Source organism: Dermochelys coriacea, chromosome 14 (genome assembly GCF_009764565.3).
Source record: "Dermochelys coriacea isolate rDerCor1 chromosome 14, rDerCor1.pri.v4, whole genome shotgun sequence".
NCBI lineage: Eukaryota > Metazoa > Chordata > Testudines > Dermochelyidae > Dermochelys > Dermochelys coriacea.
The window spans coordinates 32,773,753-32,916,045 of record NC_050081.1 but is presented as its reverse complement, the minus strand read 5'-3'; the positions used below and the strand labels follow the sequence as shown (position 1 = coordinate 32,916,045).

The 142,293-nt window shown below is 48.7% G+C and overlaps 3 protein-coding genes, 1 non-coding gene and 2 pseudogenes across 5 annotated transcripts; all 6 read left to right on the top strand.

The window, feature by feature from the left end:
- The first annotated feature begins 107 nt into the window (after window positions 1-107).
- LOC119842741 (zinc finger protein RFP-like) lies at window positions 108-10,066 on the top strand. Its single transcript, XM_038371221.2, has 7 exons — window positions 108-672; window positions 2,478-2,573; window positions 4,836-5,066; window positions 6,249-6,271; window positions 7,305-7,420; window positions 8,030-8,059; window positions 9,005-10,066. Exons 1-7 carry the CDS (start codon window positions 256-258, stop codon window positions 9,517-9,519), a joined length of 1,428 nt encoding a protein of 475 aa, XP_038227149.1. The 5' UTR covers window positions 108-255; the 3' UTR covers window positions 9,520-10,066.
- Window positions 10,067-17,113: 7,047 nt separating this feature from the next.
- On the top strand, window positions 17,114-20,711 carry LOC119842742 (annotated as a pseudogene).
- An 8,117-nt stretch (window positions 20,712-28,828) lies between these two features.
- On the top strand, window positions 28,829-46,413 carry LOC119842740 (annotated as a pseudogene).
- A 29,574-nt stretch (window positions 46,414-75,987) lies between these two features.
- LOC119842843 (zinc finger protein RFP-like) lies at window positions 75,988-91,358 on the top strand. 2 transcript variants are annotated; one of them, XM_038371530.2, is made up of 7 exons: window positions 75,988-76,459; window positions 79,638-79,733; window positions 80,586-80,816; window positions 82,030-82,052; window positions 86,084-86,211; window positions 87,758-87,790; window positions 89,685-91,358. In XM_038371530.2, the coding sequence occupies exons 1-7, from the start codon at window positions 76,043-76,045 to the stop codon at window positions 90,197-90,199; spliced, it is 1,443 nt and encodes a 480-aa protein (XP_038227458.1). In that variant the 5' UTR covers window positions 75,988-76,042; the 3' UTR covers window positions 90,200-91,358. The 2 variants fall into 2 exon arrangements, with proteins under 2 accessions (XP_038227458.1, XP_038227459.1); XM_038371531.2 differs by having other exon boundaries at window positions 75,990-76,459; window positions 86,096-86,211.
- A 15,838-nt stretch (window positions 91,359-107,196) lies between these two features.
- LOC119843174 (E3 ubiquitin-protein ligase TRIM39-like) lies at window positions 107,197-116,881 on the top strand. The gene is made up of 6 exons (XM_038372163.2): window positions 107,197-107,639; window positions 108,943-109,038; window positions 110,804-111,034; window positions 112,073-112,095; window positions 113,599-113,714; window positions 115,257-116,881. Exons 1-6 carry the CDS (start codon window positions 107,223-107,225, stop codon window positions 115,796-115,798), a joined length of 1,425 nt encoding a protein of 474 aa, XP_038228091.1. The 5' UTR covers window positions 107,197-107,222; the 3' UTR covers window positions 115,799-116,881.
- A 14,503-nt stretch (window positions 116,882-131,384) lies between these two features.
- TRNAE-CUC lies at window positions 131,385-131,456 on the top strand. The gene has a single exon. It is a non-coding gene; the product is annotated as a tRNA-Glu (tRNA).
- The last annotated feature ends 10,837 nt before the right edge of the window (window positions 131,457-142,293 follow it).

The window sequence follows — 142,293 nt, the reverse complement described above, 5'->3', positions numbered from 1 at the left end:
GCGAATACAGACTAACAGGGCTGCTGCTCTGAAACCTGATATTCTCCCTAACCTGACGCTGCTTTTCCCCCTGAGCACTCTTCCCAGCAAGGAGAGGGTCCTTTCCCAGCAGAGCCCCCAGGGGCGGGGAGAACTCACAGACCCAGCTGATTCTAGCTCCGCCAATGAGGCAGAGCCAGGAAGGGAAACACCCAATTCCTGTCCCAGAGGCTGGAAATTCAAACGAGCTTTTTGTTACCCTTCCCGCCAGGAGCCATGGCTGCAGAGAGCCCTGCAGAAAGTCTCCGGGATGAACTTTCTTGTCCCATCTGCCTGGAGTATTTCCAAGAGCCGGTGTCTATCCACTGTGGGCACAACTTCTGCAGGGCCTGCATCAGCCAGTGCTGGGGGGAGTCGGAGCCCGACTTCTCCTGCCCCCAGTGCAGAGAAACCGCCCAGCAGAGAAACTTCAGGCCCAGCAGGGAACTGGCGAGAGTTATCGAAATAGCCAGAGGGCTGAATTTCCAGGCAGCCAAAGGCTCAGCAGGGGAGCGAGCCTGCGAGAGGCACCAGGAGGCTCTGAAACTCTTCTGCGAGGAGGATCAAACCCCCATCTGCCTGGTGTGTGATAAATCCAAGGCTCACAGATCTCACACGGTGGTTCCCATAGAGGAGGCTGCCCAGGAGTACAAGGTAGGAAATCTCCGCCCGGCATCAGTGTTTGTACCTATGGGTTTCAGAGTAGCAGCCGTGTTAGTCTGCATTCGCAAAAAGAAAAGGAGGACTTGTGGCACCTTAGAGACTAACACATTTATTAGAGCATAAGCTTTCGTGAGCTACAGCTCACTTCATCGGATGCATTACCTATGTACCTATGGGGTTTTCAGATCTATTTCCAGGCCCAGAGTAGAGCTGCTCAGGCAGACATCATGTAGCCTGCGGCCATAACTGTGGGTTCCCAGGCTTTCCAATGTTTGGGTTTCCTTCTAGTGTCACCTGAACTCCTCATTTCCTGCTGTCATAAAGGATGTTTTTTTGCTAACTACAGTGTTGTGATAAAGATTTTGAACCTTACACATGGATCTCTGCTCTGACTTGAGGAACAATTTCCAGGGGTGGGTGAGGAAAAATATTCATTATCTTGTGATGCCCTTTTCCTCAGTGAATATTTCTGTTCCCACACACGTTCCTGCTGAGCGGGACACACCGGAACCAGCACTGCCAGCCCCCACCGTTCTAAAATCCTGAGATCTTTGAAAAGATTCAATCAGACTGCAGGAATTTATCCTCCCATTCTCTGCTTCATTCATTTCAAACCAGCAGAGAAATAACTTGATTCTTGGTCCCCAAAAGATGCTGAGGGATGCGAGGTGAGGCAGGGGTGCAGTCAGAGCTCCTGAGTGGTGGACAGATGAGGAATTTTTGGAGCAAACCTAACACCATCTGTTTTACTAGGATCAGCAATCTGAGAGCAGAGTTGTAGGGAAGAGATCTTCACTGAACACACTGAGAGGCCAGTGCTACAGGGGCGGGCAAACTTTTTGGCCTGAGGGCCACATCGGGTTTCCAAAATTGTATGGAGGCCTGGCCCCCGCCCCCTATCTGACCCTTCGCCCCCTGATGGATCCCCCGGACCCCTGCCCCATCCACCCCTCCCAGTCCCCTGACGGCCACTGGACTCCCCACCCCTGAGTGCCCCCCGCCGCCCCATCCAACCCTCCCTCTCCTTGCTGACTGCCCCCACCGGGACCCCTGCCCCCATTCAACCCCCCCATTCCCCGCCCTCTGACTGCCCTGACCCCTATCCACACCCCCATCCCCTGACCACCACCTTGAACTCCCCTGCTCTCTAGCCAACCCCCCCTTCCTCCTTACCACACTGCCTGGAGCGCCAAGACAGGCAGCTGCGCCGCCCGGCTGGAGCCAGCCATGCCACCGCACAGCACAGAGAACCGAGTCAAGTCGTGGCTCTGCAGCTGCGCTGCCTGGCAAGAGCTCGCAGCCCCACCACCTAGAGCCTTGTGCTGGCTGCGCAATGAGCTGAGGCTGCGTGGGAGGTGGGACAGCAGGAGAGGGGCCGAGGACGAGCCTCACGGGCCAGGAGCTCAAGGGCCGGGCAGGAGGGTCCTGCGGGCCAGATGTGGCCTGCAGGCTGTAGTTTGCCCACCTCTGCACTAGAGTTTGTGCACTGGCTGCCTGGACCCAGTTTGTGCTCCTAGGCCCCAGGTGTCAGAATGAACTAGTTAGTTCTCCTCTGCTGTCTGCTGCTTTCCCCCAGTTCCTGCAGTGTCCCTGGCCTGGCCTGTGAGTTGCCCTGTGGGTGCTCTCCTGGCCTGCTGCTGGGTTAAATAAGCTGGAAAGCTAAATCCATGCAGCAGCGTTATGGCCGGGGGTAGCAGGGTGGGGGGAAGTGAAATTTCAAAAGACAATTGCTCCTCAAGCTCCAAAAGAAAACAAATTACCCCCCCAACCTCCCCCCCGCATTTCTCTTTGCCCAGGAACAATTCCAGGCCCGACTGCAGGCTCTGAAGGAAGAGAGAGAAAAGCTCCTGGAATGGAAACTGACTGGACAGCAGAGAAGCTCAGAGTACCTGGTAGGTGCCCAGTGGTTTTATCCAGCAGGACCCTGGGGATGAAGGTCAGTGTGGGACATTTGTGCGTCTCTCTGGGTCCCTGTGCTGCTGGTTTGGGATTGTGCATGTCTGTCTCTGGGTATGTCTTCACTACCCCCTGGATTCGCTACTCCCTAATCTAGACGCGATAAATCGACTCCCGAGCGCTCTCCTGTACTCCAGCGCCAGGAGAGGCGCAGGCGGAGTCGGTGGGGGAGCGGCCGCAGACGACTTACCGCGGTGAAGTCGATCTAAGTACATCGACTTCAGCTACGTTATTCACGTAGCTGAAGTTCCGTAACTTAGATCGATTTCCCCCACCCCCCTCAGTGTAGAGCAGGGCTCTGTTCCCCTCTGTGGGCTAGGGTGGGACTGGGACTCCTTGCCTGGCTCTGGGGCAGATTCCCCAGGAGCTTCGGGCAGCTTTGGGGCAGGGCAGCTGCTGATCGAATCCAGCAGCAGGTGCAACCTGTGCTCCCCTCTGCCCAGGATGGACGGGATGTGGGGTCACGGCCATACCTCCTCCCTTCAGCTCTGGCAGTGCCAAGGCTTTGTTAATGATCCATCCCCAACTATCAGAGAGGCCTGCTAGGCTCAGCTTCAGGCTTGATCTTTGTCTGTGTCTGCACACACTGTCTGCTTCACTCTATGCAGTGCAGTTGTAGCTGTGTCACTCCCGGGATATTGGAGAGACAAGAGAGGGAGGTTAGATCTTTGCACCAACTTCTGTTGGTGAGAGAGACAAGCTTACACACTACACAAAGCTGTTCTTCAAGTCTGGGCTGGAGAGCTCTGGGTGGCTCGAAAGTGCTCTCTCTCTCTCTCTCTCACGGAAGTTGCTCCAATCAAAGAGATCACCTCAACCCCTTGTCTCTCTCTTTGTTATAGATGAGTACTAGAGAGTCAATAGCTGAGCAACAGCCAAGCTCTCATGCTAAGCGCTGATGGTTTCACAGTGCTCTAAAACCCACCTGCATCCTGATGTCTTGGAAAATCACTGTGCCCCATCCAGGCCTGAGACAGGGTTATTGGACCGAATCAGGAGTCATGTGGTCAAGGGGCTGCAGAGATGAAGGGCTCAGACGAAAAGAACCTGACATTCAATTTGTCTCCTTTTCTCATAACTTTTCTGTGCCCGCCTATGGCTCAGATCATAGCACCGATCAGCCCCAAACTGAGCTGGGTCTGATTGGATTTCACCTTGGCTAGCGACCGGCATCCAGGGCCACACAAGGGAAGCAGAACCTTAGAAGTTATAAGAGGGTCTTTCAGGCTCTGTAAATATGCATACATCTTGGATACGCACATGGGAAAGTGATGTGAGCACGTTCGAGGAGACAGGTGCACCTCAAGCTAGAGAGCGGACCGGTAGCAGGCAGCTGTGGAAATGGGACAGAGTTGGCAACCTTGGGCTTTGAGTTAAGGTTGGATGGCAGTGTGCGTGTGAGGCGTGACCTTAACTCTGCATTCCCTTGATTTCAGAGCTGTGTCTGTCTTTGCTTCATTCTAGATTTCATGGTATAAATTTATGGACTGGGGCTGCATTAGAGATCCTGATCTCTGCACTAACACAGTTAGTCTCTTCAGAGGTGTGGCTGAGCATCCCTCTGGGTAATGACAGGTTTCAGAGTAGCAGCCGTGTTAGTCTGTATTCGCAAAAAGAAAAGGAGTGCTTGTGGCACCTTAGAGACTAATAAATTTATTTGAGCATAAGCTTTCATGAGCTACAGCTCACTTCATTGGACGCATTTTTCCACCAAATACATCCGATGAAGTGAGCTGTAGCTCACGAAAGCTTATGCTCAAATAAATTTGTTAGTCTCTAAGGTGCCACAAGTACTCCTTTCCTCTGGGTAATGTGAATATCTGGAACTTCCTAAGTGAAACTTGGGAGTTTTGGTTTGTTTTCTTATTTTGTGTTTTCTTTACCCGTTCAGTCTCTCTCAGGAAGTCTTTGCTCATGTACCTCTGAATCCTGCTCTTTCTACGGCTGAATGGATTGAGATTGTTACAGGTCACTGATCACAAGAGAAACAAACCATGTGAGATGGAAAGGGAATTTAGGACGAGGTGGGACTTTCTAGGAAAATCTCTCTGGTCACATGGGGAAAGTTTCTGTCTGCTTTTGAGGTGCTGAATATTTAGAAATTCCCCCTCCTGCTGACACAGGGCTCGGTGAAATCTCCCCTGCCTCTTGGTGTGTCCTTGACGTGCCCTTTCCCTGTTTGTGCCTCCTCTTCACAGGGAAAGACAGACGCTGAGAGAGAGAAAATTGTGTCTCAATTTAAGCAGCTGCACCAGTTTCTGGAGGAAGAAGAGCGACTCTTGCTGGCCCGGCTGGGAGAGCTGGAGAAGGAGATTGTGAAGCTGCAGGATGAAAATATCGCCAAACTCTCCGCGGAGATTTCCCATCTCAGCGAGCTGATCAGCGAGATGGAGGGGAAGTACCAGCAGCCAGCAAGTGAATTCCTGCAGGTGAGACCTCAGAGCCTTGGAGATCTTTGGGAAACGGATGAACGGGGAGACCTATGTGGCTTGGAGTGCAGGATCCTAACACTACGGTGGAACTCACTATTTCTAGTTTTTACATAGGAATCCTCTCTCTTGCTCTCTTTAATGGTACCTCATTTTATTGTTAGGAACTACTGTTAAAATGTGAATTTGCTGGTTTACGATCACTTCCACTTGCTTCTGGTTTATTATTCTCTTTTGTATTATTAGTAATTTGATGAGGGGCATGGAGCAGCTTCCATCTGAGCAGAGGTTAAAAAGATTGGGACAGTTCGGCTTAGGAAAGAGGTGACTAAGAGGGGATATGGTGGAGCTCTATAAAGTCATTCTGGTGCGGAGCAAGCAAACAAGGGAATGTTTTTTTACCCCTTCCCATTACACAAGAACCAGGGGTCACCCAATGAAATTTAATAGGCAGCAGATTCAAAACAAACATAAGGAAGTGCTTCCTCATAGACCTCACAGTCAACCTGAGGAATTCCTTGTCCTGGGATGGTGTGAAGGCCAAAAGTATAAGTGGAGTAAAAAAAGAATGAGATCAGTTCATGGAGGACAGGTCCATCAATGGCTGTTAGCCAAGATGGTCAGGGACACAACCCCATGGTCTGGATGGCCCTAAAGCTCTAACTCGCAGAAGCTGGGACTGGGGATGGATCACTTGACTTTGCTCTGTTTTGTTCATTCCCTCTGAAGCATCTGTCAGAAAACAGGACACTGGGCAGATGGGCCATCAGTCTGACCCAGTACGGCCGTCTTGTGTTGTTAGGATTGAGGGATCCCGGGAGAGGGCCCCTTTGTAGGTTTTAGATTTTAATGTTCTTTTTTACAGTGTTCTTGGTCCACTTATGGCCCACATTACTGGGGGAGTGGAGCCCATTAATTACACACGTGACTTCATCCACCGCTCCCGAGGCAGGGAAATATTATTTAAATAATGTGATCCCTATTTCACGGAGAGAAAGGGGGATTTTGTTTTGGAAATCATCCGAGGACAGCTGCTGGTCTCCCCATGACACCACCAACACCCCTGAACCAGGATCACAGTGTGGCCTACCCCACCCTCTTTTCCACCAGCCAATGTCCTTCTCATGGTTATCACTCATAACTGAGCTCTTTGTTCTCTGTCTTTCCCCCCCCCCCCCACAGGACGTCAGAAGCACCTTGAGCAGGTACGTGCCTCCGTCTCACTCTCAGGGACACATCACTCTGTGGGGCAGGGGCTTGAGCGCCATGTGACGCCCTCATCTCCTTAGGGCACCATGGCCGACTGTGTGGGGCAGGGTCACCCCTCTGATCCAAATCTCCCCTCTGCTGATGTTACTCCTGGGATTGATGCTCTTTATTCGAGAGGCTGAGATGGTGATGAAGCATGAGGGCAGGTTAATAAAACCCGAATAGATTCATTAAATTTTTTGTGTCCCGGCGAACGGGAATATGGACCCTTCCAGAGCAGTGGTGTTCAAATATGTTCAGCTTATGTCCATTTGGCGCACAGCGAGAGGTGATTTGGGGTTAGTGATCTCCATCCATTTCTGACTGGGCAGGTGTGTACACCACCAAGCTTAGCGGAGTCAATGCAGCTTGTTGGCCCATCTCCCTGCTCCACTTCCATATGTTCAGCTTGTATCTGTTTGGTGCCCTGCATGAGGTGATCTGGGGTTAGTGCAGTAGTTCTCAAACTTTTCTACTGGTGACCCCTTTCACATGGCAAGCCTCTGAGTGCGACCCACCCTTATAAGTTAAAAACATTTAGCACCATTATAAATTCTGGATGCAAAGTGGGTTTTGGGGTGGAGTCTGAGAGCTCGCGACCCCCCATGTAATAACCTCGTGACCCCCTGAGGGGTCTCGACCCCCAGTTTGAGAACCCCTAGGTTAGTGGTCTCCATCCATTTCTGACTGTGCAGGTGACCACACCACAAAGCTTAGCGGAGTCAATGCAACTTGTTGGCCCATCTCCCTGCTCCACTTCCCCTCGATGTCGTCTCTCGTCAGGTCATGCTAGAAACAAAACTGGGCCTCTGTGGGTGAAGCTTGTGCTGCCATTGCCTGAGGGGTACCTGCTCTGAGGCTGGGATACATAGAACAGTCCAGCCTCCAGGCCCTGCAGTCCAGCAGCTTTCTCTGGCATGAAATTCGTCTGAGATGCGGATAAAATCGTGATTTACAATCAGTTAATTAGAGAATTCTTTTTCTCTCCAGGTGCGAGCAGGGGAAGTTCCAGCAGCCGGTGGAGATTTCTCCTGATCTGGCAAAGAAACTTGGTGATTTTGCCCAGGAAAACATTGTGCTAAAGGAGACTCTGAAGAAATTCCAAGGTAGTGAGCAGGGATTGAAAAAGGAAAATGGAGACTGGTCTCTGTGAATGTTGGAGGAAATGGGCTGTGTCCAATTAGCTGCGAATGTAAAATTCAATTTAAGAACATAGAAGAAATATAAACAAAGTTTTGAATTTATTAAGACTTTTTTTTCCAAGATATAAGATATTTATGAGGAAACAACAATAGTCCGAATGTGATTAATTGTTGCTTTCCTCACTCTAATTCTTGAGGACTGCAAAGTACTTGGTTGAGTGAAACTCTGTGCTAATACAAAGGGCTCCATCTTCCTGAGTCTTTCATTCCAGTCTGACCTGTCTATGAATTTTCTCTTGTAGAAAGGTGAGATGCACTAAGTGCCACATAAGCCGTGTTTATAACCATGTTATTAGTGCTGAAACGGGTCCATAAGCCTGATAGTGGCCCATCTCCATATGGGCGAATTTTACACTATGTCTCTCTCTTTATTTCTCTCTCTGGGTCTCCCTGCCTTTTCTCCTCTGTTCGTGGCCCAGAACTAAAGCACAGTTATTCTGATTAATTGTAGAAATCCTGCATGAAACATAATTTTGATACCATGAAATCTCTTTCTCTCCCTCTCCTCCCAAGATGCTCTGGTGTTTAAACTGCAGACAGCAAGTAAGTGGATCTCTGGCAAAAGGGGGTAGTGTTATGGGTAGGGTTTTAGATGGATTGAGAGAAAAGGACAGTTTGTGTTTGTGGCACTGGAGTCATTTGAGGAGCAAGCTTCTGAGATGGAACAAAACGGAGGTCCCCATCTACAGAGAGTGAGCATTACAGGGGAGGGGTTCTGGCCTTAAGCACTCCAATATATTATTAACCCCTTAATTGTTGTGAAGTGTACTGACTGAGTGAGGGCTCTGTCTCCTCTGTTATGCTGGGGGATGTGCCTGGTCTGACCCTCCCTCGGAGTGTCCATAGGACATCGCCCCCTTCTCGGTCTCACCCTGTGGGTCCCACCTCTCCCTTTCCCCGGGGCTCTTGGATTGCCAACTAGGCCCCTCCAACCTCTCTGTCTTTGGGAGGTCTTCCGTGGACACTGCCTCCTCCTCTCCCATTCCTCATGGGTTGGGGGCCGTGCCCTGGCATACCCACCAACTCCCTCTCGCCTCCTTCCACCCAGGTCTATTGCCTCCCCCCCATTGTCCCAGCTGCACTGGGGTTTGTGCTTCCCTCTCTGCTGGCTCCTTGATTCCCTCTGACTGGGGGTGTCTCCCCAAGAGGAGGCTGAGGCTGATGCCCCTTCAGTCCCACCCCAGGCTCTGCTTCCTGCCCCGCCCAGTCCCTGCGGCTGGGAGTGGGGAACCACAGCACGGGGAGCAGGGGAGGAGATGGAGATGCAGAGTCTGCAGCTATAACTGCACCTCTGGCCCTGGGAGGTGGGAGCCACGATGAATCCCTGCTCAGCCCCAGCACAGAGGCAGCTCCCTGAGACCCAGGACAGAGAGGCAGGAAATCAGGGAGGGTCCCAGCCAGGACGGGGCTGCTGGGGAGCGTGAGAAATGATCCCAGCTTCTCCCAGGGCTGAGCTCTGCCTCTAACGCTCCGATTCTCTCTCCCCAGTGACTCTGGATCCAGACACGGCTCATCCCCAACTCGTCCTGTCCGCAGATCGGAAAAGTGTGAGACTGGGAGCCACACGGCAGCAAGTGCCCAACAACCCTGAGAGATTTGACTGGAATCGCTGTGTGCTGGCCTGTGAGGGATTCACCTCGGGGAGACATTGCTGGGAGGTGGAGGTGGGGGATGGGCGATGCTGGGCTGTGGGGGTGGCCAGAGAGTCTGTGAGGAGGAAGGGGTGGTTAAGTTTTAACCCTGAGGTGGGGGTGTGGGCTGTGCAGTGGCTGCAGGGGGATCAATACAAGGCTTGCACCTCCCCTGAGACTACAGTGTCACTGGACCGGGTCCCCAGCAGGATCCGGGTTTGTCTGGACTGTGACGAGGGGCAGGTGGCATTTTTCAGTGCTGACAACCGGGTCCCGATCTTCACTTTCCCGCCAGCGTCTTTCAATGGGGAGAGAATCTGCCCTTGGTTCTGTTTCTGGGACAGTGGAACCCAGTTGAGACTCTGTTCCTGATACACAAGATTATCTATCCCCCTGCAGGCCATGAAATGGGCTTCTCTCGCCTCTGGCACCCTCATTTCTACGACTCTGGAATCTAAAGTGGGCTGGTGACCTGTTCTCCCCGCTCCAAAAAACCAACCAAACAAACAAAACCACCCAACCATCAGGGAAATTGTCCAGCCTGTTTGTCACTGTTCTCTATGATCGCAGAGGACTCTAGCAACCTGGTCAGAGAGCAAGAGGAGGAGTCCTGGGTGAGGGAGGACAGTACTGGTGGCAAATCTTTGGGGCAGGGGAGTGGCAAGAGAAAATGGTTAATCTTCACTTTTGATGAGTGTTTTCTAGAATTTAACAAAGTTATTTTTATATCAAGCCCATGGAGGTTGTGATTTATGGTTCCCATGATCATTGACTGCTGCAGCTTTTTTGTTTTATCACGGAGTGGATTCTGTATCTTCATAGCTGTAAAGATGTGAAATTTTTGTGTCTCACAATGATTTCTCTGTCTGCTGCTGGGTAAAATATAGAAATAAACCCAGGAGCCATCAGAACGACTTGATTCACCAGTGTTGGGTTTGTTTGCTTTTTACTGACATGCATGGTGGGGTCGAGGTGGTTTTACAGGCCATTAGAATTGTAACAAAAGCAACCCCTCTGGAATTGCAACAATAGTAATGATCATGTCTCTGCTAGGCCACATTCAGGTACTTTCATCCAGAGTCTGTTGGATCTGAATTTCCCAGCCCGGGTGCATCAAGCATTCAGACAGTACAGTGACATGTAGCTAGTTACTGGTCCAAACTTTTCATAGACCAGGGTCACATGCATATTTGTGCGGTACCTCTACTGGCCACGTTCAGAAACAAAAGAGCATCATCGTCTGTTCGATGAGACCTTGCACATATGGTGTGTGCTATATAAAATGGCATCCTGACACACACATGTCACAGTTACCAGGGGAAATCTAAATTTCAGCCCTGAAATCACAAGCCCCGACCCCTTGCCTTAAAGCAGTAACTCGTTTGAACTGCGAGCCATGAGCTGGTTGTTTGTCACTGGGGCTGGTCACTAGGGGGACAAGATCTCTTGCACTAAGCCAATGTATGAAATAACCACATAAAGCCAACCAGAGGGGGTGTGTCCTAGCACTGCCCTTGTTTCCTCCAGCTCTACTTTTCCGTGTTGGTGCCCTGAGGTTTCTCCTCTGCAATTCTTTCAATAGGATGCGCAGAGAGCCAGCTTGCTGCAGGTTTGTGAGCTAGTGGCCATGGGGCAAGCCCCTAGAATGAGCAGGCAGGAGATGGGGAAGGTGAGGCTGGACGAGAGAGAAGTCCTATCAGACTCCAGTCTCCTGCTGTTCAGATCAATCAGCAAATGACTATGAAAGCCTGTGGGATTTGGGCAAAGACAGCTGGTGGAATTAAAAAAACAACACACAAACTAGGAGCAAGGGATCATGTCTGAGACATTCTGAATGAAGTCAAGATATATGGGCCAGCCTTTCCCTGGGTAGCTGTAGCCATTTCTGTTTGAGGGCAATGGACCAAATTCATCCCTGCCAGTAAGTGGGTAGCCATCTCATTCAGTGAAGAGGGCCACATCTCCCTCTGGTGCACCTTGGTGTTGCTCCATTGGAGTGAATGGGCAAGAGCTCCAGGGGGAGTAAATCAGTGTAGCTTCATTGACTTAAATGGACCTCTGTCAGCGTATAGTGGTCACGAGTTAATTGCTTTCTTTCTTTCATGTAGATATTCTTAAATTAAAAGAAGAGAAAAGAAAGGCAGTGGCTCTCCCAGCAGGAGCACTCGTATTGATTGGATTGTCAGTGTGGGGCATTGTGGGATGGCTCCTGGGGGCCAGTAACAGTGGACGTAGGCAATGCAGTGTCTGCATGGACACTGCATCGACCTAACTACATTGCCTGTGCCACAACACCGCTCGAGAAGGTGGTGTTCTTACATCAGCATAGAGAGGCACTTATGTCGGCCAAAGCCGAATTTAAGTGAAGACACTTCCACAACCAGGTTGACGCAAGGCAGCTTATGTCGACCAAGCTGTGTAGTGTAGACCAGGCCCTGGAGAGGTAACCCTTAACTCCTGTTATCATGGGACAGGCAAAGCATGGAAGTGAGGAGGGGGTTGCTGTGGCATAGAGAGACTAATGAAAACTACAGTTGCGGTGCTGCTCCACCCACAATGCAGCCCCGCAGCCTTAACGTAGACCTACTTGCCAAAGCTTTACCAGTAACATTTGCCTTATTTTGGCACATCCTTGCCCGCCTCCATGCTCAATTTTGAAGCCTGTCAGTAAACCCCTGATGACGTTAAACCACTACCGCAAATGATATAAGCCCTCTACTGGCACTGTTCGTCCAGTATGATGCCTGGGGGGGGCGGGGGGGGAAGACCAGCAAAAACAGCCCTCCAGCAATGTCCCTGTCGCTGCCCAGCTGACTGCTCTGGTCACAATTTGGAACTCTCCTGCCAAAGGGTCACAGTGGCTGGAACCTCCCATTCCCCCACCTTTAGCCTGTGTGGTTTGGAAATTCCTATGTCCCTGCAGCCCACCTTGGTGAGCTCAGGTGTGGATCTACCTGCTGCTCCAGCTAAAGGTCCTGTTGCTATCTGGTCCAGGAAAGGACTCCTAGCCCAGTGGTTCTCAACCTTTTTGAGCTCAGGAGCCATTTGTCAATGTCTATGGCCTGTCGTGACCCAGTCAATAGCCTGGGGGTGGAGGCCCTGGGTTGGTTTCAGTTGGATCCTGCCCTCTGCGGGGGTTGGGTCCAACCAGGCACTCACCGCACAGTGGTGGCTTCTGCAGCTCCTGTGCTGTGGTGCTGGCTGGGCTTGTCTCTCTGTTCTGGGCGTTGCAACCTCTGGGGTTGCAGCGCTGCTCAGGTTTCTCCCCATCCCCCCTGACTGGAACAAATCTGTGTGAGTGGAGTTGTGCCCTGGCTCATGGGATTGCATGGCCACTCACTCAGGTTTGGCCTACTCGGACTCCCGTCGCCATGATGGCTGGGCCAAACTGAGTGGCGTGGGGACCCCAGAGTTTGTGGTACCTGGAGCAGGGAGGTGAGCCCAGCCAGCCCCATGGGACAGGAGCTGCCACACGACCCTTTGAAACATTCTGGTGACCCAATTTTGGGTCCCAGCCCAGGGGTTGAGTCGAGAAACCTTGGAGTAGATGTCTTCAGCCTGTGTTGGGGTGGGAGGGGGGAGCAGGGCAAGCCCTGCTGCAGAATCCTCACAGACATAAAGGTGTCTATTCCCATATTTCAAAGGTGAGCCAGATGTTTGGGTAGGACAGAGAAGAGCAGCAATGCCAGGCAAAGGGGAAGAAACTCCAGCAGTTGTACCGCCAGGTAAAGGAGGCCAACGGCCTTGCAGGGACTGACTCCCAGGCCCATCGTGCTTGGCACAGACCTCACCACCACAGTGTGGACATCTCCTGGGAACTGGAGGAAGGAAATCCGGCAGCACCCAGTGATGTTTAGCAAACAACCTGGAGTTCTTCAGTTCCAGCCAAGCACGGACAAAGAACCCACTGGATATGGGGAAGGGAGCTCAGGTGGGTACATTAATACACACTTCTTGTTTCTGTTTACGTGCTTCATGGGCTTCCAAATCTCCCCCTCCCTTTCCATCCCCTTCCTTTGCCCCCTTTTATATGGTGGCTGCATGCACATAGGGAGAGAGGGAATGAATTGCCGTTTGAAGTAGACTCCCTATTTTAAAAATGTGCCCTGGTAATAAAAATAAAGGATATGGTAAGCAACTTTTTAAGTTAACTTATTTTTGAGATGAGCACTATTCCCAGCAAGGAGAGGGTTGTTTCTCAGCAGAGCCCCCAGGGGCGGGGGAGAACTCACAGACCCAGCTGATTCTAGCTCTGCCAATGAGGCAGAGCCAGGAAGAGAAACACCGAATTCCTGTCCCAGACGCTGGAAATTCAAACAAGCTTTTTGTTACCCTTCCTGCCAGGAGCCATGGCTGCAGAGAGCCCTGCAGATGAACTTCCTTGTCCCATCTGCCTGGAGTATTTCCAAGAGCCGGTGTCTATCCACTGGTTTCAGAGTAGCAGCCGTGTTAGTCTGTATTCGCAAAAAGAAAAGGAGGACTTGTGGCACCTTAGAGACTAACACATTTATTAAAGCATAAGCTTTCGTGAGCTACAGCTCACTTCATCGGATGCATTTGGTGGAAAAAACAGAGGAGAGATTTATATACACACACAGAGAACATGAAACAATGGGCTTATCATACACACTGTAAGGAGAGTGATCACTTAAGATAAGCCATCACCAGCAGCAGGGGGGGGGGAAAGGAGGAAAACCTTTCATGGTGACAAGCAAGGTAGGCTAATTCCAGCAGTTAACAAGAATATCAGATTTCAGAGTAGCAGCCGTGTTAGTCTGTATTCGCAAAAAGAAAAGGAGTACTTGTGGCACCTTAGAGACTAACAAATTTGTTAGTCTCTAAGGTGCCACAAGTACTCCTTTTCTTTTTAAGAATATCAGAGGAACAGTGGGGGGTGGGGTGGGAGGGAGAAATACCATGGGGAAATAGTTTTACTTGTCTACAGCCAAGCGCTAAGATATAACCGCATTTGCTCCAACCCCTCAGACAGAGACAAACACCTACAAGATCTCTATCATGCATTCCTACAACTACAATACCCACCTGCTGAAGTGAAGAAACAGATTGACAGAGCAAGAAGAGTACCCAGAAGTCACCTACTACAGGACAGGCCCAACAAAAAAAACAACAGAACGCCACTAGCCATCACCTTCAGCCCCCAACTAAAACCTCTCCAACGCATCATCAAGGATCTACAACCTATCCTGAAGGACGACCCATCACTCTCACAGATCTTGGGAGACAGACCAGTCCTTGCTTACAGACAGCCCCCCAATCTGAAGCAAATACTCACCAGCAACCACACACCACACAACAGAACCACTAACCCAGGAACCTATCCTTGCAACAAAGCCCGTTGCCAACTCTGTCCACTCAGACTCAAGGAATATTTCCAACACACCTCTGACCAACATATTAACCCACAGAGACCTTCCTGCCAACACTACAAAAAGAAGGATTCTGGGTGGACTCCTCCTGAAGGTCGAAACAGCAGCCTGGATTTCTACATAGACTGCTTCCGCTGACGTGCACGAGCTGAAATTGTGGAAAAGCAGCATCGCTTACCCCATAACCTCAGCCATGCAGAACACAGTGCCATCCACAGCCTCAGAAACAACTCTGACATCATAATCAAAAAGGCTGACAAAGGAGGTGCTGTCGTCATCATGAATAGGTCGGAGTATGAACAAGAGGCTACTAGGCAGCTCTCCAACACCACTTTCTACAAGCCATTACCCTCTGATCCCACTGAGAGTTACCAAAAGAAATTACAGCATTTGCTCAAGAAACTCCCTGAAAAAGCACAAGAACAAACCCGCACAGACACACCCCTGTAGCCCCGACCTGGGGTATTCTATCTGCTACCCAAGATCCATAAACCTGGAAATCCTGGACGCCCCATCATCTCAGGCATTGGCACCCTGACAGCAGGATTGTCTGGCTATGTAGACTCCCTCCTCAGGCCCTTCGTTACCAGCACTCCCAGCTATCTTCGAGACACCACTGACTTCCTGAGGAAACTACAGTCCATTGGTGATCTTCCTAAAAACACCATCCTAGCCACTATGGATGTAGAAGCCTCTAAACCAACATTCCACACAAAGATGGACTACAAGCCGTCAGGAACAGTATCCCCGATACTGTCACGGCTAACCTGGTGGCTGAACTTTGTGACTTTGTCCTGACCCATAACTATTTCACATTTGGGGACAATGTATACCTTCAAATCAGCGGCACTGCGATGGGTACCCGCATGGCCCCACAGTATGCCAACATTTTTCTGGCTGACTTAGAACAACGCTTCCTCAGCTCTCGTCCCCTAATGCCCCTACTCTACTTGTGCTACATTGATGACATCTTCATCATCTGGACCCATGGAAAAGAAGCTCTTGAGGAATTCCACCATGATTTCAACAATTTCCATCCCACCATCAACCTCAGCCTGGACCAGTCCTCACAAGAGATCCACTTCCTGGACACTACGGTGCTAATACGCGATGGTCACATAAACACCACCCTATATCGGAAACCTACTGACCGCTATTCCTACCTACATGCCTCTAGCTTTCATCCAGATCATACCACTCGATCCATTGTCTACAGCCAAGCGCTACGATATAACCGCATTTGCTCCAACCCCTCAGACAGAGACAAACACCTACAAGATCTCTATCATGCATTCCTACAACTACAATACCCACCTGCTGAAGTGAAGAAACAGATTGACAGAGCCAGAAGAGTACCCAGAAGTCACCTACTACAGGACAGGCCCAACAAAGAAAACAACAGAACGCCACTAGCCATCACCTTCAGTCCCCAACTAAAACCTCTCCAACGCATCATCAAGGATCTACAACCTATCCTGAAGGACGACCCATCACTCTCACAGATCTTGGGAGACAGACCAGTCCTTGCTTACAGACAGCCCCCCAATCTGAAGCAAATACTCACCAGCAACCACACACCACACAACAGAACCACTAACCCAGGAACCTATCCTTGCAACAAAGCCCGTTGCCAACTCTCTCCACATATCTATTCAGGGGATACCATCATAGGGCCTAATCACATCAGCCACACTATCAGAGGCTCGTTCACCTGCGCATCTACCAATGTGATATATGCCATCATGTGCCAGCAATGCCCCTCTGCCATGTACATTGGCCAAACTGGACAGTCTCTACGTAAAAGAATGAATGGACACAAATCAGACGTCAAGAATTATAACATTCAAAAACCAGTTGGAGAACACTTCAATCTCTCTGGTCACTCGATCACAGACCTAAGAGTGGCTATACTTCAACAAAAAAGCTTCAAAAACAGACTCCAACGAGAGACTGCTGAATTGGAATTAATTTGCAAACTGGATACAATTAACTTAGGCTTGAATAGAGACTGGGAATGGATGAGTCATTACACAAAGTAAAACTATTTCCCCATGGTATTTCTCCCTCCCACCCCACCCCCCACTGTTCCTCTGATATTCTTGTTAACTGCTGGAATTAGCCTACCTTGGTTGTCACCATGAAAGGTTTTCCTCCTTTCCCCCCCCCCCCCCCCCCGCTGCTGGTGATGGCTTATCTTAAGTGATCACTCTCTTTACAGTGTGTATGATAAACCCATTGTTTCATGTTCTCTGTGTGTTTGTGTGTGTGTGTGTATATAAATCTCTCCTCTGCTTTTTCCACCAAATGCATCTGATGAAGTGAGCTGTAGCTCACGAAAGCTTATGCTCTAATAAATTTGTTAGTCTCTAAGGTGCCACGGGTACTCCTTTTCTTTCTGATATTCTTGTTAACTGCTGGAATTAGCCTACCTTGCTTGTCACCATGAAAGGTTTTCCTCCTTTCCCCCCCCTGCTGATGGTGATGGCTTATCTTAAGTGATCACTCTCCTTACAGTGTGTATGATAAACCCATTGTTTCATGTTCTCTGTGTGTGTATATAAATCTCTCCTCTGTTTTTTCCACCAAATGCATCCGCTCTAATAAATTTGTTAGTCTCTAAGGTGCCACAAGTACTCCTTTTCTTTTTGTCTATCCACTGTGGGCACAACTTCTGCAGGGCCTGCATCAGCCAGTGCTGGGGGGAGTCAGAGCCCGACTTCTCCTGCCCCCAGTGCAGAGAAACCACCCAGCAGAGAAACTTCAGGCCCAGCAGGGAACTGGGAGAGTTATGGAAATAGCCAGAGGGCTGAATTTCCAGGCAGCCAAAGGCTCAGCAGGGGAGCGAGCCTGCGAGAGGCACCAGGAGGCTCTGAAACTCTTCTGCGAGGAGGATCAAACCCCCATCTGCCTGGTGTGTGATAAATCCAAGGCTCACAGATCTCACTCGGTGGTTCCCATAGAGGAGGTTGCCCAGGAGTACAAGGTAGGAAATCTCCGCCCAGCATCAGTGTTGTACCTATGGGGTTTTCAGATCTATTTCCAGGCCCAGAGTAGAGCTGCTCATGCAGACATCATGTAGCCTGCGGCCATAACTGTGGGTTCTCAACCTTTCCAATGTTTGGGTTTCCTTCTAGTGTCACCTGAACTCCTCATTTCCTGCTGTCATAAAGGATGTTTTTTTGCTAACTACAGTGTTGTGATAAAGATTTTGAACCTTACACATGGATCTCTGCTCTGACTTGAGGAACAATTTCCAGGGGTGGGTGAGGAAAAATATTCATTATCTTGTGATGCCCTTTTCCTCAGTGAATATTTCTGTTCCCACACATGTTCCTGCTGAGCGGGACACACCGGAACCAGCACTGCCAGCCCCCACCGTTCTAAAATCCTGAGATCTTTGAAAAGATTCAATCAGACTGCAGGAATTTATCCTCCCATTCTCTGCTTCATTCATTTCAAACCAGCAGAGAAATAACTTGATTCTTGGTCCCCAAAAGATGCTGAGGGATGTGAGGTGAGGCAGGGGTGCAGTCAGAGCTCCTGAGTGGTGGACAGATGAGGAATTTTTGGAGCAAACCTAACACCATCTGTTTTACTAGGATCAGCAATCTGAGAGCAGAGTTGTACAAAAGAAATCTTGCTGAGGGGCCAGTGCTATATGCGGAGGCACTAGGGTTTGTGCATTGGCTGCGTGGACCCAGTTTGTGCTCCTAGTCCCCGGGTGTCAGAATGAGTTATTTCTCCTCTGCTACCTGCTGCTTTTCACCAGTTCCTGCAGTGTCCCTGGCCTGGCCTGTGAGTTGCCCTGTGGGTGCTCTCCTGGCCTGCTGCTGGGTTAAATAAGCTGGGAAGCTAAATCTGTGCAGCAGCGTTATTGCAGGGGAGGGTGGGAATCATTGCTCCTTAAGCTCCAAAAGAAAAAAAATTACTGCCCCACCCCCAATTGTCTTTGCCCAGGAACAATTCCAGACCTGATTGCAGGCTCTGAAGGAAGAGAGTGAAAAGCTCCTGGGATGGAAATTGACTGGAGAGAAGAGAAGCTCAGAGTATGTGGTAGGTGTCCAGTGCTGTTACCCAACAGGGCTGTGGGAATGAAGGTCAGTGAGGGAGGTTTCTGTGTCTCTCTGGGGCTATGTGCTGCTGGTTGGGGATTGTGTGTGTTTGGGCTGGAGTGGGACTCCTTGCCTGGCTCTGGGGTTAGGACAGATTCCCCAGAAGCAATGGCAGCCCTGGGGCAGGGCAGACACTGATCGAATCCAGCAGCAGGTGCAGCCTGTGCTCCCCTCTGCTCAGGATGGATGGGATGTGGGGTCATGGCCATATGTCCTCCCTTCAGCTCTGGCAGCGCCAAGGCTGTGTTAATGGTCCATCCCCAACTATCAGAGAGGCCTGCTGGGCTTGGCTTCAGGCTTGATCTTTGTCTGTGTCTGCACACACTGTTTCACTCTATGCAGTGCAGTTGTAGCCGTGTCGGTCCCGGGATATTGGAGAGACAAGGCGGGGAGGTGAGATCTTTGATTGCACCAATTTCTGTTGGTGAGAGGGACAAGCTTACATAATACTCAGAGCTCTTCTTCAAGTCTGGGCTGGAGAACTCTGGATGGCTCGAAAGCTTGTTTCTCTCTCTGACAGAAGTCACTCCAGTCAAAGAGATCACCTCAACCCCTTGTCTCTCTCTTTGTTATAGATGAGCACTAGCGAGTCAATAGCTTATCCACAGCCAAGATCTTATGCTAAGTGCTGATGGTTTCACGGTGCTCTAAAACCCACCTGCATCCTGACGTTGTCTTGGAAAATCACTGTGCCCCATCCAGGCCTGAGACAGGGTTATTGGACTGAATCAGGAGTCAAGTGGCCAATGGGCTACAGAGGTGAAGGGCTCAGACAAAAATAACCTGACATTCAATTTGTCTCCTATTCTCATAACTTTTCTGTGCCCGCCTATGGCTCAGATCGTAACACTGATCAGCCCCAAACTGAGCTGGGTCTGATTGGATTTCACCTTGGCTAGCATCCGGCATCCAGGGCCGCACCAAGGAAGCAGCACCTTAGAAGTTATAAGAGGGTCTTTCAGGCTCTGTAAATATGCATACATCTTGGATACGCACATGGGAAAGTGATGTGAGCACGTTCGAGGAGATAGGTGCGCTTCAAGCCAGAGTGCGGACCGGTAGCAGACAGCTATGGAAAGGGGGCAAAGTTAAGGTTGGGTGGCAGTGTGCGTGGGAGATGCAACCTTAACTCTACATTCCCTTGTCTTCAGAGCTGTGTTTGTCTTTGTTTCATTCTTGATTTCATGGTATAAGTTCATGGACTAAGCCTGCACTAGAGATCCTGATCTCTGTACTAACACATTTAGCTTTCAGGCACTGAATTCTCATGGCTCTCCAGAGGTGTGGCTGGGTGTCCTCCAGGGCATGTGAATATCTGGAGCTTCCTCAGTGAAACTTGGGAGTTTTGGTTTGTTTTCTTATTTTATGTTTTCTTTACCCCGATCAGTCTCTCTCAGGAAGTCTCTGCTCATGTACCTCTGAATCCTGCCCTTTCTACTGCTCGAAGGACTGCGATTGTCACAAGTCACTGATCACAAGAGAAACAAACCATGTGAGATGGGAAGGGAATTTAGGGCGAGGTGGGACTTTCTAGGAAAATCTCTCTGGTCTCATGGGGAAAGTTTCTGTCTGCTTTTGAGGTGCTGAATATTTAGAAATTCCCCCTCCTGCTGACACAGGGCTCTGTGAAATCTCCCCTGCCTCTTGGTGTGTCCTTGACGTGCCCTTTCCCTGTTTGTGCCTCTTCTTCACAGGGAAAGACAGACGCTGAGAGAGAGAAAATTGTGTCTCAATTTAAGCAGCTGCACCAGTTTCTGGAGGAAGAAGAGCGACTCTTGCTGGCCCGGCTGGGAGAGCTGGAGAAGGAGATTGTGAAGCTGCAGGATGAAAATATCACCAAACTCTCCGCGGAGATTTCCCATCTCAGCGAGCTGATCAGCGAGATGGAGGGGAAGTACCAGCAGCCAGCAAGTGAATTCCTGCAGGTGAGACCTCAGAGCCTTGGAGATCTTTGGGAAACGGATGAACGGGGAGACCCATGTGGCTTGGAGTGCAGGATCCTAACACTACGGTGGAACTCACTATTTCTAGTTTTTACATAGGAATCCTCTCTCTTGCTCTCTTTAATGGTACCTCATTTTATTGTTAGGAACTACTGTTAAAATGTGAATTTGCTGATTTACGATCACTTCCACTTGCTTCTGGTTTATTATTCTCTTTTGTATTATTAGTAATTTGATGAGGGGCATGGAGCAGCTTCCATCTGAGCAGAGGTTAAAAAGATTGGGACAGTTCGGCTTAGGAAAGAGGTGACTAAGAGGGGATATGGTGGAGGTCTATAAAGTCATTCTGGTGCGGAGCAAGCAAACAAGGGAATGTTTTTTTACCCCTTCCCATTACACAAGAACCAGGGGTCACCCAATGAAATTTAATAGGCAGCAGGTTCAAAACAAACATAAGGAAGTGCTTCCTCATAGACCTCACAGTCAACCTGAGGAATTCCTTGTCCTGGGATGGTGTGAAGGCCAAAAGTATAAGTGGAGTAAAAAAAGAATGAGATCAGTTCATGGAGGACAGGTCCATCAATGGCTGTTAGCCAAGATGGTCAGGGACACAACCCCATGGTCTGGATGGCCCTAAAGCTCTAACTCGCAGAAGCTGGGACTGGGGATGGATCACTTGACTTTGCTCTGTTTTGTTCATTCCCTCTGAAGCATCTGTCAGAAAACAGGACACTGGGCAGATGGGCCATCAGTCTGACCCAGTAAGACCGTTCTTGTGTTGTTAGGATTGAGGGATCCTGGGAGAGGGCCCCTTTGTAGGGTTTAGATTTTAATGGTCTTTTTTAAAGTGTTCTGGTTCCATTTATGGCCCATATCCCTGCCGGAGCAGAGCCCGTTAATAACACACATGAATTCATCCACAGCTCCTGAGGCAGGGAAATATTATTTAAATAATGTGATCTCCTGCCATGTGATGCCCTCATCTCTTCAGGGCACCATGGGCAACTGTGCAGGGCAGAGTCAACCCTCAGATCCAAATCTCCCCTCTGCTGACATTACTCCTGGGATTGATGCTCTCTATTCGAGACGCTGAGATGATGAAGCATGAGGGCAAGTAAATAGACCCAAATAGATTCATTAAATTTCTTGTGTCCTGGGGAACGGGAATATGGGCCCTTCCAGAGCAGCAGCATTCAAATATGTTCAGCTTGTATCTGTTTGGTGCCCTGCATGAGGTGATCTGGGGTTAGTGCAGTAGTTCTCAAACTTTTCTACTGGTGACCCCTTTCACATGGCAAGCTTCTGAGTGCAACCCACCCTTATAAATTAAAAACATTTAGCACCATTATAAATGCTGGATGCAAAGTGGGGTTTGGGGTGGAGTCTGACAGCTCGTGACCCCCCATGTAATAACCTCATGACCCCCTGAGGGGTCTCGACCCCCAGTTTGAGAACCCCTAGGTTAGTGGTCTCCATCCATTTCTGACTGGGCAGGTGACCACACCACAAAGCTTAGCGGAGTCAATGCAACTTGTTGGCCCATCTCCCTGCTCCACTTCCCCTCGATGTCGTCTCTCGCCAGGTCATGCTAGAAACAAAACTGGGCCTCTGTGGGTGCTGCCATTGCCTGAGGGGTACCTGCTCTGAGGCTGGGATACATAGAACAGTCCAGCCTCCAGGCCCTGCAGTCCAGCAGTTTTCCCTGGCATGAAATTCATCTGAGATGCGGATAAAATCGTGATTTACAATCAGTTAATTAGAGAATTCTTTTTCTCTCCAGGTGCGAGCAGGGGAAGTTCCAGCAGCTGATGGAGATGTCTCCTGATCTGGCAAAGAGACTTGGTCATTGTAACCAGGAAAACATTGTGCTAAAGAAGACTCTGAAGGAATTCCAAGGTAGTGAGCAGGAACTAAAAAAGGAAAATGGAGACTGGTCTCTGTGAATGTTGGAGGAAACGGGCTGTGTCCAATTAGCTGCGAATGTGAAATTCAATTTAAGAACATGGAAGAAATATAAACAAAGTTTTGAATTAGCTAAGAAATTTCCCCCCAAGATATCAGATATTTATGGAGGAACAACAGTAGTCTGAATGTGATTTGTTGTGACTTTGTTTGCCCTAATTCTTGAGGACTGCAAAGTACTTGGTTGAGTGAAACTCTGTGCTAATACAAAGGGCTCCATCTTCTCTTCCTGAGTCTGTTTCATTCCAGTCTGACCTGTCTAGGAATTTTCTCTTGTAGAAATGCCACTTAAGCCATGTTTATAACCATGTTATTAGTGCAGAAAGGGGTCCATAAGCCTGATAGTGGCCCATCTCCATATAGGAGAATTTTACACTATGTCTCTCTCTTTATTTCTCTCTCTGGGTCTCCCTGCCTTTTCTCCTCTGTTCGTGGCCCAGAACTAAAGCACAGTTATTCTGATTAATTGTAGAAATCCTGCATGAAACATAATTTTGATACCATGAAATCTTTTTCTCTCCCCCCCTCCCTAGATGCTCTGCTGTTTGAACTGCAGAACTGCCAAAGGGGGTAGTGTTATGGGTAGGGTTTTAGATGGATTGAGAGAAAAGGACAGTTTGTGTTTGTGGCACTGGATTCATTTGAGGAACAAGCTTCTGAGATCGAACAAAATGGAGGTCCCCATCTACAGAGAGTAAGCATTGCAGGGGAGGGGTTCTGGCCTTAACACTCCAATATATTATTAGCCCCTTAATTGTTGTGCAATGTACTGACTGAGGGAGGGCTCTGTCTCCTCTATTATGCTGGGGTTGGGGGGTGCCTTGTCTGACCCTCCCTCGGAGTGTCCATAGGACATCGCCCCCTTCTCGGTCTCACCCTGTGGGTTCCACCTCTCCCTCCCCCCGGGCTCTTGGGTTACCAACTAGACCCCTCCATTCTCTCTGTCTTTGGGAGGTCTTCTGTGGACACTGCCTCCTCCTCTCCCATTCCCCATGGGCTGGGGGCCCTGCCCTGGCATACCCACCAACTCCCTCCCGCCTCCTTCCACCCAGGGCTACTGCCTTCCCCCCTTGTCCCAGCTGCACTGGAGTTTGTGCTCCCCTCTCTGCTGGCTCCTTGATTCCCTCTGACTGGGGGTGTCTCCCCAAGAGGAGGCTGAGGCTGATGCTCCTTCAGTCCCACCCCAGGCCCTGCCCCCCCAGTCCCTGTGGCTGGGAGTGGGGAGCCACAGCATGGGGAGCAGGGAGATGCAGCAGGGGAAGAGATGGAGATGCAGAATCTGAAGCTATAACAGCCCCCCTAGACCCTGGGAGGTGGGAGCTGCGGTGAAATCCCTGCTTAGCCCCAGCACAGAGGCAGCTCCCTGAGACCCAGGACAGAGAGGCAGGAAATCAGGGAGGGTCCCAGCCAGGATGAGCCTGCTGGGAAGTGTGAGAAATGGTCCCAGCCTCCCCCAGGGCCGAGCTTTGCCCCTCACGCTCCGATTCTCTCTCCCCCCAGCGAATGTGACTCTGGATCCAGACACGGCTCACCCCAGACGCAACGGGCCTGCTGATTGGATACGTGTGAAACGGAGAAAGACACAGAAGCGAGTGCCCAACAACCCTGGAAGCGATTTCCCAACATTTCTGGGAGGTGGAGATGGGGGATGGGCGATGCTGGGCTGTGGGGGTGGCCAGAGAGTCTGTGAGGAGGAATGTGGGATTCAGTTTTAACCCTGTGGAGGGGTTCTGGGCTGTGCAGTGGCTGCAGGGGGATCAATATAAGGCTCACACCTCCTCTGAGACCACAGTGTCACTGGGCCAGATCCCCAGCAGGATCCGGGTTTGTCTGGACTATGACGAGGTGCAGGTGGCATTTTTCAGTTCGGACAACATGGTCCCGATCTTCACTTTCCCACCATCATCTTTCAATGGGGAGAGAGTCCACTCTTGGTTCTCTTTCTGGGACAGAGAAACCCAGTTTAGGCTCTGTCCCTGATCCACAGGGTAAAATATTCTACTGCAGGCTATGACATAGGCTTCTCTAGTCGCTGACATCCTCATTTCTACAACCCTGGAAGCTAAAGCGGGCTGGTGACCAGTGTTCCCTCTCATTTTTGACAGGCCGTGTGCGCAAAAAATTTCTTCTGTGCAAATTGTTGTGCTTCTGTGCAAATTTTTGTGTGCGCAGTGTTTTGCCATGTGCGCGGGGTTTAGGATCTGTGTGCACTCGCACACACGCACAGCTTAGAGGCATCACTGCTGGTGACCTGTTCTCCACCCAAAAACCTACTAACCAAACCCACCGAACGCTTGGGGACACTGACCAGCCTGTTTTTCACTGTTTTCTATGATCCCAGAGGACTCTAACAGTCTGCGTAGTCGGACTAAGAGGAAGGTCCCGAGTGAGGGAGGAGAGTTCACAGTTGGGGAACCTTTGAGACAAAGGGAGGGGCAGAAGACAATTAATAATCTTCACTTTTGATGAGTGTTGTCTAGAATTTAACAAAGGTATTTTTATATCAAGCCCATGGAGGTTTGTTTTATGGTTCCCACTATCATTGGCTGCTGCAGGGTTTTTGTTTTTTCACCAAGTGGATTCTGTGTCTTCACAGCTGTAAAGATGCTGAAATTTTTGTGTCTCACAATGATTTCTCTTGTCTCCTGCTGGGTAAAATATAGCAATAAACCCAAGAGCCATCAGAACTACTTGATTCACCAGTGTAGAGTTTGTTTGCATTTTACTGACATGCTCGGTGGGATCGAGTTGAGTTACAGGCCATTGGAATTGCAACAGTAGTAACGATCATGTCTCTGCTAGGCCACATTCAGGTGCTTTCACCCAGTGTTTGTTGGATCCAAATTTCCCAGCCTGGGCGCATCAAGCATTCAAACAGTGACATGTAGCTAGTTATTGGTCCAAACTTTTCATAGACCAGGGTTGTCGTGTAAAGCCTCCGCTCAATCCAGTAGAATGTGATTGTCAGATCTGTAACTTTTCAGTCATTGCTAGTATGATCATTGAGTTCTGTAACCTTTTGCAAAACTTTGTAACTTTTAGTCATTGTTAGCATAATGTTTTAAATTTTGTAACTTTTGCAAGCTTTGTAGTCTTTTCAGTTACCACTTGTATAATTTCCAAGCTTTGCAATATTCCATCACACCATCACGGAGAGTGTGAACAAGGGAGTGTATGTGGGACTGGGCGCAGAGGAACTGCAAGGAGGAAAGAGCCTGGAGACAAGTGTCTGATGTAATCTGCCCTGAGAAGTCAATCGTAGGGTGCTGTAAAGAAAAGAAGAACCTGGTATGTGTGAAAGGAACAAGGTCTGGGAATGTTTCTTGGTGACGGACACAGAAGGAAAACTCAGTGTATGTGACAGGAGCTGCCCAGTTCCAATAAAAGGAAGAAAGCATGCTCACAAGCCCTTCTTCTTCTTGACCTGCTCACTGGCCTGGATCCGTGACCACAGGCGGACACACCAGATCTACTATGCTTCGGCTTCTTGGCTTTCTATGTTGTCTCTGGTAACTCTCCCTCTGCATGAGTGTGTGGGTGCATGAAGGTATGAATGTGGGGAATGTGTGTGTGCATGAATAATTGCCATCCCTTTTCTGTTTGATCCAATAGCGGCATTTAATAAAACCAATATAAGTGTAGTCCTGGGTTAGTTTCTAGGGAAATTGAGGTAACATTCGTGGTGGAGAATTGAGGCAACTACCGATAGGGTACACTAGCGGAAAGGGGCGACAAGGAGTAGAAAGCATGTGTAGTGCCTGCTCCCCCTTCCATGTACACTAGAGGAAAGGGGTGACACGGAGTCGAGAGCACATACGGGTAGCCTAGGAACTGCAGTGCATCTGCTCCCCCTTCCTGATTTTGGGCACGATGCCACCGTTTAGAAAGGGAAAGAGCCCCCCTGAATTCACAATGGAAGGGAACGTGGGAAAATTTCCCCTCCTCCTCCTTTGGGCCCACTCCAAAGGTGTTGACCGCTGGGTCCCAGGGCAGTTTCATCAGGGGACTCCATGGTGGACATAGAAAATACATACCAGAAATATTGTGAGTTTTATCATCCAGGGGATATTCAGCTGGGGTTGAAGCTCCCAGAGCCGGGAGGCGATATTTGGGCCAAAAAAGCAACCTCAAATTAGGGGAGCCGCGACTCTCCGAGCTTCCAATAACTGGGAGAGGAAAGCACCCAGGGATGGACTTGGGTTGGACCTCTCCAGGTGGAGTCAGCAGGAAAATTGCAGGTGCACCTTTGGGTGGGGGTGCCATATGAGCGCCCTGAGACATCTGAACTAGATTTTCTGGCGCTGGTGGACACCGACATGGCTGTCTCACTGCTTCCCTGCCCTGTGCTGGGAGTGCCAATCCAGGGAACCATTGAGATCCAGGGATTTGATGGCACCTTGGCACAGGGACAAGTGTTGGGATGATTGGTCACCCAGGTGGGGAATCTTACCCGAAGATGGCCCTGGATTTATAGCCCCACAACTACAGAACCAGTTTTGGGCATAGATTGCTTGCGGGAGGGAGAAATAGTGGTTGATTGAGCTAACAAAGGTTTGTGGAGGACCCCAAAGAAAGACTGGACCCCTGAAGCAGGGAAGGGAGATACTGGATTGCTGACGGTAGTATGTTGGGAGTGGCGGCAGTGACCAGGGACAGCAAGGAGGAATGGAGGAAGCATTTTCCCCAGGCATGGGTGGCTCACAAGCTGGATGGCAGTAAATGGACAGGGGAACCAGTGAAAATAGAAGGACCAGTGGTCCCCCCACAGAAACAATATCCTATTCCCCACTGCAGCACACCGGGCTGTAGCAGAGGTAGTTAGAGAGCTGGAAGGGCAGGGAGTAGTGAAAAGAATGACTTCCCCCTTTAACTTCCCCCTATGGCCTGTGAGGAAAGCTGATGACTGACTGTTGACTATCGGAGAGTCAATGCGATGACCCCCCAGTGGGCACCAGTAGTCACAGACATGACCCAGGTGTTGCAAGACATACCAAAGAAAATAATACAGTGTTCCAAATTGACCAAAGCCCCCATGGAAAGTGGGTCCATCGGGGACAGCTCAAGCATGTAGGGGGAACCACCCTGACTCCATGTTCCTCTCTACTGTTTACAATTTTTAAGTCTTTTTCGCAGCTTCTGTTTTTCAGAGCACCAGAGAGAGCTGGTACCAGCTGAAGGACAATTGGAAATACCATGGAGCATTGTCATGACAAACTTCTACGTTGTCTTATGTTCTGTGTTTCGTGTTTCATGTTTCATGTCTCATGTTTGTCTTGTAGCGCTTGTCTCATTGCTAGCATTACAGTGTATGGTGTTTGGGGAAAGGGGGGATATTGCATTAGGCAGGGAACAGTAACAAACCATACTCACAACCCTTTGTTACTCTAACCGGACCCCTCCCTCTCCCTACCTCTCCGCCTCCTGCCAAATTGTCAGTCACGCACCTATCCCCCTGGTGGCCACCTCCGTCCAAAAGCCTGTGATACATCTGGATTATAACTGCCTTTACCAATTGTTTACTTCCCCACCGAATGCTCTGATTTTCATCTCAATGTAATACATGAGAATGGCTGTTTGACACTCCTTGCATCCTCCAGTCAATATTTTTGTTACTGTGGACATGCTACCTATAATGAAAATCTGGAATTGCTGGACATAGAAGGAAAAACTCAGTGTACATGAGAGGAGTCACCCAGTTCCAGCAAAAGGAAGGCATGACACAAGCACCCTGCTTCTTGACTTGCTCACTGGCCCGGATCCGTGACTGCAGGTGGACACACCAGATCTACTATGCTTCAATTTCTCGAGTTCCTCTGCCGTCTCCGATAACTCTCCACCTGTGGGGGTGCATGAGGGTATGAATGTGGGGAATGTGTGTGTGCATGAATAAGCTCCATCCCTTTTCTGTTTGTTCCAATGGCAGCATTTAATAAAACCAATACAAGTGTAACCCTGGATTGGTTTCTAGGGAAACTGAGGTAACAAGTCACTGTATGAAATTTTAGTTTGCACTGACTTTGCTAGTGCTTTTTATGTAGCCTGTTGTAAAACGAGGCAAATATCTAGAGGAGTTGGTATACCCCCTGGAAGACCTGAGTACCCCTAGGGGTACACATACCTCTGATTTGAGAACTCCTGGGCTAAATTATCAGAGAGATGTATTCTCTCTAGGACTCAACAGGGTTGTCCACCAGCACAATCACACAGCTCCCAGCACAGCCAGGGTCACCAGAGCTCAGCCAATGAGACGGATCCAGGAAATGAAAGCTGCAGCTGGGCTGTACCAGAGAAGTGAAACTAACTTGGTCCCCCACATCTGCAGTGCAGGCAGCAATGGCTGCTGTGCAAAAACTCCAGGATGAAGCCACTTGTTCCATCTGTCTGGAGTATTTCAAAGCCCCAGTGTCTATCCACTGTGGGCACAACTTCTGCTGGGCCTGCATCAGCCAGTGCTGGGGGGAGTCGGAGCCCAACTTTTCCTGCCCCCAGTGCAGAGTAACTGCCCAGCAGAGAAACTTCAGGCCCAATAGGGAGCTGGCGAACATGGTGGAGCTAGTGAAACAGCTGAAGTTAGAAGCGGGGAAAGATCCAGAGGGGGAGCGAGTGTGTGAGAAACACAGGGAGCCTCTGAAACTCTTCTGTTAGGAGGATCAAAGCCCCATCTGCGTGGTGTGTGACAGATCCAAGGCTCACAGAGACCACCCTGTGATTCCCATCGAGGAGGCTGCCCAGGAGTACAAGGTAGGAAAACACCATCAATGATTCGAAACCTAACTGGCAGGAATTGGATAAAGTCTGACCTTGGAATTACTAATCTGTGTTCTTTAAAGGATTTATTTTTAGTGTAGGGGGTCTGTTAGGGTGATCAGATGTCAAGTGTGAAAAATCAGGGTGGGGGGTAATAGAGTCCTATGTAAGACAAAGCCCCTAATATCAGGACAGTCCCTATAAAATGGGGACATCTGGTCACCCTAGGGTCTGTGAATTAGACCTAAGTCATGCTGCCTTTTGCCTGTTTAACAGCTCTCTTTGTAACCAGGTTCTGTAGGAGCAGGACAGATTAAAAAATGTATTAAAACTAATGTTAAAAAATTACATAGTACAGAGGTTAAGAAAAGAGTGTCTGTACATCTGGGTATGGTGCTTAGATTATCCACAAATACTGAGTTTGTTTTAAAAGTCATAAGATACATATAGCACATAATCAGCAATAACCCAAATTTAGGTGAATACATTTAGCAATACAGTTTAGATATTGGCATCCAAGTATTTGGGTACATCACTCATGAAAAGAGATACAGAGAGTGGGTTGTGGAAAGCAAATATATCAAAGAGTGAAGACTGTCCCTCAATAATTGAAAATTTGGGGTAGGTTGTCCATTAGAAAATACAACCATCAGGGTAGTATTTCAGTCACACCCAAGGAAATGAAGAATGAATCTCTCATCTGCTATAGCTGCTCAGCCGCTGGTAGCCTCTCACTGGAAAAAGAAAAACAGCCCAACCAGAGAGAAATTTATTCTGCCTCTGTCTGTGCCAGTCATTTCAGTCTCCTAAGAATAACAACTCAATTCTTCCTTCCAAAACATCCTGGCCAATCATAAACCAGCACAGTGGACTATTCAGAGCCTCTGGGTTACATGGATTATCCAGATCAGGGTTATAATATTGCTAACCAATAAAACAATCCAGTAAATTGTGAGATGCAAATGTGGTTACATTCAAAAGCTCTAGGAAGTGAGTTTTCCTACAAACAGCACCAGCAACTCCTGTAAAGTTGAATACATTGTGTACATTCTTTCTAAAGTCTGAATCGGATCCATAGGTTTTGTTTATTTAAATTGTTTTCTGTGAAGAAGACACCCAGGATGCCCCTCCCAGCAGAACAGATCACATACCATGTTTCTTTGCTCAGGAACAAATCTGGACACAACTGCAGACCCTGAAGGAAGAGAGAGAAAAACTCCTCAAATACAGACAGGCCAAGGAGGGGAAAAGCCAGGAATACCTGGTAGGTTCCTGTTATGAATCTGTAGGTTGGTGGTGGGGGGGAATAACACGACTATTGCTTACTGAGCAGGGGTGTCTCTGAAGGCTGACCCCTCCCTCCATTTTCCCCTCTCTTCAGGATCCTTTAAGAACTCACAGAGGCTTTCTCTGATAAACGGTACCCCTAGTTTCATACCAGAACCAGTTTACAACAAGCCAGAGTCCCAAACTAAAGTCCATTCCAACAACACAAAGAAAAAGTCAATACTTAGCTCTAGAGAGAGAGAGAAGGTGGGTGAGGTAATATCTTTTATTGGACCAACTTCTGTTGGTGCAACATACAAGCTTTTGAGACGCTAGTCCACTAAATGATGTCACCTCACCTACCGTGTCTGTCTAATATCCTGACCAGCTATGGAAGATATTTAGCTTGGGCACTTTCTCTCACCCCCCCCACCCCCCGGGCTCTTCTTCCATTCTTGTCTGATCGCCCAAACGTTCCCCCTCACTGGAGCTCTGACACCCTCTCCCAAACACAGTCAGGGTTTCCCAGCGCCCTGAGCCTTCTGCTCACTGGGCTTTACCCTCCTAGCTTCCTAGTGTCATGGTCCTCCCAGAGCCTTCCTCTGCAGCTATGTGTACACTGCCACCTAGGTCAGCAAAATTTCTGTCGCTCAGGGGGGTGAATATTCCACCCCCCTAAGCGACGTCAGTTACGCCGACATGCTCACAGCGCTTCTCCCACCGACGTAAGTTATGCTGCTCACAGGGGTGCTTTTTTTATGCCATCAGGAGAACATAGAGCACTGTACGTGTAGACATTGCCTTCCTCTTTGCACTAGCCATTCCCTGAGCACAACCACCTCTATCCACTCTTTGTCGGCAATTGCCTGATTCCCCTCAAGTGGGGCTTCTTCCAAAATCTGGATTGGTTTTGGCCAGTGGTCCCCAAACTTTTAAGGGTCGCACCCCCCCTTATCCCTGTCCAAGCCTGCTCCTGCTGAGAATGGGGCCATGGCTCCGGGTGTGGGGAGAGGAGGCTGACTGGGTAAGGGGGCAGAGGCTGGGGCCATAGCTGGGGCTGGAGCCGCAGCCAGGGCCTAGGGGCAGGGCTGGAAGCAGAGCTGCGCCGAGGGGCCAAGTGCGGGGCTGGGAGCTGAGGCTGTGGCTGCAGGGCTGTGGAGCAGAGCTGGGGGCGGGGAGGAGGGGCTGGGTGTGCTCCCTCCCTGCCCCCTGTGGGGGCTTGCCCGGGCCCTCGCTGCGCCCCCTGAAGGGTCCTCCGTGCCCCCCCAGGGCGGAGCGCCCCACAGTTTGGGGACCTCTGGCTTAGCCCCACTCTCTTCAGCTCCTGAGGCAAGTGGCCCTGTTCCAGAGTGTGTCTTGGGTTTGCACAGCTGCTCTGTTCCTCTTTCTCTTTGCATGCATGTTTGCAGCCGTGTGTGCATCATAGTTGCCCACTTTCATGCAGTAAATAAGCACCCTGACTTTCACAATAAGCCAAAAATCTAGCTAATCCCATTTCAAAAGAAGGTCAAAAGAAGCCAATCCCTAAGAACCCCAACACTCTGTGAGACTAGATCCCCCCCGGCGTGCAGTCTGGGACTGTGGTGGGCCCACTGTGCACCCCTGACTCTCTCCTCTTGCCCTGCTTGCTCCCCCTTACCCCTGCTTGCCAGGAGCCAATCAAAAAAAAGAAGCAACAAGCCAAACAAGCTACAAGCCAAAAACTAGCCAACAAGCAACTCGCAAGCCAATTAAGCCACAACCAAGTCCAATGTCTGCATATTTTTCCTCAGGTTTGGCATGTCTGGTGTGTGTCTCTCTTTTGTCTCTGCATGAGCATCGTGATTCTCCTAAATTGTTTGTTTTGATCTATACTGATTTTCACCCCTTCCTTCAGCTTCTGTCCCAATAAACCGCTGCCCTTGTAGCTCTGAAAACTGCTCTTGGAAGAATCTGGATTGTTGGAGCCCATTGATCAGATGATAAATGAAGAGGCAGCAGAAAGACAAATTAGGGCCAACACAACATTAAGAGACATTATGATCAAAGTGGGACACTTTAGGGGAAAACACTGATCTAGTGGCGTGGGGGGAGTTTCTATCAAAAGGCCCTGTTGACATTTCACAAGTGGCAATGAAATTCTCTTGAATGTGCACACCTGGCCATGGGGGTCAATGAAAATATGTTAATTTTAGGGCTGTCAATTAATTGCACTTAATTCAAGTGATAAATTTGTTTTTAGTTACCTCAATTAAAAAAAAATTAATCACAATTAATTTGCAGTTTTAATCACACTGTTAAACAATTATAGCAATAATACCAATTTAAATGTATTATAAATATTTTTGGATGTTTCCTACATTTTCAAATAAATTGATTTCAATTACAACGCAGAAAACAAAGTGTACAGTGCTCACTTTATATTATAATTTTTGATTACAAATATTTGCACTGTAAAAAGGATAAAGAAATTGTATTTCAATTTACTTTATACAAGTACTGTAGTGCAATCTCTTTAACATGAAAGTGCAACTTACAAATGTAGAATTGTTTTTTACATATCTGCACTCAAATATAAAATAATGTAAAACTTTAGAGCCTACAAGTCCACTCAGTCCTACTTCTTGTTTAGCCAATCGCTGAACAAATTTGTTTATTTTTACGGGAGATAATGCTGCTTTCTTCTTATTTTGTTGCCAGCATTGCAAGATGCATGTCAGATATGCTAAACATTTGTATGCCCCTTCATGCTTTGACTTCTAGATTGCATCTTTTGTTTATTTTTTTTTTACAGTGCAAATATTTGTAATAAAAAATAACAATATAAAGTGAGCCCTGTACACTTTGTATTCTGTGTTGTAATTGAAATCAACATCCAAAAATATTTAAAATAAATTTAAATTGGTATTCTATTATTATTTAACAGTATGATTTAAACTGATTATTTTTTTAATCTTGCAATTGATTTTTTGAATCGTTTGACAGACCTAGTTAATTTACATCTGGTGCAAGGTATTTCATGACATGTCCCCTGCCCTACCTTTTCCTTTCCCTGAGGTAAGTGGGAAAGCGGGATACCGGGAGGAAGCACAGGCAGGAATGTCTGTGAGGGGAGGGCTCCTGCCTCATACTGGGAATGAGGGGCGATCAACAGGTTATCTCAAGTGCTTATATACAAATGCACAAAGCCTTGGAAACAAGCAGGGAGAACTGGAGGTCCTGGTGATGTCAAGGAATTATGACGTGATTGGAATAACAGAGACTTGGTGGGATAACTCACATGACTGGAGTACAGTCATGGATGGTTATAAACTGTTCAGGAAGGACAGGCAGGGCAGAAAAGGTGGGGGAGTAGCACTGTATGTAAGGGAGCAGTATGACTGCTCAGAGCTCCGGTACGAAACTGTGGAAAAACCTGAGTGTCTCTGGATTAAGTTTAGAAGTGTGTGCAACAAGAGTGATGTCATGGTGGGAGTCTGCTATAGACCACCGGACCAGGGGGATGAGGTGGATGAGGCTTTCTTCCGGCAACTCACGGAAGCTACTAGATCGCATGCCCTGATTCTCATGGGTGACTTTAATTTTCCTGATATCTGCTGGGAGAGCAATACAGCGGTGCATAGACAATCCAGGAAGTTTTTGGAAAGCGTAGGGGACAATTTCCTGGTGCAAGTGCTAGGGGAGCCAACTAGGGGGAGCGCTTTTCTTGACCTGCTGCTCACAAACCGGGTAGAATTAGTGGGGGAAGCAAAAGTGGATGGGAATCTGGGAGGCAGTGACCATGAGTTGGTTGAGTTCAGGATCCTGACGCAGGGAAGAAAGGTAAGCAGCAGGATACGGACCCTGGACTTCAGGAAAGCAGACTTTGACTCCCTCAGGGAACAGATGGCCAGGATCCCCTGGGGGACTAACATGAAAGGGAAGGGAGTCCAGGAGAGCTGGCTGTATTTCATAGAATCATAGAATCATAGAATATCAGGGTTGGAAGGGACCCCAGAAGGTCATCTAGTCCAACCCCCTGCTCAAAGCAGGACCAAGTCCCAGTTAAATCATCCCAGCCAGGGCTTTGTCAAGCCTGACCTTAAAAACCTCTAAGGAAGGAGATTCTACCACCTCCCTAGGTAACGCATTCCAGTGTTTCACCACCCTCTTAGTGTAAAAGTTTTTCCTAATATCCAATCTAAACCTCCCCCATTGCAACTTGAGACCATTACTCCTCGTTCTGTCATCTGCTACCATTGAGAACAGTCTAGAGCCATCCTCTTTGAAACCCCCTTTCAGGTAGTTGAAAGCAGCTATCAAATCCCCCCTCATTCTTCTCTTCTGCAGACTAAACAATCCCAGCTCCCTCAGCCTCTCCTCATAAGTCATGTGCTCTAGACCCCTAATCATTTTCGTTGCCCTTCATTGTACTCTTTCCAATTTATCCACATCCTTCCTGTAGTGTGGGGCCCAAAACTGGACACAGTACTCCAGATGAGGCCTCACCAGTGTCGAATAGAGGGGAACGATCACGTCCCTCGATCTGCTCGCTATGCCCCTACTTATACATCCCAAAATGCCATTGGCCTTCTTGGCAACAAGGGCACACTGCTGACTCATATCCAGCTTCTCGTCCACTGTCACCCCTAGGTCCTTTTCCGCAGAACTGCTGCCGAGCCATTCGGTCCCTAGTCTGTAGCGGTGCATTGGATTCTTCCATCCTAAGTGCAGGACCCTGCACTTATCCTTATTGAACCTCATTAGATTTCTTTTGGCCCAATCCTCCAATTTGTCTAGGTCCTTCTGTATCCTATCCCTCCCCTCCAGCGTATCTACCACTCCTCCCAGTTTAGTATCATCCGCAAATTTGCTGAGAGTGCAATCCACACCATCCTCCAGATCATTTATGAAGATATTGAACAAAACGGGCCCCAGGACCGACCCCTGGGGCACTCCACTTGACACCGGCTGCCAACTAGACATGGAGCCATTGATCACTACCCGTTGAGCCCGACAATCTAGCCAGCTTTCTACCCACCTTATAGTGCATTCATCCAGCCCATACTTCCTTAACTTGCTGACAAGAATGCTGTGGGAGACCGTGTCAAAAGCTTTGCTAAAGTCAAGAAACAATACATCCACTGCTTTCCCTTCATCCACAGAACCAGTAATCTCATCATAAAAGGCGATTAGATTAGTCAGGCATGACCTTCCCTTGGTGAATCCATGCTGACTGTTCCTGATCACTTTCCTCTCCTCTAAGTGCTTCAGGATTGATTCTTTGAGGACCTGCTCCATGATTTTTCCAGGGACTGAGGTGAGGCTGACCGGCCTGTAGTTCCCAGGATCCTCCTTCTTCCCTTTTTTAAAGATGGGCACTACATTAGCCTTTTTCCAGTCATCCGGGACTTCCCCCGTTCGCCACGAGTTTTCAAAGATAATGGCCAAGGGCTCTGCAATCACAGCCGCCAATTCCTTCAGCACTCTCGGATGCAATTCGTCCGGCCCCATGGACTTGTGCACGTCCAGCTTTTCTAAATAGTCCCTAACCACCTCTATCTCTACAGAGGGCTGGCCATCTCTTCCCCATTTTGTGTTGCCCAGCACAGCAGCTTTCTACCCAAGGAATCCCTGTTGAGGTTACAGGGACAAACCATCCCGATGAGTCGAAAGAATAGTAAATATGGCAGGCGACCAGCTTGGCTTAATGGTGAAATCCTAGCGGATCTTAAACATAAAAAAGAAGCTTACAAGAAGTGGAAGGTTGGACATATGACCAGGGAAGAGTATAAAAATATTGCCCGGGCATGTAGGAAAGATATCAGGAGGGCCAAATCGCACCTGGAGCTGCAGCTAGCAAGAGATGTCAAGAGTAACAAGAAGGGTTTCTTCAGGTATGTTGGCAACAAGAAGAAAGCCAAGGAAAGTGTGGGCCCCTTACTGAATGAGGGAGGCAAGCTAGTGACAGAGGATGTGGAAAAAGCTAATGTACTCAATGCTTTTTTTGCCTCTGTTTTCACTAACAAGGTCAGCTCCCAGACTGCTGTGCTGGGCAACACAAAATGGGGAAGAGATGGCCAGCCCTCTGTAGAGATAGAGGTGGTTAGGGACTATTTAGAAAAGCTGGACGTGCACAAGTCCATGGGGCCGGACGAATTGCATCCGAGAGTGCTGAAGGAATTGGCGGCTGTGATTGCAGAGCCCTTGGCCATTATCTTTGAAAACTCGTGGCGAACGGGGGAAGTCCCGGATGACTGGAAAAAGGCTAATGTAGTGCCCATCTTTAAAAAAGGGAAGAAGGAGGATCCTGGGAACTACAGGCCGGTCAGCCTCACCTCAGTCCCTGGAAAAATCATGGAGCAGGTCCTCAAAGAATCAATCCTGAAGCACTTAGAGGAGAGGAAAGTGATCAGGAACAGTCAGCATGGATTCACCAAGGGAAGGTCATGCCTGACTAATCTAATCGCCTTTTATGATGAGATTACTGGTTCTGTGGATGAAGGGAAAGCAGTGGATGTATTGTTTCTTGACTTTAGCAAAGCTTTTGACACGGTCTCCCACAGCATTCTTGTCAGCAAGTTAAGGAAGTATGGGCTGGATGAATGCACTATAAGGTGGGTAGAAAGCTGGCTAGATTGTCGGGCTCAACGGGTAGTGATCAATGGCTCCATGTCTAGTTGGCAGCCGGTGTCAAGTGGAGTGCCCCAGGGGTCGGTCCTGGGGCCCGTTTTGTTCAATATCTTCATAAATGATCTGGAGGATGGTGTGGATTGCACTCTCAGCAAATTTGCGGATGATACTAAACTGGGAGGAGTGGTAGATACGCTGGAGGGGAGGGATAGGATACAGAAGGACCTAGACAAATTGGAGGATTGGGCCAAAAGAAATCTAATGAGGTTCAATAAGGATAAGTGCAGGGTCCTGCACTTAGGATGGAAGAATCCAATGCACCGCTACAGACTAGGGACCGAATGGCTCGGCAGCAGTTCTGCGGAAAAGGACCTAGGGGTGACAGTGGACGAGAAGCTGGATATGAGTCAGCAGTGTGCCCTTGTTGCCAAGAAGGCCAATGGCATTTTGGGATGTATAAGTAGGGGCATAGCGAGCAGATCGAGGGACGTGATCGTTCCCCTCTATTCGACACTGGTGAGGCCTCATCTGGAGTACTGTGTCCAGTTTTGGGCCCCACACTACAGGAAGGATGTGGATAAATTGGAAAGAGTACAATGAAGGGCAACGAAAATGATTAGGGGTCTAGAGCACATGACTTATGAGGAGAGGCTGAGGGAGCTGGGATTGTTTAGTCTGCAGAAGAGAAGAATGAGGGGGGATTTGATAGCTGCTTTCAACTACCTGAAAGGGGGTTTCAAAGAGGATGGCTCTAGACTGTTCTCAATGGTAGCAGATGACAGAACGAGGAGTAATGGTCTCAAGTTGCAATGGGGGAGGTTTAGATTGGATATTAGGAAAAACTTTTACACTAAGAGGGTGGTGAAACACTGGAATGCGTTACCTAGGGAGGTGGTAGAATCTCCTTCCTTAGAGGTTTTTAAGGTCAGGCTTGACAAAGCCCTGGCTGGGATGATTTAACTGGGACTTGGTCCTGCTTTGAGCAGGGGGTTGGACTAGATGACCTTCTGGGGTCCCTTCCAACCCTGATATTCTATGATTCTATGATTCTATGATTCCTTATTTGTGTCTGTCCGTTACAGGAGAAGACAGATGTTGAGAGACGGAAAATCATGTCTGAAATTCTGCAATTGCGCCAGCTCCTGGAGGAACAAGAGCGACTCCTGCTGGCCCAATTGGGAGCCCTGGGCAAGGAGATTGTGAAGATGCAGAATGAAAATGTCACCAAACTCTCAGCGGAGATTTCCCGTCTCAGTGAGCTGATCAGTGAGATGGAGGGGAAGTGCCAGCAGCCCGCGAGTGAATTCCTGCAGGTGAGACCCCTGATTCTTGCAAGGCATTTGGGGAAGGGGGAGAGGATAAAACTCACGAGTAATGGAATGCAAAATTCAAACCTCAGTATAGAGCTCACAATGTGTATTTTTTAAACAAATTATGTTGCTATTAATGAATTGTCCTCCTCTTGTGAGTAGGGAACCAAGACCCAGAGAGATTAAGGGTATGTCTCCGCTGCAAGCAGGAGTGTAACTGCAGCTCATGTAGACATGCCTGAGTCAGCTTTGATCTAGCTAGCTCCAATAACAATTGCTGTGAAGCCAGGGCAGTGCAGGTGGCACCATGGACTCACTGCTCAAGTACATATCCAGAGTCCCATCTGGGGTGTATAATGCATGCTGCTGCAGCAGCTTCGCTGCTCTTTTGATTGGAGCTAGCTCACGTACATCTCCACATGCTGCAGTCACACCTCGGATTGCAGTGTAGCCGTCCCTTAAGTGAGTGCAACTGTGTCGGTGCCCAAGAGCTGAATGGAGTTTTCCTGCACCTCAATCAAGTGCTTTGCCACAAAGCCAAACGTCCTCTCCTACAGACATCATTGCCCTCTGCTGGCTGGGTAAAGAACCCAGGAGAAGGGCTTAGAAGGCAGATACGCTAACCACTACAACACCAACTCAGCAGCATTGGCATGGTGTGTAGCCAAATACCCAGTCCCATGTGGCTACTTCATTCAAACACAGATCTGGGCATGAGGATGATAATTATTAATTACTGTTACACTTATTTGTGTTCCAAAGTGATTGTGACAGGGAAGTACAGTTAACTAAGCAGTTAGGTACAGAGGATATCCCTGAGATTACACTGTTAAAGAGAATCATAGAAAGTAGGACTGGAGGGGACCTCGAGAGGTCATGTAGTCCTGTCCCCTGCATGGAGGCAGGGCCAAGTATTCTCTAGGCCATCCCTGATAGGTGTTTGTCTAAACTGTCCTTAAAAACCTCCAGTGACTGAGATTCCACAACCTTCCTACGTAATTTGTTCCAGAGCTTAACCACCCTGCCAGTTAGGAAGCTTTTCCTAATGTCCAACCTAAACCTCTCTTGCTGCAATGTAAGCCCATTGCTTCCTGTCCTGTCCTCGGTGGTTAAGAACAATTTATCACCCTTCTCTTCATAACAACCTTTTACATACTTGAAGACGGTTATCATGTCCCCCTTCAGTCCTCTCTTTTCCAGACTAAACAAACCCAATTTTTTTCAATCTTCCCTCATAGGTCATGTTTTCTAGACCTTTACTCATTTTTGTTGCTCTTCTCTGGACTTTCTCCAATTTGTCCACCTCTTTCCTGAAGTGTGGTGTCCAGAACTGGACACAATACTCTAGTTGGGGCCTAATCAGCACGGAGTAGAGTGGAAGAATTACTTCTCGTGTCTTGCTTACAACACTCCTGCTAATTCATCCCAGAATGATGTTTGGTTTTTTTTGCAACAGTGGTTACACTGTTGACTCATAATTAGCTTGTGGTCCACTATGACCCCCAGATCCCTTTCCGCAGTACTCCTTCCTAGGCAGTCATTTCCCATTTTGTATATGTGCAACAGATTGCTCCATTTAGGAAGGAACACTTTGCATTTGTCCTTATTGAATTTCATCCTGTTTAATTCAGACCATTTCTCCAGTTTGTCCAGATCATTTTGAATTCTAATCCTGTCCTCCAAAGTGCTTGCAACCCCTCCCAGCTTGGTATCGTCCACAAACTTTATAAGTGTACTCTTTCTGCCATTGTCCAAATAATTTATGAAGATATTGACTAGAACTGAATTCAGGAGAGATCCCTGTGGGTCCCCATTTGATATGCCCTTCCAGTTTGATTATGAACTATTGATAACGCCTCTCTGAGTATGGTTTTTCAAACCTTAGAGCAGGTTTGTCGAGGCTTCTATTGCTCTAGTTTACATGTGAGATAAATAAAAAAATTAATGGGCACCAAGATAATTTGTCAGCTCTGATTCATGTCCTTGTGACACGGAGCTCCTTTTCTCTCTCTCTCTCTCTCTCTCTCTCTCTCTTCCCCCTCTAGGATATCAGAAGCATCTTGAGCAGGTACGTGGCTCCTCATTCCCTCTGATCCCTCACGGTGCTGGGAAAGGGCTTGCACACGCATCTTCCCAGCCACTAATCTTTCCTGCTTAAAGACATGCTGGGTAGAGTTGATTGGGAGACAGGGGATGGGTCACTGGATGGTTCCCTGTTCTGTTCGTTTCCTCTGGGGCACCTGGCTTTGGCCACCGTCGGCAGACAGGACACTGGGCTAGATGGACCTTTGGTCTGACCCTGTCTGGCCGTTCTTATGGTTTTATGATTAACCAAAAAAAAAAAAAAACCCCAAAAAAACACGGGGAAAGAAATACAAACATGGCAAAGTCATTTTTGTTGCACAAGTTTCAAAAAGCAGCGTTTCCTTTTCCTTAATTTACCCATTTTCATTTTTTTACTTGGGTTTCAAGAAAGTATTTTGCTTTTTTTCCAATTAAAAAAAAAAAACCACTGACAACAAAAGATTGACGATACAGTTTTCAAAAGTGCCTGAGTGACTTAAGAGCCTGAACAGTACCAGAGTTAGACTCCTGGGGCCCGGAACCTTAAAGGTATTTAGGCCCCTCACTCCCATTGATTTCAGTGGAAGATAGGCACCTAAATATGTCTGGCAGTCTGGGCCTATCCCTTTCCCCCTCTCTGTTGGAGGGAATACTTGAACTGGGGGTTTCCAGTGTCCATGGTGACTACTGTAATCCCTGGGCTAGAAGTTCTGAAGGAGTCTCTTCTCCCCCCAGCCATTTTGTGTAAGTTCTCCAATAGGCATGGGTGGCGTGTATAAAAGGCCAGGGAAGGCTGAGCCTCTCGAAAAGGCCAGCCATGCGGGGGGGAAGGGGAGGAAATGCCATGGATACAGCATGGGTCACCTGTCTGGAGTCGTGCTGGCTAGCCACTGCCTTTGGAGTACCAGAAGCAAAGCTCCATAGAAGTGGGAGATTCCCCCACTGGCGCCTCGACCATGGCCTTGCCTGCCTCTTTCCGCCCCTGCTGTGTCTCTCTTCCCCCGAGGCCTCTCCCCGCCCACCGCTTGCTTCTCTCTGCCCCTTCCCGCCCCCCCCCCCCCCGGGTTGCTTGCATAAGACAGGAAAAATAGATGGGGCCAGGGCTGGGCCTCCGGGGGAAGAGGCCAAATAGGGGCTGGGTCTCAGGGGCATGGTCTCGAGGGTGGGGCCATGGTCCAGCCACCAGTGGCCCCCGCCTCACTTCTAGGGAGCTTCCGGCGGTCATGTGTGAATCTCCCCAAATGGAAGACTCACGTGCCACCTATGCCAATAGGGACCCAATCCAGCAAAGGTGATGTCTGAGCATGGTTACCAAGTCAGGCCGCACGGGAGGCTTAGGCAGAGGATTGCCTCTCTTCCCCCAGTTAGTGGATTGCTCTGGGGCTTGGACATCTGGACACCTGGTGAGAAGCAAGAAAGTAGGCACCTAGGGCACTTGCACTATGAAAATGTCAGTGCTGAGCAAATTTAGGTGCCTTTAGGGTTTGGCAGCAGCTGGGGCACATGGATTGTGGCACCTAAAATTGGGACATTGGCAACAAAATCTGAGGTTCTGTTGCCCAAGTAACTTTGTGGAGCTGGGCCTACCTGCCCTGAGTAGAGCAAGTTATCCAGCAGGCTGCTCAACTCCACAGCTTTCACTTCCAAGATGATCAGAACATAACGAATGCATAATTACACAGCAAACTGCGATTCCTTAGCAAAGCCTGTTTCTCTCTAGGTGTGAGAAAGGGAAGGCACAGGTAGTGGTGGAGAGTCCTTCCGAGCTGGAAAAGAGAATTGGTGATTTCTCCCAGAAAAGGATCATTCTGGAGAACTTTCTGAGGGAATTCAAAGGTATCAAGAAGTGCAAATCAAAATGTCACTGTGGGAAGACATGGTCTCTGGATAAACAGTGTTGATGTCAAGCCCAACTCAATAATAGTAAAAAGAAAAAAAAAATAGGTTATACATTCCTGGGAAGGGCCAAGGGAAGAGTAAATGTTATATAATAAAAATAAGACCAACAAGATCTTGTAAAGGGGATAAGGCAAAATGCCGCATTTATTGTAAATATAATACAAAGATAAAAACACACAATTCCATGTCACTACAATTCCTTACTTATACCTTATTTATACACATATCTATTCATACATTCCTTCACACAAGTTCTGCTTAGTTGTTATAGTTACCAGCCTAGAAGTTGCCCATGACAGAGTCCTGGTCAGGTAGCCTGTACACGAGAGTGGAGCTAAGTCCATGTCAGATGCACATCCGATGCTCCTGGAGGGTGGCAGCAGAACCAGACTCAAAGTTCTCAGTTTCTAGAGTGCATTTTTATAGGAATTTATTCCTATGCCAGTCTATGGGAATTGCTTCATCATGCTGTTGCTGAATTAATCAGCAGATGGCACATTCCTGACGGCTCCGTGCTGCCAGATGTTATCTTGTTCTTCAGTTCTCCCATCCTTGTTGGGTGGATTCCAGTCTGCCCTCCGGTGATCATCTGGTTGTCTCCACTCTGCGCATTCTTTGGCCCATCAATACTGAATTCCTAGGCTGGCACCTTCCGAACCATTCATTCATTACCATTTTTCATCTGAACTAATCATTCATTTACATACATTCTTTATCTTAATCACAGTTATTCTACTGTCTTTTTAACTTTCGGGGTGTTGCTAATTCATTTGAGACTCCTTGTCTTTTAATATGTAAAGTGAGATAAAACTACAGAGGGTGGGAGTCTCTGTGTCATTTCTAAGAACAGTTGTTGTCACAAAATGTCAATATCAATTACAAAGTATCACTTAGAGCAACTGAGTGGTTTACAAGCTTTACGCAGACACTGTCAGCAGCTTGCAAGTGAACAAGAAACCCGAAAGATCTTTTAATTGGTAGTGCCCTGTACTTTAAATTGTGGGGGACTAATCATGGAGAATCACAAATATAATTATGGGGAATCACAAAATATGCCTACAAAAATACAATAGGAGAATTAACAACAATAAGAGTGAATTTTATTATTCACGCTCTCTTTGTTTCTCTCTCTGGGTATCTGAGCTCCCTTCTCTTGTGTTTGTGTCATAGAAATAAAGCATGTCAGTTGTAGAAAACCTTATCATAAATATGAGCATATGAAAATGCATCTCTTCTCCCCCTGTCTTCTCTCTAGCCACGCTGGTATTTGAGCTGGAGGTGGAAGGGAGTCAATTTTTGGCAAAGGAGATGGAAAACGTAGGTGAAAAGGGTAAGTTTTCCCGGGGATATTGTAACAATGAGAAGAACTGAAGAGGAGATGGGTTTGCAGATCTGGATTCACTTGCAGAAGAAAAGTCTGGGATCAAACAGAGCCAGTTTCCCACCTCATGGCAGTTTCCCGCCTCCGGAGACTTGTAGGAAAAGGGCTGGGTGGAGAGGCCATTACTGCTTTAAGCATATGACTGAGAAGGGGTGATATACAGATGGGCTGGGAGTCAGTGGTGTGATGTCTCCGTACCCCAGTGTCTCCTTGGGACATGACTCCCATCATTCTCTCTCCTCCAATCCCATTGCTTTCTTGTCTTTTCCTCCTGGACTCCGATGCCATAGTCCCACACTTCCTGACCTTCCACGGGCTGGGTGCCCTTCCACAGGGTTCCCACTGTCTTCCTTCCCCATAGGCGGTGGGTCTCTCCTTCCACCCAGTGTCACTTCCATTTCCCCATGCTGTCCCCTCCTCTCCCCTTCCCTCTGGGCTAGCCAGAGTGTTTCCCCAGTTGACAGCTGAAAACGCTCCCTCTTTCACTCAACTTTGCCCCCACTCCTGTCCTAGCTGTGGGGGTACAGCAGCCCCGGTAGGAGCAGACACAGAGTCAGTTCTTACAGTGCCTCCTACTGCCTGGCAGAAGGGAGCTGCTGTGAAATGGCTGCTCAGCCCCCTGCAGGGGCAGTTCCCTGGGACCTGAGACAGGCAGGAAATCAGGGAGGGTCCCAGCCAGGACAGGGCTACTGGGGAGTGTGAGAAATGGTCCCAGCTTCCCCCGGGGCTGAGCTCTGCCCCTAACGCTCTGATTCTCTCTCTCTCCCCAGTGAATGTGACTCTGGATCCAGACACGGCTCATCCCAAACTCATCCTGTCTGAGGATCGGAAACATGTGAAATATAGAGACGCCTGGCAGGATCTGCCCCACAATCTCAAGAGATTTGATTCTTCTCTCTGCGTGCTGGGCTCTGAGGGATTCACCTCAGGGAGACATTACTGGGAGCTGGAGGTGGGCGAAGGGGGAGGCTGGGCCGTGGGGGTAGCCAGAGAGTCGGTGAAGAGGAAGGGACCAGTCAAATATAGCCCCGAGGGAGGGATCTGCTCTGTAGCTCTGCGCAGAGGTGAGTACTGGGCACTCACCTCGCCTGAAGAAATCCCCCTATCTCTGAGCTGGGTCCCCCAGAGGATCTGGGTTTCTCTGGACTATGAAGGGGGGCAGGTGGCATTTTTTGATGCTGATCGCAAGTCCCTCATCTTCTGCTACCTGAGGGCCTCTTTCAATGGGGAGAGAGTCCTCCCTTTCTTCTGGGTGGTGGGAAAGGTGTCCTGGCTCAGACTGGCTCCTTCAAAAATGAGGTTTCAAATCCACATCCCCAACAGTCATTTTCCCCAAAAAGGTCACCATCGTGTCTGCGTCGCACCCCCAGGGTTTCTCCAATATCCAGAAAGAATGAGTGGCACTGAATTAAACCTAGCCACTGCCTCAGCAGAGCGCCCAACCCCTGACTCGGGCAACTCTCAGCTCAGTACCTTCCAACAAGGGAAACTGAGGCCAAACACTTGTCACCCCCGGAGGCCGATCCACTGCTATCCAGCCCGTGCCTCCTACCCTGTAAAGGGAACAGAGCCCCATTCAGCCCAAGGAACCACCTCCCAGCCCACAAAAAGGAAAACTTATTTACTGTCTGACTTCCTGAAAAGTAAATAGTTTCCAGCTGCCCTGCTCCTCACTGCCCCTGTGCCCCCAGGTAACAATCTCGAGTCCCCGGCCACTCTGCTCCCCTTCCCCCTCTAGAAACTGTCTCCCAGTGAGAGAGTCCAGAATGAGCCACTTTCTCTCTCCCTGGAGAGAAGCTGGGAGCTGCGGAGGGATCTAGGCCCAAGTGGGCACTGGTGGCTGGGGATGGCCAGCCAGGGAGGAGCTGGAATTCTGTTCCTCACCTTCCAGCTAAAGAACTAGCCTCTCCCCTGCTGCCCTAGTCACTTTTTGGGTTACGGAGGTGGTCAATAGCACTGGGCAGGCTGGGAAGTTGCTTGACTAGAGGGGAGCAGAGAGGGCAGAGCCCCTTGGAGCAGGAGGCTTTGGAGTATCAGTAACTTTGTGAATGGGGCTGAGGTTTCTGTACTGTACTGATTAATCTGCTTATTTTAGGAGCAAGGAGCCAGGTTGCAGCTGTGCAATGGCTGCTTATTGTGATTATTGTGACATGCTGATTCCTGAGTCCGTCCTATTTTGTTGTGTCCGCCTGCTTTCTCTCCTCATCTACACGGACTGTGAACTCTTAAGGGCAGGGGATGTCTTGAAATACAGCACCATTGGCCCCAGAGCTCAGACGTGTGCTAACACAGTTCCAATACTACACAATAACAGCAATGAACGACTTGCCACTGGAAGCATTTCTCTTTCTTTACAGCACCGTTTTGTATTTTACAGGATTTCCTGCCCATTGGAAATTAAGATTCCCCAGCTGCAAAGAAGGTTTGGTGGACATTAGGCAGTGTTATTTGAGCAAATTCTCTCTCTTTTTTTTTTTTAAATGATTCACATAATCTGGGACCAAAGTGTTTTTAGAACAGGGTCTCTAGAGGATGCTAAAGGGTTCTCTTGTCTGGGCCGTGTGGCATTAAATACAGAAATAAACTCAGAAGTCATCAGAAAAAGAGTTGCTGCTTCTTTGTTTGCCCTTTCCCCCCCCCCATTGAAATGTTCTTTGCCCTCAAGATGGGTTACAGGGAATGGTAGCTGCAGCCAGATGAACAACGTCCCCCTTTGTCAGTTTAGAAATGGGGCAGATGTGGACAAACCCTCTTTAAATGGAAAATGAGGCAAACACTTGTATGTGATGGTCACCAGGCCCAAATGATAGAGCATGTCATATCTGAACGTCCCCTTCGTTCTTTTGCTGGGGACCTGAAGAACATTCATCAGCTCACTGCTGCAGCAATGTGCTGACTATTAAACTTAGATATACCTTTGTAGTTGTTGCTATCTACCCAAGCCATATGAAAGAAGTAGTAGTAGTTAAGGAAGTATCCTGCCCCGTTGCACTCTGTTTAGCCCGCTAGATCCAAATCTCAATCCCTCGATGGAGCATACATAGTCAAGGCTCCGTATACAGGCCTTGGGACAGACATCACAGTTATTAATAGGGATCCAAACTAGGACCTTCAGCCCGCAAATGACTTGCTCCTACCCTTGGGGATAAAGGAGTTAGGCCCAGATCCTCAAAGGTGCCTAACTCTCTTTGGTTTCAATGGGAGTTAGGTGCTTGAATACCTTGTGGACCTTACTCCTTTATGGGTATGTTTTTGTCTCCCTTACCCTAAATCTGAGCAGGTGGAGGGGAAAGGAAGATGTGTCGAGATTCTCCCATCAAATTGCATCAGGGATAGAGAGGAGAGGGGCTGGGGTCTCTCCCACAAGATTCCTTCATCCTCTACAGCTCTCCCATCTCCTCCACCGTGACCACAGGACTAGCTGGGAGCTTGCTGCAATCACTCAGGTTGTCTCAGAACTCCAGCTCCAGCATCCGCAAAAGTACTTAGGTGCCTAAATCACATATGAATTAGGCACCTAAATATCTTGGGCCCTGTAGTCGTTCTATAGACCTCAGCAGGTTGTGGCTCAGATCCCGAGACTGCCCAGGAGTGGGGAAGGTGACTGTCTTGAAGTGACAGGTTTCAGAGGAGCAGCCATGTTAGTCTGTATTCGCAAAAAGAAAAGGAGTACTTGTGGCACCTTAGAGACTAACAAATTTATTAGAGCATAAGCTTTCGTGAGCTACAGATCACTTCATCGGATGCATTTGGTGGAAAAAACAGAGGAGAGATTTATATACACACACACACACACACAGAGAACATGAAACAATGGGTTTATCATACACACTGATCACTTAAGATAAGCCATCACCAGCAGCGGGGGGGGAAAGGAGGAAAACCTTTCATGGTGACAACCAAGGTAGGCTAATTCCAGCAGTTAACAAGAATATCAGAGGAACAGTGGGGGGTGGGGTGGGAGGGAGAAATACCATGGGCAAATAGTTTTACTTTGTGTAATGACTCATCCATTCCCAGTCTCTATTCAAGCCTAAGTTAATTGTATCCAGTTAGCAAATTAATTCCAATTCAGCAGTCTCTCGCTGGAGTCTGTTTTTGAAGCTTTTTTGTTGAAGGATAGCCACTCTTAGGTCTGTGATCGAGTGACCAGAGAGATTGAAGTGTTCTCCAACTGGTTTTTGAATGTTATAATTCTTGACGTCTGATTTGTGTCCATTCATTCTTTTACGTAGAGACTGTCCAGTTTGGCCAATGTACATGGCAGAGCGGCATAGCTGGCACATGATGGCATATATCACATTGGTAGATGCGCAGGTGAAGGAGCCTCTGATAGTGTGGCTGATGTGATTAGGCCCTATGATGGTATCCCCTGAATAGATATGTGGAGAGAGTTGGCAACGGGCTTTGTTGCAAGGATAGGTTCCTGGGTTAGTGGTTCTGTTGTGTGGTGTGTGGTTGCTGGTGAGTATTTGCTTCAGATTGGGGGGCTGTCTGTAAGCAAGGACTGGTCTGTCTCCCAAGATATGTGAGAGTGATGGGTCGTCCTTCAGGATAGGTTGTAGATCCTTGATGATGTGTTGGAGAGGTTTTAGTTGGGGGCTGAAGGTGATGGCTAGTGGCGTTCTGTTGTTTTCTTTGTTGGGCCTGTCCTGTAGTAGGTGACTTCTGGGTACTCTTCTTGCTCTGTCAATCTGTTTCTTCACTTCAGCAGGTGGGTATTGTAGTTGTAGGAATGCATGATAGAGATCTTGTAGGTGTTTGCCTCTGTCTGAGGGGTTGGAGCAAATGCGGTTATATCGTAGCGCTTGGCTGTAGACAATGGATCGAGTGGACGATTGACGATGCCACAAGGGGCCGCAACAATGGTTCCCGTAACCCACCCAGCAATATTGTTAATCTATCCAACTATACTCTTAGCCCAGCAGAAGAATCTGTCCTATCTCGGGGCCTCTCCTTTTGCCCCTCCACCCCCACGAACATGATACAGTTCTGTGGTGACCTAGAATCCTATTTTTGACGTCTCAGACTCAAGGAATATTTCCAACACACCTCTGAACAACATATTAACCCACAGAGACCTTCCTGCCAACACTACAAAAAGAAGGATTCTGGGTGGACTCCTCCTGAAGGTCGAAACAACAGCCTGGATTTCTACATAGACTGCTTCCGCCGACGTGCACGAGCTGAAATTGTGGAAAAGCAGCATCGCTTACCCCATAACCTCATCCATGCAGAACACAGTGCCATCCACAGCCTCAGAAACAACTCTGACATCATAATCAAAAAGGCTGACAAAGGAGGTGCTGTCGTCATCATGAATAGGTCGGAGTATGAACAAGAGGCTACTAGGCAGCTCTCCAACACCACTTTCTACAAGCCATTACCCTCTGATCCCACTGAGAGTTACCAAAAGAAACTACAGCATTTGCTCAAGAAACTCCCTGAAAAAGCACAAGAACAAATCCGCACAGACACACCCCTGGAGCCCCGACCTGGGGTATTCTATCTGCTACCCAAGATCCATAAACCTGGAAATCCTGGACGCCCCATCATCTCAGGCATTGGCACCCTGACAGCAGGATTGTCTGGCTATGTAGACTCCCTCCTCAGGCCCTTCGTTACCAGCACTCCCAGCTATCTTCGAGACACCACTGACTTCCTGAGGAAACTACAGTCCATTGGTGATCTTCCTAAAAACACCATCCTAGCCACTATGGATGTAGAAGCCCTCTACACCAACATTCCACACAAAGATGGACTACAAGCCGTCAGGAACAGTATCCCCGATACTGTCACGGCTAACCTGGTGGCTGAACTTTGTGACTTTGTCCTGACCCATAACTATTTCACATTTGGGGACAATGTATACCTTCAAATCAGCAGCACTGCGATGGGTACCCGCATGGCCCCACAGTATGCCAACATTTTTATGGCTGACTTAGAACAACGCTTCCTCAGCTCTCGTCCCCTAATGCCCCTACTCTACTTGCGCTACATTGATGACATCTTCATCATCTGGACCCATGGAAAAGAAGCTCTTGAGGAATTCCACCATGATTTCAACAATTTCCATCCCACCATCAACCTCAGCCTGGACCAGTCCTCACAAGAGATCCACTTCCTGGACACTACGGTGCTAATACGCGATGGTCACATAAACACCACCCTATATCGGAAACCTACTGACCGCTATTCCTACCTACATGCCTCTAGCTTTCATCCAGATCATACCACTCGATCCATTGTCTACAGCCAAGCGCTACGATATAACCGCATTTGCTCCAACCCCTCAGACAGAGACAAACACCTACAAGATCTCTATCATGCATTCCTACAACTACAATACCCACCTGCTGAAGTGAAGAAACAGATTGACAGAGCCAGAAGAGTACCCAGAAGTCACCTACTACAGGACAGGCCTAACAAAGAAAACAACAGAACGCCACTAGCCATCACCTTCAGCCCCCAACTAAAACATCTCCAACGCATCATCAAGGATCTACAACCTATCTTGAAGGACGACCCATCACTCTCACAGATCTTGGGAGACAGGCCAGTCCTTGCTTACAGACAGCCCCCCAATCTGAAGCAAATACTCACCAGCAACCACACACCACACAACAGAACCACTAACCCAGGAACCTTTCCTTGCAACAAAGCCCGTTGCCAACTCTGTCCACATATCTATTCAGGGGATACCATCATAGGGCCTAATCACATCAGCCACACTATCAGAGGCTCGTTCACCTGCGCATCTACCAATGTGATATATGCCATCATGTGCCAGCTATGCCCCTCTGCCATGTACATTGGCCAAACTGGACAGTCTCTACGTAAAAGAATGAATGGACACAAATCAGACGTCAAGAATTATAACATTCAAAAACCAGTTGGAGAACACTTCAATCTCTCTGGTCACTCGATCACAGACCTAAGAGTGGCTATACTTCAACAAAAAAGCTTCAAAAACAGACTCCAAGGAGAGACTGCTGAATTGGAATTAATTTGCAAACTGGATACAATTAACTTAGGCTTGAATAGAGACTGGGAATGGATGAGTCATTACACAAAGTAAAACTATTTCCCCGTGGTATTTCTCCCTCCCACCCCACCCCCCATTGTTCCTCTGATATTCTTGTTAACTGCTGGAATTAGCCTACCTTGCTTGTCACCATGAAAGGTTTTCCTCCTTTCCCCCCCCTGCTGCTGGTGATGGCTTATCTTAAGTGATCACTCTCCTTACAGTGTGTATGATAAACCCATTGTTTCATGTTCTCTGTGTGTGTGTATATAAATCTCTCCTCTGTTTTTTCCACCAAATGCATCCGATGAAGTGATCTGTAGCTCACGAAAGCTTATGCTCTAATAAATTTGTTAGTCTCTAAGGTGCCACAAGTACTCCTTTTCTTTTTGTCTTGAAGTGAAAAATCTTATTTGAATGTCAGAGATTAGGAGAAAGAATTAGGAGATAGCTTATCGCAGTCTGATTTGCCTTCAGCAGATCTTGCTTCTGATGCTTTTTACTGTCAAGATACTTTGCTTTAACCACATTGATCCAAAGCGCTGGTTGAGCAGAGGTCCCACTTCCACAGTGGATTCCAAATTCCCTCATCAGTTGGGGAAGGGATATGCAGAGCCAAGGATATGCTCCAAACTCAAGGAGAAATAACAACAAATCATCAGGCCATTTCCCAGGTTGTATTTTCATCTACAAATTAACAGGATGTTGCCCGATTTTATGGGAGATTAATAGATAATATGGGTTATAGGCTCGCCAATTCATCTGATCAGAAGATAATAAGGTTCTTGGCCCAGAATCAGGCTACATAGAATTTGCAAGGACCCTCTATAATAAACCTATTGTAATAACAAAGAACATTCTTCTAATGTAACAAATGATCAAACTTGTAAGAAAAGATATGATATGGGCAAGCAATCAGAATAGCCCTATAGACCACAAGCCTGAACGGGATTAATTATATAACTCAGTAAAGCATTCCTGAATGGGAAATGTGCTAGAAATGAAGACACTTTGGTTTATTTATGAGGGAAATCTCCAAGATTTCCTAGGATTGGGTAGCAGTACCAGGAAATGCTGGTAAAGACTGACCATCCCAGAGTGGGATTTAGTCCCGTAGGGCCCAGATCCTCAAAGGTGCCTAAATCCCTTGATTTAGGCCTAAAGGGAATGCTTAGATCCTGTCTTTCCCATAAGCTGATTCCACCCCCACCAGCCAGGCCCATTCTATTCTATTTATTTAATTTGTCTTGAGTGAATTTCCTGGTAACGAAAGGATGTCAGACTCTGGGAACCACAATCCTTATTGGTCTATACCACAGACCCAACACAGGCAGCTCTATACACTCAGCACCTCCTTCAAACTGCGGGCTTTTTGTTGTAATGTAGACGTAACCTCAGAGTTTTAGAGCTAAATACAAGGTGGAACGGATAAGGAGTTAACACATGTTTCAAGAGACCGTTCAAGGTGAAGTGAGCAGTTAACCCCTCTCCAGCCCAGGACAGAAGAAGGTTAGTGGGTTACAGATTGGTGTAATAAGCCATAAATCCAGTGTTTTTTATTAAGCCCATCATTTCTGGTACTAGCAGAAGGCAGAGAGAACAGAAACCCAGAGATCCAAGGAGACATGACCTCAGTGACTCCTGCACAGAAAATCCAAGAGGAAACCAAATGCTCCATCTGCCTGGATTATATGAAAGAGCTGGTGAACACAGAGTGTGGCCACAACTTCTGCCGAGTCTACATCACTAACTACTGCAAGGCTGGGGGAAAGGGGGATTACGAACCAACTGCCAAGCTCGGATCCAGAAAAGGACTCTCCAGCCCAACTGGGAGATGGTGAATAGCACTGAAACCATCAAACTCCTGGAAAGGAAGGGACAGGAGAAGCTGTGCGTAAGACACCAGGAGAAACTCAACCTGTTCTGTGAAGAGGACGGGGAAGTCGTGTGTGTGGCGTGTTGGCAATTGGCAAAGCACAGATCCCACAAAGTGCTTTTCGCTGAGGAGGCTGCCCAGAAATACTAGGTACAGTAGGAAACACTCTGCATCCCAGCCAATTCAATCCTTCCCTTTTCAGACTAATATGTGCATGAACGGTGGGTATAATAGGCCAGGGGAGGCTAAGCCTCCCCTAACCCAGGCTGTGGCCCCACCCATGCTCTGCCCTTGCTCCCCCTCTCCCCCATAGCTGGCGGGGGCTCAGCACTGCTGCTTTCCCCGAGGCCCCACCCCTGTGCTGCTCCTTCCCCCTGAGCCCCTTCCCCCAAGGCCCTGCCCCTTCCCCCACCAAGTCCCTGCCTTGGAACCGCCTCTTCCTCCCAAGGCCCTGCCCCCACCCTGCCCCTTCCCCTGAGGTTCTGCCCTCACACTGCCCCTTCCCCCAAGCATCCACCCCCATGCCGCCCCTTCCCCCAAGGCCCTGCTGCTGCGCCACCTCTTCCCCCGAGTCTCTGCTTTGGTGCCACCCCTTCCTCCTAAGGCCCTTCCCCCACCCTGTCTCTTTCCCCCTCTGCTCTGTCCACATATCTATTCAGGGGACACCATCATAGGGCCTAATCACATCAGCCACACTATCAGAGGCTCCTTCACCTGAGCATCTACCAATGTGATATATGCCATCATGTGCCAGCAATGCCCTCTGCCATGTACATTGGCCAAACTGGACAGTCTCTACGTAAAAGAATGAATGGACACAAATCAGACGTCAAGAATTATAACATTTAAAAACCAGTCGGAGAACACTTCAATCTCTCCGGTCACTCGATTATAGACCTAAAAGTGGCAATTCTTCAACAAAAAAACTTCAAAAACAGACTCCAAGGAGAGACTGCTGAATTGGAATTAATTTGCAAATTGGATACAATTAACTTAGGCTTGAATAGAGACTGGGAGAGGATGGGTCATTACACAAAGTAAAACTATTTCCCCATGCTATTTTTCCCCCCACCCCATCCCCCACTGTTCCTCAGACGTTCTTGTTAACTGCTGGAAATGGCCCACCTTGATTATCAACACAAAAGGTTTTCCTCCTTCTCCCCACTCCTGCTGGTAATAGCTCATCTTAAGTGATCACTCTCCTTACATCATCCGATGAAGTGAGCTGTAGCTCACGAAAGCTTATGCTCTAATAAATTTGTTAGTCTCTAAGGTGCCACAAGTACTCCTTTTCTTTTTGCGAATACAGACTAACACGGCTGCTACTCTGAAACCTACACATTGCGTTGTTACCCACATTTCATTATTCACGTACAGAGCAGCCAAATGGTGCTGGTGTCTGACATGTAAATAGGTCCCTGCCCCCAAGGACTTGCAGTCTATAAAGATGGATGCAAACCAAAGAAGAGGTAGGAAGCCAGCTGGGAGTGGCAAGTCCCACCCACTCTCTCTGGAACATGCTCTGCCTGGATCCACACACACTGTGCATTAAAAAGACCAGAGTCATTTACTCTCCGTCCTAGCCGAGCGGAGCTCAGTGCAGGATCAGAGAGGGAGGGCAGAGGTGGCTGTATGACAACTGTCCACCTCCTTATGGTATCTGTTTTTCAGGGGGGCCGCCTGGACCCCCAGCCCCAGGAACTGCTCTAGCTCACAGTCTGCTGTCATGGCCTGCAAACAGCCAGAGTGCAGTGTGGTCCGGCCACCCCAACATGCCTCCAGTTGGCCCCTATGAAGGAGGCTGGGAAGAGGATGGCGAATGGTCATTCTGCTGGCCCCGTGTCGCCAGGGATTCCCTCTTATGCCAGGGGATTCCCTCATGGGCAGGTCCAACATGTTGCTACCTCTTTTATACCCACAGAGGCTGGGATCGAACCCAGAACTGGCCGCTTTTGTCAGTGTTACTCACTTCCATCCCAACAAGGGTAAACTCATTTCTGGGGATCAAACTATCCAGATCACTCAGATCCAGGGCACCACTGGGTGCAGGGCCCCTTGCTGCTGTGTATTGAGCATCCCGGAATGATTGCTGACAATATTTCTGCCTGGTGAGAGGAACTAGGGGAATCGCTGCAGAGAAATCTCCCACCCAGCACCTCCAGCCAGTGGGTTTTCAGACAACTGGCATCACTTCCTCCTGCCAATGGAGATGCTATAAAAAGAGTTTAATCGAACACTAGATTATCTCCGTGCCTCCTGGCCCCACCGTTCCAGTGCCCCTGCCCAGGTGGCAGGGTTCGGGTTCAGCCCCAGGTGGTAGGGCTCTGGCTTCATTTCTGTGATTTATTGCTTGTTGCTTGCATCCTGTCTGTGACTTTTAATAAAAATACCCTTGCCAAAATTGTAGCCTTACCCATAACTCTTCGTGAGTTTATAGATTCATAGATACTAAGGTCAAAAGGGACCATTCTGATCATCTAGTCCGACCTCCTGCACAGTGCAGGCCACAGAATCTCACCCACCCACTCCTACAAAAAACCTCACCTATGTCTGAGCTATTGAAGTCCTCAAATCATGGTTTAAAGACTTCAAGGAGCAGAGAAGCCTCCCTCAAGTCACCCATGCCCCATGCTACACAGGAAGGCGAAAAACCTCCGGGCCTTTCCAATCTGCCCTGGAGGAAAATTCCTTCCCGACCCCAAATATGGCGATCAGCTAAACCCTGAGCATATGGGCAAGATTCACCAGCCAGATACTACAGAAAATTCTTTCCTGGGTAACTCAGATCCCATCCATCTAATATCCTATCTCAGGGGATTAGTCCTATTTACCCTGAATAGGACAATTACTTACCAAATTACTTACCAATATCCCATTATCCCATCATACCATCTCCTCCATAAACTTATCGAGTAGAATCTTAAAACCAGATAGATCTTTTGCCCCCACTGCTTCCCTTGGAAGGCTATTCCAAAACTTCACTCCTCTGATGGTTAAAAACCTTCGTCTAATTTCAAGTCTAAACTTCCTGGTGGCCAGTTTATACCCATTTGTTCTTGTGTCCACATTGGTGCTGAGCTGAAATAATTCCTCTCCCTCTCCTGTATTTATCCCTCTGATATATTTATAGAGAGCAATCATATCTCCCCTCAACCTTCTTTTAGTTAGGCTAAACAAGCCAAGCTCCTTAAGTCTCCTTTCATAAGACAAGTTTTCCATTCCTCGGATCATCCTAGTAGCCCTTCTCTGTACCTGCTCCAGTTTGAATTCATCCTTTTTAAACATGGGAGACCAGAACTGCACACAGTATTTTAGGTGAGGTCTCACCAGTGCCTTGTATAATGGTACTAAAACCTCCTTATCCCTACTGGAAATGCCTCTCCTGATGCATCCCAAAACCGCATTAGCTTTTTTCACAGCCATATCGCATTGGCAGCTCATAGTCATCCTATGATCAACCAATACTCCAAGGTCCTTCTCCTCTTCCGTTACTTCTAATTGATGCGTCCCCAACATATAACTAAAATTCTTGTTATTAATCCCTAAATGCATAACCTTACACTTCTCACTATTAAATTTCATCCTATTACTATTACTCCAGTTTACAAGGTCATCCAGATCCTCCTGTATAATATCCCGATCCTTCTCTGAATTGGCAATACCTCCCAGCTTTGTATCATCTGCAAAATAAAAATACCCTTGCCAAAATTGTAGCTTACCCATAACTCTTCGTGAGTTCGTGCCCTCTCTGTCTCCCTGTGCACTTCATCTGTTTGTGGGCCAGGAACTGTTGTCAGAATAGCATGATTTTCAGTGCTGCATCCTGCTTCCTACTGCCCTTTCTGCTGTTAGCCCTGGATTGCCACAGGCCAGTGACAGATTATCCTAATCATGCCAGAGATCCCACATTATAAACAGAATGTCGGGCCTCCAAGGGAGCATTAGAAAAATCTGCTCTCTATCATCCACAGTGAATATTCCTTACTAAACATTTTACGGTTGCCCCTTCGGCCCAGGAGTTTAGCCAGAATGGGGGCCCTGCACGAGGAGAAATCAGTGATAACAGTCAGCTGTATTCTTTAGTGTAATCTTGTTTATTTGGGGGGGGGAGAGGAGGAGGAATGCATCAAGTCCTGTTTCCCTGAACACAGTAAAAACAAACAGCAGCAGGCAATTTTCTCACTTAGAAATCCCCTCGTCTTCCACTCCAGTGAGCTCTGTGCCTGAAAAACTGTCTCATCTTTCTCGCAGGTTCAGATACACGACGTCTGTTTGCTTCTAACATGCAAAAACTGAAAAACATGGGTGGCGGGTATCACAGACCAGAGAAGGCTGAGAACCCAGACCTGTGGCCCCCACCCACATTCCCTCTCTCCCCTGAAGCTGGCAGGGGCTCTGTTCCAGCTGGTGGTCAGGGGCTGGGTGGCTTGGGCTGGCCGGCAGCCCAGTGCTCAGGCCAGCCGGCATGGCTGGGGCGAGTGGCCAGGCTGGCGCGGCTGGGGCAGGCAGGCTGGAGCTCCTCTGGCCACGTGGCAGGGGGGGTGGGGAGCTGTGGTGCGTTCACCCTCCCTCCATGCTGAAAAATAAATATACTAGCCCCTGCTTTGTCAACCATGGAAGCCCCTCGGTCCACAGACAGCTCATATCTGCCAGGTGTTCTAGCACCCTGGGCAGTTCTTCCTTTTTCTTTTTTCCAGCTGCCTTTACGATTTAAGAGACTTAGGGCACGTTTTCATGTAAAACACTGCATTGGCGCAGCTACACTTCTATAGTGCATTAGTGAAGAGCTGTCCTGTTGACGTAGTTAATCCACCTCCCCGAGAGGCGGGAGAAGCTCTCCCACTGACAAAGCGCTGTCCACCCAGGGGGTTAAGTCGGTGTAAGGCTTTGTCTACACTAGCACTTTTGTTGGTAAAACTTTTGTTGGTCAGGGGTGTGAAAAAAATCACAAAAGTTTCACCGACAAAAGCGCCGGTGTGGACACTGCTACATTGGTGGGAGATGCCGTCCTCCCGACATAGCTACTGTCGCTCGTTAGGAGTGGTTTAATTACGCCAGTGGGAGAGCTCTCTCCCACCAGCATAGAGCGGCTATATTTTTCACACCCCTGAGCGACATAGTTATACCGACATAGGTCTGTAGTGTAGACCAGACCTTAAATTGTTCTTTCTTTTGAGCTTGGAGGAGGGTTCTTGGCCCAACCTTTGGCTTTAACAACGTCTGTAACTGTAAACATCTTTGTAACAACACTCATTGATGCTAGCCATTAGCACCATTCAGCGTAACATGAGACTCAGCTTTAGAAACTATGAGGAATTTTACCTCCTGCAGACAGGGGGGCTTTGCAAAATGTGCCCTGTCTCTCTCCATAGCCTTGACCAACTCCTGCCTTCTTCCTATTTTCTTGTTCTAGAAACAGATAGAAGCTGAGAGGCAGAAGGTTGTGTCTGAATCTGAGTGGCTGCACCAGTTTCTGGAGGAACAGGAGTGACTCTGTTTCATACTTACCTGGCGTTCCTGCATTTCTTGCCAAATTAAATGTATTTGTGCAATCACTTATCTTCCAAGGCTGGGGGATTCTGGGGAGGAAGTAAGGGATTTTCACTTCTTGGTTACTGGTCGTGTAGTGTCCAGGGGAAGAGAAGACTAGATGGCTTGAGGATTATTAGAAGCTAATAATTATTGAGAAGATCACAATCTAGTTCCTACAGGCAGCTACCCACAGCACGAGCAGCAATGGTAACATTAGAATACACTGTGACCATCAAGGCATGGAGGTCAAGAAGTGAATTACCCATTGGGACTGACTCCCTTCCTGTTCCTAGAGCTGTTCTATCCGGATATGTTTACATTACAATGTGAGCCCAGGATTAGTAGAACTCCAGTCAGCAGATCCTGGGTTTGTTAACCTAGGGCTTGAGCATCTACACTCCTTTGTAACTCCAGGTTAGGAATTGCTGAACCCTGGACTCAACCTAGGGCTCCAGCATCTACATTGCATTATGTGGGCCCAAGTCCAGCCACCCATCTCCCAGAGTTCCTAGCACCCCCGCAAATATTGCTGCACTAAGCCCTTTGTTCATGGTGCAGGGTGGGAAAATTTGACTGTCCACCAAACTTGATTGTCCAGAGGACAAAGAAAGTTGGCCTGTGGGATTGTGGGATACTTTTGGTGGACTCCCAGAAAATGAGCCCAGTGGGGCTGCGTAAAAAGGGCTTGGACCCTAGATCCCAGCTTGACTCAGGTTTGGACCATCCACCGCCGTGGTGTCCTGGGAGCCCTGGATTAACACAATTTATGTGTAGACTGAAGGGGTGGAGGGTTGGGTTCGCACCTGAGTTTGAACCCTGGCTTACATTGCAGTGTAGATATAGGTTTCAGAGTAGCAGCTGTGTTAGTCTGTATTCGCAAAAAAGAAAAGGAGGACTTGTGGCACCTTAGCAACTAACAAATTTATTTGAGCATAAGCTTTCGTGAGCTACAGCTCACTTCATCGGATACATTCGGTGGAAAATATATAGATATACAGTCTGTGTCAGGGTCTTGAAGGCAGCTCACACTGCCATTGCTTGATCCATACCTGCTCTCAGGCTGGGATACACAGAAGAATTTAATCTCCAAACCGATCAATCCAGCAATTTTCACTACCATGAAATTTACAGTAAAAGGTAATGATGATACAATATATGTTGGCCAGTTAGGAAAAGTCTGTTTATCTCTAGATGTGGACAAGGGACCTTCTGGCAGCCTATGGAGATTTCTCCTGAGCTGAGAATGAGGCTCTGTATTGGCTCTCGACAAAGCATTATTCTGAAGGAGATTCTGAGGAAGTTCGTAGGTACCAAGAAAGGACTGAGGATGGGAAATGGAGATGCATCTATGAGTGCGGGAGGTGACGGGCTCGTGAGAGTGTTCATTTGAAACCCCTGCATGAAACAAGGGAGATGGCCCAAGCTTTATGTGCACTAAGGCCTCTTTTCAACTCTATCCTTCCGGCACTGTGAAGGGGCCTTAAAGTGGGCAGTCACTGATATAAATACCCACCACTGGCACAAAGTTAAGGTTGCCTGGAGGTATCTTGTGCCCTTCCAGTCCTTGCTTACAGTCAGCCCCCCAACCTGAAGCAAATACTCACCAGCAACCACACACCATACAACAGAACCACTAACCCAGGAACCTATCCTTGCAACAAAGCCCATTGCCAACTCTGTCCACATATCTATTCAGGGGACACCATCATAGGGCCTAATCACATCAGCCACACTATCAGAGGCTCGTTCACCTGCGCATCTACCAATGTGTTATATGCCATCATGTACCAGCAATGCCCCTCTGCCATGTACATTGGCCAAACTGGACAGTCTCTACGTAAAAGAATGAATGGACACAAATCAGACGTCAAGAATTATAACATTCAAAAACCAGTTGGAGAACACTTCAATCTCTCTGGTCACTCGATCACAGACCTAAGAATGGCTATACTTCCACAAAAAAGCTTCAAAAACAGACTCCAAGGAGAGACTGCTGAATTGGAATTAATTTGCAAACTGGATACAATTAACTTAGGCTGAATAAAGACTAGAGTGGATTGATCATTACACAAAGTAAAACTATTTCCCCATGTTTATTCCCCCCAACACGGTTCCTCAGAGGTTCTTGTCAACTGCTGGAAATGGCCCACCTTGATTATCACTACAAAAGGTTCCCCGCTATCCCGCTCTCCTGCTGGTAATAGCTTACCTTACCTGATCACTCTTGTTACAGTGTGTATGGTAACACCCATTGTTTCATGTTCTCTGGGTATATAAATCTCCCCACTGTATTTTCCACTTAATGCATCCGATGGGGTGAGCTGTTGCTCACGAAAGCTTATGCTCAAATAAATTTGTTAGGCTCTAAGGTGCCACAAGTACTCCTTTTCTTCTTCCTGAACATGTTGTTACAGTGGGAATGCTTATAATGGTCATGCTCAGAAATGTCTGGGTTATGTAGCTGCTGGCAGGGCAGGGTGAGAGATCAGAGACGTGGCCTATGTCCCAAAACTTTGACTGGTTTATTCTTTGTGATTACAGGAACTTTAGGCAGGTGAGAGAAGACTGGTGTGTCTCTCTCTGCTTCTCCACCATCCCCTGCCACATACACCCCCCTTTCCCCACTGCCACCAGTTCCAGCTTACCCTCCTTTTCCCATACTCACTCTCTGCTGCTGTGTACACATATCACAGGCAGTAACTTACTAGAGGGCCCCACGTTTCCTTGGTTACATTGCCCAAGCTGCATAGAGAGGTGGGTCCCAGGCCCCCAGTGCCCCTTGCAATCTGGTCCCCCACTTCCCAACCGTGCCTCAGTCCCCTTGCAAGCCAGCTCCCTCCCCCCACATTTTGGCTAGCTCCCAAAGAGTGTGGCATGTACCTAAAGTGTAATTCCTAGTTTCCAGTAGCTTATGTTTCACAGATCTTTATAATGTGCATTTCAGAGCCCTTAGAAGAGCTGATATTAAACAGAAAGGGCTTCTCAACCTCAACTACTATCTCTGTGATTGAGTTCTGTTATAAGAGCCTTTTTACACCGCCATGGAAGTGTGAAGGAGCCATAGTGCAAAGGAGAGACAGGGCCATAGTCATGCAAAGTGTGCAGAGAATGTTCTGGATGCTTTGATCTAATGTTGGTTGTTGTGTTCAATGTGGGGATCAAACCTCTGCCCTTAAACCCTGTGACTCTGTGATTCAGATTAACAACATTTCAATCTTCCTAGAAACTTCTCGTCTCTCTCTTTCTTTCTCGAGGGTTCCCCCAGTTTGTGTTTCAGATTTATAGCACATTTATGTCACTCAATAGTAGCAATCTTGCGATGACCACTGCACCCTGAAATGTCAGCTCTTTATCCCTCTCTCTAGACACTGTCCCACATGAACTGGAGAAAGAATGGCGTACAGCTCTGGCAAAGGGTGTGAAAAAATGTATCAAAAAGGTGAGTTTGGGCAGGGATTTTGTCCTCAAAAACTGGAAAAAGTTGGGCTGTCAATGAACATGCACAAGAACCTTCTGCGAATAAAGAAAACAGAACATGTCAAACCCAAACATATGCTCAAGACGTGCATGAGAAATTAGGCTGCCTTCTGTCTGTAACACACACACACCCCCTGACTAATAGCTGGTCTACACTGGGAACTTAGCTGGGCATAACTTTAGCTACGTCGCTCAGGGAGGTGAAAATTCCACACCCCTGAGAGCTGAAGCTATATTCATCTAACCCCCGGTGTACTGTGTGAGAAATGGTCCCAGCCTCCCCCAGGGCTGAGCTCTGCCCCTAACACTCTGATTCTCAGTCCAATCAATGGTTTCAGAGTAGCAGCCGTGTTAGTCTGTATTCCCAAAAAGAAAAGGAGTACTTGTGGCACCTTAGAGACTAACAAATTTATTAGAGCATAAGCTTTCGTGAGCTACAGCTCACTTCATCGGATGCATTTGGTGGAAAAAACAGAGGAGAGATTTATATACACACACACAGAGAACATGAAACAATGGGTTTATCATACACACTGTAAGGAGAGTGATCACTTAAAATAAGCCATCACCAACAGCAGGGGGGGGAAGGAGGAAAACCTTTCATGGTGACAAGCAGGTAGGCTAATTCCAGCAGTTAACAAGAATATCAGAGGAACAGTGGGGGGTGGGGTGGGAGGGAGAAATACCATGGGGAAATAGTTTTACTTTGTGTAATGACTCATCCATTCCCAGTCTCTATTCAAGCCTAAGTTAATTGTATCCAGTTTGCAAATTAATTCCAATTCAGCAGTCTCTCGTTGGAGTCTGTTTTTGAAGCTTTTTTGTTGAAGTATAGCCACTCTTAGGTCTGTGATCGAGTGACCAGAGAGATTGAAGTGTTCTCCAACTGGTTTTTGAATGTTATAATTCTTGACGTCTGATTTGTGTCCATTCATTCTTTTACGTAGAGACTGTCCAGTTTGGCCAATGTACATGGCAGAGGGGCATTGCTGGCACATGATGGCATATATCACATTGGTAGATGCGCAGGTGAACGAGCCTCTGATAGTGTGGCTGATGTGATTAGGCCCTATGATGGTATCCCCTGAATAGATATGTGGACAGAGTTGGCAACGGGCTTTGTTGCAAGGATAGGTTCCTGGGTTAGTGGTTCTGTTGTGTGGTGTGTGGTTGCTGGTGAGTATTTGCTTCAGATTGGGGGGCTGTCTGTAAGCAAGGACTGGTCTGTCTCCCAAGATCTGAGAGAGCGATGGCTCGTCCTTCAGGATAGGTTGTAGATCCTTGATGATGCGTTGGAGGGGTTTTAGTTGGGGGCTGAAGGTGATGGCTAGTGGCGTTCTGTTGTTTTCTTTGTTGGGCCTGTCCTGTAGTAGGTGACTTCTAGCCACTATGGATGTAGAAGCCCTCTACACCAACATTCCACACAAAGATGGACTACAAGCCGTCAGGAACAGTATCCCCGATACTGTCACGGCTAACCTGGTGGCAGAACTTTGTGACTTTGTCCTGACCTATAACTATTTCACATTTGGTGACAATGTATACCTTCAAATCAGCGGCACTGCGATGGGTACCCGCATGGCCCCACAGTATGCCAACATTTTTATGGCTGACTTAGAACAACGCTTCCTCAGCTCTCGTTCCCTAATGCCCCTACTCTACTTGCGCTACATTGATGACATCTTCATCATCTGGACCCATGGAAAAGAAGCTCTTGAGGAATTCCACCATGATTTCAACAATTTCCATCCCACCATCAACCTCAGCCTGGACCAGTCCACACAAGAGATCCACTTCCTGGACACTACGGTGCTAATAAGCGATGGTCACATAAACACCACCCTATATCGGAAACCTACTGACCGCTATTCCTACCTACATGCCTCTAGCTTTCATCCAGATCATACCACTCGATCCATTGTCTACAGCCAAGCGCTACGATATAACCGCATTTGCTCCAACCCCTCAGACAGAGACAAACACCTACAAGATCTCTATCATGCATTCCTACAACTACAGTACCCACCTGCTGAAGTGAAGAAACAGATTGACAGAGCCAGAAGAGTACCCAGAAGTCACCTACTACAGGACAGGCCCAACAAAGAAAACAACAGAACGCCACTAGCCATCACCTTCAGCCCCCAACTAAAACCCCTCCAACGCATCATCAAGGATCTACAACCTATCCTGAAGGACGAGCCATCGCTCTCTCAGATCTTGGGAGACAGACCAGTCCTTGCTTACAGACAGCCCCCCAATCTGAAGCAAATACTCACCAGCAACCACACACCACACAACAGAACCACTAACCCAGGAACCTATCCTTGCAACAAAGCCCGTTGCCAACTCTGTCCACATATCTATTCAGGGGATACCATCATAGGGCCTAATCACATCAGCCACACTATCAGAGGCTCGTTCACCTGCGCATCTACCAATGTGATATATGCCATCATGTGCCAGCAATGCCCCTCTGCCATGTACATTGGCCAAACTGGACAGTCTCTACGTAAAAGAATGAATGGACACAAATCAGACGTCAAGAATTATAACATTCAAAAACCAGTTGGAGAACACTTCAATCTCTCTGGTCACTCGATCACAGACCTAAGAGTGGCTATACTTCAACAAAAAAGCTTCAAAAACAGACTCCAACGAGAGACTGCTGAATTGGAATTAATTTGCAAACTGGATACAATTAACTTAGGCTTGAATAGAGACTGGGAATGGATGAGTCATTACACAAAGTAAAACTATTTCCCCATGGTATTTCTCCCTCCCACCCCACCCCCCACTGTTCCTCTGATATTCTTGTTAACTGCTGGAATTAGCCTACCTGCTTGTCACCATGAAAGGTTTTCCTCCTTCCCCCCCCTGCTGTTGGTGATGGCTTATTTTAAGTGATCACTCTCCTTACAGTGTGTATGATAAACCCATTGTTTCATGTTCTCTGTGTGTGTGTATATAAATCTCTCCTCTGTTTTTTCCACCAAATGCATCCGATGAAGTGAGCTGTAGCTCACGAAAGCTTATGCTCTAATAAATTTGTTAGTCTCTAAGGTGCCACAAGTACTCCTTTTCTTTTTTAGTCCAATCAATGTGACTGTGACAGGATCCAGCCACGGCTCATCCCAACCACGGCTCATTCCCACCTCGTCCTGTCTAATAATCGGAAAACTGTGATGGGGAGACAAATGGCAGAGGCTGCCCAACCGTGCCCCTTTGATGAATGATGTACAGAATGTTACACGTTCATGTTTGTTTTATGCCAATGGATGCTGCATTGGTATGCTTCACACAATCACGGCCATTCCCAGTGATTCAGTTTTTCAGGCAAATGGATTATGGAAATCTTCCCTTTCTTCTGGGCCTGGGGTTTACAATCCCAGCTCAAAGAAAAGGAGTACTTGTGGCACCTTAGAGACTAACAAATTTATTAGAGCATAAGCTTTCGTGAGCTACAACTCACGAAAGCTTATGCTCTAATAAATTTGTTCGTCTCTAAGATGCCACAAGTACTCCTTTTCTTTTTGCGAATACAGACTAACACGGCTGCTACTCTGAATCCCAGCTCAGACTCTAACTCTGAGATGTAGTGTAAAATATCCCATTGAGGACCGTGAAATAGGCTTTTCTAGGTTCCGACTTCCTCTTCTTTATGATCCCAGAGGCTAATGCATACTTTTGATCTGCCAAAAGAACAGAGGGAAATAACTGATCTGGTGATACAAAGAGTTGATATTGACCAGCCTCTGTGTCAAAATACTTTACGGTCCTGGAAGAGTTGTAGCTGTTGGCAGCCAGTGAATAAGAGAAGGGAAGTGGGAAAGTGGAAAGAGATAGGAACTGGAGATGGAAGGACGAATAGCAATTACATTCATGTTTAAAGACTTGTACAGAATTTAACAGTGAGGGGCTCTTTGTTTGTTTGTTTGTTTTCAGCCAATGGATGCTGCTCTACTTTTATCATGCGCAAAATAATTGTATTAAAGTATTCTTAGAGTTCTAAATGTCTCTCTTATCTTGCTTAATACTCACAGATTACTTTTTTAATTAGGTTTCAGAGTAGCAGCCGTGTTAGTCTGTATTCGCAAAAAAAAAAGCAGTACTAGTGGCACCTTAGGGACTAACAAATTTATTAGAGCATAAGCTTTCGTGAGCTACAGCTCACTTCATCGGATGCATTTGGTGGAAAAAACAGAGGGGAGATTTATATACACACACAGAGAACATGAAACAATGGGTTTATCATACACACTGTAAGGAGAGTGATCACTTAAGATAAGCCATCACCAGCAGCAGTGGGGGGAAAGGAGGAAAATTGTAGCTCACGAAAGCTTATGCTCTAATAAATTTGTTAGTCTCTAAGGTGCCACAAGTATTCCTTTTCTTTTTGTGAATACAGACTAACACGGCTGCTACTCTGAAACTGTAAGGAGAGTGATCACTTAAGATAAGCCATCACCAACAGCAGGGGGGGAAAGGAGGAAAACCTTTCATGGTGACAAGCAAGGTAGGCTAATTCCAGCAGTTAACAAGAATATCAGAGGAACAGTGGGGGGTGGGGTGGGGGGGGAGAAATACCATGGGCAAATAGTTTTACTTTGTGTAATGACTCATCCATTCCCAGTCTCTATTCAAGCCTAAATTAATTGTATCCAGTTTGCAAATTAATTCCAATTCAGCAGTCTCTCCTTGGAGTCTGTTTTTGAAGCTTTTTTGTTGAAAGATAGCCACTCTTAGGTCTGTAATCGAGTGACCAGAGAGATTGAAAACCAGTCGGAGAACACTTCAATCTCTCTGGTCACTCGATTACAGACCTAAGAGTGGCTATCCTTCAACAAAAAAGCTTCAAAAACAGACTGCAACGAGAGACTGCTGAATTGGAATTAATTTGCAAACTGGATACAATTAACTTAGACTTGAATAGAGACTGGGAATGGATGAGTCATTACACAAAGTAAAACTATTTCCCCATGTTATTTCTCCGCCTCACCCCACCCCACCCCCCACTGTTCCTCAGATATTCTTGTTAACTGCTGGAAATAGCCTACCCTGCTTGTCACCATGAAAAGTTTTCCTCCTTTCCCCACCCCCCCCTGCTGCTGGTGATGGCTTATCTTAAGTGATCACTCTCCTTAAAGTGTGTATGATAAACCCATTGTTTCATGTTCTCTGTGTTTATATCAATCTCCCCTCTGCATTTTCCATCAAATGCATCCGATGAAGTGAGCTGTAGCTCACGAAAGCTTATGCTCTAATAAATTTGTTAGTCTCTAAGGTGCCACAAGTACTCCTTTTCTTTTTGCGAATACAGACTAACACGGCAGCTACTCTGAAACCACAATAATTTAGTTATATAATATACAGACATAGCGAGAGACCTTCTAAAACCGTTAAAATGCATGACTGGCACGCAAAACCTTAAATTAAAGTGAATAAATGAAGACTCGGCCCACCACTTCTGAAAGGTTGCCGACCCCTGCACTAGGGCAACTTAGGCAGACAGACATCCCTGTGGGCCTCCTCCTGCAACAACCCCCAAACAGGCGGGCATGGCTGGATCCTGGCCACAGCTGTGCCAGGCCCAGGGCAGCCACTGGTGGCTGGCAGAAGCCAGGAGCTGAGCGCCGTCCCTGGCAGCAAGGTGGGAGTCGGAGCTGGGGTCCCCCCCAGGCTGAGCTCCAAGGAGAAGTGCACTGGATCTCAGTGCTGGGAAGACAGTGGAGGAGTTGCTGTACCAGTGACTGATGCGCAAGGCAGGGGCAGAGCCAGGCGCTGCCAGGTCCTCACTCATTTTGCCGGTGGCTGCTCTGAACGGGGTTGCCAGTTCTCCAGGCTTTCCTGGGATTGTCCCTCTTTTGAGGGCACTGCCCTGAGCACTTCGTAAGGCTGCCCATTGTATGTTGCCAGCCGTCCAGTGTTATGGGTTCAGGTGCATCCTCGATACCCCGGGGTGGGGGTTGGGTTGTATCTCCGAGGCAGGAACCCCAATTCTGCACTGCTGTGTCTCTCCCACCTAAGCGTCAGTTGGCGCATGATCTGTCCCACATCTGGAGCAGGTCTGGGAGGGGTGTGATTGTGGGGACAGGCCCTCTGAGAGAGACAATTCCTGCCCTGCTCCCCTCTGGTATTGTGTAATGGGGAGGGGGAAGGAAGGAGTGCACTTAGGCACCTCCCATGGGTTAGGTGTCTAAATACCTTTGGGGCTCTGGGCCTTACTGCCCCTTGCCAGCACTCTCTAAAGCCCCAATCCTGCAGACGCTTGCTCACAGGGGTTTAACTTTACTCTTGTGAGTAAGTGAAGTCAATGGGGACATCTCATAACAGCAGAGATCAGAGGGTCACTGAAGAGGATGTTGCAGCTATTTAACCACACTGTGGCTTGATTGACTGTAACGTGAACTGGCTATTTCGTTCCCAAGTGGCTTCCCCCCTGCCCCTGCTGTTCCCTGGCAGCTGGACCAGCGTCACCTCACACACCCACATGAGGCACATCAAATTTCAAGACAATCTGAGGAAGCATGCAGATTTTATAGCACCCGTGCAAGGGCGGCAGGTAGGGGAGGACGGGGGAGGCTGTGACTCCCCAAACAGCCAGGCGTGACTCTTCTCACACTCCCGTCCACAGGCCCCCACTTCAGCTCTGCTGCTGGGCTCCAGGGGCTGGGGCCACACTGCCAGCATTCCCAGGGCTGGGGCGGGGGGCTGAGACAGCACCGCGCGCTCTCCCTCCCGGCGCTCTGGGGCTGGGGAGGCTATGGGTACTAGCCAGCATGGAGTGGGGGCCAGCGGCCATGGTGGGGGGGCTCTGGGTTCTGGAGGATGTGGAAGGGGCGGGGCTGGGGTCTAGCCTCCGCCAGCCAGTGGTTCACATTCTGCCCATGCATTCAGGGTACGTCAACACTGCAATTAGACACCTGCGGCTGGCCCATGCCGGCTGACTTCTGCTCCCAGAGCTTGGGCTAAGGGGATTTTTAACTGCAGTGTAGATTTCCGGGCTCAGGCTGGAGTCTGCAAAGGGAAAGTTCCCAGAGTTCAGGCTGCAGCCAGAGCCTTGAAATCTATACTGCAATTAAACAACCATTTTAAAAAGGCAAATATAGTGTCCATCTTTAAAAAAGGGAAGAAGGAGAATCTGGGGAACTACACACCGGTCAGCCTCACATCTGAGTCCCTTGAAAAATCATGGGGCAGATCCTCAAGGAATCCATTTTGAAGCACCTGGAGGAGAGAAAGGTGATCAGGAACAATCATCATGGATTCACCAAGGGCAAGTCATGCCTGACCAACCTGATTGCCTTCTATGACGAGATAACTGGCTCTGTGGATATGGGGAAAGAAGTGGACGTGATATATCTTCACTTTAGCAAAGCTTTTGATACAATCTCCCACAGTATTCTTGCCAGCAAGTTAAAAAAGTATGGATTGGATGAATGGACTATAAGGTGGATAGAAAGCTGGCTAGATAGTCGGGCTCAGTGGGTAGTGATCAACAGCACAATGTTGGTACGACAGCTGGTATCAAGCAGAGTGCCCCAGGGGTCAGTCCTGGGGCTGGATTTGTTCAACATCTTCATTAATTATCTGGATGATTGGATGGATTGCACCCTCAGCAAGTTTGTGGATGACACTAAGATTGAGAGAGAAGTACATATGCTGGAGGGTAGAGATAAGGGCCAGAGTGACCTAGAAAAATTGAAGGATTGGGCTAAAAGAAATCTGTAGAGGTTCTGCAAAGACAAGTGCAGAGTCCTGCACTTAGGACAGAAGAATCTCATGCGCTGCTACAGGCTGAGGACCAACTAGCTAAGTGGCAGTTCTGCAGAAAAGGACCTGGGGATTACAGTGGACAAGAAGCTGGATATGAGACAACAGTGTGCCCTTGTTGCCAAGAAGGCTAACAGCATATTGGGCTGCATTAGTTGGAGCATTGCCAGCAGATCGAGGGAAGTCATTATTCTGCTCTGTTCAACACTGGTGAGGCCACATCTGGAGTATTGCATTCAGTTTTGGGGAACCCACCACAGAAAGGATGTGGACAAATTGGAGAGAGTCCAGCAGAGGGCAACAAAAATGATTAGGGTGCCGGGGCACATGACTTATGAGGAGAAGCTGAGGGAACTGGGATTATTTAGTCTGGAGAAGAGAAGAGTGAGGGGGGATTTGATAGCAGCCTTCAGCTATCTGAAGGGGGGTCCCAAAGAGGATGGAGCTGTTCTCAGTGGTGGCAAATGACAGAACAAGGAGCAATGGTCTCAAGTTGCAGTGGGGGAAGTCTAAGTTGGATATTCGGAAAAACTATTTCACTAGGAGGGTGGTGAAGCACTGGAATGGGGTCCCTAAGGAGGTGGTGGAATCTCCATCTTTAGAGGTTTTTAAGGCCCGGCCTGACAAAGCTCTGACTGGGATGATTTAGTTGGGGTTGGTCCTGCTTTGAGCAGGGGGTTGGACTAGATGACCTCCTGAAGTCTCTTCCAACCCCAAACTTCTATGATTCTATGAACCCCTTAGCCCACTCCCCAGGAACCCAACTAAGCTGGCATGGGCCAGCCGGGTGTGTAATTGCAGGGTAGACATACCCTTAGGTGTCATCGTCTGAGAATTTCCTCACTAAAAAAAGAGAGAGAAGGTGAGACCAACTTCCCTAGGTGAAAGAGACAAGCTTTAGAGCTACACTGAACTCTTCTTCAGGGCTGGAAAAAGTACAGTAGAGCAGCAGTCTCAAACTGTGGGTTGGGATCCCAAAGTGGTGGGGCTTGGGCAGGCTCAGCCTTTGGTCCCCCCTTCTGGGGTCCTGTAGTAATTTGTGTTGTCAGAAGGGGGTCACAATGCAAGGAAGTTTGAGAACCCCTGCAGCAGAGTGTCTTAGCTAAATGCAAGGTAGAACAGATTATTTAGCATAAGTAAATAATCTAAATCTTTGGGGACAATGTATACCTTCAAATCAGCGGCACTGCGATGGGTACCCGCATGGCCCCACAGTATGCCAACATTTTTATGGCTGACTTAGAACAACGCTTCCTCAGCTCTTGTCCCCTAATGCCCCTACTCTACTTGCGCTACATTGATGACATCTTCATCATCTGGACCCATGGAAAAGAAGCTCTTGAGGAATTCCACCATGATTTCTACAATTTCCATCCCACCATCAACCTCAGCCTGGACCAGTCCACACAAGAGATCCACTTCCTGGACACTACGGTGCTAATAAGCGATGGTCACATAAACACCACCCTATATCGGAAGCCTACTGACCGCTATTCCTACCTACATGCCTCTAGCTTTCATCCAGATCATACCACTAGATCCATTGTCTACAGCCAAGCTCTACGATATAACCGCATTTGCTCCAACCCCTCAGACAGAGACAAACACCTACAAGATCTCTATCATGCATTCCTACAACTACAATACCCACCTGCTGAAGTGAAGAAACAGATTGACAGAGCCAGAAGAGTACCCAGAAGTCACCTACTACAGGACAGGCCCAACAAAGAAAATAACAGAACGCCACTAGCCATCACCTTCAGCCCCCAACTAAAACCTCTCCAACGCATCATCAAGGATCTACAACCTATCCTGAAGGACGACCCATCACTCTCACAGATCTTGGGAGACAGGCCAGTCCTTGCTTACAGACAGCCCCCCAATCTGAAGCAAATACTCACCAGCAACCACACACCACACAACAGAACCACTAACCCAGGAACCTATCCTTGCAATAAAGCCCATTGCCAACTCTGTCCACATATCTATTCAGGGGATACCATCATAGGGCCTAATCACATCAGCCACACTATCAGAGGCTCCTTCACCTGCGCATCTACCAATGTGATATATGCCATCATGTGCCAGCAATGCCCCTCTGCCATGTACATTGGCCAAACTGGACAGTCTCTACGTAAAAGAATGAATGGACACAAATCAGACGTCAAGAGTTATAACATTCAAAAACCAGTTGGAGAACACTTCAATCTCTCTGGTCACTCGATCACAGACCTAAGAGTGGCTATCCTTCAACAAAAAAGCTTCAAAAACAGACTCCAAGGAGAGATTGCTGAATTGGAATTAATTTGCAAACTGGATACAATTAACTTAGGCTTGAATAGAGACTGGGAATGGATGAGTCATTACAGAAAGTAAAACTATTTGCCCATGGTATTTCTCCCCCCCACCCCACCCCCCACTGTTCCTCTGATATTCTTGTTAACTGCTGGAATTAGCCTACCTTGCTTGTCACCATGAAAGGTTTTCCTCCTTCCCCCCCCCTGCTGCTGGTGATGGCTTATGTTAAGTGATCACTCTCCTTACAGTGTGTATGATAAACCCATTGTTTCATGTTCTCTGTGTGTGTATATAAATCTCTCCTCTGTTTTTTCCACCAAATGCATCTGATGAAGTGAGCTGTAGCTCACAAAAGCTTATGCTCTAATAAATTTGTTAGTCTCTAAGGTGCCACAAGTACTCCTTTTCTTTTTGCGAATACAGACTAACAGGGCTGCTACTCTGAAATTTAGCATAAGTAGTTAACACATATTGAAAGAGACCATTCAAGGCAAAGGGCTGGTTAACACCTCTGCAGTCATGAGACAAAAACAGAGGGGGCAGGTTAGTGGGTTACAGATTGTTGTAATAATCCATGAATCCAGTGTCTTCATTAAGGCCATGATTTTTATCATCTAGCCTGGAATCTAATTTTGCTAGATGTTAAAAATCACGGTCTTGATAAAAACACTGGATTCTTGGATTATTACAACACCCACTAACCTGCCCCCTCTCTTTTTGTCCCATGACTGCAGAGGTGTTAATGGGCCACTTTACCTTAAATGAAGAAAAAGAGGACTTGTGGCATCTTAGAGATTACCTTGAATGGTCTCTTACAATATGTGTTTATGCTAAATGAGCTGTTTCACCTTATATTTAGCTGGGACACTCTGAATATCTTACTTACTTTTCCCAGCCCTGAAGAAGAGCTCTGTGTATACCTGGAAAGCTTGTCTCTCACCCACAGAAGTTGGGCCAATAAAAAATATCACCTCCCTCATCTTGTCTCCCGCATATCCTGGGACCAACATGGCTACCACAACACTGCAAACACCTAATTAAAAAAAGAAAAGGAGTACTTGTGGCACCTTAGAGACTAACAAATTTATTAGAGCATAAGCTTTCGTGAGCTACAGCTCACTTCATCGGATGCATTTGATGGAAAATGCAGAGGGGAGATTGATATAAACACAGAGAACATGAAACAATGGGTTTATCATACACACTGTAAGGAGAGTGATCACTTAAGATAAGCCATCACCAGCAGCAGGGTGGGGGGAAAGGAGGAAAACTTTTCATGGTGACAAGCAGGGTAGGCTATTTCCAGCAGTTAACAAGAATATCTGAGGAACAGTGGGGGGTGGGGTGGGGTGAGGCGGAGAAATAACATGGGGAAATAGTTTTACTTTGTGTAATGACTCATCCATTCCCAGTCTCTATTCAAGTCTAAGTTAATTGTATCCAGTTTGCAAATTAATTCCAATTCAGCAGTCTCTCGTTGGAGTCTGTTTTTGAAGCTTTTTTGTTGAAGGATAGCCACTCTTGGGTCTGTAATCGAGTGACCAGAGAGATTGAAGTGTTCTCCAACTGGTTTTTGAATGTTATAATTCTTGACGTCTGATTTGTGTCCATTCATTCTTTTACGTAGAGACTGTCCAGTTTGGCCAATGTACATGGCAGAGGGGCATTGCTGGCACATGATGGCATATATCACATTGGTAGATGCGCAGGTGAAGGAGCCTCTGATAGTGTGGCTGATGTGATTAGGCCCTATGATGGTGTCCCCTGAATAGATATGTGGACAGAGTTGGCAATGGGCTTTGTTGCAAGGATAGGTTCCTGGGTTAGTGGTTCTGTTGTGTGGTCTGTGGTTGCTGGTGAGTATTTGCTTCAGACTGGGGGGCTGTCTGTAAGCAAGGACTGGCCTGTCTCCCAAGATCTGTGAGAGTGATGGGTCGTCCTTCAGGATAGGTTGTAGATCCTTGATGATGCGTTGGAGAGGTTTTAGTTGGGGGCTGAAGGTGATGGCTAGTGGCGTTCTGTTATTTTCTATGTTGGGCCTGTCCTGTAGTAGGTGACTTCTGGGTACTCTTTTGGCTCTGTCAATCTGTCAATTGCTCTGTCAAACTATTGTGGTGTGTCCAGTAAACAAGGTTTTCAAAGTGTTTAAGAAGCTTTTCATTTAAAATTAAAATAAAATGGTGATCTTATGCCGCCAGCCTGCTCAGCCCATTGCTGGCCTGGGGTTCTGTTCACTTAGGCTGGCAGTGGGCTGAACGGGACCTGCGGCCGGGACCCTGGCCGGCAAGCGGCTGGCAGCCAGAACCCCAGACCGGCAATGGGATGAGCGGGGCCGGTGGCTGGGACCCCAGACCAGCAGTGGGCTGAGTGGCTCAGCCCGCTGCCACTCAGCCCGCTGCCGGTTTGGGGTTCCGTCCGCCGGCTCCTGCCAGCCAGGATCCCGGCTGCCGGCCCCGCTCAGCCTGCTGCTGGTCTGGGGTCCCGACCTTGTCCACATAGAGTAGATACCTACCTTCTCCCTGGTTCTAGCGATTCTCTTTCTCTCTCTGCACTGAGATGAGGGTGGGAGTGCGCTGAGAACAGGGCTGGGGGTGAAGGAGCAGGCTGGGGGTTGGGGCAGGAGGTTTGGTTGTGGAGTGCTTACCTGGGCAGCTCCCATTTGGTGTGAGGGGTGCAGGTGGGAATGTGGGTGTGTGTGTGTGTGCAGGAGCTCCCGTTTGGTGCTCAGGGTGGGGGTGGAATGTGGGGGGTGCAAGAGTCAGGGCATGGAGTGTGGGGGGGCTGGGTATGTGAGGAGGGTGCAGAAGTCAGGACAGGGGGCTGGGGGTGTGGGCTGGGGTCGTGGGGGTGCTCCCAGTCCCCTGCCCTGAGTGGCTTACGGCAGGGGGCTGGAGGGGATATGCCGATTCCACTCTGCTTTTCCCTCTCCCTCTCCGTAGCAAGGGCCTATCGGCAGCAGGGAGAGAGAGAAGGAGGGGCAGGAACCCAGCACGCTGGGGGAAGAGGCAGGGGGAGGGGGAAGCTTGCCTGCCCTGCAAGGAGAGAGCGGGGGGCCGGGGGCGGAAAAGAGCAGGCCGAGCAGGATTTTTAATGGCATGCTGCTGTCTGCCGGGGTCCGCTAGGTGCCATAGGTGGCCAACCCCTGCCCTAGCGCCTGCATGGGGCTCAGCCCCAGCTTCAGCCGCACTTTGGATCAGAATGTTGGGAATCATTAGGAAAGGGTTAGATAAGAAAATATCATATCGCCGCTATATAAATCCATGGCACACCCACATCTTGAATTAGGGGGTTGGACTAGAGGTCCCTTCCAACCCTGATATTCTATGATATTGAGTGCAGATGTGGTCACCCCATCTCAAAAAAGTTATATTAGAATTGTAAAAGGTTCAGAAAAGGGCAACAAAAATTAGTAGGGGGGGAACAGCTGCCATATGAGGAGAAATTAATGAGACTGGGACTTTTCAGTGTGGAAAAGAGACAACTAAGGGGGGATATGACCGAGGTCTATAAAATCATGACTGTGCAGAGAAAGTAAATAAGGAAGTGTTATTTATTCCTTCTCATAACACAAGAACTAGGTTTCAGAGTAGCAGCTGTGTTAGTCTGCATTCGCAAAAAGAACTAGGGGTCATCAGATGAAATTAACAGGCAGCAGGTTTAAAACAAACAAAAGGAAGTATTTTTTCACACAACACACAGTCAACCTGTGGAACTCTTTGCCAGAGGATGTTGTGCAGGCCAAGACTATAATAGGGTTCACAAAAGAACGAGATAAGTTCAGGGAGGACAGGTCCATCAATGGCTATTAGCCAGGATGGGCAGGGATTGTGTCCATAGCCTCTGTTTGCCAGACGCTAGGAATGGGCGACAGGGGATGGATCACTTGACTATTGCCTGTTCTGTTCATTCCCTCTGGGACACCTGGCATTGGTCACTGTCGGAAGACAGGATACTGGGCTAGGTGGACCATTGGTGTGACTCAGTATTGATGTTCTTATTAAACTTCCCCTCTCTGCCCCCCTAAAACACCAGACAGAGATTGATTTGTTTCCCTGAGCACCACCGCTGGGGATTTTACGTGGCTCCCTGCCCACAGAGAGAGTCACATTTCTCCCCAGACTAGAGCCCTCCCTAGACTGAAACTGTCAGCCACAGCTCACAGGAACAGCAGCAAATCAGCCAGATCTAAGGGGAACGCCCCGTAGGCTGAGCAGAGGCCAAACACAGGGAAATGAAACTAACCCTGTCACACCGCCATGGCCGCAGACAGCCCTGTACTAAGTCTCCAGGATGAACTCTCTTGTTCCATCTGCCTGGAGTATTTCAAAGAGCCGGTGTCTATCCACTGTGGGCACAACTACTGCAGGGCCTGCATCAGCCAGTGCTGGGGGGAGACGGATACAAACTTCTCCTGCCCCCAGTGCAGAGAAACTGCCCAGCAGAAGCTTTTCAGGCCCAACAGGGAGCTGGGGAAAGTTGTAGAAATAGCCAGGCAGCTGAGTTTACAGGCCACAGTGACTGCCGGAGGGGAGCAAGGGTGTGAGATACACTGGGAGGCCCTGAAACTCTTCTGTGACACAGATCACCAACTAATCTGTGTGATCTGCAGAGAGTCGCAGGTTCACAGAGCTCACACGGTGTTCCCAGTAGAGGAGGCTGCCCAGGAGTACAAGGTAAGGCCTGGGTGTCTTGTGTTTCAGCGTAACAGCCGTGTTAGTCTGTATCCGCAAAAAGAAAAGGAGGACGTGTGGCACCTTAGAGACTAACACATTTATTTGAGCATAAGCTTTCGTGAGCTACAGCTCACTTCATCGGATGCATTCAGTGGAAAATACAGGGGGGAGATTTTATATACACAGAGAACATGAAACAGTGGGTGTTACCATACACGCTGTAACGAGAATGATCAGGAAAGGTGAGCTATTACCAGTTTTGTTTTGTTTTGATGATAGTTATTTTCTATATTTTGGCTGGCATAGTGCCCCAGTGAAAGTCCCCAGAGCAGGGGGCAGCCGGCCCGTGCCGGACGCTTGGAGTGAAGTGAAAAAAACAGTGGTATAGTGACTGAACCATGACAGCATCACTTTGGCTGAAGACAGGTTCTAGATAATGCATAGTCATGGATCCCGAGGACAGCTAGCAGAGTAGCATTGATGGCGTAGCAGTTAGCATGGCTGCTTTCCAAGCAGTCTGTCTGGATTCAGTGCCAAACAAGTACGGTGTTTTCCTCAGCTCTTCCCCCTGCTTTTACCACAGCAAAGCAGTGTTGCCAAGTAGAGAGAGGAGAGGTGCTCCCTTGCCATACCGAGGGTTTTGTGTGGAACAATGGATAGCGTGCTGGACTTCTAGGGAGCAGTGCCTGGCCTGCCCGCATGATGACAGTCATTCAAAGGTTGTGTGTTCAGATCCCACCAGAGTCACTTTAGCTGCTTTCCTGGCTACCATTGTGGCTTTTACACAATAGGTAGGTGCCTACCAAATTCACGGTCCATCTTGGTCAATTTCACAGTCATAGGATTTTAAAAATCGTAAATGTCATGATTTCAGCTATTTAAATCTGGAATTTCATGGTGTTGTAACTGTAGGGGTCCTGACCCAAAAAGGAGTTGGCCGTGGGGGTTGGAGTGCTGTTGTTGCTGGCGGTGGCACTGCCTTCAGAGCTGGGCAGCTGGAGAGTGCTAGCTGTGGGCCAGGAGCCCAGCTCTGAAAGCAGAGCCGCTGCCGGCAGCAGTGCAGAAGTATGGATGGCATGGTATGGTATTGCCACCCTTACTTCTGCACTGCTGCCTGCTGAGCTGGGCCCTCAGTCAGCAGCTGCTGCTCTCCGGCCGCCCAGCTCTGAACTCAGTGCAGAAGTAAGGGTGGCAATACTGCTACCCCCTTAAATAACCTTGCAACCCCCCTGCAACACCATTTTGGGTCAGGACCCCCAATTTGAGAAACGCTGGTGTCCCCCATGAAATCTATATAGTATAGGGCAAAAGCACACGAAAGACCAGATTTCACAGGGGAAGACCAGATTTCACAGTCCGTGACGCGTTTTAGTGGTCGTGAATTTGGTAGGGTCCTAGCAATAGTCAGCCACTTGAGTGCAGCCAAATGGAGCCAAGACAAGGGCCGAAAGGTGCACCTGGCTACCAGTAGGTACAAGCCTCTACTTGCATCTCCGCTGCGCAGGGAGATGTGTTTAACCCCCTAGAGAATTAAGGAAAAAATGGGAAGGAGAAAAAGAAATCAAAGCCTCTTCAAATGGCTGAGGCCAGGTACAAACAAGCCTTCTGCGGCTGCTCCTTTCTGGCCTATCTGGGTGCCCCCTTCTGGCCATACCAGGGTTGGGGCACTGCCACTGAGCAGTGGGGAGCTGGGGTCCAGCAATCCCTGGCCTCATATTGAAGAGACTAACTTAAAAGCTCTCCACTAACTTAGGTGTTGACTCTTTAGCCACCCCACCTTGTGCAGCAGCCCCAGTATTTAGCCTTCTTGTGTGGGTTCTCCTGCCGGGGAGAACGGGCCCTGCTGGGCTCCATTTGAGGAGGAAACCTGGGCCGGAAACAATTGTGGTCAGCTGGTCAAGCTCGTGCCCCAGCAGCTCAGGCCAGTGCTTCGACGAGTGGGGGAGGCAGCTGAGGAGGGTGGCAGGCCCGTGGCCTTGGGCCCCAGAGAGGGGAAGAGAGGAGGTGGCCAGACACTCGTCCTGGCAGCCTCGCCCTGCTCTCCTTCTCCTCTCAGATGGGCCCTCCTTCCCTCAGAGTGGCCATGCCCACCTCTGGCACCTGGATTCTCCCCCCATCTCGAGCAGGGAAGCCCCCTGTGCCAGGCGTTGCACGGCCCTTTCCCAATTTGCTGGAGGGCTCTGCCCTGGAGTGTAGGTCTTGGAGGAAAAGGCAAAGACTTGTCTCAAAGGCTGATTTTCCAGAGATGGCAGCCAGGGAGCTGCTCTGCTTTGACCTAGGCTCTGCTTTCACCCTCTCTATTGACAGTGAAGATGAAGATTAAACCACCTTTAGCCCTTCGGCTCCACATAAGGTTTCTGTTCACCCTGAGCTGGCTGTAAGACACCTGGGCTAGGATGTGGCTGGTGTAGCACCCAGTGAATGTCCCCACCAGAGACTGTCCCTGGAGTGGGTGGCAGCTGGTCTGTGCTGGACTTTGGAAGCCAGCCACCAGAGCCCCTCAGGGGGGATTTGCCCCTGACCTCAGGAGAGAAGTGAAAAAACCAGTAGTGTAGATAATTGAACCCTGCCAGTGCACTTTGGCTGCAATCTGGCTGAAAACAGGTTCTAGGTAATGCATAGTCATGGATCTTGACATCTCCCAGTAAGGCAGCATTGGTTGTGTAGTGGTTGGCATGGCTGCTTTCCAAGCCGTTCGTTTGGGTTCAATTCCCAGCCAGCTCAGTGTTTTCCTCACATCTTCACCTGCTTTTACCACAGCAATTTCAGTGTTGCAAAGTAGAGAGAAGAGATGAGGTGCTCAACCCATCCATGGTGCAATGGAAAGTGTTTCGGACTTCTAAGTAACAGCACCTAGTATGGTTTGGTTTGATAGTCATTTGAAGGTTGCAGGTTCAAATCCTCCCAGAGTCACTTTAGCTGGCTGCCATTCTGGCTTTTACAGAATAGGAAGCCGCTGGAATATGGCCAACTGGGGCCAAGAGAAGGACAGAAAGGTGCACCAGGCTACTTGGCCACTCTGAGGGGAGGAGGGTCCAGGCCAACCGGTGCCAGAGGGAGGCCCTCTCTTGTGTACAGGGCTCGGTAGGGAGGACAGACTCCCTGATTCCTGCTGAGGAAACTGTCCACAAACACACACAAAAAGTTAGTTCCAGCCATGCTATTTTTCTTTGCTCAGAAACAAATCCAGACCCGGCTGCAGACTCTGAAGGAAGAGAGAGAAAAGCTCCTGGAGTTGAAAGTGTCAGCAGAAAGGAGAAGCCGGGAGTATCTGGTACGTGTGTCCAGTGTTATCACTCAGCAGAGACATGGTATGGGAGTTTGTCTCCCTGGATGAGTGTGGGGATGGGTGTGTGTGTGTCTCTGACCACGTTTGGTGGGATCACGGGGAACCAATATTCCAGTCAGTTCCTGCCTGGGGATGGTCTCACGTGGCTTAAACTGACCTTTGCCCTCCCTGAATTCTGGGCCCTCCATGCAAGTTAGAGCAGCCTCGGGGTTGCACCCTCCCCAAGGGGCCCGAGTAGCAGAGACCAGCTGGGATGCAGTGGGCTTTTTCCACACTGCTGTTGTACCTCTTATTCCATAGGCTGGGAGCAGGACTATTGTAGAACATAAATGCCATTCTCCCCTGGTCAGGGCAACCCACAGCACTGGGTTATTCTCAGCGTAATTTAAAAAGGCCTGAGAATTGGGCTTCCCGTGTCTGTGCATGTTGCCCTTTGGGGATATCCCTGTCTCTCTATGGGCTGGATTGTGCCAGTGACTTCTACCCTTCAGTGTGGCTAGACCAGATCCCAAGGATCTCAGAACAGCCCTGAGGGAGCTCAGCAGCTGCTACAGCCATGATAGAGATGCAATTGCTACTTTGGCCAGTGCAGGCTGTGGGGCCATGGCCCTACCTCCTCCCTTCCCAGACATCAGAGAAAGTAGGACCAAGGTGGATGTTCTGGGCAAAATCTTCTCTCTGACAACTCGGAGAAAGTTCCTCTCTAAATGGCGAGTTCTGAAGTTTGGATCTGCATTGAAATTCGCCCCATTGCACATTCAGGGCCCATGGAAATATCCTCTGACCCTCTCCACATCCCTGACCTGCCTTTTCCCTCTTTCTGTCTGTTCATGGCAGGAGAAGACAGACGCCCAGAGGCAGAAGATCATGTCTGAATTTGAGCGGCTGCGCCAGTTTCTGGAGGAACAAGAGCGACTCCTGCTGGCCCGGCTGGCAGAGCTAGAGAAGGGGATGACAAAGATGAGGGATGAAAATGTCACCAAACTCTGTGAGAAGATTTCCCATCTCAGCAAGCTGATCCGTGAGATGGAGGGGAAGTGCCAGCAGCCAGCAAGTGAATTCCTGCAGGTGAGACCTTGGCTCCTGGCACAGAATTTGGGAAAGCAACATAGAAGTAAAAAGAAAAGGAGTACTTGTGGCACCTTAGAGACTAACAAATTGATTTGAGCATAAGCTTTCGTGAGCTACAGCTCACTTCATCGGATGCATTCGGTGGAAAATACAGTGGGGAGATTTATATACACACACAGAGAACATGAAACAATGGGTTTTATCATACACACTGTAAGGAGAGTGATCATTTAAGATGAGCCATCACCAGCAGGAGGGGGGGAAGGAGGAAAACCTTTCATGGTGACAAGCAAGGTGGGCCATTTCCAGCAGTTAACAAGACCTGCTGGTGATGGCTTATCTTAAGTGATCACTCTCCTTACAGTGTGTATGATAAACCCATTGTTTCCTGTTCTCTGTGTGTGTATATAAATCTCCCCACTGTATTTTCCACCGAATGCATCCAATGAAGTGAGCTGTAGCTCACGAAAGCTTATGCTCAAATCAATTTCTTAGTTGCTAAGGTTCCACAAGTACTCCTTTTCTTTTTGCGAATACAGACTAAGACGGTTGCTACTCTGAAACCTGTCAACATAGAAGTGAGACTTATGAGGTGGGGGGTCCAGGATTGAAACCTCCCCCTGTAACTGACTGTACATATTGCTTAAATGGAAATCTTCTTTATCACTTCCCTTTGGTCTTCATTTTATTGTTCTGAATTTTATGACTCATAGTTTGTCAGGGGACCGAGATCAGGAAAAAGGCGTTGCTTAGTTAATAGAGATTTTATTTATTTATGCACATGTATCTAGAAATGTTTATGGCCCACATCGCTGCGGAGTCTAAGCACCTCAGTAGTGAACAAATTTATACTCCGCTTGGCAGGCTGGGAAATATTATGTGAATCACACTATTGCATCCATTATAAAGCTGGAGGAACTGATGCACAGCCAGACGATTCACTAAGTCACTAAGGGTGTCCAGGGCAGTTCAAGGAACAGAGCCCAGATCTCCTGTGTCCAAGTTCAGCGCTTTAACCACAAGGCTGCTGGCTGGAACAGGAGCCCGGGCTCTGTCTTTGCAATGCGATGGTGCTAACTGTGACACTGCCGAACACACCTCTCTAGGAATAGGGTGTGTGCCCCCTTCACCCGTGGGACATAGAAACAGGTTCAATGATTATGCGTTATTTGTTATCACTGTGAGACTGAGCTTCCTTTCTTCTCTCTAGGATATCAGAAGCACCCTGAGCAGGTACGTGGCATCTTCTCAGTCCCCTCTCTCGCTTCACTGTGCTTGGGCCCATGTCCAATCCTCAAAGCATGCAGGGCAGGGTATTCAGGCATTTGCCCCCCTCTGGTGAAACAAAACTTGGGCTTGATTCTCTTTAATTATTAACCTGAATATAGGAACATGCTATAAATACTCCATGGCTCATCTGTGCCATGACAACTGGCACTGTCTACACCAGGGGTTAGGCCAGTAAAACTGTATTGCTCAGGGGTGTGGATTTTTCACACTCCTGAGTGACGGCGTTATACCAATGACAGGTTTCAGAGTAGCAGCCGTGTTAGTCTGTATTCGCAAAAAGAAAAGGAGTACTTGTGGCACCTTAGAGACTAACAAATTTATTAGAGCATAAGCTTTCGTGAGCTACAGCTCACTTCATCGGATGCATTTGGTGGAAAAAACAGAGGAGAGATTTATATACACACACACAGAGAACATGAAACAATGGGTTTATCATACACACTGTAAGGAGAGTGATCACTTAAGATAAGCCATCACCAGCAGCAGGGGGGGGGGAAAGGAGGAAAACCTTTCATGGTGACAAGCAAGGTAGGCTAATTCCAGCAGTTAACAAGAATATCAGATTTCAGAGTAGCAGCCATGTTAGTCTGTATTCGCAAAAAGAAAAGGAGTACTTGTGGCACCTTAGAGACTAACAAATTTATTAGAGCATAGCTTATGCTCTAATAAATTTGTTAGTCTCTAAGGTGCCACAAGTACTCCTTTTCTTTTTAAGAATATCAGAGGAACAGTGGGGGGTGGGGTGGGAGGGAGAAATACCATGGGGAAATAGTTTTACTTTGTATAATGACTCATCCATTCCCAGTCTCTATTCAAGCCTAAGTTAATTGTATCCAGTTTGCAAATTAATTCCAATTCAGCAGTCTCTCGTTGGAGTCTGTTTTTGAAGCTTTTTTGTTGAAGTATAGCCACTCTTAGGTCTGTGATCGAGTGACCAGAGAGATTGAAGTGTTCTCCAACTGGTTTTTGAATGTTATAATTCTTGACGTCTGATTTGTGTCCATTCATTCTTTTACGTAGAGACTGTCCAGTTTGGCCAATGTACATGGCAGAGGGGCATTGCTGGCACATGATGGCATATATCACATTGGTAGATGCGCAGGTGAAGGAGCCTCTGATAGTGTGGCTGATGTGATTAGGCCCTATGATGGTATCCCCTGAATAGATATGTGGAGAGAATTGGCAACGGGCTTTGTTGCAAGGATAGGTTCCTGGGTTAGTGGTTCTGTTGTGTGGTGTGTGGTTGCTGGTGAGTATTTGCTTCAGATTGGGGGGCTGTCTGTAAGCAAGGACTGGCCTGTCTCCCAAGATCTGTGAGAGTGATGGGTCGTCCTTCAGGATAGGTTGTAGATCCTTGATGATGCGTTGGAGAGGTTTTAGTTGGGGGCTGAAGGTGATGGCTAGTGGCGTTCTGTTGTTTTCTTTGTTGGGCCTGTCCTGTAGTAGGTGACTTCTGGGTACTCTTCTGGCTCTGTCAATCTGTTTCTTCACTTCAGCAGGTGGGTATTGTAGTTGTAGGAATGCATGATAGAGATCTTGTAGGTGTTTGTCTCTGTCTGAGGGGTTGGAGCAAATGCGGTTATATCGTAGCGCTTGGCTGTAGACAATGGATCGAGTGGTATGATCTGGATGAAAGCTAGAGGCATGTAGGTAGGAATAGCGGTCAGTAGGTTTCCGATATAGGGTGGTGTTTATGTGACCATCGCTTATTAGCACCGTAGTGTCCAGGAAGTGGATCTCTTGTGTGGACTGGTCCAGGCTGAGGTTGATGGTGGGATGGAAATTGTAGAAATCATGGTAGAATTCCTCAAGAGCTTCTTTTCCATGGGTCCAGATGATGAACATGTCATCAATGTAGCTCAAGTAGAGTAGGGGCATTAGGGGACGAGAGCTGAGGAAGCGTTGTTCTAAGTCAGCCATAAAAATGTTGGCATACTGTGGGGCCATGCGGGTACCCATCGCAGTGCCGCTGATTTGAAGGTAACCTTCAAAATCAAAAACGACCCATCACCCTCACAGATCTTGGGAGACAGACCAGTCCTTGCTTACAGACAGCCCCCCAATCTGAAGCAAATACTCACCAGCAACCACACACCACACAACAGAACCACTAACCCAGGAACCTATCCTTGCAACAAAGCCCGTTGCCAACTCTCTCCACATATCTATTCAGGGGATACCATCATAGGGCCTAATCACATCAGCCACACTATCAGAGGCTCCTTCACCTGCGCATCTACCAATGTGATATATGCCATCATGTGCCAGCAATGCCCCTCTGCCATGTACATTGGCCAAACTGGACAGTCTCTACGTAAAAGAATGAATGGACACAAATCAGACATCAAGAATTATAACATTCAAAAACCAGTTGGAGAACACTTCAATCTCTCTGGTCACTCGATCACAGACCTAAGAGTGGCTATACTTCAACAAAAAAGCTTCAAAAACAGACTCCAAGGAGAGACTGCTGAATTGGAATTAATTTGCAAACTGGGTACAATTAACTTAGGCTTGAATAGAGACTGGGAATGGATGAGTCCTTACACAAAGTAAAACTATTTCCTAAATTTGTTAGTCTCTAAGGTGCCACAAGTACTCCTTTTCTATTTCCCCATGGTATTTCTCCCTCCCACCCCACCCCCCCACTGTTCCTCTGATATTCTTGTTAACTGCTGGAATTAGCCTACCTTGCTTGTGGCACCTTAGAGACTAACAAATTTATTAGAGCATAAGCTTTCGTGAGCTACAGCTCACTTCATCGGATGCATCCGATGAAGTGAGCTGTAGCTCACGAAAGCTTATGCTCTAATAAATTTGTTAGTCTCTAAGGTGCCACAAGTACTCCTTTTCTTTTTGCGAATACAGACTAACATGGCTGCTACTCTGAAACCTACCTTGCTTGTCACCATGAAAGGTTTTCCTCCTTCCCCCCCCCCCTGCTGCTGGTGATGGCTTATCTTAAGTGATCACTCTCCTTACAGTGTGTATGATAAACCCATTGTTTCATGTTCTCTGTGTGTGTGTATATAAATCTCTCCTCTGTTTTTTCCACCAAATGCATCCGATGAAGTGAGCTGTAGCTCATGAAAGCTTATGCTCTAATAAATTTGTTAGTCTCTAAGGTGCCACAAGTACTCTTTTTCTTTTTGCGTTATACCAGTGTAAGTTTGTACTGTAGACCTGGATTTAATCCAAAGAGTGACAGAGCTGTAGTGATCCGCCAATTCAAAGTGTCTGTCAGGGTGGACCCAAAATGTATTTCAGGATTCTGGCCCTGTCAGATATCAAACAGCAAAGAGATGGAAAATTTTCCTGTGACTGCTTTATTTCCATCATTCAGCTTCCAAGCCCACAGGACTGAGCTATCTTGCAGGTAGCATTTCCAAGGTGCAATAGGGCCATTAACCAATCCTTTGTATTGTGATGTTTCTTGATGGCCCATCTGATTTTGACAGTCCTTCTGGGTGGGATGAGGGGACAATTCCCATGCCTGGGTTCCAAAATTCACAGCAAACATTCTCAAAGTTGTAGAGCAAAACCTACATATTTTTTATAGCATGGAATATCGACATTACAAGTGAGATTAGTGCATGCAGCAATTTACAAGCATTTCACAGAATCTCAATACTAAATACATTCTTATAAGACTAATAGCTATTCTGAGCAAAATTAACACACAAGTGAACTGGTCAGGTCTCAAGCTATGAGTTTTCCAGTTCTTAGCTAATGCCTGCAGCCTGGGCAACAGCTGGCATCTGGCCTGCCAGCGTCACAGGGGTCACTATAAAAGAGACTTGCTCTGCCATTGGTTGGGCTGGACCTGTTCTGAGGCTGGGTTACACAGAGAAATGTGCTCAATTTAACAGCTTTCACAGCCCATCTGCTTCCACTGACATGTGATTGATATTAAATGATGAATGCCAAAATAATGGAGAATAACAATGAAGTAATCAAATGATGAATCAGAACAGCCTGTCTCGTAGGTGTGAGAAGGGGCAATTCCAGCGGCCAGTGGAGATTTCTCCTGAGCTGGAGAGGAGACTCAGCGATTTCTCTCTGAAAATCCTTGTTCTAAAGGAGACGCTGAAGAAATTGAAAGGTACGACCAGGAGGGGATCTAGGAAGGGAAATAAAAAGTTGTCTCTAGAATTGTGGGATTTGCTGAGCGGTGACCAATCAACTGCTAATTTAAAAAAAACAGAAAAGAGATAGATCAATATTCTTGAATGAGGGTACTGGGCTGGCGAATTTTCTAGGGCAAATGAAATTCTGATTTCGAAACTACTATGATATGAATGTGAATCATTGTCACCTTAACTTGTTTGCCTGAATTATAGAGGAATGCAATCTCTCTGGAGGAAGCAAGCGTTACGGCCAAACAGAGTGCTCTGATCATATTTCTGCCTGGGCTGAATTTCAGTCTGGCCTCAGTAGAAATTCCCTGGCCATAAATAAAGTTCATGACTGATCAGAGAGGACAAAACAAGTCGGATGCATGAAGTCCTCCTTACACCATATTAAGTGGACTTAAGTCATGCATAGGTTGATCATTCTACATGGGGGAGGGGAGACATTTCACATTCACTCTTAAGCCTTGTCTACACTGCCACTTTACAGCGCTGCAACTTTCTTGCTCAGGGGTGTTAACCTCCCCCCACCCCCGAGCGCTGCAAGTTTCAGCGCTGTGAAGTGGCAGTGTCGACAGTGCACCAGCGCTGGGAGCTTCTCCCCTTGTGGAGGTGGTTTTATTACAGCGCTGGGAGAGCTGACTCCCAGCGCTGGCATGCCCTTAGGGCTTGTCTACACTTCCATTTTATAGCGCTCTAACTTGCTGGCTCAGGAGGGTGAAAAATCACCGCCCTGTGCGCAGCAAGTCTGGGCCGTGCTCCCAGCACTCAGTGCTAATCCCCTTGTGGAGGTGGATTGGCGGCATTGCGGTGGTGGAGGGGAGGGGGGGACCCTTCAGTGTTGAAGACCGGAGCGAGTGAAGGACCCGACGCCGAAGTGCTGCTAAAGACCCGGAGCACCGCCGGGTGAGTACCGGGGGTGGCGCCTTTTTTAATCTCCACTTCCCCCTGTTTTTTCCACCTGGCGACGCCACTGCCACAGGAACGCTCCCGTGGCAGCGCTTTGAAGTTTCCAGTGTAGCCATGCCCTTACTTTTTCTTTCTGTCTGGGTATCTCTGTCTCTTTCCTTCTGCGTTTGGCCCAGCCAGCAAGCACATGTATCCTGATTATTTGTAAAACTGTGCCTTCAGTACTAAAGCTGGTCAAAACATTTCATTCAAAAAAATTTTGGTAGAAATTCCCCCCCCTCCCAAAAAAACCACTTCCAAAACCACAAAGAAAACAAACAGAAACAAACCCGCCTGATTTTGTTTTTATATTTTTCCCCAAAAAATTCTCTAAATTTTGATTTTCCAGGTCGACATCCCCTGCCCCATTCTTTTTTGGCACCGAATACAAGTGGGGTATTTTTGTTTTGTTTTTTCACTTTTACATTTTTCTTTCTCTTTTGCCACCGTGTAATATTTAAACACTTCTTCTCGCTATGTCCCCAAATTCATCCCAGCTCTGGTTATGGACGGCAGAAATCCCGCCATAATGTGACAGCATGACATCTCATCTTTCTCCTCTCTCTCTAGACACCCTGCCCTCCGAACTGGAGAGAGATCGGGGTGAGTCTCTGGGAAAGGTGGGGCTGGGGAAGAAGGCTGCAAATGGGAAGAGATCATAACAGTTTGTGTTGGTGACCCTGGATTCACTTGCTGAAGAAGCTTCTGAGATCAAACAAAACCAAAGCTGCTATGACTAGAGAATGGGCATTCCAGAGTGGGGGACGGCTTTAAACACTTCAGCATATTAATCCCTTAACTGGTTGGACCAAGCCCCTTGCTGTCTCCGGTCATCCTCTTCGATCTCTCTCTCTTGCTGGGTTGTGGGGTCTCCCTTCACCCTGTCCTTGGGGACTCTCTCCTGGGTGCTCCATCTCGTCCACCCAGGTGGGGAGGAGACCCTCTCCCGCTGGTGCCTCCTTCTTTTCCTCCCCTTGTGGGCTGGAGGCCCTTTCTTGTCCTTGCCATCCATCCCCCATTCACCGGGGCAGGGGAGTGTCTCATCATCCCTCCTCCGCCTTCCACGTGCTGCTGACCCATCCCTTTGCCCCATGCCCAGTGTCAATCCCCAGCCCCTTCCTTCTGGAGTGGGGTTTGCACAATGTCCCTCCTGTGTAGGGTCCTACCAATTTCATGGCCTTGAAAAACGTGTCACAGACTGTGAAATCTGATCTCCCGTGTGAAATCTGGCTATGATGGGGGAGGGACAGGGCTGGGGGCGCCCCAGCCTTGGGCTCCCACTGTGGGCCAGGCTCCAGCTGCTAGTCCCAGTCCAGGCTGGGGAAGGACAGGACTTCCTCTTCTCCCGCAGGGGCTGCCCTGAGAGGTGGGTCAGACTCACCTCTGGGAACCTCCCCCAGGTGCAGGAAGCTCTGCAGATGCTGGCTGGGACAGCTCCTGATCCCCCCCCCCCCCATACCCTGCAACCCTCACTTCTGGGCTGCTGCTGGTGGCACTGGCTTTAGAGCCTGGTGCCCAGCCAGCAGCCGCTGCTCTCCGGCTGCCCAGCTCTGAAGGCAGCACCACCAACAGCAGCAAGGGTGGCAATCCCACAACCCCCCTACAATAGCCTTGTGAACCCCCCCAGGCCCTCCTTTTGGGTTGAGACTCCCACGGTTACAACACTGTCAAATTTCAGATGTAAACACCTGAAACCGTGAAAATCCCACGACTGTGACATTGACCAGAGTAGATCCCTACCAAATTTATGGTCCATTTATTTGCCATCTTCTGCTTCCTCTCTCCTGGATGGCAGGGCTGGGGAGGTGTCTCCCCAGCAGCCCTCCCTATAGGTGCCGACTCCGTGGGTGCTCGGGGGCTGGAGAACCCACAGGGAAAAAAATGGTGGGAGCTGAGAACCCACCGGCAGCCCCCCATCAGTTCCCCCTCTGCCCCCAGTGTTTGCTGTCTGCTGGCAGGCCCAACTCATCAGCACCTCCCCCATCCTCCCTGCAGCCTCCTGCCCACTGGGAGGGGGAGGAAGGGGGGCACACGTGATGGGGGGAGGGGGTGGAAAGAGGCGGGGTGGGGTGGAGTGGGGGTGGGGAGAGGAGGGATGGGGTGGGGCCTTGGAGGAAAGGGTGGAGTGGGGGTGGGACCTGGGGGCAGAGCACCCCCCCTGCACATTAGAAAGTTGGTGCCTGTGGCCTCCCTCCCCTGCTCTCTCCCTGCTGCCGGGAGTGGGGCAGCCCCAGCAGGGGGACCAGGGAGATGCAGCCGGGGAGGAGGCAGAATCTGCAGCCAAAAACGTCAGCTATAACAGCACCTCTAAGGCCTGGGAGGAAGCCATGGAGAAATCCCTGCTCAGCCCCAGCACAGAGGCAGCTCCCTGTGGGGGGCAAGGCAGGAAATCGGGGAGGGTCCCAGCCGGGTCGGGGCTGCTGGGGAGTGTGAGAAATGGTCCCAGCCTCCCCCAGGGCCGAGCTCTGCCCCTAACGCTCTGATTCTCTCTCCCCAGCGAGTGTGACTCTGGATCCAGACACAGCTCATCCCCAACTCGTCCTGTCTGAGGATCGGAAAGGCGTGAGGAGGGGACACAAGCAGCAACTTCTTCCCGACAATCCAGAGAGATTTGACGCTGAGCTCTGCGTGCTGGGCTGTGAGGGGTTCACCTTGGGGCAACATTACTGGGAGGTGGAGGTGGGGGATGGAGGAGGCTGGGCCGTGGGAGTAGCCAGAGAATCTGTGAGGAGAAAGGGAGAGTTTATCTTTCGACCTGAGAAGGGGATCTGGGCTGTGGGACAGTGGAAGGGTCGGTACTTGGTTATCACCTCTCCTGCGACCCCTCTGTCCCTGAGCTGGGTGCCCAGGAAGATCCGGGTCTCTCTGGACTGTACACAGGGGCAGGTGGCATTTTTTGACGCTGATAGTGAAGCCCCGATCTTCACTTTCCCACCGGCCTCATTCATGGGGGAGCGAGTCCACCCCTGGCTCTGGGTGGAGATGGGATGCCAGCTCAGGCTGTGCCCCTGAGACGTGGGGTGAAATTCACCGCTGCACCTTTCCTCCAGGCAGAGGCTCCCCCAGCACCTGGACTCCCCGTTTCTGGGATTCTGGCCAAGTGCAGGAAACCTCTGAACTGACACAACCTCAGGTTGCTGGATGTGATTAGGGCAGAGAGCCCAATCCCATTGCCTAGTCTGGACCTAGCCACTCTGATTCTGGAGCGCTCTGGCAGTCTGCAGATCCGATGGAGGGAGAGGGAGCCACAGGGTAGGGACAAAGGTGGGGACTGGAGAGCAGTTTTACTCCAGTGACTTCACTCCTGATTTACACCAGGAATGTAAGAGGGGAATTCCCCATCAGAGGGGAATCAGCCCCAGTGACTCCCAAGAGGTCACTCCTGATTCACACTGGAGTGAGTGAGGCCAGGAGGAAATCACCTCCAATTGGAGTGACTCCTGATTGACACTGGTATGCATGAGAGGGGAATCAGCCCCAATTATTCCAATGGGAGACATGGCTAGAAAGGGGTAAACATCCTGCAAAATAAATAATCCTCAAAAGACATGTAGGGAGATAATGTTTGTGTTTTTGTGTATTTACATATCTTTGAGTAGGTTCTACAATGTAATTAACAGTCCCTGTCTATGCTGTATTCTGATAATTCAGAGGTCAAAAGAAGAGCCTATTATTTAAATGAATTGTAAACATGGGATATCTCGGTATTCATCTCTCTTTGAAATGTACTTTGAATGGTGGAGGAACAAGCAAATGGCCTTATGTTAATTTGTATAGCTAAGTACTGGTGATGTACCTCCTTCAAAGTCACCTAATTACCTTTTGTTCCCTGAGTAACTCCAATTTGTCAAAATGTATGTTGTATAATGAATGAATGAAATGAAATTGTATAAAAGATCCTTGGATCCTGATTCTGTCATCTCAGATTTGCTTAAGCGTCATCAGGGGAAGTTTGAGTCGCAAGATTGAGGTCCCACTATGCTGGTACTCACTGAAGGTGATATTGGACATTGGACTATAATCTATGAAGTATTTCTGAAAGAACTCTTTGCAACCACAAAGCTCACCATCTCTGCTATGAATCTGCACCTTAATAAATTGAACTCATGTCTGTATGTATATTGATTTTTTAACCATACTCTCTGTCTTTTGTTTTTAAATAAATTTTAATTTAGTTAATAAGAATTGGCTGTAGTGTGTATTTGGGTAAGATCTGGAATATTTATTAGCCTGGGAGGTAATGTGTCCAATCTTTTGGGATTGGTAGAACCTTTTCTTTTATATGATGAAATAAGATTTACAGAAATTTTCAACATATTTTATGTGGGTACCTGGATAGAGGCCTGAGGCTGGATCACTTTAAGGGAACTGTGTTGTTTGGACTTCTGAGTAACCAGTGAGGTAATAAAGAAGCTGTTTTATGCTGGCGTGGTAAATCTAAGTATTGGAATATCCACCAGCTTTATGGCGATTGTCTGCCCCATTCTTTGCAGTTCACACTAATTGAGTGACCATAGCTGCCTGCACTAGGACCCCGGTCACAGTACTCCTGATTGACACTGGTGTGAATGAGAGAGGAATCAGCGCCAGTGACTCCAATGGGAGTGACTCCTGATTGACACTGGTGTGAGTGAGAGTGGAATCAGGCCATGTATCTTGTATCCCAGATAAGTTACTGGGCATCACTTCGTACACAGTCAATAAATAGATGCTAGCACCTGTGAGTTCAATGGCAGATGCACTCATTGTATGCCAGAGCTGCTCCTGGTCCAGCGTGTCTAGGCAAGGTTGACTACAGCTGTGGAGTGGGAGAGACTGGCCCAGGTTGTCTTGGCTGGGTTGGTGCGATCCAAGTCGAGGGCACTGAACAGGATTCCCCTTTCTGTGCCTGTGTGTTTCTGTGGTGCCGGCTGCCACTGTCCCAAACCCATATGGGCCGTAGCCGCGTTGAACCCTGCAGCAGCTGCCATGATGATCTTTATTCGGTCATGTCTGTGCAAGGGCTGAGGCTGGCTCCAGTTCTGCAGGGTGGCCTGACTCCAATGTGACCCCCACAGGGGTGCGCACTGTGAGGCATCTACAGTGAATAAAGGCATCCCAGCTCAGGGCAGGCTCCCCCAGTGAGCGGGCTTCCAATCAGGGGCACTGGAACAGGGGCGCCAGGGGCTATGGCCCCATCACTTTTAAAAGTGGAGGGGGTCTGTGGGGACTAGAACCACGAGGGCCGGAAGCTCCCTAGACGTGGGATGACCACCGGTGCCCGGACCGCCCCTCCCCTCGAGGCCCTGCCTGCTCTCTGCCCCTCTCCCTGTGGCCCCGCCCTCGGTCCTCCCCCATTCAGCCCCGAGTCCTCGCCCCACCTCTTCCCCCACGGCCCCGCCCTTGCTCCGCCTCTTCCTGCTCCAGTTCCCCCGAAGCCCCGCCCACCAGCCCACCCCTCACGCCTCTCCGCCCCCTCCCTCCATCACCCGGGGCTTGGGCTGGCCGGCCTTTCTGCACCTCTGCAATAGGGCTGTGTGCCTGACCCCATGAGCCCTGTGGAGAGAAACACCACAGAACGTACCGCCTGGGAAAGTCAGACTGACCGCTTCCCTCGTGGCCCCTGGTGACCTGTGTAAGCCCAGGAAGAGTTCCAGGAACTGGACTTCCCTGCCAGCTGTAGTGATGGACCTGCCTCTTGGCCTGCTCTTGGACGCCTGACCTTGGCTCTGACGCCTGGTCCCTGACTTTGGCTCTGACCCTTTGCTCTGCCTCTGGCTCTGACCTTTGGTGCTGTTCTTGGCCTCTGACCGCCACTGCTGTCACTGCTAGGCCTGACTGCCACTGCTCTGACCATTAGCCCCTGAGCACCCAAGCCCTGGTCATGAGACTAGCTCCTGCCTCTCAGAGAGGGGCCTAGCCTACAGCGACAGAAAACCCCCTTCCATCGCTGTAGGAATCATCTGCATGACAACACTACAGGGGCCCAGCTACGGCCCTGTAGCTGCGCCACTGTGGTACCAGCAGTGTAGACGTGGCCAGTCTCCTGGGGGATAGGCCACTAGCAGCTACAGCAGTAAAACCCAGAGCAACTCAGATTGTTTCTGGAGGTGGGGCACGGGGATGACACTGAGGTCCAGCAGCATTTAGCTGGGTCTGCAGCCTGCCCACAACTAAGCTCCACGCCAGAGAATGAGGCTGTACTTTTCTACCTTCTCCTGTTCTTCCCTGAGCGCCCCTCCCCTCCCCCTTCCTTTGTGGTCATTTGTCTTGCTTTGTGCGATGAGTGAGAGAAAAACGGATGAAGCAGTGGGGAAAGATGAGAGTTTCTTTAATTTTCCTCTTAGTTGGAAATGTCTGCTTGATGAACATTCCAGGCATGTGGGCCTTTGGTTTGCACAAGCAGAGGCCACATCCACACTACAAAATTAAGTCGATCTAATTCATGTTGGCATACAGCCCCCACAGCAATTACACTGCACTTTGCTCCTTGTGTCAGCATTGCACTTCCTCACTGGGAGCAGTTGTACCGAATGTACTGTCAGCATGGGGCATTGTGGGATGGCTACTGGAGGTCGGTAGCAGTTGACGGAAGCAATGCCGTGTCTACACTGACACTGCATTGACCTAACTACATCGGCCATGACTCTATGCTGCCCATGGAGGTGGAGTTATTAAGTCGCCATAGCTGGGCAGTTTCATCAGTGGGAGTGAAATTTTAGTGTAGATACTGTCATAGTTAGCCTTACATAAACTGCCTAACTCTGTAGTGGAGACCAGACGAGAGAGAGACAGAGAGCGCATACTGCCAGCGTCCAGGTACCATGCTGGAGGCTGAAAGCAAAGAAACAACCGTCTCCATTTGTTTCTGGTTCCTCCTGTGTTCAGAGAAAAAGGATTTCGTATGCCCCTTGTCAATAAACAAAAATACATCAGCGAAAATACCAGACTCCATTGTTAATGTCTACTCCCATCTGGAACCTCCCCAGGCCCTAAACTTCGACTGTGGCCGGTTACCAGCTGTGTCCACCCAGACCCACAGGGCCCCAATCTGACCCTGATCTGTTCACATATTGCAAACCTTCCCCACTCTGGCCTAGGGTTACCACCTTTGAAATGGAAAAAACCCAGCACCCGTCCCCACACAAGGCAAACCCATGGCAACCTCAACCCCTAACCACAACGAAACCTCGCTCCCCCCCTTCAATAGCCACTTATAGTATCTACAAAAAGAAAAGGAGTACTTGTGGCACCTTAGAGACTAACAAATTTATTTGAGCATAAACTTTCGTGAGCTACAGCTCACTTCATCGGATGCATTCAGTGGCAAATACAGTAGGGAGATTTATATACACACACAGAGAACATGAAACAATGGGTTTTATCATACACACTGTAAGGAGAGTGATCACTTAAGATGAGCTATTATCAGCAGGAGGGGGGAGGAAGAAAACTTTTTGTGGTGCTAATCAAGGTGGGCCAGCAATGCCCCTCTGCCATGTACATTGGTCAAATTGGATAGTCTCTACGTAAAAGAATAAATGGACACAAATCAAACATCAAGAATTATAACATTCACAAACCAGTCGGAGAACACTTCAATCTCTCTGGTCACTCGATTACAGACCTGAGAGTGGCTATTCTTCAACAAAAAAACTTCAAAAACAGACTCCAACAAGAGACTGCCGAATTGGAAATAATTTGCAAACTGGATACAATTAACTTAGGCTTGAATAGAGACTGGGAGTGGATGGGACATTACACAAAGTAAAATTATTTCCCCATGTTATCTCCCATCCCCCCAACCCCCCACTGTTCCTCAGACGTTCTTGTCAACTGCTGGAAATGGCCCACCTTGATTATCACCACAAAAGGTTTTCTTCCTCCCCCCCACTTCTTGCTGGTAATAGCTCATCTTAAGAGATCACGCTCCTTACAGTGTGTATGATAAAACCCATTGTTTCATGTTCTCTGTGTGTGTATATAAATCTCCCCACTGTATTTTCCACTGAATGCATCCGATGAAGTGAGCTGTAGCTCACGAAAACTTATGATCAAATCAATTTGTTAGTCTCTAAGGTGCCACAAGTACTCATTAGATAGCCAGTGTATTGTGAGAATAATGCAAAGCTTTAGACGCATGTAAAACAAACCCAGCAGATTAGATTACTTTTTCTGGCAACGGGCAAATGCATAAAAAAATGCCCAGGCCGGCATAGGCACAAGAACTAGAGATGCAGGGGGTGCTGTTACGTGGGGTTCGGCTGCTGGCCCCACATGTGGGGTTCCGGCTGCCGGCCCTGCACCCGGGCTCCGCTCCTGGTCCCGCAAACGGTGTCCTGGCCCCGCCCCCGAAGCTCCACTTCTGGCCCCCCACGTGGGGTCCTGGCTCCTGGCCCCACTCCTGGGGCTCTGCTGCCAACCCCACGCTCAGGGTCCCAGCCCTGCGCTCAGGGTCCCAGCTGCCGGTCTCAGCTCCCTTACCCCTGTCCGGGTGCCCCCCTCCTGAAGACAGGGCCTTGCTCTCGGCCCAAGTTCGGGGGCGGGGTGTGTGTGTGTGCAGACGCGGTAAGGGAGCTGGCTTTCAGCACCCCACTATTTTTTTTTTTAACCCTAGTGTGTTTTTATTAGAAAGCAGGACAGGTGGGGGGCAGGGTGCCTGTGGCAGTCACAGCTCGAGGGAGATGATGTCCGAGCAGTGGAGCATCGCCTCCCTGTGCATACCCAGCGGGGTCTGTAGGTCGGACACCTGGCAGTTCAAGATGTCGATGTCTGAGGTGCCGAAGAAGGCCGAGACATTGACTCTCCCTACTATTAAACATGTTCCAGCCCAACTGCAGGCCGGTCAAATACAGGCCAAGTGGTAACCCCATTCTGCCCCCGCCCCCGACAAAACACCAGATTTATTCTCTTCCTCCCACAGTGTCACCCCCAGGGGTTTAAGGCGATAAGGTTCTCTGCATAGAGAGGGTCACATGTCTCTCCACCGCCCTGGGGCTGGAACTGCTATTCAGGACTCATTACAGCCCAGCCAGCCAGCCCAGCCAACAATTCCCCCTGCTAGCTAGATTTGCTGCTTCCTGGAGAAGCCCTCAGCCATGGCCACTGTCGAGAATCTCCAAAGAGAGCTGACTTGTTCCATCTGTCTGGATTATTCCATATACTGCGGGGCACAATTTCTGCTGAGCCTGCATCAGCCAGTGTTGGGAGGGATCAGGTAGAAACTTCTCCTGCCCCCAGTGCAGAAAAACACCCCAGAGAAGAAACTTCAGGCACACCAGGGAGCTAGGGAATGTTGTCAAAATAGCCAAAGGGCTGAGTTTCCAGGCAGCCAGAAGCTCAGGAGGGGAGGGAGGATGTGAGCAACACCAGGAGGCCCTGAAACTCTTCTGTGAGAAGGATCAAACTCCCAACTGTCTGGTTTGCAGAGCATCCTGGGCTCGCAGAGCCCATGCGGTGGCTCCCATGGAGGAGGCTGCCCGGGGTTATAAGGTAAGAACTTAAGAACGGCCAGACTGGGTCAGACCTGGCAGTTCCATATCTTTACATTCCTCCAGCTCATCCCTCTTCCTTCAGAGCCTCCAAATGGGCCTGGATTTGGCCTGAGCAAAGAGAAAGTGATTTGGGGTGGGGGGGTTCAGTTGATGGGTGTGCAACATGCACACAAGTTTAGTTTGGAGATTTTTTCATGGGGCAGAGGAAGTTGGTCTCTTTCTCTTGTGAGTCCTGTGCATCAGGGATGACTCCTGCTCTCTGAAATACTAGAGAACGCAATAGTGATCAAACCTAAACTGGCAGTGGTACAAGTTCTGTAGCCGTAGATAAGGGTCTTACCTTTTCTGGGTACAGGAATGGGTGACAGGGGATGGATCACTTGATGATCACCTGTTCTGTTCATTCTCTCTGGGGCACCTGACATTGGCCAATGTTGGAAGACTGGGCTAGATGGTCTGACCCATGAAAAAATCTCCAAACTAAACTTGTGTGTATGTCACTCTGAAGGAAGAGAGGGATGAGCTGGAGGAATGTAAAGATATGGAAGAGGGTAGAAGAGAGGAATACCTGGTAGGTGCCCATTGTTGTGACCCAACAGGGACATGGGTGCTGGGGGCTCTCTCCCTGTGTGAGTGTCACCCTCAGACTGTCTGGGGATTGCGTGTGTGTCTCTGTGAGCACGTGTCACCTGTTGGGATTGTACATGTGGGCGTATGGCCCTCTGTAGGCTGTGCCTGCCCCTGCACTGGGGCTAGGTCCAATCTGTAGCAGCCATGGGCAGCCAGCTACAGCACCAAGGGGGGTGTGGTGAACTCCCCTCTGGGCAGTCCAGGGTGTAGGGCCTTTGTTTTGCCTCCCTTCCCATGGGGGGGGGGTGAGTATTAGTCTGGAGTAGTGATTCTCAACCTTTCCAGACTACCGTACCCTTTTCAGGAGTCTGATTTGTCTTGCCTACCCCCAAGTTTCACCTCCCTGAAAAACAACTAGCTTACAAAATCAGACATAAAAATACAAAAGTGTCACAGCATGCTCTTACTGGAAAATTGCTTCCTTTCTCATGTTTACTTATATAATTATAAAATAAATGGTGACCCCAGGTTAAGGAACACTGATGTAATATACAGAGCAGTATAAACAAGTCATTGTTGGCATGAACTTTTAGTTTGTATTGACTTTGCTGGTGCTTTTTATGTAGCCTGTTCATCAGCTATCAGGGTTGGAAAGGTCCTCAGGAGGTCATCTAGTCTAACCCCCTGTTTAAAGCAGGATCAATCCCCAATTTTTGCCCCAGATCCCTAAATGGCCTCTCAAGGATTGAACTCACAACCCTGGGTTTAGCAGGCCAACATGCAAACCACTGAGCTATCCCTCCTCCGCCCTATTACAAAACTAAGGCAAATATCTAGATGAGTTGACATACCCCCTGGAAGACCTTTGCACACCCCCAGGGGTATATGTACCCCTGATAGAAAACCGTTGGTCTAGAGTCATTGTTGTGTGTGTTGGCCAGTCCCAGGATAATAGCAGCCACTCAGCTGTACTACAGGCAACCTGGAGTTTGGAGAAGCTCATAGTCTTTTCTATGGGCTCTGAAACCTCCCTGCTTCCTCCGATTGTGCTGAAATCTGGTGTGTCTCATATAGGGTGGATTGATTCAAATCACCAAGTGGGAAACTTGGCTTTAAACCATCCCTTTGAATCAACTTTTCCTTTAGTACTTTATTTTTGGAAGAAAGAGGCATTCTCACTGGTTGAGATTACCACTAAAACATGTAGATTTACAACTCAATAGAGCCTTTGCACTAGATTTGGTACCTTTTTTTGCTACCTAAGAGGGTGCACTCTATGTACATTCATTTAGCAATTGCATAGCTAAATATTTTCAGCTTCTTATGAATTGTACATTTGTAGTGTGTTAGAAAATGGAGACTGATATATTGTTTATTTACTAACTAATTAACTTTTTGTTCACATGTTGTTTGTCAAGCTGCATTAGGAAGAAGAAAAGCAGTACTTGTGGCACCTTAGAGACTAACAAATTTATTAGAGCATAAGCTTTCGTGAGCTGTAGCAGCTCACGAAAGCTTATGCTCTAATAAATTTGTTAGTCTCTAAGGTGCCACAAGTACTGCTTTTCTTTTTGTGAATACAGACTAAGACGGCTGCTACTCTGAAACCTGCATTAGGAAGGTAACTGAAACTTAGTTAAACACACCAAACAATTTATTTCTATTAAAACAAAACAACCCTACATAAACTTCTCTTGTTGACACTCGTTTCACATTTACAACTAAATTACAATAAGTTTAGGCTTTAATATGTTTTGTATTAAATACAGATTTCTTTAAAAAATATTATACTTAAACTAACAAAATAAAAAAAATCCAGTTTAAATTAAAATCCATTTTTCCTCTTTATTAAAAAAAATAATTGATTTTTATCCATTCTGGTCTTATGGGGCTGCAGGACAGGGGCCGTAGTCCATATGTAAGGTTATTTCTGCTGGTTCCCCAGATACAGCACCCCTAACAAAACAGCATTGCTTAAGGTTGACAGATTCTACCAGGAAATTATTATTTTATTTTACAATCATCAGGCTGTGGCTTGGCAAACCTAATCTTCAAATGGGGGATACTGGAATTTAAGATTAAATTTATAATAAAATGTTGTGGCTTCTGTCCAAAGCTCGTGGCACACAGCAGAGGTTCCTTGCATCTCTCCACCCCCACCCTCCAGGGGCCACTCTCCTGTCCCCCTCTATTTCAGGGACTCCCTGCAACTCCCCCAATCTCCCCCATGCCAGCAGCTCTAGGTGTACCCCCATTCACCCTTCCCCCAATGTCAGGGTCCCCTAACGCCCCCCCCCCACCAGGAATTCTGGTTGCACCTCTCCCCACACACCAGGGTCCCCATTCTCTCCATCATGTACTCTTTCTTCTTTTGCCCCAAAGTACCTTTCTTCCCCTCCCCCTGCATGGGAAGGGAGGGAGAGAGACAACTGGTGCCTCTCTCCCTCACCTGGGAGGAGAAGCGTAGCCTTCTCTGCTTGCTTTAGCTTTGTTGACTGTAGGCGTTTCAGTCCCCTGGAAGGTGGTGTTTGCTGGTTGTAAACTTGCTTATCCACTTTGTGGTTGAGTTTGTTGCTCTCCCTGTAAGGATGTAAAGGAGGCCCTGGGCTCCGTGTTATGTTAACTGTGAAATGTCCTTCTAGGAAAAACCTCTCTCTAAAATCTGGTTTCAGAGTAGCAGCCGTGTTAGTCTGTATTCGCAAAAAGAAAAGGAGTACTCGTGGCACCTTAGAGACTAACAAATTTATTAGAGCATAAGCTTTCGTGAGCATACGATGAAGTGAGCTATAGCTCACGAAAGCTTATGCTCTAATAAATTTGTTAGTCTCTAAGGTGCCACAAGTACTCCTTTTCTTTTTTCTCTAAAATCTGAAACTCTAGGAACAATTTGGAAGCTAAACAAACAGGCCCAACACATCGTGGTTAGCAATTTAACAGGTTTAAATGGGAAGAAAGGAAAGAACCAGCAACTGCAAAATGAAAAATCATGTGAAATTAATTTTTTAATGACAACTTTCATCCACCCTGGCTTTTTGAACGGTCCTTTTGCCTGTTTTTGCTCCTCTTTGCTACAGGAACTGATCAAGGCCAAGAGACAGCTGAGTGTGGCTCTGTTTCAGCACCTGCACCACTTTCTTGAGGAACAAGAGCGACCCTTGCTGGCCAAGCCCGCGGAGCTGAAGGAGGAAATCGCCTAAAGAGACAGGAGGAAAATATCACCTCGCTCTGGGAGGAGATTTCCCATCCCAGTGAGTCGATCAGCGAGATGGAGGGGAAGTGCTGGCAGCTGGGGAGTTTGTTCCTGCAGGTGAGACCTCAGATCTTTGCAGGGAAATATAGAGAAGGGGTAGAAGGTTAGAGCCAGGAGCCACCCAGGACTGAAACTTCATAGATCTCACTATAGGTGGTTAAATATAAACTCTCCTTTGTTTTCCATGGCTTTATAGGGTCATTATTTTCGTTCATTTTCCAGCTGCGATTTGTCAGGGTGGCAAGGTCCTAGGAGAGGGGTATGATTATGGATATTTTAAATTCTTTGCTTTGAAGCCTTCCTCTCCCACTCTGTGTTGGACACAAAAAGAACTCGGGGCACGGGCGCCAACTCCATGGGTGCTCTGGGGATGGAGCACCCAGGGAAAAAAAAAGTGGGTGGTCAGCACCCACTGGAGAGCCCCCACAATTAGCGTGTCCCCCTCCTGCCCCCAGTGCCTCCTGCCCGCCACTGATTAGATGTACCAGTGATTAGATGTTCCACAGTGTGCAGAAGACACTGGGGGGGGGGGAGGGGGAGGAGCAGGAAAAGGCAGGTGCATTCAGGGAGAGGGGGCAGAACAGGGTGGGAAGAGGTGGGGTGGGAAGTGGCAGAGTGAGGGCGGGGCGCGTTTGGGGCAGGGGGCAGAACAGAATGGGAAGAGGAGGGGCGGGAAGAGGTGAGGCGGGACGGAGCCGTGGGTGAAGGGGTGGGGGTGGGGCCTGCAGCAGATTGGGGGTCAAGCATCCCTGGGGAAATGAGAAAGTCAGCGTCTGTAAGTCAGGGCATTGCTAGAAGGCAGATGTGCCAACCCTGACGCCACCGGCATACCTATGTTGGCATTGTAGTGCAGGCCAATTGCTCACCCTTTGTGTACGTGCACCGCTGCAAAACAGAGGTGGTGGTATTGTATTGCCACTGAGTTGTGCTTCAAAGGGACGAGCTGGCTGCAGCTCAGTGAACATCCCGGTGGTTGTGTGGTGCCGTGTGTAAATGGTCACCGTTTGTTCGCTTTTATCAGCTTGGGAATGAGCTTCCTTTTCTCTTCCTCCCTCTTAGGACACTGGAAGCGCCTTGAGCAGGCACGTGGCTCCTTCCGACTCTCCCCCCCGCCCCCCTCCCCCATGCTGGGAAGGGGCCTGGGCATCAGCCTTGGTGGCACAAAATTCTGCAGTTGGGGTCCTTTATCTAAGGCCCTGTGATCCATCTTCCTAAAGCGGTGGTCCCCAAACTTTTTCACTTGCGCCCCCCATATCTGGTCTGAGCTCTGCCTGGAGCTGGGGTGGGGGGGGTGATGGGGCAGGATGCGGGAGGGGGAGCTCCATTCCAGGGGTTGGGGATGACTGGGACAGGGAGGGGGAGCCATGCTCAGGGCAGGATGATGGAGCCTCCAGCTGTCTCTGTGTGCTCCTCCAGGCTTCAGCAGCAGCTGCTGGTCTTCCCACCCCCTGGTGGCAGAGGCCAGTTAGTAAGTGGACTTTTAGTGTCTCGGTGGCAGGGCCTGGGGGGCCCGGGCCGGAGCGGAACTGGGGGCAGAGCAGGGCTGGGTGGCTCTGTGCTTCCTGGGCTCATGGGCTCCCTGTTGGCCCATGCAGTGACCAGCCACTGGGTCAGTGATTGCCCACTTTAAGGCCCCTTCACGCAGCCAGAGGGGTGAAGTTGAAAAGAGGCCTTAGTGCACAAAAAGCTCGGCCCATCTGGGTTGTTTCATGCAGGGGTTTCACAGGAACACTCTCACCAGCCCGTCAGCTGTGCAGAAAGCACCAAGAAGCACCGAGGACCAGAGCGCAGACTGAAGCTCTACAGTGAGTCAGCAACAGTGCCCTGAGGAGAGGCAGGCTGGTGATAGGCTGCAGAGATGGGAAGGTCCCGTGAGAGGATGCCAGGCAAAGCCCCCCATATTTGCGCGGGCAACAGAAGAGGCAAACTGGCAGGCAGAGGCTCCGAGTGGCGGGAAGTGATTTTGGAACAAAGCAGCCGGTTCGGAGGCCAGCGAATCCAGCCCCAGTGGGGCGAAATGGCTACAACATGGTATTATCCAGCTGGCCGCGGCGGGTGGGGGGCGGTGCATGGATCCGTTGAAGGGCTGTAGCAATTTCCCCCCCAGTGGGCAGAGGGTGTGTGTGCGAAACGCATCCCCCAATAACACCCCACCCAGGGCCGCTCCTGGCTGGGGCAGTTCACGCAACAGCCTGGGCTCGGGGTGGGGACTCCCCACTCCAGCTGTAAAATCCACCCAGTGCCAGGAGCCAGCGGCAGGGCCTCGCCCATCTCCTAATGGGAGAGCAGCATCTCCCCGCCGCCCCTGAGCACCGTGACAGGGAGCTAAGCGACCCTGAAGCTGGTCAGGCAGGGAGGATGGGACCTTAGCCCTAGCAGTGCTCCCTTCCAGCACCAGCTCTCCCAACTCCCCAGGGATCCCACCCTGCTCCCAGGGGCAGCAATGGGCTATTGCCCCCCACCACCAGCCAGTGATTGCCCTGCCCATGGTCACAGCTCTGCTCGGCAGCAGTAGCAGAGAAGCCGTGTCCTGTCAGTTACCAGCTGTGCCTCCCCCAAAAAAGCTGGTCATGCAGGAGGGCAAATGCCGTGGGTGTGGCGCGGGCCACGTCCCTTCGGGGGTGCACCGGCCCTCTGCCTTTGGAGCACCGGAAATGAAGCTCCCTAGAAGTGTGTGTATGTGGGCGGCGTCAACGCCTGGCCTCTGCTCTGCCCCCGAGGTCCTGCCCTCGCTCCACCTCTTCCCCCAGGGCCTCCCCCGCCTGCCACTTGCTCCTTCAGAGGAGTGAATGGCGGGTGGGCGGGGCCTCGGGGGAGGAGGCGGAGAGGAGTGGCGGGTGGGTGGGGACTCGGGCCCTGCTGCCTCCCCACCCATCCCCCCCTGAGCCCCCACTGCCTCCCTGGGCTCTCCGTCCATCCCCCCATCGCCCCGGCCCCCGCTGCCTTCCCGGCTTCCTCCCCCTATCGCCCCTAGGCCTCACTGCCTCCTCAGCCCCATTGCCCCAAGCTCCCTTCCACAGCCTGGCACTCCAGGCCTGCCCTGCTCTGTGCCTCTTGACCACGGCCACCCTGGATGGTCGCCCCCCCCTGTAAGACTGACCCTGCAGGTTTCTCTTCTCAATTTTACATGTCTGGGGAGATGAACGTGGTTAACATACAGTTTGGGTTGTGACGGGTCCCCAGAATTCCACGCAGCTGTTGAAAACCGTTTTCCCACACTTTAGGAGAACGTTTTCCCACACTTTAGGAGAACGTCAGGGGATGGATCACTTGATGATCACCTGTTCTGTTCATTCCCTCTGGGGCAGCTGGCACTGGCCACTGTCGGAAGACAGGACACTGGATGGACCTTTGGTCTGACCCACTCTGGCCGCTCTTATGTTCTTATCCCGGCTCTGAATTAGCCTGGAAGCTCTTTAGGGCAGGGCTGTCTTAGATTTTTAAAGGTATTCAGGCCCCTAACTCCCATTGAAATCAATGGAAGAAAAGTCCCAAACTACCTTGGAGGAGTGTGGGGCTTGTTCTGCGTGACTAGGGTTACCAACTTTCTAATCGCACAAAACCAAACACCCCTGCCCTGCCCCTTCTCCGAGGCCCTGTCCCCGCTTGCTCCATCCCCCCTCCCTCTGTTGCTTGCTCTCTATCACCCTCACTCACTTTCACTGGGCTGGGGCAGGGGGTTGGGTTGGGATGTGGGAGGGGGGTGAAGGCTTCGGCTGGGGGTTTGGGCTCTGGGGTGGGGCTGGGGATGAGGGGTTTGGGCTGAGGCGGAGGGCTCTGGGCTAGAGCAGAGGGTTGGGATGCAGGGGGTTATGGGCTCTGGGCTGGGCAGGCTTTTTGGTGGGGCCAGAAATTAGGGGTTTGGGGTGCAGGAGGGGGCTCCAGGCTAGGGCAGGGTTGGGGTGTGTGTGGGGGGTAAGGACTCCGGTTGGGGGTGCAGGCTCTGGGGTGGGGCTGGGTTCTGCATCCTGATTTTATCTACCAATATTAAAGAGGCCAAAGCAATTACCGGGGTGGCGGGTGAACCCCCCATTTGGGGAGGCTAGCCCACCGGACCCACCCCTTGAGGCCAAGCCCCCCGCAGCCTGAGCCCCGAGATGCCCCCCCTGCGACCAGAGGAGCCCGGCCCAGCTGCCTCAGCCCCCGAGTAAGCTGCCAATGCCCCCAAGCACCAGGCTGGCCACAGCACCCAGCTGAGCTGCCAGCCCCACCTGAACACCTGGCTGGGTCACTAAGCTGATCCCCTTCCTGGGCTGGCCTAAGTGCTGCCCTGGCCATCGGTGGACCTGAGCTCCAGGCTGCTGGCTGGAGCTGAGCCCCCGCCAGCTTCTGGATAGAGGGAGAGGGAGGGTGGGACTCCCAGGGGAACATGGATGGGGCCACAGCCTGGGTCGGGGAGGCTTAGCCTGCCCTGGTCTTTAATACCCGCTGCCCACGGCAGTTACCCCAGAAACTCCCTACCGCTCAGCGGAAAGGATTGTGTCCTCCCCATTAGGAGACGGGGCCGAGCAAGAATCTCCCACGTTCACGTGCTGTAGTTAATAAATAATAAATAAAAAGCCCTCAGTTTGAGCCGGCAGCAGCAGAGGAGCTAGGGGTCAGGCGCTGGGTTTGGAGAAGGATTTACATTCCCTGCTGGGCAAAGGCCATTCCCTGCCAGGAGAGGAGACGTTTGTTTCAATTGGGAAAGTCCATGGGCCACTGAAGGTCTGTTTACACTGCCTTGTAAACCCAGGTCTCCTCTGACTCAGGTCTGCGGCTTGAGCTGTGTCCACACTGCACCATGACAAGGCTTGGACCAGAGCCACCGCAGGATTGGGGCTCTGAGCCATTCCCCTATTGGGGCCCATGACACGCACTGATCCGAGTCACACTGGTTTGTGTGTGGACGGAAAGGGGGCTTGGGCGCAAACCTGTCAAAGCCCAGGCTTAGTGTGCAGTGTAAGCATACCCTGTGTGTCATCAGCTCTCCCCAGTCCTGTTGAGGCCCCTCCGCATGGTACTGAAGCCACAAGGGGGTCGAGGTGGAGCTGTGGCCAGCTGGCTGGGAATGCCTATCAGCTCCACTGTGTCCTTTAGAATTTACCCAGTGGAGAACACACAGCTCCAGGTTACGGTACCGTTCCCACTGAGCGCGCCATCTGTTGTCTGTGGGCAGCCATAGCTAAGGGAGATCCCTATTGGTTCCAGGCTTGGGGGTCTAATATGGTGCAGGGTCCCCGGGACATTACATGGATATCCCTGCTTTCCTGGGCATCGCTTAGGGTCCATGCGGGTTGTGGTGAGTCCCACGGCTCCTGCTATCTGGCCTCTGCAATAATTCTTCAGGGCAGGAGATGTGGGGAAGGGGGATCATTGGCTTTCCCCAAATGTCTGATATATTATCACTAAGGCTAAGATTTTGTCATGATATTTTTAGTAAAAGTTGTGGACAGGTCACGGGCAATGAAAAAAATTCACGGAAGCCTCTGACCTGTCTGTGATTTTTACTAAAAATATCCCTGACAAAATGGGGAGCCCAGCTGCAGGGTCCCCACGCTGCCTGCAGAGGTTAGGCAGCTGCAGGGGCCACTCCAAATTCTGGAGGACCCCAATGCCTATGGGGTCTTGGAGCTCCAGGATCCCCCCACCTGGAGCTCTGGGGTACCCCTGCCACTGCGGCTAGGAGCTTTGAAGGACCCCCGGTGTCCTCGGCGGCTTAGAGCTCCTGGGTGCCCTGCCCCCTGTGGAGGCTGAGAGCTGTGGCAGAGGTCCTACTGCCTGCAGCAGCTTGGAGCTCCAAGGGGGTTCTCGCCGCCCATGTCCACCGGGAGCTGTGGGGACCTCTGCTGCCAACGGCGACCAGGAGCTGCGGACCTGCTGCCCATGGTGGCTGAGAATTTCAGGGGCCCACTGGCACCTGTGGCCACAGGGAGCTGCGGGGGGGCCCATGCAGCTCCCAGCCAACAGGGCTAAATTCATGGAGGTTGCTGGAAGTCACAGATTCCGTCACTTCCGCGACCTCTGTGAAAAAATTGTAGCCTTAATTATCACTGAATGTTGCACTACCACTTTGTGTGCCCCTATGGGCACAGATCGCAATGTCTCCGAGCCTTAACACCCAAGGTAAACTTTGCAAATGCAGCTGATTGACTGAGCAGGTTTAAGATTTTACTTTGAAGTCCCGCTCAAAACTACCTTCATTAGGGGCCCTTTCTCACCTGACACAGAAAGGATGGTGGGAGAGGAGGTGGAAGGTTGGTAGAAGATAAAATAGAAGGGGCAGAGCTTAGGTTATTTGCACAGCCTTAACTGTGCATTTCATCTTTGCCGTGTTTTGGAAGGAGTTTGCCTTGGTATATAAACAGGATCAGGGCCTAACTTATGTTTGTCAGTTTCTTATATTAAACCATAAACAGCAGCCTCCAATGGGCCTATTTGTCATTATGTTTAAATGGCTATGTTATGTATTTAATTTTGAAAAAGCTACAGTATTCTCTCAGAGTTTTTCCTCTTAAAGAAAAAGAGATCTATCACCTTCCTCCCAGTTCAGCACTGCTCTTTGCCTGGGGGAATTCAATATTGGTTCCTTCACAGAGAGCTTTACATTTCTCTGCACAGTCTCCAGGGGCTGAAAATCAAACAGGCTTCCCCCTCAGCTCAGCCAATGAGAAAGACCCTAAGTGAAGAAACACCCAATTGCGGCTGCAGTCTAAAGGCAGGAAAGTGAAATGAAACCTGTCACTTTCCCCCGCTGGGAGCCATGGCTGCAGAGAGCCCTGTACAGAGTCTCCAGGATGAAGCTTCTTGTTCTATCTGTCTGGAGTATTTCAAAGACCCGGTGTCTATCCACTGCGGGCACAACTTCTGCCGGGCCTGCATCACTGACTTCTGGGAGGAGTCGGATACCAACTTCTCCTGCCCTCAGTGCAGAGAAACCGCGCAGCAGAGAAACTTCAGACCCAACAGGGAGCTGGCGAAAATTATCGAAATAGCCAAGCGACTGAGTTTACAGGCAGCCAAAGGCTCAGGAGGGGAGCGAGTGTGTGAGAAACACCAGGAGACCCTGAAATTGTTCTGTGAGGAGGATCAAGCCCCCATCTGTGTGATCTGCCGAGAGTCCCAGGCTCACAGATCTCACACCGTGGTTCCCATAGAGGAGGCTGCCCAGGAGTACAAGGTAGGGAAGCCTAGCGTATTGTAACAGGCAGGAGTTTAAATAAGTAAAGCATCACATAGAATGGGATCTTCCACTGTGAATTTCTAGACTTGCACATATTTAGGTTTCTCACCAGTTTAATCTGAATGCCTCATTTCCTGTATGTGTATGTATATATATAGAGAGATATAGATAGATATACACACACATAGCATTAAGAAGACAGGAAATGACACACTTATGTTAATGAGCTCTGCTCTCAACCTCTTGCCGAAAAACGACTGGGAGTTGGATCAAAGTGATGCTGAACGTTTGCTACCTATAGTTCTGTTCAAAATGACATTGCTCAGGAGCTGAATAAAACTGACGGAGCTAATACAGGGCCTGATTCAGCAAAACGTTTAGACATGAGCTTAACTTTAAGAGCATGAGTTGTCTGACTGAAGACAATGGAACTATTCCCTTGATCTAACTCAATGGTCACCAACTGGCAGATCACAATCGGCTGGTCGATCCTGGAGCCTCTGCCAGTCGATCGCGATCTCTGGTTGCTAAAAGTCCAGCAGCGCAGTGGGTCTAAGCAGGCTCCCTGCCTGCCCTGGCCTCACGCTGCTCCCAGAAGTGGCTGGCATATCTCTGCGGCCCCTTGGGGGAGGGGGCAGTGGGCCTCCGTGTGCTGCCCGCGCCTGCAAGGACTGCCCCTGCAGCTCCCATTGGCCGCAGTTCCCGGTCAATGGGAGCTGCGGAGTTGGCACGGGTGGGGGGCCATCGGCAGCGCAAGAAGTCGCCTGCCTCTTTACCCCCCCCCGCCCCAGGCCACAGAGACATGCCAGCTGCTTCCCAGAGCGGTATGGGGCTAGGGCAGGCAGGGAGCCTCCCTTAGGCCCGGTGCACTGCTGACTGGGAGCCACCGTGGACCCCTTCCTGCACCCCACCCCCCTTCCCCAGCCCACAGTCCCCTCATGCATTCAAACACCCTCCCAGACCCCGCACTCCCTCCCACACCCCAACCCTGTGCCCCAGCCCTGAGCCCGCACCCTGCACCCAAACTCCCTCCCAGAGCCCTCACCCCAACCCCCTAATCCAGGCTCAACCTGGAGCCTCCTCCCACACTCCAACCCCCTGCCCCAGTCCGGTGAAAGTGAGTGAGGGTGGAGGAGAGCGAGTGAGCAATGGAGGCAGGGGGAATGGAGTGAGCAGCGTGGGGCCTGGGAAAGGAGCGGGGTAGATCCTGGGTTGATCTTAAATTCAAAAAGCGATCTTGTGCATAAAAAGTTTGGAGAAAGGAAAAAACGTTGAACACCCAACATTATTTCCTTGCCAGGAAAAAATCCAGATCCAATTACAGACTCTGAAGGAAGAGAGAGAAAAGCTGATGGGATTGAAAGTGACCAAAGAGGCAAGAATCTGGGAACATCTGGTAGGTATCAGGTTGTTATTATCCATCAAGGACATGTAGGTGCATGTCCCTCCCAGGGTGCATATCATTCTGGTAGTGTGGGGGATGGGATAGGCTGTGTCTCATACTGTGATCATGTGTCACTGAGTGAGATCCTGTGTTTCTATGTTCCCTTTTGGGGATGTCCCGTCTGTGCTGGCTGGATTGTGGTAGACACTATGTGTCCTGCATTCGGGTTGATGAAAATGCCCCTGGACTCTGATATGTGAAGGGGGAGAGATGCAGTGCGTGATCCTGGGCTGGCTAGTACCAGGCATGAAGTCATGGCCTGGCCGCCTCCTTTCCCTCTCCTGAACAGCCAGGAGCATCCCATCTGCTCCAGGGGCACAAGGCAGCTTGTGTGGCCTTCCCCAGGAGATACAGAAAGAGCCTGTTCTCCCCTCATCCCTGCTGAGTCCAGGCTCAGTCTGGGCTTGTGTGTCTGTGTTTGGATGGGCTGGGAATTTCTGGGTGTTCCTATTTGCGCCCCTAGATATCTACATGTTTGGGCATCTCTGGGAGCAACTATCAGGATTTCCAGAGTTAATGTATTAGAGGGTTAAGCTGTCTGTTGAGTTCTTTTTTGTTTCCTTCTTTTTTGTTTGTTTGCTTGCCCCAGCCTCTCTCACTCCCAATGTCATCCAGAGTATGTCTACACAGCAACTAGACACCCGTGGCTGGCCTGTGCCAGCTGACTCAGGTTCGCAGGGCTCAGGCTGTGGGGGTCTAGGACCCTGAGAAGTGGAGGGTCCCACAGCTCACGCTCTAGCCTGAGCCCAGAAGCCTACAGAGCAATGAAACAGCCCCCAGCTCAGTGGCGCTGACTTTCTGGTTTCCCTGGGGGTGCTTGAGCCCCAGATCTGCCCAATGCCCCGCCTTCACTTCATCCCTTCCCCCAAGGCCCTGCCCTGTTCCACCCCCTTCCCCGAGTGCACCCCACCCTCCTCCCATCTCCCCCACCCCGCCCCAGCATGTCCTGCATGCCACTGATCACTGGTGCGTGAGAAGCGCTGGGTGAGAGGGGGAGGAGCTGATCGACGGGCCCCTGGTAGGTATAGAGCACCCACGGATTCGGTGCCTATGCTGCAGCCCGAGCCCCACAAGCCCGAGTCAGCTGGCACAGGTCAGCTGCAGGTTTTTCTTTGCTGTGTGGACATAATCTCAGGGTCCTGTCTTAACTTCTCCTTCAGGGAACTATCTGGAAGGTCACAGACTCTCTCGTGTCAGGCGCATAGACACACCAGTCAGATTAGAGCCAGCAGGGAACTGTAGGAAAATCCTTCCCCGAACAATACTGGGAACTAGATAAGTTCCTGGAGGACAGGTCCATCAATGGCTATTAGCCAGGATGAGCAGGGATGGTGCTCCTCACCTCCGTTTGCCAGAAGCTGGGAAAGGGCCACAGGGGATGGATCACTTGATGATCCCCTGTTCTACTCATTTCTTCTGGGGCACCTGGCACTGGCCACTGTTGGAAGACAGGATACTGGGCTAGATGGACCTTTGGTCTGATGCAATCTGGCCATTCTTACATTTTTGTGGGAAAGTTTCTCTCAAGCGCTATTTAAGGTTGCAGTAAAATACCCCCTCAGCCCCCCCACCCCCATTGAGCACCCAGGGTCTCATCTGGAGCTGGCATGAATTGGCAGAGCTGCCTTGACATTCATGGAGTTAAACCAGCTGAAGCTCTGGCCCCAGGTGACTGGCTCTGTGGGCCCTGCCCTGCCTTTTCCCTTCCTCGTTACAGGAGCAGGTAGAAACTGAGAGGCTGAAGATTCTGTCTGAATTTGAGCAGTTGCGGCAGTTCCTGGAGGAACAAGAGCGACTCCTGCTTGCCCGGCTGGAAGAGCTGGACAAGGAGATTGAGAAGAGAAGGGATGAGAACATTGCCAAACTCTTGGAGGAGATTTCCTGTCTAAATGACATGATCAGTGAGCTAGAGGGGAAGTGCCAGCAGCCAGCGAGTGAATTCTTGCAGGTGAGATACTGAATCCTTGATACGCAAGAGCCTTGGAGTCCAGGAGTCAAATGCCAGAGTAGAACTCACAGGTTATGCAGCTCAAATATAATTTTGTTCTGTTTCTCACCATTAGTATTGTTATTTGTTTCATTGTTTGGAGAACCTGGGTATTTTAAATCAAATATAATCTATCTAGGTACTCAAATGACCCCCATGATCATCAGATCTACATGCCTCCCCAAAATTAATGCATTGATCCTCTTCTTAGGGAAGGATTATTACCTGCATTTTACAGATGCGGGGGACTGAGGCAAAGAAGCCTGGATCCCAAAGGGTCTTGGCATTGCAAGGCCTAACTTTCAGGTCCCTAGAAAATCACTAGGACAACAGTGGGATCCACAACGTTAGGCCCCCAGGCTCCCTCCACAATGCACAGGCAGAACTAGGCACCAAAGAACAGGAGCCAAAAAAGCCAGAATGCCAGGCAAGGAGCTGCTGAAGCTGGCTGATGGGAGATGCCGAAGAGAGGGGTGTGTCCCGAGCCCCACCACTCTTACAAAGAGAGGTGCCCAAATCCGGGCTGCAGGGGAGGCTCCTGGCTCTTGCTTGTGATCCGCAAATGGGAACCCCTCACTTGGAGCCTGGTGGCTTCTGGTGCCTAAATCATTCTTGTGAGAATGAGTCAGGTGCGTAACTAGTGCCAAACAAAGCCACTCTGGTGGCAGAGCCAACTCGCCCTTGTAACCTTTAGCTTAGTAATTAGGGTCTTTAGTCGGGAGGTAGGAAATCCTGGTTCAATCCCTGCCTGATGAGATGAAGAGATGTGATGGGATTCCCCACCTTAGAGGTATACACCCTAACCACTGGCCTAAAGAGTGGATTTCAATTTACTTTTCTTCTAGCCCACTCGAAGGCAGGGGCACAACGGACTAACCAGTTAGGTACAAAGAAAAGCCCTAAGGTCATACCCTGAAATCATGTAAACGGCTACCGAGATTGGTTTGTGTTGCATCTCGTTGATTTCACTCAGGTTCCTTCTCTCCCTTCTCCTTCTAGGATGTCCGAAGCACCTTGAGCAGGTACGTGGCGCCTTCTCACTTCCACTCACAAGTTTCCATGCTGTTCTTATGATTGAGGTTGTGTTTAAGAGCCCCAAACCACAGACCCATAGGGCTCCATTACACTAGGCAATGGAAAAAATGTAACGGACAGTCCATGCCATAGGCACCGATTCTGTGGCTAGAGCACCCACGGAAAAAAAATAGTGGGTGCTCAGCACCCACTGGTGGCTCCGCTGATCAGCGCCTCCCCCTCCCTCCCAGCGCCTCCCGCCCGCTGCGGATCAGTTGTTCAGCGACGTGCAGGAGGCACTAGGGAGGAGGTGGCAGAGCGAGGACGGGGTGTGCTCCAGAGAGGGGGCAGATCGGGGTGGAAAGAGGCAGGGAGGGGTGGGGTCTTGTGGGAAGGGATGGAGTGGGGCAGGGCCTGGGGCAGAGCATGGGTTGAGCACCCCTGGGGAAAAGAGGAAGCCAGTACCTGTCCTGCCATACATCTCACTGGGAAAGGATCCCTCCTTCCTTGCCCTTTGACTAGGACAAGCTGTCCTACGCTCCAGAAAGCTTTACCTTGCAGGTCCCTCCGAATGAGGAGACCTAGGTGCTTTCCTCCTCCTGGAGGAAAGGTGGAGTGAATTTCCAAACATACAGCGGCTTTTGTAGTGAAATAAGACTGCCATGAATATAGAGCAAGAAGATCATTTTAAAAAAATTGATGATCTCCACTTATCTGTGTTTATATCTCTATTGGCTGAGAGCAAAATTCTTGGCGATCTGATAATTTTTGGGTGATGCATGAGACAAGCTGGAGCTGTGGCATTCTCTCAGTCCGCTTCCAAGCGCTCAAATGGCCACATCACAAAGATGTATGGCACAGACGTCATATTTTTTGCCCATTATTGGTTAATCGCAGCAGGAAAGCCAAAGATCAAATTGGCTGTGGTTTCAGATAGATTTTGGCTGGTCCATCTATAAAGCACAAAATAAAACTCTGTTAGGGAAGCTTCCACTGAGGGTTTGTCTACACTGCCACCTTACAGCGCTGAAACTTTCTCGCTCGGGGGTGTGAAAAAACACCCCCCCCCCGAGTGATGCAAGTTTCAGCGCTCTAAAGTGGCAGTGTAGATAGTGCTACAGCACTCCCAGCGCTGGTAGCTACGCCCCTCAGAGGGAGGGGGGAGGTGGTTTTCCTACAGCGCTGGCAGAGAGCTGGAGCTGGAACCGCAATGTTACACAGCCACGTTAAAGGGCTGCCACGGCCGTACTTTAATGTTGGTAGAGAAGACATACCTTGAGGCTGGGGTATACAAAGGCAGTCCAGGGGTGAAATCCTGGCCCCAATGATGTCAAAAGAAATTTTGCCATGGACTTCTCCAGGGTCAGGGTTTTACCCAAGTCCGATCAGGACAGCAGGGTTCCTTAGCATGAAAGTCATGGGGAAAGATGATTTTTTTAAAAACAGCGAACAAACAATGGAGAATAAGGAATAAACTAAATAATGAATTAGAAGAGTCTGTTTCTATCCAGGTGTGAGCTGGGGAAGGTCCCACAACCGGAGGAGGTTTCTTCTGATCCGGAGAAAACCCCCAGCAGCATCTCTCATAAAACTATTGCGCTAAAGGAGACTCTGAGGAAATTCCAAGGTATGGAGAAGGGATCAGAGAAGAGGGGAATTTGACATATGACAGTGGGAGGAGATGGGCCAATTAGCTGCTCATGTAAAGTCCAGACAATAAGAGTAAACAATGATCATATCATTACTGAACTCTATAAGGGCCTAGAGCAGAGGTTCTCAACCTATTTTGGCTAGGGCCCCCTTTGAAAATATTTCAGGCTGTGACGACCCCCCTCAAAAAGTGAGGACCCCCTCCATACCACGGTTTCCTTACTTCTGCGGTGCTGCTGGCAACAACACTGCCTTCAGAGCTGGGAGCCTCAGCCACTGCTCTCGCGACCCCCCCTACAATAGTCTTGCGATCCCCTTTTGGGTCGGACCTCTCAATATGGGAAATGCTGGATTAGAGGATATTCTTTGGGACTAGACTGTAGGATGAGAGTTGGTTGAAAAGTGGGAGGTGTTTTCTCTCTCTCACACACACTTACTTTTGAAAATGTTTCTTTACAAATAATTCGTAAGTATTATCTAGGTTTCTTTTTCCTGTGGGCAGTTCTATCCTCCCTAATACCCTCACCTACCACCCCTGATCCCTCCTTTAACCCTGCACCCCCCGGGCTATCCTCTTCTCTCCTTCTACCTCTTCTCTGCTTTTGCCTCTTGGCTGAGGGACCCACCCAGGCTGCTGATGCTGGTGTCCCTCCACCCAGGGCTGGCCTTAGGGAAAATGGTGCCTGAGTGCATGGGGGGCAGGTGGACCCCACCCTTTGGGGAGGCTAGCCCCTGGGCCCTGCGCTGCTGGAGCCCCAAGCCCTCCCTGCACTGCTGAAACCCCGAGCGCCCCAGCTGCACCGGCCCAGCCCCTGGCCGCCAGTCCGAGCTGATTCCCTGCCGGCTTCAGGAGAACATGGGTAGGGCCTTGGGATGGAGCATGGGTGGGGCCACAGCCTAGGTTAGGGGAGGCTTAGCCTCCCCTGGCCTTTGATATTCACCACCCATTCCTGAGCGAACTTGTATTTTGGTGCCCCTGTCCCCCACAGGTGCCCCACCACCCTATCGCCCCTCACCCCCACTGGTCCCCCTCATCCAGGGCCCGCTGCCTCCCCTCAGTGCTTAATTTGTATTGAAAGAGGTGCAGGGGCTCAGCCCCGGCACAAATTAAGCACTGGCTGTCGGCAGGTAAGTGGGTAGTAGGTACCAGCACAGCGTCCCCTTGAATACCACGCCTTGGGCGGTGGCCCAGCCCGACCACCTCTAAGGCCGGTTCTGCCTCCACTCTCCCCAGCTCTGTGGCTAGGAGTGGGGAGGCAGGGTGGGAAACAGAAAGGCAGAATCTGGAGCCAAAACTGCAGCTGTAACAGCACCTCTAGTGCCTGGGGGAAGGGAATCGCGGTGAAATCCCTGCTCAGCCCCAGCAGAGGCAGCTTGCTGAGATCCGGGACAGAGAGGCAGGAAATCAGGGAGGGTCCCAGCCAGGATGGGGCTGCTGGGGTGTGTGAGAAATGGTCCCAGCCGCCCCCAGGGCCGAGCTCTGCCCCTAACGCTCTGATTCTCTCTTGGTCCCCCGCAGCGGATGTGACTCTGGATCCAGACACGGCTCACCCCCGCCTTGTTCTGTCTGAGGATGGGAAAAGCGTGAGATGGGAAGACACACGCCAACACATGCCTGACAATCCCAAGAGATTTGATTCTTCTCGCTGCGTGCTGGGCCTGGAGGGCTTCTCCTTGGGGAGGCATTACTGGGAGGTGGAGGTGGAGGACGGGGGAGCCTGGGCTGTAGGGGTGGCCAGAGAGTCTGTGAGGAGGAAGGGACGGGTCAATGTTAACCCGGAGGAGGGCATTTGGGCCGTGGGTCAATGTGGGACTCAGTACCTGGCTCTCACCTCCCCCAAGATCCCCCTCTCCCTTGCTGAACGGCCCAGGACGATTGGGATTTATCTGGACTGCGAAGAGGGGCGGGTGGCATTTTTTGATGCCGATAACGAGGCCCCCATCTTCACTTTCCCACCGGCCTCTGTTCCTGGAGAAAAAATCCTCCCTTTACTGTGTTTGGGGAGAGGATCCCAGTTCAGATTGTGTCCCTGCATCACAGGGTATAATATAGAGGCTTAGAAATACACATGGTTAGCCTCATACGGCTCAGTTTGTCCTGGAGGCCAAAGTGTATTTGTGCATGTCAAACCCAAAAGAAGGGGGAAAAGGCATCGACCTGTCTGTCCCAACACTGATGCTGCAGGATTACAACAGTTTGCAGGGACATAGACTGGGGTGGGGCAACCAGAGCCAGAAATGGGGCATTGGAGAAGGATAACTGGGGTATAGGGGAACGGGGAGGAGGTGGATACTGCAGAAGGGAACCTGAAAGGGTGGGAGACAATTAATAATCTCCAGCTTTGAATGGGCTTTTACAGGTGCATTTTTTTAAAAAGCAAATGGATTCTACATTTTTATGATCCATGGAATAATTGTATTAAAGTGAATTGTAAAGTCCCCAAGGGCCCTTTTGTCTCTCCTGGTGGGTTTAAAAAGGAAAAAAAAAATGGAGTAAGTGAAACTGCAATGAGCCATTCATATGGGAGGCAGTGTTGCCTAGGGGGTACAGCACTGGATTCAGGAGACCTGGGTTCCATTTCCAGCATAGGTGTTGGCCTGTTGGGGGAGTTTGAGCACGGCTCTATACCTCTCTCTCCCCATCTCAGAAATGGGGCTGCTACTGTCTTCCTTTGGAAAGTGAATTGAGATCCTTGGTTATAAAGCCCTGCCTGAAAACTACAGGCTTGCATCTGTGTGAATGAATCCATTTCAAGCAACACCCCTTCAGTTAAGCCAGTGAAAAGCTGTGTGTAGACAAGGCCTTGCGTACATCACGCTTGTTAGCAGAGACTGATACTGAGCCCTTGCGCAAACACAGCACTTTCTCTTCACTGGGGGACAGAAGCTGGTTGTGTCTGGTATATTAAGGCAGAGCTCCAACACCTCCCCCCCTCCCGGAAGGTCTTTTCCATTGGATGCAAAACACAGACTTCCAAACAGGTGAAAGCTTGTGTCCCAGTGGCAATCAAGAACCTCCAGGATGAGGAAGCAGCAGATTGGAGACTGATGGGGGGGGAGGGAAAATCCCTTGTATTTCAATGTACTGCTATTCTAGCTCAAACAAAAGAAGGAAGAATGGCCTCGTAGTACAGGTGTTAGCTTTGGACTCAGGAGATGCAGGCTCCTTTCTTGGCGTTTGTCAAGGTTCCTTCCCCACTTTGAACTCTAGGGTACAGATGTGGGTACCTGCGTAAAAACCTCCTAAGCTTACTTTTACCAGCTTAGGTTAAAACTTCCCCAAAGTACAAACTCTTTTACCCTTTGCCCTTGGACTTTCACTGTCACCACCAAACGTCCGGGTTTATTGGGAAAACGATGTTTGGAAACATCTTTCCCCCCCAAAATCCTCACCAAAACCTTGCGCCCCCTGCCTGGGGAAGGCTTGATAAAAATCCTCACCAATTTGCATAAGTGACCACAGACCCAAACCCTTGGATCTTAAGAACTGAAAAAAGCATTCAGTTTCTTACAAGAAGAATTGTAATATAAGAAAAGGTAAAAAGAATCACCTCTGTAAAATCAGGATGGTAAATACCTTACAGGGTAATTAGATTCAAAACATAGAGAATCCCTCTCGGCACAAGCTTAAGTTACAAGAAAGACACAAAGACAAGAATATTCATTCTATTCAGCACAGTCTAATTTCTCAGCCATTTAAAGAAATCATAATCTAACCCATATCTAGTTAGATTACCTACTAAATTCTAAGACTCCATTCCTGTCCTGTCCCTGGCAAAAGCATCACACAGACAGACCCTTTGTTTCTCCCTCCCTCCAGCTTTGAAAGTATCTTGTCTCCTCATTGGTCATTGTGGTCAGGTGCCAGCAAGGTTATCCTAGCTTCTTAACCCTTTACAGGTGAAAGGATTTTTCTTCTGGCCAGGAGGGATTTTAAAGGTGTTTACTCTTCCCTTTTTATTTATGACACGCCCCCCAAATCACAGCTAGGGTGAAACGCTGGCTGGGATTTCTTCCTGGAGCTCTAGGAAAAAACAGAGTTAATAAGACACATGCACCTCTAAATATACTACCAAGTATATAAAGACTAACAATATTTTCCACGTCTCAAGGATGATTTTAACCAGTTGATTCTGGGAAGCTTTCACGGGAGAGTGCATCAGCCACTTTGTTAGAAGCTCCTGAGATGTGTTGGATGTCGAAATCAAAATCTTGGAGAGCTAAACTCCACTGAAAAAGTTTTTTGTTATTTCCCGTGGCGGTATGAAGCCATCGTAGCGCAGCATGGTCGGTTTGCAGATGGAAACGCCGTCCGCAAACATATGGGCATAGCTTTTCCAGAGCGTAGACAATGGCGTAACATCCTTTTACATTGACTGACCAGTTGCTTTCCCTCTCAGACAGTTTTTTGCTGAGAAACACTACAGGGTGGAATTTTTGATCCGGTCCTTCCTGCATTAAAACTGCTCCCACAGCTCGCTCGGACGCATCTGTGGTGACTAGGAACGGTTTGTCAAAGTCTGGGGTCCTTAATAGAGGGTCAGACATGAGTGTCGCTTTAAGTTGTTTAAAGGCCTTCTGACACTCTTTGGTCCACTGAATGGCATTTGGTTGTTTCTTTTTGGTTAGGTCTGTCAGTGGGGTAGTGATCTGGCTGTATTGCGGGACAAATCGTCTATAATAACCGGCCAAGCCTAAGAAGGATTGAACCTGTTTCTTTGACTTTGGGACAGGCCACTTTTGGATAGCATCCACTTTAGCCTGTAGGGGGTTGATAGTTCCTTGACCCACCTGGTGTCCAAGGTAAGTCACTCTGTTTAGGCCTATTTGACACTTCCGAGCCTTAACAGTTAGTCCTGCCTCCCTTATGCGGTCAAAGACTTTTTGTAGGTGTCCCAGGTGTTCTGCCCAGGAATCTGAAAATATGGCCACATCGTCAAGGTAGGCAACTGCATATTCTCCTAATCCTGCTAGGAGACCATCTACAAGTCTTTGGAAGGTGGCGGGTGCATTCCGCAGCCCGAAAGGGAATACATTAAATTCATACAGCCCGACACGTGTGGTGAAGGCTGACCTTTCCTTGGCGGATTCATCTAGCGGTACCTGCCAGTACCCCTTGGTTAAGTCCAAGGTAGAGATGAACTGGGCCTGTCCCAGTTTCTCTAATAGTTCATCTGTGCATGGCATTGGATAGTGGTCTGGGCAAGTTACAGCATTTAGCTTACGGTAGTCCATGCAAAAACATATCTCCCCATCTGGTTTGGGAACTAGAACCAGTGGAGATGCCTATGCACTGCCAGAGGGGCGGATTACACCCGTCTGTAAGATATTCTGGATCTCCCATTCTATAGCAGTTTTCGCTTGAGGACACACCCGGTAAGGTTGGATTTTAATTGGGTGAGCATTACTTGTGTCAATGGAGTGGTATGCCCGTTCAGTCAGCCCTGGGGTGACTGAGAGCGTCAGCACGTAGCTAGTGCACAGCTCCTGGATCTGCTGTCACTGCATACGCCCGAGGGTCATGGAGAGGTTCACCTCTTCCACGCCACCAGCACTTTTCCCTTCATAGTAGACACCTTCAGGCCACTCAGCGTCAACTCCTCCCTGGCCTGTAAACTGACAAACTTAATTCTCTGGAATAAGAGGGCTTTAGAGAATTAATATGGTATACCTTAGGCTTTCGGTTGGAGGTGGGGAATGCTATGAGGTCATTAACAGCTCCCAGGCGCTCCTGGACCATGAATGGCCCTTCCCACGATGCTTCCATTTTATGGGCCTGGAGTGCCTTTAAGACATTGACCTGGTCCCCTACTTTGAAGGAACGCTCTCTGGCATGTTTATCATACCAGGCTTTTTGCTCTTTTTGAGCATCCTGTAGGTTTTCTTTAGCAAGGGCTAGAGAGGTTCGGAGGGTGTTTTGTAGGTTGGTTAAAAAGTCCAGAATGTTAGTTCCTGGAGAAGGTGTAATCCCTCCCCTTGCTGCTTCACCAACTGTAATGGCCCCTTTACCTCACGGCCATATACAAGTTCAAATGGTGAAAACCCTAAACTGGGATGTGGTACAGCTCTGTAGGCAATGAGCAACTGCTGCAACACTAGGTCCCAATCATTGGAGTGCTCATTTACGAATTTACATATCATGGCCCCCAAAGTTCCATTAAACTTCTCCACCAGGCCATTTGTTTGATGTTGGTAAGGAGTGGCAAGCAAGTGATTTATCCCATGAGCTTCCCAAAGGCTTTCCATAGTTCCTGCCAGGAAATTAGTTCCTGCATCTATGAGGATGTCAGAGGGCCAACCTACCCTGGCAAAAATGTCTGCTAGTGCCTAGCACACACTTTTAGCCCTGGTGTTGCTTAGAGCTACTGCTTCCGGCCATCAGGTGGCAAACTCCATGAAAGTCAGTATGTACTGCTTTCCTCTGGGTGTCTTTTTCGGAAAAGAACCCAGAATATCCACAGCTACTCCTTGAAATGGAACTTTAATGATGGGGAGTGGCTGGAGAGAGGCTTTGACCTGGTCTTGGGGTTTTCCCACTCTTTGGCATACTTCACAAGACCAGACATAGGTAGAAACATCCTTGCCCATTCCCTCCCAGTGGAATGACCTCCCCAACTGGTCTTTGGTCCTGTTCACCCCAGCATGGCCACTAGGATGATCGTGGGCTAAGCTCAAGAGCTTGACCCGGTACTTAGTTGGAACTACCAACTGTCTCTAAGGATGCCAGTCTTCCTGGTGTCCACCAGAAAGAGTTTCCTAGTATAAGAGTCCTCTTTCTACAAGAAACCTGGATCGATTAGAAGAGCTAAGAGGCGGTGGGTTGCTCCGTGCTGCCGTCCAAGCTCTCTGGAGGCTTTCATCTACTTCCTGTTCAGCCTCGAACTGTTCCCTTGATGCTGGAGACATCAGTTCCTCATTGGATTGTGGATCTATGCTTGGTCCCTCTGGAAGTGATGAAGGGGATGGGGCTGTTTCCATTGACTGTGAACTGCTCTCCGCTGGTGCACTAGGTTGGGATTCAGGCTCCGGCTGAGCCTCTTGTGTAGGTTTATCGGCTGCTGCCGGTTCAGGTTCAGTGGGGCCCTCTGGGGTTGGGGTTGCAAGTACTGGATTCAGTGCTGGCAATGGGTCTGGTGCTGGTTGTTCCGCTGGTTCTGGTTCTGGGACTGGCTCTGTCTGGGTCTCTGGGACTGGATCCACTACTGCTGTTGCAGACATTGGCCTGGGTCCGGGTCCATCACCTTTAACTGGATCCTGGTAGAAGTTTCCAGAACAGCGCTAGGCGTGATGGCTGGTTTAGTCTGGCTGCGGGTGACCATTCCCACCCACTTGGGTGACTTCACATGATTGGCCAAGTCTTCCCTCAACAGCATGGGGATGGGATAATCATCATAAACTGCAAAAGTCCACATTCCTCACCAGCCCTTGTACTGGATAGGCAACTTGGCTGTAGGCAAATTGAAAGAGTTGGACTTGAAAGGTTGAATCGTCACTTGGATGTCTGGGTTGATTAAATTGGGGTCCACTAAGGAAGCATGGATAGCTGACACTTGTGCTCTGGTGTCCCTTCACATGGTGACCTTCTTCCCTCCCACACTGACAGTTTCCCTCTGCTCCAAGGGTATCTGGGAGGTATCTGGGCCTGAGGACCTCTGGGTGATTCCGGTGCAATGAACTGTAATCTGTTGGGTTTCTTGGGGCAGTTGAACTTCACATGCCCCAACTTGTTACATTTAAAACATCCTCTAGCTGACGGGTCACTGGGACGAGGTGAGTTGCTGGAGAATGGTGTGGCGGGAGGATAAGGTGGCTGGAGGGTTCCTTGTGGGGTAGGTGGGGCCTTGGGCAGCCCCCCATATAAGGGTGTGGTCTGAGGTTGTCCCTTCTGGTATCCGCTCTAACTGCGACCAGTTTTTTTGTCTCTGTCACCTCCACCCATTTGGCTTCAATCTCCCCCGCATCAATTACAGTTTTGGGCTTCCCATCTAGGATGCATCTTTGTATTTCCTCAGGAACACGCTCTAAGAATTGCTCCATTTGCATTAGGAAGTGCAAATCTTCTGGAGATTTAACACTTGCTCCTGATATCCAGGCATCCCACTGTTTCACAATGTGGGAGGCATGTTGGGTAAATGACACGTCTGGTTTCCACCTTAGGGCTCTGAACCGCTGACAGGAATGCTCAGGGGTTAGTCCCATTCTGAGTCTTGCCTTGGTTTTAAACAGTTCATACTGGTTCATGCGTTCCCTAGGCATTTCAGCCGCCACCTCAGCTCAGGGTCCACTGAGCTGTGGCCTCAGCTCTACCATGTATTGGTCTGTAGAGATGCTGTACCCATGGCAGGCCCTTTCAAAGTTTTCTAAGAAGGCCTCAGTATCATCGCCTGCCTTGTAGGTTGGGAACTTTCTGGGATGGGAAGTGATACCTGGAGAAGAATTGCTAGGATTTGTTGGTATATTCTGCTGAGCCTTTGCCTTCTCCATCTCCAGTGCATGCTTCCTCTCTTTTTCCTTCTTCTCCAGTTCTATGGCCCTTGCCTCCATTTCTTTGTCCTTGGCCTCCATTGCTCTTCTGTGGGCAACCACTTGGTGTTCTGCCTCTTTCGCTGCCTCCCTTTCTCTCCACAGGAGTTCTATCTGTCTTTCATGTTCCTTTTGTTTTTCCTCAGCCTCAAATCTGGCTAATTCCAGTTTTTGTTGAACCGTGGAATCTGTCATCCTAACCTCTCTCTTTTTAACAACTTTAAACCCAAGAGTTAGACAGAAAACCAAAACAGAAAAAAAAAAAACTTGGCTTGTAAAATTTTCCTGTGCTGAATATGATACTTATATTCTCTGATAGTGATTGTCAACCTACAGAGAAATCCTAAAAAAAACCCTAATACCTTTGGCTCCAGGCAAATAGGCAGAAAACCCCTCTAGTTGCTCTTAGGGGGAAAAAAATCTTCAGACTTGTAAATTTCCCTGCAGGAGGTTATCTATCCTGCCTTTAGGTAGAGAAAACTCCAGCTCATAAAAGGCAATTCCCTTTTGTCTCTGCTCTCTCCCCAAAGCAGAGAAAAAAAATACTCTAACTGTTTTCAGTTTAACCTGCTTTCCAGCGGCCGAAAGGAAAAAAAAAATTCCTGTTCAAATCTCTGCTTCTGGTTCAAAAAATCTCAAAATGATTTCAAGTTACTTCCACCGCTCTGCCACCATGTCAAGGTTCCTTCCCGACTCTGAACTCTAGGGTACAGATGTGGGGACTTGCATGAAACCCTCCTAAGCTTACTTTTACCAGCTGAGGTTAAAACTTCCCTGAGGTACAAACTCTTTTACCCTTTGCCCTTGGACTTCCACTGCCACCACCAAACGTCCGGGGTTTATTGGGAAAACGATGTTTGGAAACATCTTTCCCCCCCAAAATCCTCACCAAAACCTTGCACCCCCCTGCCTCGGGAAGGCTTGATAAAAATCCTCACCAATTTGCATAGGTGACCACAGATCCAAACCCTTGGATCTTAAGAACAATGAAAAAAGCATTCAATTTCTTACAAGAAGAATTTTAATATAAGAAAAGGTAAAAAGAATCACCCCTGTAAAATCAGGATGGTAAATACCTTATAGGGTAATTAGATTCAAAACATAGAGAATCCCTCTCGGCACAAGCTTAAGTTACAAGAAAGACACAAAGACAAGAATATTCATTCTGTTCATCACAGTCTAATTTGTCAGCCATTTAAAGAAATCATAATCTAACGCATATCTAGCTAGATTACTAACTAAGTTCTAAGACTCCATTCCTGTTCTGTTCCTGGCAAAAGCATCACACAGACAGACCCTTTGTTTCTCCCTCCCTCCAGCTTTGAAAGTATCTTGTCTTCTCATTGGTCATTGTGGTCAGGTGGCAGCGAGGTTATCCTAGCTTCTTTACCCTTTACAGGTGAAAAGATTTTTTCCTCTGGCCAGGAGGGATTTTAAAGGTGTTTACCCTTCCCTTTATATTTATGACAGCGTTGTCTCAGGATTCCTGTGTAATTTGAAGTGAGTCATTAGTCTGCTCGGAGCCTCAGATTCTCCATCAGGAGTGTCGGGGTTGCACATCTTCCTGAACTCGCAGAGGGCCTGTGAGAGTAAATTAGTTCATGAATCACAGGTTTCAGAGTAGCAGCCGTGTTAGTCTGTATTCGCAAAAAGAAAAGGAGTACTTGTGGCACCTTAGAGACTAACAAATTTATTAGAGCATAAGCTTTCGTGAGCTCACTTCATTGGATGCAGCTCACGAAAGCTTATGCTCTAATAAATTTGTTAGTCTCTAAGGTGCCACAAGTACTCCTTTTCTTTTTAGTTCATGAATGTGAGCTACCAACACACTACAGAGATGAGACAGTGAAATGATCCAACACATGGTTTGAAAGTCTAAGTTCTCCACCTCGTCGCAGCGAGATGGAGGTTATTGGAAGAGGAAAAATGTCTGAAACTTCCAAACATGGGAGTGAAAGAAAATGACAGAAGTTAGAAAAATTCCCATATACATGGTGGGGAAATGTAATTCACCTACTGAATGCATACAGGTATTTAACCTGTATATATGGGATGTTGGGTGACTACAGCTAACTTTGATATATGAGATTGTGCTTGCACATTGGCATCAGAGTCTCACACACACACACACTATGCTGATGTCTAATTATGCACATCTCTTACATTTATAGTTATGTTCACAAGCGCCAACTTTCCCATTTCCCCGGGGGATGCTTGACCCCTGCTCCACCCCAGGACCCACCCCCACTCCACACCTTCCCCCAAGGCCCCACCCTGCCTCTTCCCACCCTGCCCTGCCCTCGCTCCGCCTCTTCCTGGCCCTGCTCCTCCCCCTTCCCCCCAGCATCTCCTGCCCCCAGCTTAACAGCTGATCAATGATGGAAGGGAGGTGCTGAAGGAAAGGGAGAGGAGCTGATTGACAGGGCTGCGAGTGGGTGCTGAGCACCCACTGTTTTTTTCTAGTGGGTGCTCTAGCCACGGAGCACCCATGGAGTTGGCGTCTATGGTTATGTAGGGGTTTGGGTGAAACCTCATTGAAGCTGGTGGGTATAACAGGCCATCCTTCATGCAGGAGAGATGTCAAGAACACGAAGCTCCTTCATGGAATAAGAGAGTTGAAACAATAGGAGCCTCCACCCAAAGCACAGGCTATAGATAGGGATCTGAATGATGTGGGTGGACGGGTTTCACTGGGGGAAGGAACGCAAATGCTGGAGAGTTGGTTATAGTTGGATGAACATGTGTGTGAGAGAGAGATGCAGCAGAAATAACACAGAAACACTCAACGAAAGCAGCAAAGGAGCCCTGGACGTAGCCAAAGATACACACGTAGTGTTGTGTCCCTGAGGAAAAAAACAGAGAGAGAGATTTTGAGCAGAGTGCTCAAAGAGAAAAAGGTAGAAAGCTAGAAAGAGGTATGGAATTGTGAGACAAGAAAATGTCTCCTGTTGTTTGATTCCTGCTCCATTAAGGGAAACAGGACTTTGTCCACGCTTTGTAAATAAACAGGGTGCATGATTGAAAGCACAAAGAACTGACTCCGTTGTCAATTTCTCCTCCTACTGGCAGCAACCCATAACACCCCAAACATTGGCTAAATGCTTGGGTCAAAAGGGGTAGCAGTATAGAAAGGACTTCCCCAGAAGCAGAAACAATTTCATGGTGGTCATGAGACCTCAAAAAGGCCCTTTTTGCTGGTATAACTGCATCTACAGTAGGGCTTTTGCTGACATGGCTATGGTAGTTAGGACTGATGTTTTTTCTCTCCAAATTCCTAAGCGACATAGGCAAACGTTTTAAGTGTAGACCAGCCACAACAAAAAAGTCTGCTGTTTCTTGTCTACACTTGGGCTTCCAACGATGCTGCCACTCATGAAGCCGAACCAGTGCTAGCAGTGCTGTTTTCCCTCTGTGTATTATACAGCCCAGAATTATAGAACCACCGACTAATGAAAGACTCCAGCTGAATTTTGGGGGGAGAAATCTGGTCCCAGGCAAGACTTTTGGAGAATGAACATTCACAAGAATGGCGTCCATCACTGAATTCTTAGAGAGTTTCAATGAAATTCACCCTGCTAAACTGGGATCTGTGAAACGTCCCCTGACTCTGTCTATCCCTGACACCTGCCCGTTCCCTCCTGGATTTTGTCTGTTCCTTACATAGAAAGACGGGCTGGGAGGCAGAAGATTGTGCCTGAGTTTGAGAAACTGTGGCAATTTCCGGAGCAGCAAGGGCGAGTCCTGCTGGCCCAGCTGGAAGAACTGGAGAAGGAGAAGGTAAGGAAAGTGAAAATGTGGCCAAACTCTTTCTGAAACTAGTATTTCTCAATAGCCTAATGCAGGGGTGGCATTTAACTGTGCTGTCTTCTTTTCTTTATCTTTAATAAAAGGTTAAAAGGATTTTAATGGGGTGTTTGCCATGGGATTAAACAGGCTGAGGCCTGTGTGTATCAAACCCTGAACCTTGTTTAACATTGTTTGATGTTGGACAGTGACTGGGTTATGATAACCCCTTTGACTTTTTGGGCCCACATAGTCCATCTTAATTAACCCAACACTACTACTTTAGACACCTAAGTTCAAAATTTAGGCACCACTGAGGTCCTCAAAGCCCCACTTAGCTGTTGCCTAACCCGGTAAGTGCCTTAATTCGATCGATACCTAAAGATTTGCTGCAAAAGTCCCCTAAGTGCTTATGTTTCTGCCTCTAGGCATGCACACTACTGCCTCACTTGAGGTGTCTGGTTGCCTGTCTCAAGTGTGACGCCTGGTCTACAACACGTGGTTATTTCGGAATTAGCCGAGTTAATTCGAAAGAAAACTGATTCCGTCCACACGACCAAACCAGTTTTTTCAATTTAAAGAGCTCTTTAATCCGATTTCTGTACTCCACCTCAGCAAGTGGAGTAGCGCTACATTGCACTAGCAAGGTAGGCAGTAAAAGCCCCAGGAACTTTTGGATTTCATTTCCTGTTTGGTCACCATCAGCACAATCCACCATCACAGGCGACCATGCAGAGTCCACCATCCCAAGAGACCACGCAGTCCTGGATTCGCAGATGAGCTCCAGCATGGTCCGAATGGGAGGTGCTGGATCTCATCGCATGTTGGGGAAACGAATCTGTTATGGCAGAGCTACGTTCCAAAAAAAGAAACACAAATACGTACGCTAAAGTCTCCAGGGCCATGACGAAAAGAGGCTACTCCAGGGACCCAGAGCAGTGTCGTACAAAAATCAAGGAGCTCAGACAAGTGTACCAAAAAGCCAGGGAGGTGAACGGACGCTCTGGGTCACAGCCCCATACATGCCGCTTCTACCGTGAGCTGCATGCAATTATGGGGGGTGACGCCACCACTACCCCACCACTGTCGGTACACCTGCAAGGGGGGAGTTGCCGGAGCGAGGAGGATGAGTTATTGGAGGACGAAGAGGAAGAGGAGGAGGAGGACAGCACACAGGCGGCAGTGGGGAATCCGTTTTCGCCCCCAGCCAGGAACTAGTCTGAATACTGGAGCCCACTGCCTCCCCGCACTCCCAAGGTGGGCTCCCGGACCATGACCCTGGAGAAGGCACTTCTGGTGAATGAGAGCCTGATTGGAGCCACGTGGTGGGGGGTGGGAGTAAACCCAGCTGCACTGGGCTGTTTGAGTTTAGTTTAAAGGGCTCATCCCTGCTCAGAGCCTCATTGGAGCCATGAGGTGGGTGTGGGGAGGGTGTGGGGGGGTGTTGTATGAAGCGATCATCCCAGAGCCTGCAGACCCTCCTTTTATATGGCAAACCCACCAGGCATTGCTTGCTATGGGAAAGGGGGCCTGGCAGCCTGAAAGCATTGAAACGAATGCGGAAGAAGCAGAACCCTGTGTGCACCTGGGGCTTACCATGGCTGCCTGCAGCTGAATTCTATTGCCCGGCCGCGTGTGATGGCTGACTCACACCAAAGTGTCAGGCACTTCCGTACAAGAGGCGAAATGCGACCTTATACAGAAAGAACGTGTGCTGTGTACTATGAATTGCCTGTTTCACTGAGAAAGAGTATCCCCTTTGTTCTCTAAAATGTATCTTTTAAAATACTACCCTCCTTTTTTCTCCTCCCACAGGTGTAAATGTTTCAATGCAGCCCCTATCTACTGCGTCCCAGAGGCTGGTCCAGATTAGAAGGCAGAAAAAACGAACCAGGGACGACATGTTTGCCGAGCTCATGCAGTCCTCCCGCACTGATATGGCCCAGTTGAATGTGTGGAGGCAAACAATTGCGGAGTCCCGTAAAGCGTTACGTGAACATGAAGAGAGGAGGGACGCGCGCAATGAGAGCAGGCAGAATGCTATGGGCAAGCTCATGGGGGAGCAAACTGATGTGCTCCACTGTATGGTAGATCTAATGTGGGAAAGGCAGCAAGACCACAGACTGTAGCTGCAGCCTCTGTATAAGCGCCCTCCCTCCTCCCCAAGTTCCATAGCCTCCTCATCCAGACACCCAAGAACACAGCGGGGGGTGGGGGGAGCGGCTATGGGCACTCACATACTCAACTCCAGAGGATTGCACAAGCAGCAGAAAGCTGGCATGTCCAAAAGTTTGATTTGGTTTCTGGACTTGTCCTTCCCTCCTCCTCCTCCACCCCCGTAACCCAATTCACCCCCTGCCCCGTGCCCCGGTCTACCTTCTGATTTCTCTAAGTGTGTTCTGCAACAAATAATAAAGAACAGTTTTTAAACAATTGTGACTTTATTTTCGTTCATATATATAGGGGGCAGGTAACTTCAAGAGAAACAAACACAACTGTCACACTGTACCCTGGCCAGTCATGAAACTGGCTTTCAAAGTTTCTCTGATATGCAGCGCGCCCTGCTGCACTCTTCTAATTGCCCTGTTGTCTGGCTTTGAGAAATTGGCTGCCAGGCGAGTTGCCTCAACCTCCCACCCCGCCATAAACATCTCCCCCTTACTCTCACAGATATTGTGGAGCACACAACAAGCAGCAATTACAATTGGAATATCGGTTGTGCTGAGATCTAACGAGTCAGTAAACTGTGCAAGCGTGCTTTCAAATGTCCAAACGCAGATTCTACCACCATTCTGCACTTGCTCACCTATAGTTGAATGCTCCTTACTACTGTCCAGGGTGCCTGTGTACGGCTTCATGAGCCATGGCATTAAGGGGTAGGCTGGGTCCCCAAGGATAACTATAGGCATTTCAACATCCCCAATGGTAATTTTCTGGTCTGGGAAGTAAATCCCTTCCTGCAGCTGTTCAAACAGACCAGAGTTCCTGAAGATGAGAGCGTCATGCACCTTTCCCAGCCATCCCACGTTGATGTCGGTGAAACATCCCTTGTGATCCACCAGTGTTTGCAGCATCATGGAAAAGTACCCCTTGTGGTTTACGTACTGGCCTCCCCGGTATTCCGGGGCCAAGATAGGGATCTGCGTTCCGTCTCTCACCTCAGCGCATTAAAGCCACCCACAATGGTCTGCACATTTCCCAAAGTCACTCTCCTGGAGAGCAGCTGGTCAGTGATTGTGTTGGCTACTTGCAGCACAGCAGCCCCCACAGTAGATTTGCCCCATTCCAAACTGATTCCTGACTGACGGGTAGCTGTTGAGCGTTGTGACCTTCCACAGGACTATGGCCACTCGCTTCTCAACTTTGAGGGCTGCTCTCATTTTTGTGTCTTTGTGCTTCAGGGCAGGGGACAGCAAGTCGCGAAGTTCCATGAAAGAGGCCCTACGCATACGAAAGTTTTGCAGCCACTGGGAATCATGCCATACCTGCAACACTACACAGTTTCACCAGTCTGTGCTTGTTTCCCGGGCCCAGAATCAGCGTTCCATGGCATGAACACGGCCTAACTCCACCATGATCTCCCAATTGCCACGTGCCGTGCTTCTAGGAACGTCTGTGTCCATATCCTCATCAGTGTAGTAATCGCGCTCTTGATGCCTCCTTGCCCGGTTTTGCAGGTACTGCACATACTGCTGGAGAATGCACAAGGTATTTACAATGGTCAAAACTGCAGCGGAGATCTGAGCGGGCTCCATGCTTGTCGCGCTATGGCGTCTGCAAGGGTAATCCTGGAAAAAGGGCGCGAAACACAGGAGAGCAGAGTGGCAGCAGAAGAGGTGCTGTTCGATTCACAATAGCCGAAGGAAGGCGGGAAATGGTTGTCTTCTGTAGCTTTCACGGAGGCGGGAGCCCAGGACAGACAACATGGAGAAGCTCGGTAGCGCGGCAAGAGTGGGAGATCAGAGTTGGCGGCGGAAGCTGTGCTACTCGGTTCACGATGGCCGAGCAGAGTTGGCAGCGGAAGCCGTCAATGAGAAAGAGAAAGGGTAGATACTTAGAGAGATTACATGGAAAGATGAGAGAAGTGGTGCACCGTACTGTACCATCTGCTGAAAGCAGTATGGCGTCTGCACACCAAAAAGGTGCAAAACGATTGTCTGCCGTAGCTTTCACGGAGGGAGGAGCGACTGATGACGCACACCCAGAAACACCCACAAGAATGTTTTTGGCCCTTCATGTACTGGGAGCTTAACCCAGAATTCCAATGGGCGGCAGGGACTGTGGGAACTGTGGGATAGCTACCCACAGTGCACCGCTCTGACATTCAATGGTACTTGGATGCACTCCGCGGAAATTCATGCGCTTTAGTGGGGACGCACAAGACCGAATGTATAAAATCACTTCCAAAAATTTGAATAGAAGAATTTTGAAATAATTGTGTACTGTAGATGACTCTGTGTGTATGTGTGTGTGTGTGTGCATAGAGTGTACTTTCAGGCTGGAATCAGACTCTGTGCGTTTGTTCAAATGTTGCCCCTAAAGAATGGAATCAGACATATTCTGTGTCTATGTGTATTATTAAAACCAGTTCCTCACCAGATCAAAGCTCATATCCCAACATGTGGGGAGAAAAGAAGCAATGTCATGGTTGCCTGTGTGTATGTTGGGAAGGTGGAGGGATTAGTGTTGGTTAAGAAGAGGCGAAAGTATGTGCATCTAGCAGCCTTGTATAGCTGCACAAGAATCAGGCACAATACAGAGTTAGTCATCTCTGAGTGCCAAATGGTTGGATTGGCTAATGCAACCTGTAGAGGTCCATGGCACAGTGGGATATAAAGTCCAGTGTATATCATCATCATCATTTGATAGGGATAATGATCGGAAGGTTGACAATTGAGTAAGTAGTTACATGGAAAGATGATTGGGTATTCATTGTGATTCGTGTCACTGTGGATTGATGTTTTTTCCTGTCTGTCTGTCTGTCTGTCTCCCTCCCTCCCTCCCTCCCTCCCTTCTGGTTTTATCAGAAGCACCTTGAGCAGGTATGTGGCTCCTTCAGCCTCCCGCTTAGCTTTGAGGATGGTGGGAAGATGTTTGGAGAGTGTGTGAAAAGCAAAGCTCTGTGCAGTGCCTAAAGCAACCTGTGGGCATGTTGGCACTGTTCACTTTAAATCCGAGGCTCAATCCCCTGTTATAGAAATGGAGGTGTGGAAGTGGTTGAATTTGTTGCTTGGTACCTAGGCAAAGGAAAATGATAATAAGAGTAATATTTCAGGTTATGTGAAGATGAATGTTTAGAGAAAGTTGCCTGAAAAAGTCTAGTGTCAGTGGACAGGCCATCTCCCTGGTGGTCTAGTGGTTAGGATTTGGCGCTCTCACCGCCGCGGCCTGGGTTCGATTCCCAGTCAGGGAACTAAGCTTTTTGCCAACGTATATTGAACAAAGGAAACTGTTCTAGAGCCTCAGAGCAGAAATAAGGCAAGTTCTCACCGTGGACACTTTATACAACTAGAGCTGTACAAATCGGTTGCTGTTTTGCTTGCTCCCTTGCCAAACCAATAAAATAACAGTAATAGTTATAATAATAATTGAGGTTAACCCAAGAGGAATTTTTTTCAGTTTTCTTGTGGAAACAAAACTAAAAAAAAATCATTTTTGGTCAAACCAAAATCTTTCAGTAAATAAAATATTCATCCAAAACCCCTTTCACCCAGGTCTATGTACAAGTCTTTCGAATTTACCATCTGGAGAGAAGGATCATTAGCCTCTTAATTGTGGGTTAGTGGCAGATCTATTTCTAGCCCTCTGTCCAAATGCCCACAGAAGTGTGTTTGTTTCACATTGTATATAAAACAAAAAGAAATTCAGTTGAAACCTAAACCTGCGATCAGGATGCAACATTGTGATTGTAACTAAAGGAGAAAATTTCTACTGAGTTCAGTAGAAGGAAGGTTTTTCTCATCAGGTTCTAGCAAATGCTCCAAGTTCTGATGGTGCTTGGAACTTCCAGACATATCGGCCAGAATGTTCAGAAGATCTGGCACTGGCACCCACCTCTGGAGCCAGATTTTCAGATGGTCTCAACACATTGAATGCTGAGCGATTTTGAATAAAAGCTGGTACAGATTGTGGGTGCTTCACTACATGGGTCACAGTGCAGGAGTTTGAGGTTCACCATTGCTTTCTCATAAAGCTGAATGTCTGAATTCTGCCTCAGTCCTGGTAGACGTCTTTTATTCACGTAATAAGTCAACAAAATTTGCAGGTTTCCTGGAGTCCTTTTAGTGAGACTACAACATCTCACTAAAGGGACTCCAGGAAACCTGCAAATTTTGCGCAGGGTGATTGTGTATAAAAAGGAACCATGCTGTAGAAGGGCCCTAGAATTTGAAAAAAATATGGCATCTTGGCCTCCCAGAACAGCTGATAAGACTAAAGAAAACAAGGAGTAGGCAAAGGCGCTTTTTTGGTGGTGTCTGAGTGGTCTAAGGCAGTGTGCTTTTCAAACGATCTTATGTGGGGGACCGGCAATTTTATTTTCCAATGTGCGCGCGGACCGGCAGCTGTTGGCTCACGGACCACCACTTTTAGGAGCACTGCTCTAAGGAGCCAGACACAGAGCTTTATTTTCTCCTCACTTGGGTCTTCTGATCTCTGGATGGAGGTCTGGCTTCAAATCCAACTCCTGACACAACCCTTTTCTTTTAGTTGAAGGAATGGTCTCATTCCAAACTCTCATATAAGATTACAACACCCATGGCTTAGCATTTTTAGTAGAGTAGTTGCAAGAGAAATTGGAGTGAATTTCAATAGCTTCAGAAGCTGGGCATTCAGGGCACCCAGTTAGGTTAATTCCAACCCCTTTCTCCAGCAGAGACTTGACATTGCTTGAGGGGAGCCAGTTTTGTGGAGGAAAAGGAGAGCAGCTGAGTGACTAATAGGAGTTTGAGTCACAGTGGCATTTTGAAACAATTTTGTTTTTTAGAAAGGAAAAAAAAAGAAAAGAAAAAGGAAATAATTTGCTATCAGGCCTGAAATGGTAACCTGTCCCAGTACAGTGGCAGAGGCAGTTTCCCAAATTAGTCACACATTTAGTTAATCTTTTGAGAATAAAGAGATGGACAGATGGCTACAGACAAGAAAGTTTGTTGGATGTATGATAAATATAGAAGTAAAAAAGTGGCTGGAAACAGAAGATTATTGTATACAAAATTTAGCATCCTTGTTCTTTCCAGCTTCGTTGGACAGTGAGGCCCATGCCTGGAGATGCTGTAGCTAAGGAGCAGTATCAAAACCGTTTCTGTGGCCTAGCGGTTATGATGTTCACTTATCACACAGCAGTGCCTGGGTTAAAACTGGGCAGAAACCCTTCAAAGTTTTCATTTCCTTACTGTTTGAAAAGATCCTCAAAGGTGCTGGGTATTTCAATGGGATTTAGGCATCTAAATACTATTGCTGATTTGAGCCTTAGCGTTTAAATTTATCCCGACTAATCAGACCCTAAAGTAAGTATTATTTTCCACATTTAAGCATCAAAGGCAAAGAAAGGGTCGAAATACAGAGAAACAACAGTAAAAAATGGTTGTCTTTATATAGATAGACAGATATGGATATATTGCACATAGGAAGAAGAATCAACGTAGAGTTGGATCTAAAGAACTGAAAGATTAATCTTTGCTATACAAATAATAATGAATGATAATTAATAATATAATAAAGGACCTTGAATTCCTTCATAATGTTATGGTTCTTGGAACTTCCAGACATATTGGTTAGAATTTTCTAGAGCCAAATTTTCAGAAAAACTCAGCACACTGAGGGCTCCAAAAAACTGTTGCCTTTAGATAGATAGATAGATAGATAGATAGAAGAGTATATGGGTGTAATAGGGCACTTACACAGGTGGGACAAGACTGTAGTGTGTACAGTGAGTTAATTAGGACAACCTAAGGTGCTGTAGGTTGGCCTAATTGTGTAGTGTAGCCCAGGTTTTAATCTCATGGTGGTGGGTTAGAGGCCCATGTTAGGTATCTTGTTTCCTTTGCTTAGGAGTGTTTGTTCACACACCTATGAAACCTATGGTGAGAAACTTGCCTTCTATCTTACCCCATTTTGGTTTCTTGTCTTGTTGCTCCCTAGGCACTGACAGGGAAATGTCCACAGAAAAGTGGAGTGGATGTGAGCTTTCTTGGTTCTGAGATTTGCCTGTCTTTTGGCCTCATTGTGAGAAGGGCAAATTGGATGAGACTTTGCAGCATTTCTGATGACTGTTTGCGTTTGAGAGTAGCAGCCGTGTTAGTCTGTATTCGCAAAAAGAAAAGGAGTACTTGTGGCACCTTAGAGACTAACAAATTTATTAGAGCATAAGCTTTCGTGAGCTACAGCTCACTTCATCGGATGTTTGCGTTTGGAAAGTAATTTCTTTGTTGTCCTGTTCTTCAAAGGGAAACTGAGTGAGTGGATATACACTGGCAGCTGAGAAAGCCTTGGAAGGGGACATCCAAAGCTGGGCACAATCGGTTTCTGTCTGGTTTCTGGAGTGGTTATCATGTTTGCTTCACATGCAAAATGTCCCTGTCTTAAAACTAGGCAGAAACAGTGCCTTTTCTCTCTACTGATCCGGTTTGGTCTTCTTTCATTTCAAGCCCTTTTCTGAAATACACCCATATTTCCCACACTTTTTGATCATTATTCTTTCCTTTTATGAATCGTTAGGGTCTTAATTTAATTGTCAGACAACTTTGCTCATGAATTAATGTTTACTATGACATTTTAAAGCCTTTTCCTAGGCCCTCTTTTCTGTCACTTACATGAGTTTACTTATGGGAATATTCACTGATTCATTACACCTAGCATTTCAAAGGAAAGGTCCGAATCATTGATGTTGGATTCACTTTCTTTATTTCTTTCTAATTCTTTCTTTCACAGAGATGGGGAAATCTGTGTTTGAGCAAGTTAGCTTACCGCTCCCTTTTTCTAGATTGAAGTTGCCACAATTAAAAACTTCCCTATACGCAAATATCTATGTGAAAATATTTTCTAAACCATTGCAGAAATGCTGGGCAGGGCTAGAAGTGGGGCAGATTAATAATTGTCTGTTCTTTATGTTGGTGCTTGCTAATTCTCCATTTGGAATTTTAATCAGTGATGGCATTACACCGAAAAGATAATCTGAAAATGCAGAGAAGAAATGGTTATAAAATAAATAGTTCTTGGCGTAACAGCAAAAGTGATGCATTCTAGTGTGAAAGAAGAACCCATTCATGTCTTATGAGGGTTTGCAATGTAGTTGTAGCCATGCAGGTCCCAGGAAAGCTTGTCTTTCTCACCAACAGAAACTGGTGCAGTGAAAGATATTATCTCACCCACCTGAGCGTTTGCTAGCCACACATCAGGGTTCCCTCCCCATTCTGCACTCTAGGGTACAGACGTGGGGTATCCCCCTGAAAGACCCGCTAAGCTTATTTCTATCAGCTTAGGTTAAAACTTCCCCAAGGCACAGATTCCTTTCCTGTCTTGGATCGCTGCCACCATCAAGTGATTTAACAAACAGTCAGGGAAAGGGCAGTTTATCCCGGATTTTTTTGTATCTTTAAAGGTTTGCCTAGAGGGGAATCCTCTGTGTTTTGAATCTGATTACCCTGTAAAGTATTTACCATCCTGATTTTACAGAGGTGATTGCTTTACCTTTTCTTTCAATAAAATCCTTCTTTTAAGAACCGGACTGATTTTTCCATTGTTCTAAGACCCAGGGGTTTGGGTCTGTAGTCCCTTTGTAATCAATTGGCAAGGATATATGCTCAAGCCTTCCCCAGGAAAGGGGGTGTAGGCATGGGGGAATATTTTGGGGGAATAAGACTCCAAGTGGTCCTTTCCCGGATTGTTTGTTAAATCACTTGGTGGTGGCAGCGACCCCAAGGCAAGAAAGGAATCTGTGCCTTGGGGAAGCTTTAACCTAAATGGTAATGGTATACAAAAAGAATCCAATTTAAATAAAAAAAATTGATTTTTTAATTTTTTTTAAATCATTGATTTTTATCCATCCTGGAGAGTAGCTTAGAAAGAGTAGAGGAGCTGACCAAAAAAAAAAAAAAATCCCAAATCACCTCCCTTATGGTCTACTATGGAGGAAGTCAATTATTTTTGTCACGGTCCAAATTTCTTGGTCAAGGTATAGAAAAGGTCCAGACTCCAGAGAAAATAATTTTTAAAAATGATAATAATAAAAAGAAGAAAATAAAAAGATTATAAAATAATCTTTCTGTCTAGCCAATGGGACTCAGTGCTCAGTCTAGAAGATACAATCAGAAATGCTTAGTTTTGCAGTTCTGAAACTGTATAATGCGGCTCTCAAATTTGTCTGCCCCCAGTGTGTCAACTCTGTGCAGGCAGGAAGCAGGCAAAGTGCTGAGCCTGGCCCCACGTGGGCTCTGACATCATGGTATTTTGCCCAGCAAGGGCAAGTCAATGTTTCATCTCCTTGTCCTCCTGGAGAAAAGGAGTACTTGTGGCACCTTAGAGACTAACAAATTTATTAGAGCATAAGCTTTCATGAGTTACAGCTTACTTCATTGGATGCATTTGGTGGAAAATCCTCCTGGGTAAGCCAGAGCCTTCCCCAGAAGTGGTTTAATTGGAATCTGGAGGGCTCTAAGTACCTGCAGGTTTCCGTCCCTCCTCTTTCTTGTAGTGCATTTGGGAGTGTTGCATTGTTCTGGCTGGGAGGTGAGAGGGAATGTCCCTGGGAAAGTGAAGTGAAAGCGAGCTTTGTTGTTGGGGAGCTTTTGTGTGTTTTGTATCCTTGTGAGCAAGGTAAATTGGAGGAGTTCTTTCAGTTTGAGTTGTTTGAGTTAAGAATGAAGCTAATGGTGTCGTTTGTTTTTCTGTTTTTGAAAGAGAAAGAATGGTAGGTGATGCAGTGGCTCCTAAGAAAACTGTATGAAATGGTCCAAAAGTTTGCCCAAGTGGTTTCTGTAGTGTAGGGGTTATCACATTTGCCTCACATGTGAAAGGTCCCCAGGTCGAAACCAGGCAGAAACAGTGTCTTGTTTTGCTTGGTTTTCTTTCTTTCCAAGTCCTTTATCAAGCTTTCTTCCTCATTATTTTTTGCTTTCCTGAAACATTAAGGTCTGCTGGGAGGGTTTACCCTGCACTTTGAGGGAAGGCCTAGACTCATTTGGGAGATTGCCAGCTTCTTAACAAATATGAGCCTTGAAGAAGCCAGGGAAATTAATTTCCAGCCTGGGAAGTTAATTTGACAATAAAAAAATCTTAGTTTGTTCTTCACTTGCAAATTAAAGAAATCCACCTTTGTTTCCCGATTCCCTCTTCTTCTACATGATGTTGGGAAGGGCTTTGGAGACCATATAAAAATCAAAGCTCCCCACTGACTAGCAGCAGAATGTGGGCATGATTCCACTGTGCACCTCGAAGTCCAGGCTGCATGGCCTTTGACAAACATTGACGTGCAAATCATTCTTCCCCTTGCTCGCTAGCCTAACCACACTTAGAATGACAATAAGAGACATTCAGCTTGACCCAAGATGAATATTTTTTCCAATGTTCTTGTTGACACAAAACCAAAACATTATTTTGGGTCAACCAAAATATTTCAGTCCATAAAATATTCATCCAAAACTTTTCATCCCACTCTATAGATCATGGAATTTGGAAGTAACCATCCTGGAGAAACTGACCATTTGCCTCTTCCATTCCTGAGGTCTAGCTGCTGAAGTCTTCTAAGCATGGACGATGGGCCTTTCATCCGTTGGCCACTGCTTGCTTCCTTACTCAGGTAGCTACTGAGGAAAGACAATGTGGTTTAGTAGCAGAATCTACTTCTATCCCCCTGCCCAGATAGGGGTGCTTGTTTCACATAGCATAGAAAAATACAATAAATGAATGTTGTTGATACCTAAACATGGGATCAAGATGAAACATTGCCAGTGAGAAAATCTGTCCTGAGTTCTACAGAAGGAAGGTTTTCTGATCAGGTTCTAGCACACGCTAAATGTTCTGAAGTTTCTTAGAGCTTGCAGACACATGGGCCAGAATTGTCAGAAGGTCTCATACCTACTCCCAGAGCCAGATTTTCAGAAGAACTCAGCTCCCATTTTGGCAACAACACATTTGGCCAGGTTTTCAAAAAGGCTCAGCACATTGAGGGCTGTGCTATTTTGAAAAGAAAAGGTGGTAGAGGTTGTGGATGCTGGTTGGTTGGCCATCTGCCCACAATGCAGGAATCTGAGGTTCATCATGACTTTCTCAGAATGCTAGCAACCATCTTTTAGTCACTTAAAAAGTGAGCGGGGAGACTACATATAAAAATCAGCTGTGCATTAGAAGGTCTCTAGAAATTGAAAGAGATGTGCCATCTCTGCCTTCCTGAAAAGTTCATAACAAGTTAAAGAAAACTAAGATAACTTTTGTGACTAACAGCGTCAGGGTGGCCGAGTGGTGTAATAAGTCAGACTCAAGGCTGTGTCTTTCCCTCCTTTAGTGTTCTGGGCTCCATATAGATGTGTATGTTCAAATCTCCCACATGACACAATCCTTGCTTTCCACCTGAAGAAATGGCCTTCTTTCAACTTCTCCTGTAACCTTACAAGCCCAGCTACTTAGCATTTTTATGAGAGAAGTTGGAGGGAATTCAAACATCTTCAAAAGTGGTGTGTTCAGGGCATCTAGTTGGGTAAATTCCAAGCTCTTTATCCAGAGGAGACTCGGCATGGCTTGACGGGAGGCAGGCTTGGCTGTTCAATGTACAGGTGGAGGGAGAAAGGCGCAGAACATTGCCATGTCGAACGTGAGACTCCTAATCTATAGCTTGGAGTCCTAAGCGGGGGCTCTACCTACTCTGGTTGTGTGTTCTGGGAGTTATCGCCTTGCTTTCCATTTAAGGCCAGGGAGGGATATTATAACCAAGTGTTCTGGCAAAACTTTCCCCCCGCCTGGTCAGTGAACCCTATGGTGAGAAACTTTCCTTGTATTTCACTGCACTTCAGTTTCTTGTATTGCTGGATAGGGCCTGAGGCGCTGGAAGGGAAATGTCCATGGAAAACTCAGAAATTGCTGTTCTGCGAAAGAAGCAGGTATTAGTTAAACCAGTGGTTCTCAATCTTTTGTATTGGTGACCCCCTTTCACATAGCTAGCCTCTGAGTGCGATCCCCCCTTATAAATTAAAAACACGTTTAAACATATTTAACACCATTATAAATGCTGGATGCAAAGCGGGTTTTTGGAATGGAGGCTGACAGTTTGTGACCCCCCCATGTAATAACTTTGCGATCCCCTGAGGGATCCCAACCCCCAGTTTGAAAACCTCTGAGTTAGATGCTATTGCTTCTAGTATTCCTGTGGAATCCGAGTCTAGCTGAAGAACTCCTGTCTATCCTAGAGAGAATCATTCCATTGTAAACACAAATGAAATGAGATCTGCAGCTAGAGTCAGTGCCTTTTTAAAATATTTGCTGAGAAAAAAGCCATTCTTTGCCTTGTTGATAAGGACAAGAAGCCTTCTTTTCCTTTCAATTCCAAATGCAGAATGAATGGAGATTTTTGTTGAAAAACTTCTCTTTTCAAGCAGGAATTGAACCCAAGCCATGGCTGTTAAAACACCAGCGCCAACCAATTAAAGCACAGGGTAAGGCCATTTCTTCCCGACAGCTAGCTTCGGCTTGCTCAAGCTCCTACCTCCCCATTTTAAGATGCTGGTCCATTCTCCATTGCCCTGAAGGGACAAGAACAGAGAGTGAAGGAACCTCTGTGCTCAGTGTCACAAACTGAGGCCAAAAATCAAACAACATGGTTTCACAAACTCCAATGATGCTTCAGGTTCCTCCATCAGCATCACAGGAGCAAAACAAAGAAATTACCAGAGGAGCAATTCTCCTTTGCTTTCATTTACCCCTGTGCAATCCTCTCCTCTTCTTCTTCTACTTATCTGGAGGTTCTGTCAGAGGGGAAAAAATCATTAAGCTGACAGTAGTTCTAGGATAGAAACCAAGAGAGGGGGTTTGATGCCACCTAATGGGGATGCTGATTCTTTACCCCAGGTCTTTTGGCTTTAGCTGCCCGCTAACGTAACACCTGTTTTGTCAGCTCTGTGCTTTCAGGAAGCAAAGTGCTGAACCCTGCTTCTCTGGGGCTGCTGGAAGCATGGTGATTTCACACCAGCTACAAGCCCTTCAGTCCATGGGTGCCACATTTGTATAATTTTTGGTGGTGTCCAGAACGGGCACAAGCAGAGCCATCCCATCCATAGGATGGACAGGTGAAATCACTTGAGGTCCCGTGCTTTTGCGGGGCCCCGGACTTCAGTGGGATGTGGGATCCAGGCAGAGCCATCCCATCCATAGGATGAACTGGGGCAACCGCCCGGTGCAATGGGAGGCTTCGCACTTCAGGGGGATGCGGGGTCCAAGGTAGCCTGGGGAGTTAGCGGAGGGCCTGGCACCAGCAGCAGGGAGCAACCTGGCCCCAGTCCGCCCTTCCTATGCCCCCTCCCTGCCCCCATTCCACCCCTTCCTCGAAGACCCTGTCCCGCCTCTTTCCGGCTTCCACCCCCTCCCACGAGCGACTCCAGGAGCCGGATGGATCGAGTGGAGCGGGGCAGGCTGGAGCCAGGTCACTTGCTGCTGCCATCGCCAGGCCCCCGGCTAACCTCCCGGTTCGCCTTGGACCTGCATTCCCCTGAAGCGCGGGGCCCCCCAAAGCATGGTAAGCCCAAACATTGGTAGAGCCAAGCCCATGTTCCTAAATATTGGTGGAACGCAGGCACCACATCCCATATAACTCACTGCCTGTGCTTCTGTCCTCTCCTGGTCCTCCTTGGTTACCCCTGACCCTTTCACACAAACGGTTTCTTCTGTTGCTGGAGGGACCTGCAGGTTTCCCTCACCCACCTCTTAAGGCGAACAGTTGTTCCCTTCTTTGAGATTTTCTTTGAGGAGCTTCTCCGCAGGGGGTCTGATGTCCTGCAAAAATGCGTGTGTGGCTTGGGGGGAACTGGCTTGTGTGCCCCCCTCTAGGAGCTGAGAAACTTTTTCTAACTCTCCCTCACTATGTGAGTGAAAGAGCACCTTCCGCTGGTAGGAGAACACTAAATTCCACCCTCCTGCGCTGGTTTCTCTGACTAGCTGGTAAATCAACCCCAGCTCTCTGGTCTAGAAACCAGCATCTAACCAGCCTTCTAATAGCCCCTGCTTGCTAGCTGGAGAGCAAAGGAATGAAGAAAGGAGGGAAACATTGGAAAAAGAATCTCAGCTCGCAAAGAAACTTCCTTAGGGCTCCTTCTATACTGTGAGCGTGCCTCTCAAGAGCTGCTGCAGCAGACAGCCTATCTCGCTCAGTCATAAAGCGTGAGACTCTTAACGTCAGGGTTGTGAGTTCAAGCCTCGAGTTGGACATGTGAGCCTCCTGCCTTAAGTTTACTTCTTGGTTTCTATGCCAAGCCCAAAATGAAATGCGCTCTCTTGCCTCTCAACCATCGTATGCAGGAAATGTCTCTTCCTGTCAGCTTTGATAGAACAGGAAGAGAGAACAAACTGCCATTTGCATCATCCTATGAGAGTAAGAGAGGATTTTCTCTTCTCCTCCTCCACCTCAGCCAAGAGAGGGAAAAAATAACCATTCAGAAGCTGATTGTCCCCCATCAGCACTATGTAGCTTTGCTACTTCTTTCTACATTTCTCCAACTCTGCATTGGGCCTCTAAGTACTTCCATGTCCTACTCTCCCCAGCCCTCTGTAGTGTCATGGTGATTGATCCAGGCTGAGGAGTCAGCCCTTTGCTTATCGGCTGGACCACATTGTATGACTTCCTTGTACCTGTCTCTAGCCCCTCCTCACTGAATTTGTGATGATTTACCAAAACCGGTTGGCGAGTAAAACAAGATGGCAATAAAACCATTTTGTTTAAAAAAAGAAAAAAGACCTATCCTCAAGTTCTAATATTGCAAATGGTTTTCTGTTTCTATTTTGTACCAATTTACTGGGCTAAAAATATCAAGGGCACATTAAGGAAATTAGTAGCTCAGAGCTTGTGGTAACATCACCTGAAGAAGAAGAAGAGGTTGAGTGTTAAAAAGGGCTAAGGAAATAATGTTATTTCAAAAGGGAAAGCGGTGTTGTGGATTAAAAGGCTGGTTTAAAAATTTCTAATTGTTATTTTCTCATTCCTCACACCCCGACCCTGCCTAGATAGGAAAGGAGGGGAAATGTGATAATCAGGCGATATATTTCTCTGACAT

Bases quoted from the DNA above. Each gene is read 5' to 3' on its own strand.
- LOC119842843 (XM_038371530.2), top strand. From the start codon at position 76,043: ATGGCCGCAGACAGCCCTGTACTAAGTCTCCAGGATGAACTCTCTTGT. The intron at 80,817-82,029 runs GTGAGACCTTGG...TCTTCTCTCTAG, and splicing joins CAGCAAGTGAATTCCTGCAG to GATATCAGAAGCACCCTGAG. The intron at 87,791-89,684 runs GTGAGTCTCTGG...CTCTCTCCCCAG, and splicing joins CGAACTGGAGAGAGATCGGG to CGAGTGTGACTCTGGATCCA.
- LOC119843174 (XM_038372163.2), top strand. From the start codon at position 107,223: ATGGCTGCAGAGAGCCCTGTACAGAGTCTCCAGGATGAAGCTTCTTGT. The intron at 109,039-110,803 runs GTAGGTATCAGG...TCCTCGTTACAG, and splicing joins CAAGAATCTGGGAACATCTG to GAGCAGGTAGAAACTGAGAG. The intron at 113,715-115,256 runs GTATGGAGAAGG...GGTCCCCCGCAG, and splicing joins GACTCTGAGGAAATTCCAAG to CGGATGTGACTCTGGATCCA.
- LOC119842741 (XM_038371221.2), top strand. From the start codon at position 256: ATGGCTGCAGAGAGCCCTGCAGAAAGTCTCCGGGATGAACTTTCTTGT. The intron at 673-2,477 runs GTAGGAAATCTC...CTCTTTGCCCAG, and splicing joins AGGCTGCCCAGGAGTACAAG to GAACAATTCCAGGCCCGACT. The intron at 5,067-6,248 runs GTGAGACCTCAG...CCCCCCCCACAG, and splicing joins CAGCAAGTGAATTCCTGCAG to GACGTCAGAAGCACCTTGAG.